Source organism: Zosterops lateralis, assembly GCF_965231275.1.
Source record: "Zosterops lateralis genome assembly, chromosome: 6".
Lineage (NCBI taxonomy): Eukaryota > Metazoa > Chordata > Aves > Passeriformes > Zosteropidae > Zosterops > Zosterops lateralis.
This window is the reverse complement of record NC_139761.1, coordinates 2,398,104-2,538,413: the sequence shown is the minus strand read 5'-3', so window position 1 is coordinate 2,538,413 and position 140,310 is coordinate 2,398,104. Positions and strand designations below refer to the sequence as shown.

General features: G+C 50.8%; 5 protein-coding genes and 1 long non-coding RNA gene across 9 annotated transcripts; 1 reads left to right on the top strand and 5 right to left on the bottom strand.

Annotated features, from left to right (window-relative positions):
• Positions 1–2,813: 2,813 nt before the first annotated feature.
• Positions 2,814–7,762, bottom strand: PTGDR (prostaglandin D2 receptor). Its single transcript, XM_083864036.1, has 2 exons — positions 6,800–7,762; positions 2,814–3,434 (listed from the first exon to the last, which is right to left on the bottom strand). Exons 1-2 carry the CDS (start codon positions 7,613–7,615, stop codon positions 3,168–3,170), a joined length of 1,083 nt encoding a protein of 360 aa, XP_083720162.1. The 5' UTR covers positions 7,616–7,762; the 3' UTR covers positions 2,814–3,167.
• Positions 7,763–24,666: 16,904 nt separating this feature from the next.
• NID2 (nidogen 2) lies at positions 24,667–44,432 on the top strand (the record flags this gene model as incomplete). The annotated part of the gene is made up of 22 exons (XM_083863323.1): positions 24,667–24,855; positions 25,553–25,861; positions 29,584–29,819; positions 30,027–30,394; positions 31,054–31,203; positions 31,281–31,526; positions 31,767–31,967; positions 32,102–32,320; positions 34,332–34,475; positions 35,202–35,330; positions 35,408–35,551; positions 35,639–35,758; positions 35,842–36,075; positions 36,729–36,965; positions 37,066–37,287; positions 37,390–37,559; positions 38,604–38,733; positions 41,033–41,204; positions 42,594–42,751; positions 43,293–43,416; positions 44,054–44,166; positions 44,254–44,432. 22 exons carry the CDS (start codon positions 24,667–24,669, stop codon positions 44,262–44,264), a joined length of 4,026 nt encoding a protein of 1,341 aa, XP_083719449.1. The 3' UTR covers positions 44,265–44,432.
• Positions 44,433–44,551: 119 nt separating this feature from the next.
• On the bottom strand, positions 44,552–58,877 carry RTRAF (RNA transcription, translation and transport factor). Its single transcript, XM_083863322.1, has 8 exons — positions 58,716–58,877; positions 57,292–57,416; positions 55,976–56,075; positions 53,500–53,586; positions 52,615–52,703; positions 49,218–49,286; positions 46,382–46,430; positions 44,552–45,617 (listed from the first exon to the last, which is right to left on the bottom strand). The coding sequence occupies exons 1-8, from the start codon at positions 58,774–58,776 to the stop codon at positions 45,463–45,465; spliced, it is 735 nt and encodes a 244-aa protein (XP_083719448.1). The 5' UTR covers positions 58,777–58,877; the 3' UTR covers positions 44,552–45,462.
• Positions 58,878–63,881: 5,004 nt separating this feature from the next.
• GNG2 (G protein subunit gamma 2) lies at positions 63,882–89,888 on the bottom strand. 3 transcript variants are annotated; one of them, XM_083863251.1, is made up of 4 exons: positions 89,636–89,888; positions 68,318–68,384; positions 66,742–66,857; positions 63,882–65,604 (listed from the first exon to the last, which is right to left on the bottom strand). In XM_083863251.1, the coding sequence occupies exons 3-4, from the start codon at positions 66,826–66,828 to the stop codon at positions 65,476–65,478; spliced, it is 216 nt and encodes a 71-aa protein (XP_083719377.1). In that variant the 5' UTR covers positions 66,829–66,857; positions 68,318–68,384; positions 89,636–89,888; the 3' UTR covers positions 63,882–65,475. The 3 variants fall into 3 exon arrangements, with proteins under 3 accessions (XP_083719377.1, XP_083719376.1, XP_083719378.1); XM_083863250.1 differs by lacking the exon at positions 89,636–89,888 and adding an exon at positions 76,048–76,734; XM_083863252.1 differs by lacking the exon at positions 89,636–89,888 and adding an exon at positions 76,048–76,734 and having other exon boundaries at positions 68,318–68,380.
• Positions 89,889–94,687: 4,799 nt separating this feature from the next.
• Positions 94,688–96,372, bottom strand: LOC310910878. The gene is made up of 2 exons (XR_014590418.1): positions 94,933–96,372; positions 94,688–94,901 (listed from the first exon to the last, which is right to left on the bottom strand). It is a non-coding gene; the product is annotated as an uncharacterized lncRNA (long non-coding RNA).
• A 29-nt stretch (positions 96,373–96,401) lies between these two features.
• On the bottom strand, positions 96,402–115,798 carry FRMD6 (FERM domain containing 6). 2 transcript variants are annotated; one of them, XM_083863943.1, is made up of 15 exons: positions 115,729–115,798; positions 114,056–114,175; positions 106,260–106,445; positions 105,129–105,219; positions 104,862–105,004; positions 104,172–104,248; positions 103,254–103,440; positions 102,146–102,301; positions 101,545–101,610; positions 101,383–101,451; positions 100,544–100,718; positions 98,963–99,298; positions 98,135–98,260; positions 97,355–97,446; positions 96,402–97,278 (listed from the first exon to the last, which is right to left on the bottom strand). In XM_083863943.1, the coding sequence occupies exons 3-15, from the start codon at positions 106,356–106,358 to the stop codon at positions 96,994–96,996; spliced, it is 1,902 nt and encodes a 633-aa protein (XP_083720069.1). In that variant the 5' UTR covers positions 106,359–106,445; positions 114,056–114,175; positions 115,729–115,798; the 3' UTR covers positions 96,402–96,993. The 2 variants fall into 2 exon arrangements, with proteins under 2 accessions (XP_083720069.1, XP_083720070.1); XM_083863944.1 differs by having other exon boundaries at positions 104,925–105,004.
• Between the last annotated feature and the right edge of the window lie 24,512 nt (positions 115,799–140,310).

Genomic DNA, 140,310 nt, shown 5'->3' with positions numbered 1-140,310 from the left:
AGGCAGGCAATAAAAAAAAAAAAAAAAAAAAAAAAAAAAAAAAAAAAAAAAAAAAAAAAAGGGTTCTTTGCAAGAACGAAACAATTTGTCGGGAAATGAGCTCAAGCAAAGTTGTGCCCGGATTTCGGGAGCTGAAAGAAAAAAAAAAACCAACAAAAACAAAACACCCTGAGAGTGATTTATGCCCAGGAAAGGAGAGGGATGCAGGGAGAGGTGATGCTGGTGACAGCAGTGACAGCGTGGGACAGGGCAGCTGGCAGTGCTGGAGGGTGACAGGGACATAAAAGACACCCCAAAAAGAGCATTTCTGGCGGGGAGCTCCAGCCTGGAGCTGAGCAGAGTCTCTTTATTGCCTCCATTAAGGCTCAGGTCCATCCCTTTGGGAATGGCTGGCACAGGAGTGATCTGGCACAGAGGGGTCCCCAGGGGAATGACTGAGCAGAGCAGGAGCCTGGGGGGAGGATGTGATCAGGGAGGGCTCCACAGCCGCTCTCCCCTCCTCAGCTGGAGCTCCCTGAGCTTTTATTTGGCTCCTATTTAGCAACATTCGCAACCAACCGGCGCCTTGTCGGGATTTTTCATTTCAATCCTCACTTAATTTATATTTTCTTTCCCTTTTATTTTGATGGTTCCCAGACTCGGTAAGGAGGGGATCTAAGCTTTGACATCACTCCTGGAAGCTCCAAACTGCACGTGTTGAGGCTCTGAAAATTAAAGTGCCCAAGGGACCAGCTTGGGGTGGAGAACATCCTTGTCCTCCCAACTCCTTGCAGGAACCAGCCCTGGCTGGGGACGTGCTGCCATCTCTGGCGAGGACAGTGATACGGCAGCTCACTGGCCCCGGGAACAGCCAGGAGCCAGGATTTATCCTCCCTGGCTGCAGCCCCAAGTGCAAACCTCGCTGGCTGCAGCCCCAAGTGCAAACCTCCCTGGCTGCAGCCCCAAGTGCAAACCTCCCTGGCTGCAGCCACCTCTTGGCTCACCCGCAGGCAGCAGGAGACTCTGAGTCTGTTCCCACAGCAGGTAGGACATGAGGAAGGGCAGAACCCCGATTAAAAGTGCTGCCCAAGCCAGAGGAGCGTGTCAAGGTCACTGGGAAATGTGTGGTCCCAGCCAGGGAGTGGGGATGCTGCAGGGATGGAGGGGTCACTTGTGGGTCCATGATTTATCTCCTGAGAGGATAAGATCATGGATGGGTCAGTGATGCAGAGTTTGCATCATCTTGAGGCTCAGGTGGAGTCTGGTTTTGTACTTTAATAAAGAACCTGATTTGGTTTGTGTCAGTTTAATTATTGATTTCCATGGATCGTGGTTGCCCTGGGATCTAAACACACACATGGGGCAGGGACCTTTCCTGGGCCAGGGATCTCTCCTGGAGCAGAGACTTTATCTGGGCCAGGGATCCCTCCTGGGGCTGGGATTTTTCCTGGGCCAGGGATCTCTCCTGGGGCAGGGACCTTTCCTGGGCCAGGGATCTCTCCTGGGGCAGGGACCTTTCCTGGGCCAGGGATCTCTCCTGGGCCAGGGATCTCTCCTGGGGCTGGGATTTTCCTGGGGCAGGGATTTCTCCTGGGGCTGGGATTTTCCTGGGGCAAAGCCTCTCCAGGAGTGAATCCCCATGGGCAGATGATTCCCTGCACACCCAGAGCACCTTCAGCTCCTGTTAATGCTGGATCCACAATCCTGGAAATCTTATCCCACCTCCATGAATCTACATTGCTGAACACAGTGCCTGCTCCATCTCCTCAGTGCCTGATCCATGTCCTGAGTGGAGCACGGAACTGTTTGAGGGAGGAGATCCCAGTTTAGGGGGGAAAACAACCAAGTTTTCCGGGGCCGTTATCTCATCCGGCGGCGGCGGCGGAACAGATCCCGGGAATGCCACGGAGCAGGCTGGGAGCTGTTGACTCTGCAGCCCCACGTGAGCCATCTCCAAGTCGATACCAAACCAGTAACATGAAACCAATCCATGAACCAACAACTTTTCATTTCCTTCTTTCTCCTCGGAAAAAAACCCGAGGAGAGGCACCGAGCTGGCAGCTCTCAGGTGCCCCCAAAACATCCCCAAAACACAGCTCTGCCCTTTCCTCCAGCTGGGAGAGAAACAGCCAGAGCCAACCCCAGCAGGTCACCTCCAAAAAGCTCCAAGATATTGTTGCTTCAAAACCAGAATGTGTTTGGCACCAAGAGTAAACATCACATGAGAACACGGGCAGGAACAGGGCTACACCTTGCAAGGCTTAGCTAAACACAGGAGAGAAATGCTCTCTGTCTCCTCCAAGGGCACTGAACAGTTGGTCATCGTGATTTTTTTTTTTTTTTTTGGCCTAAATGGTCACTTGAGGCAAAAATTAAATCCAGTTAATACGTGTGGTTGGGCGGAAATGGATCTTCCATTAAAACAATCGCTGCCTTGCACGCTTGTGCATCCCGGGCTCTGTGTTCTCTCAATTACTGCTCTCATTAAGGCTCAGGACAGTCATAAATACCGAATTTAAATAATTACAGTGGAACAGGTGAGGCTGAGGAACACAAATGCAACATCAGGACTCAGAGTTCTGCAGAGAAGAGCGAGATAAGGGCGGATAAACCACAGCCCTGCCCCGGGATTAGGGAAGATCGTGGGCAGGGATGGAGGGTGTGCCAGGGAGGGATTCCACCTGCACCCAGCTCTTCCTCACACCACCAACTGCTGCTCAAATTTCTGACTCCTTCACCCAATCTGGGGCCACCCCAACCCAGTTCTGGATAAACCCCCTTGGCCTGGAACGGGATCACACACAGGACAAGGAGACAAAACACTGAACCACTTTTATTCCACGGGGACACAGCCACACTTCTCCTCCCTGTGCGTCCCCACTGCCCTGAACCACACTCCAAAAACCCCCTCCTGCCTTCCCGGAGCCGGGATTATCCCCAAACCCTCCGCAAAACCGCTTGGAACATTCCCAAATCCCTGGGAGCTCCTCTCCGGGACAAAACACAACCTGTTTTGGAGAGGGGACAGAAACCCTTTCACAGCATCCCTCTCATCCAGCTGGACGCTGTCCCCGCCTCGCCACCACCCTGGATGCTCCAGGGCAGGGATGCAGGGCCGAAGGCTCGCTCCTCATCCTCATCCTCATCCTCATCCGGCAGCTCACCGGTTTCCTCAGCAAACACCACACTCAGGGGACGCCGAGGTGCGGCGGGTCTGTCCTGCGCCAGCCCGGGGGACAGAACTGGCTGTCACCGGCGGGGCTGGAGCCTTTCAGGGAGGCTCTGCGGGAGCCCAGGCGGCGGCAGACGCGGCGCACGAAGCCGCGGAAGACGGAGGTGCGGAAGATGATGAAGACCCAGGGGTCCACGATGGAGTTGACGGAGAGGAAGCGCAGCGCGCTCAGGTCGGCGTTCTCGTTGAAGTCGGCGGCGAAGGCTCCCATGTACGCTCGGATCTGGGGAAAAAAAATCCAAAAAGTGAGAGAAAATTAGGAATTTAGGGGGGTGAAAATATTCCTGCAGAAGTTTTGACGCCTCAGTGTCCCCATGGATAATACACACACACATCAGGGTGGGTTGTGGATCCAACTGGATCATGGATGGTCGTGTCCTCATCCTATCAGGACAAGGATGTTCAAGCTGGAAATGTCTCACTGACCAGGATTTTTTTTCATGGATGAAGGAATCATCCAACCTTGGCAGACACTGCTCTGTCCCCATTTGTGCTGCCCCCCTTGCCATGGGAATTGCACATCCATTGGATAACTCAGCAGGGATCCATCCTGACTGAGGACCACTGGCGTGGTCACAAAACCAGGAGGAGCCCAGAGCTGCTGGTGGCTGGTTTGGTTCCAGAGGTGTCAGAGGTGACAGGAAGAGGATGTGGAAATTGTCACCAAAGTCACCAGTGCACTCCTCCCACCCTGATTTTGGGGTGGCCCTGCCTGTGGCACCAGCTCTGCCTGCAGAGGGTGATGGAAAGGTGGAACTGCAGGATCCAGGCCCAGGAATGGGGGAGAAAGGGGAGAGCAAAGGTTCCCTGCTGCTGAGGGTCTCCCATCCCTGGGGGAGGATTTCAGGGGGTAATTCAGTGGGGTTCAAAGGCAGCTGGATCTACCCAGCAGCTTTGGGACATGGGGGGTTATTGAAGGGTCTGATGGGGTGGGAATGGGGGGTTATTGAGGGGTCTGATGCAATGAACTGACCTCCCCCTCCCAAACCTTAAACCCCTCAGGGGCAGCCTCAGAGGGATGGTGATGGGATGTGTGTGGAGGGTGTTATTCCAAAGGAGTTAAAGCAGCAAACTGATCCCTGGGGTGGGCTGGGGGACACTCAGATGGGACTGAAATAATAACCTGACCCCTCTAACACCTCTGGGACAGAGTGGTGATGATGGGGGGGTTGTTCCAGGGGGTTAAAACAATGAACTGGGGATGTGGTGCTGGGATTGGGTATTCCAGGCAATGGAATGACCCTCCCCAGGGAGGACAGAGTGGTGGGGCCAATATTCCAAGGAAGTTTGAGCAATAAATAAACCCCCAGGACATGGTGGTGGGGTTGTTGTGGTTATTCCAGGAGGATTAAACAATGAATTAAATCCCAGGATGGGTGTTGGATGTTATTCCATGGGGGTTAAAGCAACAGTCAGATCCTTGGGACAGGATGGGGAACACTCAGAGGGGGGACAAAGTCATTACCTGATACCCCCCAGTACCTCTGGCAGTGCTGGGGGGTTACTGCATGAGGGCTAAAGGATAATTTTTAATTAAAATAAATTTAATTCATTCAATGAATTGAAATAAATTGAGGAGTGGGGATGTGGTGCTTGTGTTGAGGGTGGGAAACCTCTCAGAATGGGGTAGTGGAGACAGTGGGGATTTATTCCAAGGGGATTAAAGTAATAACCTGACCCTTGGGGAGGATCCTAGAGGGTGGCAGGGGTGAGTTGCTCACAGGGGAGTAAAGCAATGAATCCCCCCAGCACCTCCAGGAGTGGGTGGTGGCTCCAGAGTTTATTCCAAGGGGCCAAAACAACTCCTGATCACCTGGGAGTGGGTGGTGATGATGGGGGGTTTATTCCAAGGAGTTTTAGGCAATGACCTGGTCCCTGTGAGCAGAGTGGGGGAGGATTTAGGAGGAGGCAAAGTCTTGGCCCCCAGGAGCTGGAGGTGGTGTCAGGGTTTATCCCAAAATCAATGCTCTGACCCCCCAGAACTGAGTGGTGCTGGATTTGGGGATATTCCAGGGTGTTTTAACAACAGCCTGACCCCCATGGACAGAGTGGGGGACTATTCCAGGGAGGGCAAATCATCAGTCCAACCTCCCTGTGAGAGGATGGTGCTAAGAAAGGATATTTTTCCTAATGGATTAATACAACAACCAGCCCCTGGGGCACGGGGGGATGGGTATTTGAGGGGGGCCAAAACAACCACCCACACCCCCAGGGGCTGGTGAGGGGGAATATTCCAGGGTATTTTAACAACGGCCTGACCCCCATGGACAGGATAAGGGACTATTCCAAGGGGGTTAAATCATCAATCCAACCTCCCTGTAGTTGAAAAAAGGATCTTTTCCAAGGGGTTTCATTATGAGGGACCAAAGGGGATCAAAGCAACCACCCACCCCCCCAGGGGCTGGTGGGGGGGGGGGGGGATATTCCAGGGTGCTCTAACAACAGCCTGACCCCCATGGACAGGATAAGGGGCTATTCCAAAGGGGTTAAATCATCAGTCCAACCTCCCTGTGGCTGAGAAAATGATATTTTGCAAGGGGTTTCACCATGAGGGATCAAAGGGGACCAAAACAACCACCCACCCCCCCAGGGGCAGGGGCTGGTGGGGGGGAGGGGATATTCCAGGGTACTTTAACAACGGCCTGACCCCCCTGGACAGGATAAGGGACTATTCCAAAGGGGTTAAATCATCAATCCAACCTCCCTGTGAGGGGATGGTGCTAAGAAAGGATATTTTTCCTAATGGATTAATACAACAACCAACCCCTGGAGCACAGGTTCATGAGTATTTGAGGGGGGCCAAAACAACTACCCACACTCCCAAGGACAGGGGCTGGTGAGGGGGATAATCCAGGGTATTTTAACAACGGCCTGACCCCCCTGGACAGGATAAGGGATTATTCCAAAGGGTTAAAATCATCAATCCAACCTCCCTGTGGCTGAAAAAAGGATCTTTTCCAAGGGGTTTCACTGTGAGAGACCAAAACAACCACCCACACCCCCAGGGGCTGGTGGGGGGGATAATCCAGGGTACTTTAACAACAGCCTGAGCCCCCTGGACAGGATAAGGGACAAGTGGGTTAAATCATCAATCCAACTTCCTTGTGGTTGAGAAAAGAATATTTTTTCCAAGGAGTTTCACCGTGAGGGACTAAAGGGGACCAAAACAACCACCCACACTCCCAGGGGCTGGTGGGGGGGTGGATATTCCAGGGTATTTTAACAATGGCCTGACCCCCCTGGACAGGATAGGGGACTATTCCAAAGGGGTTAAATCATCACTCCAACCTCCCTGATGAAACGATATTTTCCAAGGAGTTTCACCATGAGGGACTAAAGGGGACCAAAACAACCACCTACACCCCCAGGGGCTGGTGGGGGGGAATATTCCAGGGTGCTTTAACAACAGCCTGACCCCCCTGGACAGGATAAGGGACAAGTGGGTTAAATCATCAATCCAACCTCCCTGAGCAAAGCATCTTTCCCAAGGCATTTCACCCAACCACAGACCCCTGACTGGGGACCACAACACCCCCCCACCCCCCCAGAAGGATTTTCCCGGGGGGCCAGCCCAGCAGGATTACTCACGATGAGCGGCAGGGAGCAGACGGTGAACAGGACGGTCATGAGCCCCAGCAGGACGAGGTGATCGAGCTCCTCCATGCGCGGGGCGGCGGCGGGGGCCGTTCCCCGGCGGGGCTGCCTGCGGGCCATGCCGTACAGGTGCCTCATGCTGCTCACGTTACAGCCCACGATGGCCAGCACCAGCAAACCCATCAGGCTGGCGTAGAGCACGGGGAAGCCCAGCTGGCTCGGACCCCCTCCGGCCATGCGGATAAAGCACCAGGTGCCCGGGCAATACTGCATGGGAGCCCCAAAGCCCAGCAGAGGCAGCGCGCAGAAGAGCGCGCACAGCCCCGCGGCCGCCGGCCCCAGCGCCGCTCCCAGGCGGCGGGTCAAGTGCCGCCGGTAGAAATAGGGGTGACCCAGGGACAGCCAGCACTCCAGAGCCATGGCCAGCAGCAGCAGGGTGGGAGCTAACCCGAAGAAAGCCATGAGGAAAGCGAAGAGCTGGCACAGCATCCCCGGCTGGTCCTCGCCGCGCCCGCCCGGCCCCAGCTCGCTGAGGCTGCGGTTGTAGGCGTAGGCGGCCAGCACGATGGGGCTCAGCAGGCACTTCCCCAGCAGGTCGGTGACCGCCAGCCCGCTGACCAGCACGTAAAACGCCGACACCCTCGGGGGGCGGCCCCCGGGAGAGCGGGAGCGCCGCCGGTGCTGCCCCAGCAGCAGCAGAGCCAACACGTTCCCCAAAAGGCCGGCGGCGAACAGCACCGAGCTGGGCACGGCGGACTGGCCGCTCTCGATGTAGCGGCTGCTGCGGCAGCGGTAACCCTCGCTCTCCATCGGGATGGGCTCAGAGGGACCGCCCGCTCCGCCCAGGGATGAACCGAGATGAACCCGGGTGAGAGAAATGTCCTCCAGAGCGCCGGGATGGGATGGGATGGGATGGGATGGGATGGGATGGGATGGATGGATGGATGGATGGATGGATGGATGGATGGATGGATGGATGGATGGATGTCCCGGGACGCGATGGGATGGATGGATGTCCTGGACCAGGATGCGATGAGACGGATGGACGGATGGGTGGATGGATGTCCTGCACCCAGATGCGATGGGATGGACGGAATGGATGGATGTCCTACACCGAGATGAGATGGATGGATGGATGGATGGATGGATGGATGGATGGATGGATGGATGGATGGGTGTCCCGGGATGCGATGGGATGGATGGATGTCCCAGACCGAGATACGATGGATGGATGGATGTCCTGGACCAGGATACGATGGGATGAATGGATGAATGGATGTCCGGGATGCGATGGGATGGACGGCTCGCACCGCACCGGCCGCAGCTGCCGGAGGAGACTGTCCCGGCAGGGCAGGCGGCCCCCGCCGCGGAGAGAGGGAGGAGGGAAGAGGAGGAGGAGGAGGAGGAGGAGCAGGAGGTGCAGCACAAGCGGGCACAGCCCTGGGACAGCCCCTTCTGCCGCCCGGCCCGCCCCGCCTGGGGGGTTTGTGCTGCTCCTCCGGGAGAACCGGGAATCCCGGGAACAGGGAGGGGAAGGGCCGGGGGTGAGTGCCGGGATGGGGGTGAGGGGCTCTGGGGTGAGCTGAGCCCCCCGGGGGTGGGGAATGCTGGAAAGGGAACAAGGCTGAGCTCTGGGGGGGTTGTGGGTACCAGAGTTGGATCCAAGGGGGAGTTACAGGGACTGAGCCCTCGGGGTGACAGGGAAGGGTCCTGGGGCTGAGCCCCTGGAGGGGTGACAGGGAAGGGTCCTGGGGCTGATTCCCTGGAGCGGTGACAGGGAAGGGTCCTGGGGCTGAGCCCCTGGAGGGGTGACAGGGCAGGATCCTGGGGCTGAGCCCTTGGAGGGGTGACAGGGAGGGGTCCTGGGGCTGATTCCCTGGAGCGGTGACAGGGCAGGGTCCTGGGGCTGAGCCCCTGGAGGGGTGACAGGGCAGGGGGCTGGGGCTGATTCCCTGGAGGGGTGACAGGGCAGGGTCCTGGGGCTGAGCCCCTGGAGGGGTGACAGGGAAGGGTCCTGGGGCTGAGCCCTTGAAGGGGTGACAGGGCAGGGTCCTGGGGCTGAGCCCCTGGAGGGGTGACAGGGAAGGATCCTGGGGCTGAGCCCTTGAAGGGGTGACAGGGCAGGGTCCTGGGGCTGAGCCCCTGGAGCGGTGACAGGGAAGGGTCCTGGGGCTGAGCCCCTGGAGGGGTGACAGGGAGGGCTCCTGGGGCTGATTCCCTGGCTCTGTCATGAGACAGAGCCCAACCTGATGCCGTGCAAAGCATCCCCTGCCCGAGGTATGGAACAGGATGATATTTCAGGTCTCATCCAACCCAAACAATTCTGGAATTCTATGATATTATTCAACCTCAGCAGCTGCCACATCCACCTACAGCCCATCCCACAGGTGTGAAAACCCCCCCAGCCCCTGGCAATGCTGTTCTGTCCCACCAGCAAAGCCCCCAGAGCTTCTTCCAGGAAAGGCAGTTCCGACCGCAGCGACGCGGCTGCAAAACACACACACACACACAGAGAGCGGATTGCAGGATGCGTGTGATGATGAATAAGCACCAAACCGTCCCCGTCTGCTTTCAAACCACTTTTCTCTGCTCTGGATGAGTGTACAAGAAGCACAGGGAAGTTATCGAGATGACAGCAGGGGTGGGAAAGGAGATTTAAGGGGTCGGATCCAAGCAAGGCAGGATTTAGAGATGGGATGGAGTTGTTTTTTTTTTTCAGCTGGTGATTCCTCCAGCAGTGAGGGCAGGGACTGTTTGTGGCAGTGAAAGTCCCTGGTCTGGAAGAGATCAAGATGAAACTCAGCAGCTCGGCTCTCACCCACGGTTGGTGTTGAAGTGCTGCCCTCATTAGGGCTGAGAGTGAAGCCAGAGGCTGTTTCCTGCCTGGGGCCCCCGGGGAGGGGAAATTCAGCCTGCCCTGGGGAGAGATCCGGGTGATATCCTCCTGCAAAACCCCCAGTGCCTTCCTTAGAACCCCCCAGTGCCTCCCTTAGCTGTCCCTGCGCTCTGATCCCACCCACTGCTGTCAGCTCCTTGTGGGAATTACAACACCAGGGAATAGGGGAAGGAAAATGTGCTGGGATCCCCCAGGTTTATCCCCAGGGTGAAGATTGGGAAGGAGAGTCCAGCACCTCTGGAGAGCTGATTTACCGTTTGGACAATGCCTGTCCTGAGCCCTGGAGCGATTGGTGTCAGCTCTGCTGTGATGCTGCAGATTCCAGGGAGGCAAAGAGTGCCCAGAGAAGCTGTGGCTGCCCCTGGAAGTGTCCAAGGCCAGGCTGGACAGGGCTTGGAGGTGGAAAGAGGTGGGAATGAGATGGGCTTTGAGATTTCTTCCAACACAAACCATTCTGGGATTCTGTGACAATCAGCTGTGGCTGAGCCCTGACCCCACACACTCTCACATCTGCTCTGATGAGGAAGAGATTCAAGTTCTGGGCTGCTGGAAAGTCCCTTCAGAGCCACCAGCAGGCCGAGTTCGGTGCCAAATCAACTCTTGGCAGGAGGACGAGGAAGAATTGTGACAAAAGCCAGCCCCTTTCTGGAGGTGGGTGCTGGCCCCGCTTGCACCAGTGACTCAAACCCCGAGTGACCAGGGGATGCTGCTGCTCCTCCTGAGCTTGCACTGCTCGATGGGGAAAGCCTGGGGAGGAGAAGGGACTTTTGGGGACTGTAGTGTTTTCCGTGGATGGTGGGACAAGGAATTTTGCAGAGCTGAGATATTCTAGAAATAAGTGGCTTTATGATTACAAGGGTGGTGGGTAAAGAGGGCTTTGCCTTCAGCCACCAGCCTGGGCTGGAGCAAAGCCCTGAAGAGAGAATGGGGAGAGAGAGAGAGATAGAAGAGAGAGTAGGGGTAGAAAGAGCAGGGGAAAAACGTGGAGAGAAAGCAGGAGCAAGAGAGAGAGAGAGGGGAGAAACAAGAGGGAGCAAGCGAAGAGGAGAGTAGGGGGGGAAAGGGGAGAGGCAAGAGAGCAGAGGGGCAGAACAAGAGAGTAAAGAGCCATCACCTTGTTCCAATCCATTCTATCTCTTTTTGTGTTGAATATTCTAATTTACAGTGACCAACCCGTGCAAGATACAAAACCTACAGACTTTGCATACAGCCTATAAGAACTACTACATTACCATGTCATTTTCTAAACTCTAAAGACTCCTTTTCTTATGCACTTGTCCCCTGATGCCTTTGCAGGGTGGAAAGGCGACATTCCTGAGTCTTTTGTTTTCCTGTCTTTTAACCCATCTCCAGCTAATCACCGTTTTCCTGCCTGTCATGCTCACATCTCAAAACTGGCTTTCATTCCTATTTCACTCACAGGTTTTACATCTGCATTTCTTACCATACAATCATATCCATAAATCCTTCCTGTCCCATCTCTCCCAACAGGGAACCATCTGATGCTCCAGAACAGGCACAGGGAGCAGTTGTGGCTGGGGGGTGTCAGAGCAGGTGGGATGGTTTCACCTGGCCCGGATTCCTTCCCCTGCTGCTGGAGGATGTGAGGCTGAGGATGGCTGAAGAGGTGTCTTGTCTCTGTCTCAGCCAGCCCTGACACCTGGACAGTGAAGGGTTTGGTAGCAGGATGAATTTCACCCATCCCTTGGATTCTTGTTTGCCCAAAGGAGGGAAGCAACAACAGCAGGAAAAAAAGAGGGAGGCTGCTCAGGGTTAACTGCTGGCTGTATTCATCCCCCAGTGGGGATAATCTCAGTTCAGGGTATCTGATTTATTAAAAAACTATGGATATTGATCTAATACCAATATCCAACTATGACGGACAAAGACTCTCTAACAGTTTAAAGTTAGAAAATGTATGTTTATTATGACACTGGGCAGAGTGTGGGGATTGCTCCCAAATACACACCTCAATCCACAGATCATCACAGGGTCTTTTATGTACAGGAGTATTGAATACCCAAAACACAAATGCATATTCATAACTGATACATTCCATTCCCTGCTTTGTATGGTAATTAGCCCAAAAAGACATTAAGCATGTGTGGTTTGTTCTTTGAAATGGGTCGGTGGTCTTTTTTATAAAGTGGAGTCCCAAAATGATGAAGTAAGATGGGTCTTCCTCCCTTGACTTTTTAACCTTTAGTGTTAGTGACAGATTTATGATTGTATTGTATTCATGGAGTCTATTGATTATTCAGGATGCAAAAGCCTAGTTTTTCAGCTTCCATGATTTATCAGTTCTTTCAATGATTTATCAGTTCCTTCAGTCTGGTTTCTGTTAACAAAAGGGAAGTTTAGCTCCCTTAACTCAGCGATATTTATTTTAACTAAAGTCTTTAATTCTTCTAAATCAGTGCTTCATATCTGCCTAAGCAGACATCCCTCAGGGAAAAAAAGCCACGGGAAAAAGCAGGAAGCCCCCCAAAGTAACACCTTTTATTGGGGGTAGGAACTCAGGGATGGGTTTAATTGGGGACAAATCAGGGCCCAAGGGGGTCTGGCTCTGCAGGTAAATGACACACATTGTAACAAATCAATAACTGGGGTGGGGAGACAGCTGAAGTCTTGTCCCATCACTTGGGGTCCTCACTGGAACTTTCCAGATTTTTGGGAAAGACCCCAAAATGACAGACAAGACCCAGGGGCTGTATGGCTTATGATGGACACATAACTGGGGTTGGGGTAAAACCAAAAAGGGTGGAACATGGGTGACATGGGGCAAACCATTACAACTTATAAAAAATAATATAAAACAAGGAACAAATACACACATAAAACTGATAAAACCCAAAAACACACCACTAGAGATGGCCAACCCCAGAGCCCATCCTGCTGTCCTGGCGTGGGCAGCCAGGCCGCATCAAATCCTCATTTATCTCTTCTTGGGGTTCATTTGCATAAATTGCAGTTATTAAAGGGAGGGGAAAAAGATTTGGAGAAAGTCTCTCATCACCAGGGGATGACGAATTTTCTCCCTTTGGTCAGACGTGACCCTCTTCTGGCTGGTCACATTCCTGGTGGGGAGGAGGAGGGAGGGGAAAACCCCAAAAAAAAACGGAATAAAAACAACCCAAAGAGGAAGAAAAAGCAGCCGCAAAACCCAAAGACAAACGAGGAACTGGAAAAATTTGAAGCATCCACAAGGAATTTTAGATTTGGGTTTTTTTTTTTTTTGTTTTTTTTTTTTTTTTGTTTTTTTTTTTTTTTTTTTTTTTTTTTTTTTTGTTTTTTTTTTTGTTTTTTTTTGTTTTGTTTGTTTGGGGGGGTTGTTTGGGTTTTTTGGGTTTTGTTTTGTTTTTTGGGGGGGTTTTGGAGTTTTGGTTGGTTGGTTGTTTTTTATTTGTTTTTGGTTTTGTTTTTGTTTTGGGGTGGGGGTTTTTTGGGGTTTTTTGGGGTTTTTTTGGGGAGGGGTTGGGGCTTTTTGGTTTTTTTGTTTTGGTTTGGTTTTGGGTTTTTTGTTTGTTTGTTTGTTTTTTGTTTGTTTGTTTTTGTTTTGTTTTGTTTTGTGTGGTTTTTTGTTTGTTTTGGGTTTTTGTTTGTTGGTTTGGTTTGGTTTTTTGTTGACTCCCTATGGCTTCTCCTCGTCAGATTTTGGTGAGGAGCCCCTGCTCTACTGCTCTGCCAAGTTTTTGGGTTTTTTTTTCCAAGCCTGGCTTTTCCCAAAGAGCCGCTGCTGCCCCGAGGAGCCGTGTCCTCCCTCCTGCTCTTTGTCAGGATTGGGATTTTCTCCCTTTGGCATTATCTGTCCTGCTGTGTGAATACCCCAATCCAGAACTCATAACTCCAGGAGGGTTTTGGAGGGAATTGAGGCTTTGGCAGCTCCTGCTGGATATTCCCGTGTGGAACACACCGGGTTGGGAGAATCCTGCAGGGAGAAGCCTCTTCCTTGCCTGGAGAGCTGGATCTCCTCTGCCTGGTGCTTCCAGACTGTCCTGGGCTGTAGCGTGGGATGTTCACAAAGTATTTATTCCATCACCATCTTCATGAGCTGTTGAAACCAAGTGGGGCAGTGTTCTAGTGTTGGGCTCTTCTGCTCATGGCCCATCAATGCCTTGCCCAGGACTCACAGAGAACTCCCTCCAGGAGTTATCTCTGGTTAATGGGCCATCAAGGACCCACTGTAGGACTATCTCAATTTAATGGGCCACCAAGGACCCACTTCATGACTATCTATGTTTAATGGGCCATCAAGGAGCCACTGCACGACTCCTCATCCCATTGGGAGATGCTCCCAATGCCCAGGGGGAGGAGCCAAGCATTCCCACCTGGAGAGAATCTGGGATTTGGGACAGGACAAGCAGCCCTGAGCCACTGGATTCCCAGAGGAGCAGAGCTCCCAGACCTTTCTGTGGGATCACTGCTTCAGGAAGAGCCCCTCACCTGGACTGCTCCCCCCACCCTGCTCAGGGTGTGTTCTGACTCTGGCAGTGCTCCTTTGTGTTATTGCATTGATTTTATTTTATTTTTACCTTTTTACCTTTTTTCTTATTAAATTATATTTCTAACTTGGGGCCTCTCACTCGTTTTGCTTTCAAACGACGATACAGACCCATCCCAGACTTGTTTCCCTTTCCTAAAATCCCTGTTCCTGGAGCAGAGCTTTGCCTTCTCCTCCCCGAGTTGTTTCCGGGTCTTCCCCGGCTCTGTTTTCCCCAGATTAAAGAGGATTTCAGCTTTTCCCTCATCCCACGTGGGGGAATTTGGGGATTCACAGCTCCCTGGAGTGGGCAGACAATGCTCCAGTTACTGAAATGATTTTGGGGAGGCACAAGGATGGGGAACCCTCCACGTTGGGGATTTCCCCCCTTTAGAACAGTGGGAGGGTTTTTTTGTGGTTTGTTTGCTGGGAAGATGCACCGAACATCTTAAACACGCCCTAAACCGCCAATTTTAACTGATAAAGGGGCTGAATTTAAATTGATAAAAAGGCTGAATTTAAACTGATAAAAGAGCTGAATTTAAATTGATAAAAGGGCTGAATTTAAACTGATAAAAGAGCTAAATTTAAACTGATAAAAGGGCTGAATTTAAATTGATAAAAGGACTGAATTTAAATTGATAAAAGGGCTGAATTTAAACTGATAAAAGGGCTGAATTTAAATTGATAAAAGGACTGAATTTAAATTGATAAAAGGGCTGAATTTAAACTGATAAAAGGGCTGAATTTAAATTGATAAAAGGGCTTCTCTCCGTGCTGAGTGTGAGTGTCACCAGCAGAGGGGAGGTTTGGTGCGCTTTGGGAAGACAAAAAACCCACTCTGAGTCACCCCGGCTGCAATCCCGATAGTTTCCATCTGCGGAGGAAAATAAAACTCTGGGAATTTGGGAATTGTGCCGTTGGCTCGTCCTATGGAGGTTCTGGAATTGCAGCCTCCTCCTCCTGAGTTTCCAGGGGCTGCAGGCACCGCATCCCGCCAGGAGGAGGAAAACGAGGGGAAAAAGCAGATTTTGGGCAGGAAAGGGGCGATGATGGAGCAACGCTGCCCCTGTTGCACAAGCCCAGCCCACGCCAGGGTTTGTCCCAGCCGTGGGATGATCGGAAAGAGAGAGGAAAGTGGGGTTTTTTGGGCTCGGTGGAGTTTCCAGAATAACCGGGGGCGAGTCAAGGGGAGGGATCCGGGCAGGGAGGGACAGAGGGGAGACCTGGAACAAGGGAAGGGAAGGGAAAGGGAAAGAAAAGGGAAAGGGGAGGGAAAGGGAAAAGGAAGGAGAAGGGAAAAGGAAGGAGAAGGGAAAAGGGAAAAGGGAAAAGGGAAAAGGGAAAAGGGAAAAGGGAAAAGGGAAAAGGGAAAAGGGAAAAGGGAAAAGGGAAAAGGGAAAAGGGAGGGAAGGGAAGGGAAGGGAAGGGAAGGGAAGGGAAGGGAAGGGAAGGGAAGGGAAGGGAAGGAAAGGAAAGGAAAGGAAAGGAAAGGAAAGGAAAGGAAAGGAAAGGAAAGGAAAGGAAAGGAAAGGAAAGGAAAGGAAAGGAAAGGAAAGGAAAGGAAAGGAAAGGAAAGGAAAGGAAAGGAAAGGAAAGGAAAGGAAAGGAAAGGAAAGGAAAGGAAAGGAAAGGAAAGGAAAGGAAAGGAAAGGAAAGGAAAGGAAAGGAAAGGAAAGGAAAGGAAAGGAAAGGAAAGGAAAGGAAAGGAAAGAGGAAAGGAAAGGAAAGGAAAGAGGAAAGGGAAAAGGAAAAGACCTGTCCGGGCTGGGTGGGAGCAGCTCTGATCATCTCCGGTGGGTCCCGCCTGTGGCCCCGCGGGGTGTTGGGGGATTTATCCCTGAGCAGGGACACCGGGAGGGGTGCGGGGCACAGCGGGGATCCCCCTGGGGCTGGGGGACTGTCCCGGGTGCGGGTGTCCCATCGCTGAGCGCTGCGTGTCCCGGGCCGGGCGGCAGGCGGCGGCAGCGACCGGGACCAGCCGGGACAACCGGGACCAGCCGGGACAATCGGGATAACCGGGATAACCGGGATAACCAGGACCACTGGCACCAGCCCCGCTCCTTTTCCTCCCTCCATCCCCCCAGCGCTACCCGCCCGATCCATGGAAATGCCGCCTCCAAGGATGTGGAGCTGCTGGAGGGAGTCCAGAGAGGCCATGGAGATGCTCCAAGAGCTGGAGCCCCTCTGGAGCCAGGCTGGGAGAGCTGGGAATGTTCCCCTGGAGAAAAGAAAACTCCAGGGAGAGCTCAGAGCCCCTGGCAGGGCCTAAAGGGGCTCCAGGAGAGCTGGAGAGGGACTGGGGACAAGGGATGGAGGGACAGGACACAGGGAATGGCTTCCCACTGCCAGAGGGCAGGGATGGATGGGAGATTGGGAACTGGGAATTCCTGGCTGGGAAGCTGGTGAAGCCCTGGCACAGGGTGCCCAGAGAAGCTGTGGCTGCCCCTGGATCCCTGGAAATGTCCAAGGCCAGGCTGGACAGGGCTTGGAGCAACCTGGGACAGTGGAAGGTGTCCCTGCCCATCTCAAGGGCTTGGAATGGGCTGATTTTTAAGCTCCCTTTCAACCCAAATCCATCCTTTTTTTCCCTCCATCTCTTTTTTTCCTTCCTTCTCGAGCAGCCCCTACCTCCTTGAAAAAAAAAAAAAAAAAATCCCCCAAAGATTTGAAACTCAGTTCACAGAGAAAAGAATCCTGCACTGAAAAAACTAAAATAAAATCTCAGGAAACATAAGAATAATAAGAATAATTAAATCCAAGCGGGCTGGCTCGTTGCTTTAGGCATGGAAAGGGTGTGAAGGCCACACAAATGAGGATTTCCATCCCTCTGCCTGTCCAGCCTGTCCCTGGGCGGGCCCGGCCGAGCTCCCAAATGTGCTGTCCATGTGTCCTGCTATTTCCCATTGAATTCCCCAGCCCTCTTGTCCCTAAAAATCCCTTTTAGCCTGAAACGCCGCCAGCGCTGCATCCGACTCCAATTTAAAGGACAAATCCTCCTGCCCCCGGGTCCTGCTGGATTTTGGTCATAGGGGACACAACGGGGGGAATAACCTCTTCACCCGGGACAAAGCAGACAGGGAAATGTGGCTGGATTTGCTGGAGGAGCTGTCAGGGGGAGACAAAGGCAGGAAGGAGATAAATGCAGGGAACGAGGCTAATTGCTGGGATTAGTCACCTCCTCCCCCACAAAGAGCCCTTGGGGCTGCAGGGGTCAGGGCTGGAGGCCCCAGGAGGCTCAGGAGAGGAGAGATGAGCTGGGGAGAGGCTTTGGGGAGAGATTTGGGGTTGTTGGAGCTGTGGGAAGGGGTGAAGCCCATCTCCCATGGGATCCCAGGGTGAAGCCCATCTCCCATGGGATCCCAGCTTCCCCAGGAGCTGTTCTAAGGGAAGGTGTCCCTGCCCATGAAACAAGATGGGATTTAAGGTCCTTCCCAACTCAAACCATTCTGGGCTTCCCTGTCCACTTCCAGCTGAACAGCCAACTCATGTAACAAATAAAGCCCAATTCTGCAGCAAACTCTTGATTCTGGGTATAAACACCTGAGGAAGGGTCTCAAAGCTGCAGCAGCTCAGGCCAGAGTGTGTTGGGGTCAGAGCCCTGGGATGGGGCAGGAGGGTGGCACCTCCCTCCCCCCAAAAGAGCCCTTGGGGCTGCAGGGGTCAGGGCTGGAGGCCCCAGGAGGGTCAGGAGAGGAGAGATGAGCTGGGAAGATGCTTTGGGGAGAGATTTGGGGTTGTTGGAGCTGTGGGAAGGGCTGAAGCCCATCTCCCATGGGATGCCAACTTCCCCAGGAGCTGTTCTAAGGGAAGGTGTCCCTGCCCATGAAACAAGATGGGATTTAAGGTCCTTCCCAACTCAAACCATTCTGGGCTTCCCTGTCCACTTCCAGCTGAACAGATTCCAGGGACACCCAATCCATGCAACAAATAAACCCCAATTCTGCAGCAAACTCTTGTTTCTGGGTATAAACACCTGGGGAAGGGTCTCAAAGCTGCAGCAGCTCAGGCCAGAGTGTGTTGGGGTCAGAGCCCTGGGATGGGGCAGGATCAGACTTGGTTTAGGGCAGGGTTAGGTTGGATATCAGCAAAGGCTTTTCTCTCAGAGGGTGCTGAGCACTGCCCAGGCTCTCCACCAGGGAATGGTGACATTCCCAAGGCTTCCAGAGCTCCAGGAATGTTTGGAAAATGCTCTCAGGGATGCCCAGGGTGGGATTGTTGGGGGGTCTATGCAGGGCCAGGAGCTGCACTGGATAATCCCTGTGAGTCGCTTCCAGCTCAGGGAATTCTGTGACTCCACTCTGACTCTGTGCCCTGCAGGGCGATGGGGACAGGCAGTGAGTGTGTGCCCTGCTTTGTGCTGCAGGGACAAACACGAGGCTCCTTGGAAACCACCGGGGCTGAGCTGATTTTTATCTCTGCTGTGTGTGAGCCTCTCCCTCCCTCGCTCAGGATGCTGCAGCACAAACCCATCCGGGCTGCTCTGCCTCAATCCCCTTCGCCAGGGAAGTTGCTGGAGCCTGGACCAAATAAGGAGCTGGTGGCTAATCTTGGGGAGCAGGAATCAGTCAGTGTCAGGCACTGGGAGCTCTGAGCTGGGGGCTCACAGGGCTCCTCACGCTCATCCGGCAGCTGCTGGAGTAAAAACAGCTTTGCTGCAATATTTAGAGAGAGGAAGGAAGGAAGGAGAGCCCCAGATGGTTTTAAAAAAAAAACTCTTTTCTTTACCTTTGTGTCTTAAAATACATTGTAAAACCTGCAGTGTTGCTTTGGGCTGGGGCTCAGATGTCTCAGAAGTTTTTTTCCATGTGGGAGCTGAGTTTTTGTCCTGTGAGGCTTCACCTCCCTGGGGTGCTGGGAGATCTGAGCTCCACTTTCCAGCTGAGAGGATTCAGCAGCTTAATCCTGGAATCCCAGAATGGTTTGGGTTGGAAAAAACCCAAATCTCATCCCTTAACTTAAATCTCATCCCGTTCCAACCCCCTGCCATGGGCAGGGACACCTTCCCCTAGATCAGGTTGCTCCAAGCCTCATCCAACTTGGTTTTCCTGAAACATTTTCCCACATTCCTGCATTTCTGCATCTTGTTTTCCCATGCACCCCATGGTGTTCTGGAGCCCATAATTCCAACTCTCCATTAGGAAAACCTCTCTTCCACAATATCTGTGGTGCCCTGGGCAGAAAAATCCCTGCTGGGTCACAGCTGGAAGGTGGGAAATCACCTGCAGCAGGGGTGGCTGTCCTTGAGGAGGCACCTCAGCCAGTCCTGGATCCATTGGGAAGTGGGTCCATCCCTGGATCCATCCCTGGATCCACTGGGAATTGTGTCCATCCCTGGATCCATCCCTGGATCCACTGGGATTTGTGTCCATCCCTGGATCCATCCCTGGATCCACTAGGAATTGCGTCCATCCCTGGATCCATTGGGAATTGTGTCCATCCCTGGATCCATCCCTGGATCCACTGGGAATTGTGTCCATCCCTGGATCCATTGGGAATTGTTGTCCCCACAGTGGGTCAGGGTGAGGAGCTGCTGAGTCACGAGGCAAAGCTGAGTCAAGGAACTGAGAGCAAAATTAATGAGAAGTGTTCCCAAAAATGGAGATGTGGAGAGCTGGGTGCTGTGCTGGGGGGGACCTGCCCTGCTCTCAGCTCCCTCAAGATGCTCCCAGGAAAGGAAACAGCCCCAGGGAAGGCAGGGAGATGGAGCCAGCCGGAGAAATCCCTCAGGATGGCCTGAAGGGATGCAGAGCCACCCCGAGAGTCCCCCTTTGTCCTTGGCACAGCCCAGAGCTGCTGGAAAGCCTGGCACCAGCTGGGGAGGGTTGAGCTCCAACCCACGGCTGTGCCCACCCTCCTGGGCCAGGGGGGCAGATAAAGGGCTCTGCTTTTATTCTGTCTGGTGTGACAGAGCCTCAGAAATGCTGCTGTCACACTTGGCTGGTGTCACCCAGCAAATTCCAGTTATTAAGGATGGAGGAGGGTTTTTTTCTATCACTCCATGAAAGGAGGGGCAGCCAAGGGGGGACTGGGCTCTGCTCCCAGGGACAGGAGGAGAGGAAAGAGCCTGAAGTTGCTCCAGAAGAGGTTTAGATTAGATATTAGGAAAAATTCTTCATGGAAAGGCTTGTCCAGCCCTGGCACTTGTGTGGAGGGATTTAAAAGGCATTTAGATGTGGCACTTGGGGACACGGGGCACTGGTGGCCTTGGCAGTGCTGGGGAATGGTTGGATTTGATCTCAGAGGGCTCTTCCAACCTAAACAATTCCACGATTCCATGGGGGGGATCCCCAGAGACATCTCTTTTCCTTAGGACATGAGGCCAAAACACATTTTGGTGCTGCTCCAGGGAGCTCAGGGGTGGCACAGCCCCCTTTCCTCCCTGCCAGAGCCCTTTTCCTGCAGGAACCACTGGCACATTCAAGGCTTTGTGCCCCTTCCTGCCAATTCTCCTGACCTTGAGCAGGGCTGGTTTCCGATAATCCAAGGGGGGAGAAACTCTCCGAGGGTTTTTATGACAATGACCCACTAACCCAGCTGGCAGCAGGACACTGCTGACCACTGCTGACCAGCAATCCCTGCTCTCATCCCAGCCTTGCTTCCCTCCAAACACCCCAAAGCCCCCAAGGGCTCATCCTGTGAGCCTTTTGCTGTGCTCTGTGCTCTCCCATCGCCGGGAATCACTCTTCCTCCCCCCCTGCCTGCCCCAGGAGAGATGCTCGTTTCCTGCTGCTCCCCTTATCTCTGCAATTCCAGCTCTGCCAGGCTTTGGGGGAGAGGCTGCTGGGATTTCCTGCCTCTGCAGCCAGGGATTCCTCTGCTTTTCCTGCCCCTGGCTGGGGAAGGTGAGCCCCAGGCAGGAGTGTGGCCAGTGGTTTGTCCTGGTTTTCCCAGTTTAGCACAGGGACAGCTCCATCTTTAGTCCCATGGCAGATCTTCCCCCATTTCCATCATGTCAGCACATCTGTTTCTGCCCAAAGTGCCTCCCAGGAAATGGCTCTGGATTGTTTTTGTGCCCAAGCTGAGAGCAGGGATGAACCCTGCAGCCAGAGGCTCTGCCGAGGCACATGGAACTGATTACAGGGATCAGTCCCTGCTCCACCTCCTTTCCCAGCACAGGCTGTGGGTGAGGACAGCCTGTCCCTGTCCCCATCCACATCCTGTCCCCAGTGCCATCTTCATTCTCATCCTCATCCCCATCCCCATCCCTATCCCTATCCCCAATCCCATCTACATCCCAACTATTCCTACACCCATCCTTGCCCCTTTCCTCACCTTCCTCTTCATTCTCTCTTGCCCATCCTCATCCTTGTCCCATCCTCATCCACACCCCTATCCCCATCCTTGTCTCCATTTTACTCATCCCTGTTCCTATCCCCATCCCCATCCCTGTCCCCATCCCAAAGTCTATCCCTATCTCTGTCCCCATCCCTATCTCTACACATTCCCATCTCCCCATCCACATCAGGGTCCCCACCCTTATCCTCATCCCATTTCTTGTCTCCATCCTCTTCCTCATCCCAATCCCAATCCCAATCCCTGTCCCCATCCCCACTGAGGCTCCCAGCTTCTCCCAAAGGCACAGGGATGCCCAGACCAGCAGGACTCTGCTCCCAAGGCCAGGCCAGGGCTCCAGCTCTTCCCAGCTGCCTTTTCTTTAATCTGATTGGTGCCATTCTGGCTCAGGGAGTTGGGAAAACGCCCTTTTTATCATCCTAAAGACTGCAGGAAGCCTGGCAGCTCCTCCTTCCCACTCCAGAGGACTCTCAGGGCCTGTGGTTTGGATTTTCAACAACCTCCAAAGATCTCATGGAGCAGCAAGGCTTTCCTCCCTTTCCCTTTCCCTCCCCCTCTTCCTGCCCCCTGTGCCCATTGCCACCTCTGAGGTGCCACCAAATGCCACCATTCCCCACAGGAGTGACATCCCAGCTGGGATCTCACCAGGCAGAGGAACTGCTGGCCCCCTGCAGCTCCCAATTTCCCTGGAGAGCCATGGAGGTGTTCGAACTTCAAAGAAAAGCCACATTTTGGCACGGGGAGCTCCTCAAATCGTGTCCAGCTGGCCCAAACCCTGCTCAAAGTCCTAATGGTTTTCCATGTCCAGGCAAAAGGCTCTTTCCAGGGGCTGGAGCCAGGCAGCTGCTGCAGCCAAGGGACAGAGGCTTCTCCAGATGTGGCCCCAGCAGTGACATTCCCTGGAACAGCTGGAATTCCAAAGCAGCTCAATTCCAGCCCCAGCGGGAACTGCTTTCCAGGGTGAGGAGGATGTTCACTCTGCTGGGATGGAGGGGACGACAAATCCCTGTCCCTGCAATGGACGGGCTGGAGGGTGTCTGTTGGCGTCCAGGAAATCCCTTTGGATGAGCTGGGACCTGGGAAAGGGAATTTGAGCCCTGGACAGGGGCTGTGGAGCTGGTCCAGGGGGGTTGGAAACCTTGGCACAGAGCCCAGGAAGACACTGAGTTTGATCTCAGCCCATGGGAGAAACTTCCAGCATTAAGAGAGGAATTGCAAATCGCCAGGAAGTGAAAATAGTAGTTTAGCACAGTAGAACATACAAAATTCAGTAGTTTTAGGATTCTTAGAATAGAGGTAAATGGGGGACGAGAAGGTGGGATTTGGATGGTAGCTCTTGTCCCTCTCCTTTTTCCCCATCCTCCATCTCCTGGGGTGGGGATGATATAAGATAGAGTGGATTGGGTCAAAGTAGAAGTGACCCTCTTAGTGTAAGCACTGGGCATTGGTGTGAAATAGTAAATAACCTACATGTAATTATCTGTATAAATGTAATTATCTGTATAAATGCAATTATCTGTATAAATGTGAGGTGATGTGCCATCGGTGGGCAGTCACCTCGTGTCCCAGCCCTGTCCAGACCTCGGCTGGGAGCGGAGAAAAACTCTGTGATATCAAATAATAAACAACTCGAGAAACCAGAAAACAAGGCCTTGAAGACTCCGCTTCTTTGTACCAACACGACTCGGGGCTTTTAGAGGGCAAGGACTTTAAACAACTTGAATCTGGGGTGAGAAAACCAACCCGAGAGGTGTCCAGCTGCTTCCCGTGTGAGGATTCCTGTTGGGAATGCCACGAATGTGTCCCTGATTTATTTCTCTCTTCAGCCTTAGGGGGGTTTGACACTTCCCTCCTGGTTATCTGGCATTCCTCGGGCACACTGCAGCCTCCAGGCCGGGGAAGGGGAAAACGCTCCAGGAAGTCGCAGCAGAGTTTTTTGGCTTCTCCCAGCCCGGATTTCCAGCAGCACTCAGGGAGTGCAGCTGTCGGGATTTGAGCTCTTCCTCTCTGTGCTCCCACCCCGACCCAAAGGCAAACCCTCCCTGTGTGCCTGGGCGGGGATGATGGATGGATGGTGGGACAGGGAGAGGATAAACAGCGCTGACCGCCTGCCAGAGGAGCTGCACCACAGGATTTCGGCTGGGCTGGCCCTGTCCTCCCCCCGCGGGTTCTCTGTGCACGGGGAGTCACGTTTATTCCCGGCCCAAGGGAGCAGGACCCGAGGGAGCGGCCAGAGCCTCCCGCCCACGCCGCGACCCCCCGACCCCGGCTGGATGAGAGCCCGGGATGGGGATGGGGATGGGATGGGGATGGGGATGGGGATGGGATGGGGATGGGGATGGGATGGGGATGGGATGGGATGGGGATGGGATGGGATGGGGATGGGGATGGGATGGGGATGGGGATGGGGATGGGATGGGGATGGGGATGGGGATGGGATGGGGATGGGGATGGGGATGGGATGGGATGGGGATGGGATGGGATGGGGATGGGGATGGGATGGGGATGGGGATGGGGATGGGATGGGGATGGGGATGGGGATGGGATGAGGATGGGATGGGGATGGGGATTGGGATGGGGATGGGATGGGGATGGGATGGGGATGGGATGGGGATGGGGATGGGATGGGGATGGGGATGAGGATGGGGATGGGGATGGGGATGGGGATGGGGATTGGGATGGGGATGGGGATGGGGATGGGATGGGGATGGGATGGGATGGGGATGGGGATGGGATGGGGATGGGGATGGGGATGGGATGAGGATGGGATGGGGATGGGGATTGGGATGGGGATGGGATGGGGATGGGATGGGGATGGGATGGGGATGGGGATGGGGATGGGGATGGGGAAGGGGATGGGATGGGATGGGGATGGGATGGGATGGGGATGGGGAAGGGGATGGGGAGCTCCAGTGGGGCACAAAGAGGGGATCCCACAGTGGTACCCCCGCGATGCCGCCGCCGGCCGGCCCGGGGGATGCGCGGGGATGCGGGAACTGGGCGTGGCCTCAACTCCCGGCCGGATTTTGGGTAAAAGCTGATTGGCCCAGCACGGGGACGGCCCTGCTCGGCCACGCCCCTCGGGCTACTCCCCGTCCCGCCCCACGGGGCCGGGGGTCGCCCCGTCCGCTCCGCGCGGCTCCGCTCGGCTTCTCCCGCTCGGCGCCGTCGGGGGCTGTGGGTGTCGGGATGCGGGCGCTGCTGGCGCTGCTGGCGGCCGTGCTGGCGCTGGGGACGGCCCTGCCCCGCCCGGGGCTGCTCCCGCACGGCCCGGCCCGCGGCGATGCCCGGCTGCGGCCCGGGGACGATGAGAGCTCTCCGGGGCTGCTGCTCCGCCGCGCCCTGCGCCTCTACGGCCGCTCCGCCCGCCGCCTCTTCGTGAGTCCTGCTGGCCCCGGCCCCGCTCCTTCCCTGCCCTCCTTCCCCCCGTCCGCTCTTCTTACTCCCTACCCCTCTTCCTCCTCTCCATCACCCCCCTCTGCCCCTCCATCTTCACTCCCTACCCCTCTTCCTCCTCTCCATCATCTCCCTCTGTCCCTCCATCTTCACTCTGTCCCTTTCTCCGCTCTCCATCCCTCGCTCCTTCCAGCCCTGTCTCTCTCCCTCTTCCCACTCTGCTTCCCTCCATCCCTCTGTCCCACCATCCCTCCTTCCTTCTGGCTTTTCACCCCTCCCATCTTTCCATCCTTCCTCTCACTCACCCCCTTCCTCTCCTACCTTTACACCCCCTTCTCCTCCTCTTCATCCTCCTCCTCCTCCTCCTCCTCCTGCCCATCTCCATGTGCACCTCGGCTGTCCCACCGCCCGCCTTTTCCCCGTCCATCCCTTCCTTGCAGAGGAGCAAGAGGGCTTTCTCCTCCGCAGCTGTTCCCCCGCCACAGCGGCTGCAGCTGGGATGGCCCCTGAGCTCTGCAGCTCCCTGGGGGATGGAGAAGCCCGAGGTCTTTGTTTTCTTGCCCGGCCGGATGGGGCCACGCGGCCTCAGGGCTCCGAGCCCCGAGGAGGGGTGGGGGGACAGGGCGAGGGGACGCACTGCTGGTGTCCCTGAGCGCCCTGCACACCGCTCTCCCTGCAGGTGGGGACCAACGGGGTCATCTCCACCCAGGATTTCCCCAGGGAGACGCAGTACGTGGATGACGATTTCCCCACAGACTTTCCCGTCATCGCGCCCTTCCTGGCCGACCTGGACACCTCCGGGGACAGAGGGAACATCTACTACCGGCAGGATGACTCCAGGGACGTGCTGGACCAGGCTGTGGGATACATCCAGGCCGGGTTTCCGCGCTCTGCTGGCACCTTTGTGCCCACCAATGCCTTCGTTGTCACCTGGGAGGATGTGGGAGCCTTCCAGGAGCTCTCCCAGGACCCCGAGTCCTCCACCAAGGTGAGGCCAAGGGGCTGAGCTCAGGTGTCCATCCTGTGTGTCGTGGGAGGATGAGTTTTGCTTGTGTGGTACCCAAAATGCTGATTCTTTTCCATCTGAGAAGCTGGATGGTGGCTCCATCCATCCATCCATCCACCCGTCCGTCTGTCCGTCTGTCTGTCCATCCATCCATCCATCCGTCCGTCTGTCTGTCTGTCCATCCATCCATCCATCCATCCATCCATCCATCCATCCATCCACCCACCCGTCCGTCCGTCCGTCTGTCTGTCCATCCATCCATCCGTCCATCCATCCCTCCCTCCACCCCTCCATCCATCCATCCATCCATCCATCCATCCATCCATCCATCCATCCATCCATCTATCCCTCCATCCATCCATCCGTCCATCCATCCCTCCCTCCACCCCTCCATCCATCCATCCATCCATCCATCCATCCATCCATCCATCCATCCATCCATCCATCCCTCCATCCATCCCTCCATCCATCCGTCCATCCATCCATCCCTCCATCCATCCCTCCATCCATCCATCCATGGGTGAGCACCAGGAGGAACATGGAGCTTTCCCCCTCTGTTCAGAGCTGTGGCAGTGGTGGGGCTGTTGGCCAGAAGAGGTTTAGAGGTTGCCTCCATGGCTGAGGTGCTTGAACAAGGACATGGAGTGACAGGACGAGGGAGAATGGCTTCACATTGCTTGGATCAGATGTTGGGGAGAAATTCTTGGTTGTGAGGGAGGTGGGGTCCTTGCACAGGGTGCTCAGAGAAGCTGTGGCTGCCCCTGGATCCCTGGGAATGTCCAAGGCCAGGCTGGACAGGGCTTGGATCACCCTGGGACAGTGGAAGGTGCCCCTGCCCGAGGCAGGGGTGGAATGGGATGAGTTTTAAGATCCCCTCAACCCAAACCATTCCACAATTCCGATTCATTTCAGACAAAGCTTCCCAGTGCTGGCAGCTCTGGCTGTGCAGAGCTGGGGGCAGCTGGGGGAGGTCCCTGCTTTAGGTCACCCATTGTGCTCCTGACCTTTCCTGGTGACTCGGGGCTGGTCCTTCCTTCTGCCCCTGTGCCGAAGCCAGGAACCGCCTTTGGAATTTCCACCGTGGGCTGGTTCTGTGCCTGGAAAACAAGCTCATAGGTGGTCTGCCAGGTCAGGGGGATGCTGAGCTGATAAGGCTCCTGTGTGGGTGGACCTCCAGCGCTGCCTGTCCCCAAGAACACCGAGCCATGAGCTGTCACGTCGGGGTGATGACGTGCTGAGGAGGTGACAGTGACGCTCCGCCAGCTCCGTGGACTCCCAACGAGCTGAACAGGATGAGCTGCACGAGGAAAACTGTGGTGATGGATGCCCAGAGCTGGGTGGTGGGTGATGGACTGTCACCCAAAGCCCAGCAGCAGCCACCAGGTCCCCAAGGACCACCAGGAGCCATCCCCAGGAGCCATCCCCCTGCTCCAGGGCCCTTGGGCAGAGCGTTGCTGAGAGAGAAGCCAAGCAAGGCAAGAAGCTGAGGTTTGGAAGGAGACGAGGCACATTTTTTCCTCTCATTTAAAAGTTGGGAAAACAGCTGAAGAGATGCCATCAGGGGCCTCACAGCGACCTCATGGACATTGAAAATGCAGCCTCCTCTTCCTTTCTCTTCTCTTCGCTGTTGTGGTTTTTTTTTTCCCTCTCTGAGAAGTTTGGATCGGGCTTTAAAGTGAAACCAATCTTTTTTGGAAACGAGGAGCTCCAGGGAAAGCTCCTGAAATGCTGCTTGTGCCTGTGCTTTGCTGAGATCCCCCTTCGCCAAAACTGCTAAAAACCCCCCCAAACACCTCTTCCTTTCACTGACCAAATGTGGAGTTTCTGGAAACGCTGCCCTCCTGCTGCTCAGAACCAGGACTGACTCCAAAGCCTTTTCCCCCTGCATGGAAAGTCACAGCTAATCCCTTTTGAGCCCCAAAAGCAGAAAACTGGGTTAATATGGGGAACAGAAGATCCCCAGACCCCCTTTTTGGGGGTCCTGCCTGGCTGGGAGGTCTGGCAGTGCCGTGTCCCCTCCAACTCCTTGGGACACGCTCCTGGTCCCTGCAGTGACATTTTCCCGGGACAAGGCTGAGTCTGCTTGTGTAGGAGCAAAACTTGCCCTTTCAGGCTGGAATTTGCCCTTTGCAGCTCTTTGCTGGGGACTTTCCCCCTCCTTCCCTTCATCCCACCGTGCCAGCACATCGATGTCACCCAGATGTCACCCGGCGTGTCCCCCCCTTGCCACCCACCCAGAGGGAGAATGAGTCCTGCAGCTGCTGCTGCTGCGTGGGGGAGGAATCCAGCCCCGGGGGCAGGGGGTTATTCCACCCCCCTGCAGCTTTTTTGGCCGCCTTTTCGGGGTCTCTGAATGCCCGGAGTGTGTGACAGGCACAACAAGGCTCTTTATATCCCGCGGGGCTGCCAGGAAATCCAGCCTTGCTCCAGGAGGGCCCTGCACCCCAAAATCAGGGCTGGTGCTGTGGGGGTGGAGTTGGGGGAGCCCCCAGCCTCCCTCTCTCTGCTCTGGGGGTGAAACTGGGAGTTTGATTTGATCATTTTTCCTTCCCTTCTTGCTGCTGGGAGGGGAGGGGAAGGAAGGGAAGGGAAGGGAAGGGAAGGGAAGGGAAGGGAAGGGAAGGGAAGGGAAGGGAAGGGAAGGGAAGGGAAGGGAAGGGAAGGGAAGGGAAGGGAAGGGAAGGGAAGGGAAGGGAAGGGAAGGGAAGGGAAGGGAAGGGAAGGGAAGGGAAGGGAAGGGAAGGGAAGGGAAGGGAAGGGAAGGGAAGGGCTGGCTCCTCCCTGCCCTGGGTTGTGGCCATGGTGTCACTGTCTGGCTCAGTCCCAAGGCCGGCAGGGCTGGCAGGGCAGGCGGCCAGGCTGCCTATAGCGGGATGTATGGGAAGCTGGGAGTACAGGAATGTTTTTTTTCCGGAGGAAACTGAGTTAAAATTGTTCTCAGGGACAAGCAGGGGGCGCGGGTTTTCCTCTGGTGCTGGTGGGATGGAGCAGGGGGGTGTCAGGGGGAGGATAAGGAGTGAGGGGCTCCCAGTGCAGGGTTTGCATGGCCAGGGATGCTCATGGGACACCCTGCACTGAGGGAGGGGCCTGGCTGTGCCTTGGGGATCCGAGGAGGATGCTGAGCATCTTCCCAGGATGTGGCACTGGGGGTTTGGCTGGGCATGAGTGGCCCCAGCTCCTGTTCTTCCCCAGGAGGTCTCTGCAGGCTGATCATGGAATGGAATGGGTTGGGGAGACCCTAAAGATCATCCCATCCCACCCCCTTCATGGCCGGGACACCTTCCATTATCCCAGGCTGCTCCAAGCCCTGTCCAGCCTGGCCTTGGACACTTCCAGAGATCCAGGGGCAGCCACAGCTTCTCTGGGCACCCTGTGCCAGGGCCTGCCCACCCTCACAGGGAGGAATTCCTAATTCCCAATCTCCCATCCATCCATCTGTCCTCTGGCAGTGGGAAGCCATTCCCTGTGTCCTGTCCCTCCATCCCTTGTCCCCAGTCCCTCTCCAGCTCTCCTGGAGCCCCTTTAGGCCCTGGCAGGGGCTCTGAGCTCTCCCTGGAGCTTCTCTTCTCCATCTGAACACCCCCAGCTCTCCCAGTTTTTCTCCATGGAGGTGCTCTCTCTTGGAGGATCCTTTTGGGGTGTTTGCTTGCCCTGTGGTGTGTGTGGGGCTGCCTCTCACATCTGTCCTGTTCTCCCTTTGGCAGCTCAACACCTTCCAGGCAGTCATAGCCTACAATGATGAGGACACCTACACCATCTTCCTCTACCCCAATGGTGGCCTCCAGTTCCTGGGGACACGACCCAAGGAGTCCTACAACGTCCAGCTGGAGCTGCCAGCCAGGGTGGGCTTCAGCTGGGGGGACAGCGATGACCCCAAGAGGGACGGGCTCTTCTTCCACAGCCTGGCCAGCAGCGAGCAGGCTCTGAGGAACCTGGAGAGGTGAGTGGAACCTGGGGGGCTGTGGGTGTGGGCAGCACCTTCTTCCACCTTCTGGAGCCTCTGAGAGCCTGGAGAAATTGGGGGAGTGAGCTGGAGGGTGCTGGGCTGCATTGGGAGGAGCACAGGAGCTGTATTGGGGTGGTGCCACCTTTGGGGTGGCTTTTCCAGCGTGGCTGTTGATGATGTTCCTGTGTGCTGTATCCACAGGGAGAGCAACACTGGAATCCCTGGCGTGTGGGTTTTCCATGTGAGCAGCATGGAGCATGTGGAGCCAGGGGGTGGGGAAGGAGCTGCTCCTGCTGTGCCTCAGAGCCCCCCTGAGCACCCCAACCCCGGCACTGCCAGCTACGCCCACCCTCTCTCCAGCCACACATCCATGGCTCAGCTTCCCAGCCACGGATCCCGCACCCCGGTGCTCCTGGGCTTTGTCCCTGGGAGAAGGGACACCCAGGAGCAGAGCCACTGGCTCAGAGGGGACGGTGGCACCCGGCAGAGCCACTCTGCCAACCCCTCCTCCTACAGCTCCGGCCAGCACGGCGTCGGCATGGAGGAGGACGTGCATTTCAACCCTGATGGTGAGAGACCACAGTCCCTGGCCCCGGCCCAGAGGGGACAGTGACCCTACAGGGTGATGACCCGGTGGGGACAGTGACCGAGTGGGGGTGGCTCCATAAAAAAAGCCCCTGGCTGGAAGTTCACCCTGTCTCAAGTGGCCAGTGCTGGAGGAGCTGCTCCTGCAAAACTGCTGCATTTGCAGTTCTTTCTGTCAGCCCAGTCCTGCTGCCACGGGGCTGCTGGAGCCGTGCAGTCCTGCCTGCTGGGCTTGCCGAGGGAAAAGGAGGGAGGCTTGGAGCGTGGGATGGGGTGGGATGCTCAGGGGACAGGTCCCAACACGAGGTCAGAGTTGGCCTTGAGACTCTCCCCGCCACCAAACCAGCTGTGGAGCCACCATGGCACGTGCCTGGGGGAGCAGAGCCTTGTCCCCAACCAGCTGTCTCCCAAAAATACCCTCAGGAATTTGACCTCGTGCCCTCTGTCACGACCAGCCTGAAATCAGGCAACAGGTTCCAAACCCTCCACCACCCCTCTGCATCCCGGGTGACTCTTTTGGGAACCACCACCGCCAGCTGGTTCATCTCCAGGCGGTGTTTTTTTGGGGGAGCCAAGAAGGCGAGACACCCACCCCCTGCAAAGGGTGGCTTTGTCACCGCATCCCTCAATATTTTGTCCCCAGTGTTCACCTACAGCGCGGCCAGCAAGGAGACGTGTGCCCAGCACCACGGGCGCTGCTCCCCTCACGCCTTCTGCACCGACTACTCCTCCGGCTTCTGCTGCCACTGTCGGGCCACCTTCTACGGGAACGGGCGGCAGTGCCTGCCTGAAGGTACGCGGGGCGGGCGGCGGGGACGGGCAGCCCGTGCCTGGGTGGCCACTGCCAGGGGTGCCCATCTCCCCGCCCAGGGGCCGTGCATCGCCTCAACGGCAAGGTGAGCGGGAGCCTGAGGGTGGGCCGGGCGTCCGTCCGCTTCCAGGACGTGGATCTGCACGCCTACATCGTGGGCAGCGACGGCAGAGCCTACACGGCCATCAGTGGGGTGCCCCAGCCTGCCGCCCGTGCCTTGCTGCCCCTGCTGCCCGTCGGGGGGCTCTTCGCCTGGCTCTTCGCCCTGGAGGAGCCCGGCTCTGAGAACGGCTTCAGCATCGTCGGTGAGAGGGGATTTGGGATGTGGTGTGGCTCTTTGGGGTGTGGATCCTGTGGGGTGGCTCCTTGGGATGGGGGCGGCTCTGCGGTTTCTCCAGTCCTTCTCTGTGGTTTCTCCAATATCTCTATGTGGTTTCTCCAATCCCTCTCTCAGTTGGTGCTCATCTCTTCCTGTGACTGCCCCTTCCATGGGCATGCTTTGGGGTTGTCCTTACAAATGGTGCCCATTCCGTTTCCCTGCCCAGGTGCTGAATTCATCCAGAACCTGGAGGTGACGTTTTACCCTGGTGGGGAGACGGTCCAGGTCACTCAGACAGCCGAGGGCCTGGGGCCGGATAATTATTTAAGCCTCAGGACACACATCCAAGGTGAGGTGCCATTCCTGCCGGAGAACGTCACCGTCCGCATCACTCCCTACAAGGAACTCTACTCCTACTCCAGCTCAGGTAAGACCCACCCTCATTTCCTCCCACACCACCCATGAACGCCCCAAAACATCGACAACACAACCACGCCGTGTCGTCAACCACGCTGATGATTTTCCCCACATCCCACGTGGATTCTCCACACCACCCGGCAGCCGTGACATCCTCAGGCCAGCGGGAATATGTGGTGGCCGCGGGCACTGCCAACCAGACCTTGTCCTACCGCCTGCGGCAGAACATCACCTTCGCGGGGTGCCCGCACGCCCGGCCCCCGGCGCGGCAGCGGCTCACGGTGGGACGCGCCTTCGCCCTCTTCGACGGCCACGAGCACGTCCTGCGCTACGCCCTGGCCGCCCGCATTGGCCCGGCACAAGGTGAGTGCCAACACCCACCCCCGGGTGACAATCCATGTGCCCTGGCCACCCACATTGGCCCGGCACAAGGTGAGTGCCAACACCCACCCCCGGGTGACAATCCATGTGCCCTGGCCGCCCGCATCGGCCCGGCACAAGGTGAGTGCCAACACCCACCCCCGGGTGACAATCCATGTGCCCTGGCCACCCACATTGGCCCGGCACAAGGTGAGTGCCAACACCCACCCCCCTGTGGGTGACAATCCATGTGCCCTGGCCACCCGCATTGGCCCGGCACAAGGTGAGTGCCAACACCCACCCCCGGGTGACAATCCCTGTGTCAGTCTGTCGCAATTAGGAAATAAAGGTGCTCGACTCCAGTCAGAAGGTAGTAGAAATTAGAAGGCGTTATTTGCTGTTGGGAAAGATGGTGTTAAGCGTAGGAAAAACGCACAATCACGGAATGATTGGATGCAGTGCTTTATTGAGAGCTATGGGAGCTGGAGGGGTCTTGGGTGCACCCAAATCCAACTCCAACAAAGTCAAAAATGGAGACAGTTTTACACTTTTCGTGTTGTATAAGGATACATGTTAATCATTCAACCCCATTGTTCCATTGATCCTACCCAAGCATAAACCTGTAACAATTGATTCTCAATATTCGGCTTAAGATTCTGGTTTAAGAGAATGATCATATGTAGTTATCAAACTAATGTTACAATTAACAAAAATATCATTTATCATATTGATGATTATACAGGCACAGATCCATCTGACCTAACTTTTATTCCCAAGGCCTATGTATTTTACTAAGAATCACAATCATCCCCCCCTCTCCCCATTACCCAGGCAAAGTTATACTTGATTTGGTTAAAACAACAGCATGAAAATAACAAAAATAACGTCCTGGTTGCAGTGAAGCCAATGTCCTGTTCTTGGGCCCTGCTACCTCAGAAATCAGTTTAACCCTATACTATCAATGGAACAGGAAAAGCTTACAGATATGATTGCCTGGCAAGAGATACTGAAAATATAAAACCCGTGAGTGAAATAGAAGTGAAAGCCAGCTTTGAGATGTAGACATGGAAGAGGGTGATTAACTGGGAGATGGGTTGAGTGATAACAAAGGGATGCCAAAAGACCCAAGGGTGTAGCCACATCAAGGTATCTGGGAAAAGGTAGATAAGAGAGTAGTCTTTAGAGTTTAGAACACAGAGTGATATGGTGATATAGCAGTTCTCATAGGCTGTATGCAAAGTCTGTAGGTTTTGTACCTTGAGCGGGTTGGTCACTGTAAATTAGAATAGTCAACACAAAAGGAGATAGAATGTATTGTAAAAAGGTCCTCCCTCTCTTACCTCGCCTACCTCCCTTACCCCTGCCACCTCTCTTACCTCTCACCCTCTTGTGCTCTCTCTCCCTCTCTCTTTGGGGCTTCCTTTCATCCAAGGCTGGTGGCTGAAGGCCCTTTTTTCTCACAACCATTGCAATGAAACAACTTGTTTCTAGAATATCTCAGGTCTGCAGAGTTCCTTCTCCCTGCTGTCCACAGATGTTCCTACAATTTACAATTCATTCAGCCCTTTCATAACACGCTGTGCTAAAGGCACGTTATTGGTCCATAGGGCTGACACCTCTCCCAATGGCTCAGTAACAGAAATAGCAAACAACACCTGTTGTTATGGGAAAGGAATATTGTTTACACGAGGTCGTTTTGGGAAAAAGAAAAGCTGTTGGAAAGTTTCCCTTGGGAAGAGCTCAGCAATTCTCAGGCTCAGAAAATATCGGGTCCACACCAATCCAGGGACCAGCCCCCAGCAGGAATGCTGCCATGTTGCTTTGCCCAAATCAGCCAAAAAGGAGATGTTTTCCAAGCAGTTTGAGCTGCTGATTTAGTTGGGGTGGCACAGCCGTGGTTCCCTGCATGGAACAACAATGCTGCAGCACAGTGGTGATGCCTGCATGGGGTGTAAGTGGGGATGGTCACTCCCTGTGCCTCTTTTATTCCTCCCAAACCCCTCTGTGCCTGCAGATGATGCCGAGAATCCCAGGGTGAGCCCGTGCCACGATGGCACCCACACGTGCCAGGCCCCAGCGCGCTGCCAGCCTGGCGTGGGCACAGAGTACACGTGCCAGTGCCCGGCCGGGTACCGAGGAGATGGACGGGGCTGCCGAGGTCAGCAGGGCTGGGGGGAGCTGGTGGTCTGTGCCCCAACAGGCACCAAGGTGGTGTTTGGGATGCTGGGATGTCACAGCACCCACAGAGCTTCACCAATGTATCACGGGGGGAAGCTGAGGCAGGGTGCTGGAGGTCCCTGTGGAAGCGCTCCAGGAGTGAACAAAAAAGAGGAGGGGAAAAAAGGAGAGACAGAGAAAAGAAGTAAAACCAGTGGGAAAATACTCCCTGCATTTCATAAATCCGTCCGGCTTCGTTGTTGCTTTCTTTGATAAGACCAATGCAAATTCACATGCAAATTTATCTTCTAAATTTGGAGTCCCTTTCCACAAGAAACTGCCCAGTGCCAGTGAGTTGCACTGCACAGTGATCCTGTTGAGGAATTCAAGCATCCTGCCTTTCAATAAGGAACAGGTTTCTTTCTCCTGAAATCCCAGGTTAAGTGACCAATCTGCTCAATTTCAGGAGACTGAAACCAACTTTTAAGCCACAAATAGTGGAGAATATTAGTGTGCCTTGAACAAATGCTTCTTTATCAAAACTATACACCAAAAGTGATCTTTTTTCCCTTCTATTTTGAGCTGATCAGAAAATTAATTCTGTAGCTGATTAAGTTCAGTGACGCACATGGGATGGGCAGCGTGGGGCAGGATATTCCCTGTCAGACCATGAAAAGGGGGGTGTCCCACCGCCATCGGGGTGCCCGGTGTCTCCTCCTTTCCCCAGATGTGGACGAGTGCTCCGAGGGCCTGAGCCAGTGCGGCCCTTTCTCCGTGTGCCTGAACGTGCCAGGCAGTTACCGCTGCGAGTGCCGCGGCGGGTACCGGCCGGCGGGGGACGGGCAGGCGTGTGTGCGTAAGTGCTGACCCCAAACGGGGTGTCCCCAACTCCCCGGTGGATGTCCCCTGACCACCTCTCCCCTGTCCCCACAGCGCTGGCACCGCCGAGTGATCCCTGTGAGGATGGACGACATCCCTGCGCTCCGAGGGACCGCGCGCGGTGCCTTTCCCGCGGTGACGGCCGCGCCACCTGCGAGTGCCTCCCCGGCTACACCGGTGATGGCATCCACTGCTCTGGTAAGGTGGGCACGGGAGGGACCCCACAGCACAGCACAGCTGGCGGGGTGTCCCTGTCCCTGCTGATGCCACCTTTCCCCTGCACAGACGTGGATGAGTGTGCTGAAAGCCCGTGTCACCCGGCTGCCATCTGCTACAACACCCCGGGCTCCTTCTCGTGCCGCTGCCGGCCTGGCTATGCTGGTGACGGCTTCCAGTGCACGTATGGTGAGGTGCCTGCTCAGCCCCGTGCCCTCTCTGCCTGGCACAGCTTGCCCAGCCTCACTCTCCTCTTTTTCCTGCCTTTCCAGCAGCAGAAGGGAACCCGCAGCGCCTCACGCCCTGCCAGCACGAGCGGATGTACCCGCGAGAGGTGCCACCCCTGGGTGATGGCCATGTCCCCCAGTGTGACGAGCAGGGCCGGTACCGGCCCCTGCAGTGTCACAGCAGCTCAGGGCATTGCTGGTGTGTGGATGCAGCAGGGCAGGAGATCGCCGGCACACGGACAGCACCGGGAACCACCCCACCACGCTGTGGGAGCCCAGGTCAGTGACACCCTGCAGGGCTGAGGGGAGTGGAGTTGGGTATTTGGGCGTCTGGTTGGTGTCCCAATGGCAGCCCGGTTTGGCCAGCAGGGTGGGGACAATGAGTGGAGGGGAGTCATAAACTGAGCAGCCATCAATTAAAACTTGAGAAGTTTCACCTCAGCGTGAGGAAGAAGTTTGTAATGCTGAGAGTGGTAGAGTCCTGGAAAAGCAGCCCAGGGAGGGTGTGGAGTCTCCCTCTCTGGAGATATTCCAAACCCACCTGGACACATTCCTGTGTCACCTCCTCTGGATGACCCTGCCTTGGCAGGGAGGTTGGACTGGAGGATCTCAGGATGTCCCAACCTGAACAATTCTGTGACTCTGTGACCCTCTGCCCAACCACCCTTCTGGGGCTTCACTTGAGGGCAGGGCACTGTCAAGTGGGTGCATTGAGGGGCTCCTTGGGTGTTTAGGGTGCCCAGGCCTGTTGGGTTACAGTGGCTGTGGCCACTGGACCACCTCCTGTGCCAACTTGTGATGGAGAGAACAGCTATGGGGTGTCGAGGGGGCAGCCTTGGCCCATGCCCCAGACCCAGGGGTGCTGGAAGACAGGGGACAAACAGTGCCAAGGTGCAAAGTGGCTTCAGGGTGGGGACATTTTCCACCATCAGAGTCCATCCAGCAGCTGACGCCCTGCGAGCACGCACGGATGTACCCAAGGGAGGTGCCACCAGGGCCGTCCCCCGTGGGTGACGGCCACGTCCCCCAGTGTGACGAGCAGGGCCGGTACCGGCCCCTGCAGTGCCACAGCAGCTCCGGGCACTGCTGGTGTGTGGATGCAGCAGGGCAGGAGATCGCCGGCACACGGACAGCACCGGGCACCACCCCACCACGCTGTGGGAGCCCAGGTCAGTGACACCAGAGAACATCCTCAGCGTGGGGGCACAGGGCTCTACCAAGCCCTGAGTCCTCCGGAATAGGCTGGTGATTGTCACCTTCCCGCGGCAGAGCCCACAGAGCGTCCCCCCAGCATGTGCGAGCGCTGGAGGCAGAGCCTGCTGGAGCACTACGGGGGCAGCCCCCGAGGGGACCAGTACGTGCCGCAGTGTGACCCCAGCGGGGACTTCACCCCGCTGCAGTGCCACGGCGACAGCGGCTACTGCTGGTGCGTGGAGCAGAGCGGCAGGGAGATCCCGGGGACGCGCTCCGAGCCCGGCACCACCCCGCCCTGTAAGAGAGCCCAGCGCCCCCAAAGTCGCCCTGTGCCACACCAGGTGTGGAGCCCAGGGGACGATGCTACCTGAACCATCTCTGTCCCTTCCCACATGCCAGGTCTGCCCAGTGTCGCCCCACCCAGCGTGCGGCCCCAGCCCCGGCCCGACGTGTCCCCACCGGCCGCGGGGACGTTCCTGCTCTACGCCCAGGGCCAGCAGATCGGGTACCTCCCGCTGAACGGCACCCGGCTGCAGAAGGAGGCGGCCAAGACCCTGCTCTCCCTGCATGTACGGCGTCCTCGGGATGGGGATGGGGTGCAGGGGTACTGGAGGGAGTTTGGGACAGGCTGGTGCCACCACTCAGTATTGTCACTTCACTGAGTCACTTGTCTGAGCCTCGGGGTTGGAGGGCGTTGATGTTGGTGTTTGGGGATGTTGGTTGTGCTGGCTGCTTTGGTGGCACTTGGGACAAGTGACAGGATAAGGGGGAATGGCTTCTCAATGATGGAGAGCAGGGTTAGATGGGATTTTGGGATGAAATTATTGACTGGGGGGGTGCTGAGGCCCTGGCACAGGGAGCCCAGAGAAGTTGTGGCTGCTCCATCCCTGGAACTATCCAAGGCCAAGTTGGAAAAACCTGAGCTAGTGGAAGGTGTCCCTACCCATGACAGATGTGGAACTGAATGATCTTTAAGGTCATTTCCAACCCAAACCATTCTGGGATTCTGTGGATTCTATTTTCACCTCCCTCCAGCCATCCCCAGCAGAAACAGGTCCCAGACAGGTCCCAGACCTGGGGCTGCTCACAAAGGGAAGGAGTTCAGGTGCTCCCAGAGCTCTCCAGGGTTTGTCCCAGCCCAGACTTCCAGCTGCAGGGCTGGCTTTTTTTCCTTCCTTAGACTTCCTTGGAGTGTGGCCATCTGCCTCTCAGCCAGGCCAGACCAAGGCAGAGGAACACTGAAATCTGGGCCAAGGCCCTCCCTGCACCCTGGGGGAGTGAAGGACCTTGCCAAATATTCTGTCTCCCCATCCTGAAGGTCATTTCCCGGGCTGGCTTCGCTCTTGGAGCATCCTCTCCTTCAGACAAAGGGTTCAAATCCATCTGGATGTGGGTGTGAGCCTGCACCAGCTGTCCTGAAATCCTCTGCTGCAGGATTCAGCTGGGAGGATGCAGTGGGAACCTGTTGGAGCAGAGTTTTGCTGGGGAAATGGGGATTTGAGTGTCATTCCCCACTTGCAGCGTGTCCCAGGCAGCTCTCAGTGCTGGGTTGAGGTTGCTCCCTGAGCCTCCTGGCAGGATCTCACCCCGTGTCCCTGTCCTGACCCTGGCAGGGCTCCATCGTGGTGGGGATTGACTATGACTGCCGGGAGAGGATGATCTACTGGACGGATGTGGCCGGCCGGACCATCAGCCGGGCGGGGCTGGAGCCGGGCTCCGAGCCAGAGACCATCATCAGCTCAGGTGTGCTCCTGTCCCCAGTGTCACCTGCCCACAGCCACACCTGCTGTTCCCATCGCAGCTCTGGGATCCTCTCGTTGATGCCTTATCAGGCTACCTAAATACAGAGGCCAGGCAGAATTAAGAGAATTAAAAGCAGTTATATTTATTGAAGGGCTTTCAGGTAGATTTCAGGCAGATGAAGCTCCCACAGGGATACATCCAAAATGGACAACGGGTCACAGGTTTTCACACTTTTATAAGTTTGGTCAATATACACATTGGGGGTTAATCTTCCAATAACAGCTTGAGGTAATGGAGTCACTTACGCCAGGTTTGCTCCCCCAACTCACTTTTGTTTACACCTCTCAGGGCTTGAGGCAGTGAGGTGTCCTTGATTCCCATGCCTGGAGAGGAATTGTTTTGTCTGACTTAAATGGGATAGCAGTAGTTAACACTCTATATGGGGTCTAAACTCCATACACTGAAGTTATACACTAGTTCTACAGTTATACTAGTATAACTAGTATATATATATACACTAATGTGTATATATACTCATATAACTAGTGTATATATATATACTAGTGTATATATATATACACTAGTATATCTAGTCTATAATATATATATTATATACTAGTATTTATACACTGAAGTTATACACTAGTTCTACAGTTATGCTAGTTATACTTGTATATATATAGTATATATAGTACATATATACTAGTATATCTGTAGAACTAGTGTGTAAGTTTTATGTATATATATATAGTATATATATACACTATATATACTATATATAGTACATATATACTATATATACTATATATATAATATATGTAGTATATATTATTATATACAGTTATACTACATACTAGTTATACTAGTTATATATAGTTTAGTTATGCATGAAAGAATTACAGGGTTACAAATATATGAAAAACAGAAATGTTAAAACCTTAAGGCATCCTTCAGGGATGCCTGAGGGATCCCTGAGCAGCGTTTCCCTGAGTGTGGCCATTCCCCAGCAGGACTCATCAGTATAGTATAACTTTTTTTATATATATATATATATATATATGTGTGTGTATATATATATATATATGTATATATATATGTGTGTGTATATATATGTGTATATATATATGTATATATATACATAATATGTATATTATATATATTGCTAATATACATATATGTAGTATAACTTATATATACCATATATACACTATATATACACACTAGTATAACTGTAGAACTAATATGTATTTCATGTATATATACTAGAATATACTATATATAGTATATATAGAATATAGTATATACTAATATATATAGTATAACTATATATAGTATATACTAATATATACAGTTATACTATATACTGGTTATACTATATTGTAATTATACAGAAAAGAACTACAGAGTTACAAATATATGAAAAACATATATTTTTTGGGGGTTGCCTGAGGGATCCCAGAGCTGCATTTCCTTGAGCATGGCCATTCCCCCAGCAGGACTCATCAGTACAGTATAACTTATACTAGTTATATATAGTTTAGTTGTACAATAAAGAATTACAGGGTTACAAATATATGAAAAACAGAAAAGTTAAAACCTTAAGGGGGTTACAAATATATGAAAACCAGAAACATTAAAACCTTAAGGCATCACCATCTTTGGGGATCCCGGTGCAGCATTTCCCTGAGCGTGGCCATTCCCCCAGCAGGACTGATCAGTATAGTATAACTTTTGTATCTATATACACACTCGTATATATAAAATATGTATAATATATATATTACTGTATATACATATATGTTGTATAACTTATATATACCTTATATACACTAGATATATACTAGTCTAACTATAGAACTAGTGTATAACTTTCATATATATATGTTTTGTATATCTATTATATATATTATATGTGTATATATATAATATATACTATATTCTGTATATATAATATATACAATATATATTATATATAATATATATAAAATATATTATATATAATATTATATATATAATATTGTATATATGCATATATATACACACATATATATACATATACATATGTATATGCACACAGAATTCATCAGTACAGTATAACTTATACTAGTTATATATAGTTTACTTGTACACTAAAGAATCACAGGGTTACAGATATATGAAAAACAGAAACGTTAAAACCTTAAGGGGGTGACAAATACATGAAAAACAGAAACATTAAAACCTTAAGGCATCACCATCTTTTGGGGATACCTGAGGGATCCCTGAGCAGATTTCCCTGAGCGTGGCCATTCCCCATCAGGACTGATCAGCCCCGAGGGCCTGGCCGTGGACCACCTCCGTCGGGCTGTGTTTTGGACGGACAGTGGGCTGGACAGGATCGAGCGTGCCCGGCTGGACGGCTCCGAGCGCCGCGTGCTCTTCGACACCGACCTGGTCAACCCGCGCGCCATCGCCGTCGACCCCGTCCGAGGGTGAGCTGCAGCTCTGGGGTGTTTTTTAGATGTGAATGTGCTGCCTGTATCCCAATAGAAGCGTCTCCTGTGGAGAAGCTGCTTGGGGAGTGTGATGGTTTTTGGCTTCTGTTTGTCTCTGCCAAGGTCGGGGTGAATAATAGACGGGAGACGTAGGATTGAGTTCAGACTTGGAATGGTTATTGTATCTTAGGTATTTATAGGATTTACAGGCTCATGAGCTGTGAGGTTAACTAACAAGGTAGAGAAATGAGGTAAAACGGAGAGCTTCTAACTCTTTCCAAGGTTATTTAAGCGATAATCCCCCAATAACGAGGTGACACCTGTATTATTTACATTTTCAACCCAATAATGACCACCCAAAGCCCGCAATGCGGAACTTTTTCACCCAATTACACAAAACCACCCAAACCCATGAAGAAGAAGGAAGAAGTAGGGCTTAGACAACACCCAAAATCCTCCATCTTGACTCCTATGCACTACTATACATGAAAATCCCAAATCTTAAGTTTCGAGGACTCCAACAGGGGAGGATTGAGGCAAAGCAGTCAAGCCCACACATCACACACGTCATGGTTGGCTCAGCAAGGAGAGGCAAGAAGGGCCTTTGTATGATCAATTTCTTATTCCTACAAAGGAAATCAGGAACAAAGACCTGGCCATGTGCTGTGCACTGGCCTGAAGAGGGGTCAGGAACCAATGGTCTGAGGGCACAGGGGCAGGACAAGGGACAGGACAAAGGTCAGTGACCTATAGGGAAAACAGAGCTGGCCACCAGGGATAGCACCACCAATGGGGAAAAGAGAAACCAGGAGAACCAGGGCATGGGGAGAGAAGGAGACTGGGGCAGTGTTTTAAGGCACCATGGAAGAAGTCTTTCTTTCCCTCTAGATGGAAACTCTGTGGTGTATTTTTTCCTGGGAATTCCCCTGAGAGGATTGAGGGCAGAAATCCCACAGGGATTTAGGACACGGAGCCCTGTTCCAAAGCCCCTTCCTGACCCTGCACATCCTCTAGGAGGGATTTGCTCTGCTCCCCAGCCCCTCTTTTTATTTAATAATTCCAGATCTGGTTAAAACTGCTGTTTGAGCGTCAGGATGTAGATTATTTTGAAAAGCTCTGGGAATGCAAGCTGTGCCTCCAGGGTGCTGTTGGGATACAAAATGTGCCACTCCTCAGACTCGCCCTCGTCGAGGAGCCGCAGTTTGGGTCATAAACATGTCTGATATTGTTCTGTTTTGCTTGGAGAGGTTGGTTTTTTTTCCTAATCAAATAAAGATGGTTCAGGCACTGATAAGGGAAAAACCAGGCCTTGCTTCTGGCAGGAATCAGGATAATCTCCCACCACTCCTGACTGTTGTTTGCCCTGTTTGTGCATTATTTCCCAAGCAACCTTTACTGGACGGACTGGAATCGTGAAGCTCCCAAAATCGAAACTTCCACTGTCAATGGAGCCAACAGGAGGGTTCTGGTGCACACAGACATTGGTTTGCCCAATGGCCTGACTTTTGATCCCTTCTCCAAGCTGCTGTGCTGGGCAGATGCAGGTAATGTGTCCCCCAAGGGTGGATCAGAGAATGTCACACTGAGCCTCGAGGGAAAATCCTGCATGTCTTCAGCTCAATGCTACCAGTCTTGTGTCAATTGAGGTTTAAATTGGATTTTAGGAAATATTTCTGCATAGAAAGTGTTGTTGCACAGGGCAGTGGTGGAGTTTTTGTCCCTGGAGGGATTTCAAAGCCATGTGGATGTGGCATCTGGGGACATGGAGCAGTGGTGGCCTTGGCAGTGCTGGGAAATGGCTGGACTTGGTCTTAGGGAGTTTTTCCAACTTGAATTTTATGATTCTACATCTTTAAGCTGAAAAGCTCTTTCAAAATGCAATAAATCAGGAAAAGGTTCTTTCCCCAGAGGGTGCTGGGCACTGCCCAGGCTCTCCAGGGAATGGTGACATTCCCAAGGCTGCCAGGGATGCCCAGGATGGGATTGTTGGGGTGTCCTGTGATCCTTGTGAACTCTGTGAAACACAAAGGACATTTTTTGGTGTGGCATTTTCAGTGGGAAGGGGAATATTTTGTGTTTGAACAGGCACCAAGCACCTGGAATGCACATTCCCGGACGGCACCGGCCGCCGCCTCATCCAGAGCAACCTCAACTACCCCTTCAGCATCATCAGCTACGCCAACCACTTCTACCACACGGACTGGAGACGGTGAGCAGGGCAAATCCCAACCCCCTGCAGGGCTGGGAATGCTGAGCTGCCCTCCCTGAGAGGAATCCCAGGCTGCTCCCAAATCCTGGGAGCTCTCCCCGGGGTCTCTGAGCGCGGCTTCAGCAACACCTGCTCGTAAATCTCAGCACGGAGTTGTTTAAACACAAGCTCAGCTCCCTGGGAGGGACAGAAACAGTGGTTTGGGTTTGTTTGGTTATTTTTTTTTTTAACTAAAACTTGGCTCAAGTGTCTGGATCTAGATTAGGTCCAAGGAAAGATCCTGTCCTCAGCTGTTCCCTTTGCCTTGGCATCAGGAACTCGCCTCTCTCTTCTTGCTCCAGCTGGAAACTCTCACAGCTCCCATCCAATCTCAGGTTACAACGAGCACTTCAGAGTTTGCCACACTTGGAGGAGACTCTCAGGGAGATAATCTCTCCTTGGAAGGCTCTTTTCTGTAGCTGCATCACCAGAGAGAAATGCATTGACTGAGCTGGAGGATTTTTTTTTACAGGGCAAATCTCTTTCCACTTGTCCTGCAGGTGTTCAGACCAAGCCTGTTCTTAAACACACATAAATAGGGAAAAAAAATCAAGTTTCATAGGTGAATAAAACACCTTTTCCCCCCTTTTTTCTCCAGGGATGGGGTGATAGCTGTAAATAAAGAAACAGGAGCCTTCACTGATGAGTATCTTCCAGAGCAGCGATCCCACCTGTATGGAATCACAGCAGTTTATCCCTACTGCCCTGGAGGTAAAACCCACCCCAACCCCATCCCATCCCCTCTGGGAATTCTGTTACCTGCCTGACAACACTCAAAATCTCCATTTCTCCCCACAGCCAGGAAATAGGAACTCCATTTCTCTCAAGGAAACAACAATCTTTGCACCCAGAGGAATTTCAGACCCAGAGAACTGTCACTGCACACAGAAGGGGGAGAAGTCCCTCACCAAGGCCAATGAAGGGCCCTGCTTTCCTGCAAGAAGTTATTTTTTATAATTATACCTCAAGATTTTACTACTGTATTTTTTTTTACCAAATGGAAAACGTTGAGATATCACCAAAAAAAAAAAAAAAGGTCCTGGGAAGCTCAAGCCATGACTCAAACTTTTGCTCATGCAAGATTTTCAAATGTAGCTTTTTTTTTTTTTAACTCCAATGTTTTATTTTATTGGAAGAAGAATGGATTCATTTTTCATCGTTTCGACAATCTGACCAAGAGGTCCAAAGAAAAAAAAGCCAAAACCAAATTAAGTGCCTATGGGAAGCTGTGGATGCAGTAAATTGCTGGGTCTAAATACCAAACCAGCCCTGAAGAGACAAGAGACTGTGTGTGTGTGCTCCAAAATCCTGCAGAACAGGGATGGGATGTGGCAAAGGCATTGAAGATTTTCCAGAGGATGATTCTGTGTTCTCACCCCTGCCTCCATGCATGTCTTTTAGTATTTATATTAGAAGAATATGCTAGAATTGAGCTGTTCATGCTTGTTGGGTCTTCCAAGTGCCTTCCTAGACCTACCCAGTGTAGACCAATACATGTTCAGAAATACCAGTTACCTTGTAATGCTTCACTTTTTTTTTTCTAGGTTACTTCAATAATTGAATAATAATAATAATAATAAAAAAAGGTTGGTTTAAGTTTCTCTTTGGATACAGTTTTTCACTTTTTTCAGCTGTAGGGGAATGTTTAGTGTGGGGATGCCAGGAGCAAGCTGTTCCTAGGGCAGGACCTCAGGAAAAGAAGATTTTATGTAACATTCCCCTCAAAAAGACACACACGCAAAACAAAAAAAAAGTCTTATTTGCCAACTCAGAACTCACCAGAAAAATTTGTCTGTTACTCACTCAGTGTTTCCCTCAATTTCATTTATTTAAAGAAAAAAAAAAACAACCTGATAATTCATCAGAAATCAGAATTCAATTTCCTGTTTTCATTCCAAACAGGCGAATTAATCCCGTTTCGAGCTGCATGCCAGGGTGGGGAGCTGGACGTGGTTCCTAATTGCACTAAGCACACACTGAAGGGGCTTGAAAAGCCTTTTTTTCCCTTCATCTCCCCACTTTGCCCAGTCTGTGGTCAGTCTTGGGGTCAGCAATGATGGCCTGGACGGCCACAATGGCCTCGTTGATTTTGGTTTGCAGCTCTCGGAGCTCCTCGATGTGCAGCAGGCGGAGGATTTGGGCAGCCTCGTTGATAACAGCATCTGGAGAAAGGGCACAGAGAGGAAAGTGGGATTATCCAGTATTTTATCCATCATTTTTAGCTCACAGGAGGGATTTATGGAAGTTTTAATGGGTTCCTGCTGGTGGTTTCCAGGTTGAAAACAGAGAACAACTTTTTCTGCTGCTGGACAGGGATAGGGTGGTCTCCAAACCTCCCCCACCATCCAAGGTCAGGGAATGAGGGAATCACAGGCTGGGTTGGGCTGGAAAGACCTTAAGGATCATCTCATTCCAACCTCCCACTCCCAGGTTGGTGTGAAACATTCCCAGCAGTGATTTAAGTGACCTGGAGCAGAAGCAAAGCCAGACCCGTGGAGCTCCAGGTTATCAATAATCCATCAGCTTTATCAATAACCCATTAGCTTTATCAATAACCCAGCAGGTCATGCCAGCTTCAGCTGCCTCGATGGGATTTTTAGGAAAAAATAAAAAAGGCAGCTGAAATGCATGGAAGCAGCAGAGCTGTCCTCTGCTGGTAGCAGCAGGATTTACAAACAGCAGGAATACATTCCTTGGGCTGTCGTTAAAAAGCTGTTATTTAAACATTCCAAACAGCTTGGATTTTAGGCTTGGCTCTTCCAAAACCCAAAATGCTCAGGAGTGCTCATAAATAACCAGCTGGGAGGGGAGGAATTCTTTCCACTCCAGGGTTTTTTACTGTCCACATCAGCTCTGGATTTGACAGTAATAACTCTGTCAAAGGCAAACATTCCCATTTAAAAGTCACATTAAGAGCAGCGCTCACCTCCCGTGTCAAATCCAAGAATGTGCTTTTCCAGAGCAACAGGCAGACCCTGGAAAAGAAAAAAAAAAAAAAGGTTTAAAATGTCATTTTAGATGTTTGGTAAATAAAATATTACAGCAGGTAACTGGAGGAGAAAATACGGTGTGAAAAGTTTGAAAAATCACCGTGGCTGGTTAAACAACTCCCTTTGTGTCCTGAAAACACCAAACCCAAAGTGTTATTAAAGAAAAAATCCTCCTGCTTAAGAATCCCTCATTGGATACACAGTGCCTGCATTCAATCCTTAAAAGGCCAACAGCAGGACTGGGAGCCATCACCCAATCCAGCAGCTTCCCAGGAAAACAAAACTGGCCTTTCTCACAAACTTTTCTGCCTTTCAACAGCTGCCAGGCTTTGAGCAGGGCCTGAGTGCAAAGAGCTGCACAAATTCTCTCTAATCAACTTTTGCTGAGCTCACAACATGCCCAGAAGCATCTGCTCTGAGTGTAAAAGCTTTAGGAATAAAACAAAATATCTTGTGTTCTAAACATTTTTCTCTATTAAAAAAAAAAAAAAAAAAATCCATTTTCTCTATTAAAAAAACACTCTGCCAAAATTTATTTAGTGGTCATTTCTGAGTTCTCTTTGCCCTTGTCCAGCTGCAGAGAAGTGCTCACATTAAATCATTACTAAATCAGCTTCAACATGCACTTAAAATTAAGATTTAAACATTCCAAATCCTCAGAATTTGCTTTTACTACCCTCAGTAAGTTTTTTTTTTTAACATTGGCCAAAAGCCTTGCATTTTGCACAACAGGAACATCAGAGTTCAATACCATTAATTTCTGCAGGGAATGGGGTTGTAAAGCTTTTAGACAGTGAAAATTTCCTTTAAAGGCTTTTTTTATACACATGGAAAAAAAAAATAATCTGAGTTGATCAAAACACACATTAAACACAAACTGGTGGCTGCAACTCATTTGTAAAAAGTGGGTTTTTTCCATGGCCTTTATAGTAAAATCCACGTTGAACTGCAATTTTTAAAATCCATCTCCACCGTTAAAACTGGTGATAAAAATGCCACTGAAGCCACCTCAGAAAGATTCCACAAATATCAGACTTCCTACATTGATTTTTTTTTTTTATTTAAAGATCTGAGGGTTCCAAAGAGCTCCTTGCCAGCCTGGGGGGTTCTTGAGTCACACAAATGGGAAAAAAATGTTAATTTTTTAGTCTTTTTTTTCCCCCTTATGGATCTTTGTGGATGAATTCCCCAAGGTTCCTCCAGTGTCACCTGGTAGCAGGAAATTTTTTACCCTCCCTACTTTCCACATTCCCTGAGTCTGATCTTTTTTGGGAAGCTGCCTTTGGAATCCCCTCACGAGCTCAGGATCCTTTGTGCAGCAGCTTCAAACAGGGAATAAACTAAAAAAAAAAAAAAAAAGAGCAGCTTTACATCAGGAACTACACAGGGAATTTCATTTCCAGCCTCACTCCCTACAAATTTATGAGTGCTGCACAAAAATTTGGTTATTTATAAATCAGTCAAAACCTGAAGAATAAATCTAATTTTCTTTTGCTTTGGAGATATTTCCTTTTTTTTATTTTTTATTTTTTTTCCCCTGGTACATGAAGATGTTGATGGTCCCTCCTCCTGGCACAGATTTTCCTGCTTTTAACCACCTTCTTTTCCTCCAAACCCTTTGGAATGTGGGATTCCTGAGGGAAAAAACCACTTCCAGGTTATCTCACTAACAGAGACATCTCAGCCCTGCTGACGGCTTTAAAAATTTATCAGATATGAACAATTCCCTGGCAGGAAAAAAATAAATTAAAAAATAAAAATTCCCTGCTCCTCCAAGAAAAATCTCATTTTGATCCCAGCTGTGCAGCTATGAAAACAACAGCTAAAAGCTGCTTTTTATTAACATTACAGAATTCAAATGAAGACAACAGGCTCAGCTGTTTTCCTATTTTCCTGCTCTTTTGAACAGTTTTATGGATTTGCAAGTTCAAAGCTTTGATTTATCTTTCCAAAGCTTCTGGCAATTGCAGCAATTCAGAACACCTGGGATTCCCACTTGGAAAATACCATCAGCAGAGGGATGATAAGAAATAAATAAATAAACAATATAATAATAATAAAAATAAATAAAAATCAATAAATCATGGATTTGTTGTGCAGAAAAATGAAAAAATTTGGGCTCTTTGAGCAGATTCAATTGTTTTAGCAGGGCAGGTGAGGCTTTTCAGCCCTTCCCAGCCTTTCCCAGCTTTGCCAAATGCTGGAGAGATCTGGAATGATGAGGAAATCACCAACTAAAAAACTCCACAATCATCCCCTGGAACATCTTCCCAACAGACAGCTCATGGTTAGGAAAAGAATTCTGCAAAAAAATCTGATTTTCAGGGCAGGAATTTCCTTCACCACTCCTTTTATTTTTTTGGAGAAAAGAGGAAGGAGGAGATGGATTTCCAACATCCCATTCTTTGCACAAATATGAGGTGTCCTTATGAAGCAAAAAACTCCCTACAAGGAATATTTCATCCTCTGCTGATTCCAAGGAAAAGCCAGGTTGTGCATTTCTCCTCACACTTTAGGCCTGCTGCACTGAACAGTCAATTTAAATCCTCTGGAAAATAATTCCATGATTCCTCACACAGGAATATTTGTATTGAAACGGAACAAACCCAGCTTTGTGCACTGCTCTCCTCCATAACCTTGGATTTGGGATAAATGAAGCTTCCACCTCACTCCTAAATGAAATGTTGGCACAGAATTGGTTTTGACTGAGAGGACAGAGCTTTATCTTCATTAATTAACAAGGATTAATTAACCCTGGCCATGGGTACAAACCTCCTTGGACTGGCTGGCTTTGGCTATGGCATCCTGTGTCAGGCGCTCCTGAACCAGAATCCGAATTGCCTGGAGAAAAAAAACAAACATGGAAAGGGGACAGGCATTAATTCAATGTCTTCAGGCATTTCTCAGCAATTCCAAAGGAAAAAAGAGCCAAAATTATAACCTCAAACCCAATTTTGTAACAGTTTCTTTTTGTTTGTTTGTTTGTTTTTTAAACTCTTCCAGTTCTTAAATCTTTGCATTTAGGAATAATCTTGGCATGTAGGATCTCACCCAAGTGTGCAAGGCAGAATTGATTTCACCCCATTAATTCCTGCCAATCCTGGGACAGGAGCTGTAAAATACAAGGAATAGCCTGGAAAGGTTGGGATTTTTAACCTGGAGAAAAAAAGGAGGCTCAGAAGGGTGACAGGAGGGAGGAACCAGGTGGAGGTTTGGGATCTCCTGGAGAACAAGAGACAGAACAAGAGGTGCCAGGGGAGGTTTAGGTTGGATATCAGGGAAATTTTCTTCCTGGGAAGGGTGAACAGGCATTGGAAAGGCTTTCACAGTGGTGCAGTCTCCATCCCTGGAGGGATTTCAAAGCTGTGTGGATGTGGCACTTGGGGACATGTGGCAGTGGTGGCAACAGTTTAAAGGTTGAAATGATTTAAAGCTTTTTTCCAACCCCAAACAAATCCAAATGATTCCAGAATGAGCTGATCAAACCCTCGAGGCAGCAGCACCAATCTTAATTTTTCTGAGTTGTTACACTTTTAATTCTGCAGCACAATGCAGAGTTCCTTTCCTTTCCTTTCCTTTCCTTTCCTTTCCTTTCCTTTCCTTTCCTTTCCTTTCCTTTCCTTTCCTTTCCTTTCCTTTCCTTTCCTTTCCTTTCCTTTCCTTTCCTTTCCTTTCCTTTCCTTTCCTTTCCTTTCCTTTCCTTTCCTTTCCTTTCCTTTCCTTTCCTTTCCTTTCCTTTCCTTTCCTTTCCTTTTCCCAGGAAGGAAATTCTGCCTTGGGAAGAAAAAGCTGCTGCAAGGATCTTTTAGGAACTGCTGAACCACCTCCCATATGCAGAGAAATCTGCAGCAAGGCTTCCCAGGCAGGCTTGGAAAAGACTGAGAGCAGAAAAATAATTCACTTTACCCTTGGGAACAAGAGCAGCCTTGACTTTGACAATCCTGGTGCTCATCTGTTTTTTTTTCCCTGGCTCCAGCACAGGGGGTGAAATCCTATCAGAGCTATCACTTACTGCTACCTACAGCTCCAAATGCCTCCAAAAATAACTGCAGGAATACCAGGCAGGAAGATTTCCACAGGAAAGAAGAAGTGGCTCTGTCAAACACATTCCCCAGCCTGGCCCTGATGAGCAGCCAAAAAGTGACAGAAGCAGCTCCATGTTTTTTGCCCAGGATTTCTCCCAGTTTTTGGTCACAATTATATTTCAGCTGAAACCAGAATTTTGTCATTTAAATACTCCTAGAAATCTCCCCCTGAAGGAAGTGGCCTGGACAAAGGAATGATTTGATGGGGAGTTTAATTCCAGCAGTGAAACCAGAGCCTGTGGGAGAGAATTCCAAGTGCTTTTGGCATTAGGAAATATCCAACTGTGTCCCACAGATGTTTTCTGATCAACTTGCCAGGTTTGAATGAAGAAAATGGCATCTAAATTTCTGCTCAGCCTGGCCAGATGTCTGTGCTCTCCCAAAACATCCATTCCTGGCTGTCCAAGCCTGGAAAAGGATCAGAAATTCCCTGCAAACCTGTTTATTGTGGGGGAGAATTAGAGTGTTTGATTGACACCTTCTAATATCATCATCTCAACCCCAAAAGCAGCTTTGCATTGTTCCTGGAATGTGGATTTTTCACTGCAGGAATCTACTCTTAGTGGAATTAAAAACAAAAAAAATTCAGGCTGGATTTGCCCAAATCTGTCTGAACAAAAAAAGAAAAGAGAGATGTGGGAATAGTGACAGAAATGTAAATACATTTATGCAGAATTATACACCCAGTGAAGTTTGGCAGCCCTGGGAGAAGATGTGAAGGAATTCTGATATGAGCTGAGCTCATTCATTCTGCAAATCCTCAATATCACCATACCCAGGGTCTCCTCATGTCCCTTTTCACTGATTTTCACTGATTTTTGGGGTTTTTTTTTGGTTTTGGGGGTTGATTTATGAGATCTCCATGCTCCTTCAAGGATATTTTAGGAAGGGAAAGTAAGAAATCAAATTAGAAAGAAAGAGAAAAAAATGGATGGAATAACTACAGGCTGAGAATTCCTTAAGATATCAGGTTACCATAAAACTCTTCTAAGAGTTTACACTAAATAAACTTCAATACCCACAGCTTTTGGTTTCTCCAAAATAAATTTATCACAATTATTGTCATGAACAGAACTTTATATTTTGTTTGTGTTTTTTTTTTTTTTTTAGTGAAATGCTTCTATTTTAATGCCAAACAAAACTCAGTTTATTCCCACGTTATGACATGATCAAGTAAGAATTTGGGATTTTACACTCTCATCAATAATGTGTTTTTTTGGTTAAAAAAATACAGTTTGGGTTTGACCCCAAATCTATAGAGTTCCACCAGAAATTCAGAAGTTTTCTAAAAGGCATAAAAAAGATGGTTTAGAAAATTAATTAATTTAGGGCACTCAAAGCCCATAATTAGCTGCCAAAACTAAATTAAACTGATTTCAGTAATGACAAGGAGTAAACAGTTCATAGGACCAAAAGAAAAAGGAAATTTTTAACTTTAGCTCCTCCCTTGGATGTTGTTTTAAAACATCCTTGGTATCGTGAACTTTTAAATTTTCAATTTTTCTTGTTATTTCCAGCACTGGATCAGAACCTTCTCATTTGAGGATGTTCCTTAAGGAATTCAGCTCAAATTGTTCACCAGGATAATTCTCCCTGCATCAATTTCCATGATTTATCTGTGTGTTCTTATCTGCTTGAAAAGACACAAAGATGAAGGTTTTTTTTCCTATCTTTGCCTAAAAATTCCTATTTATCAGTAACTGCAGCTCAAGGTATGAACAGGCACTGGGGAAAAGAAAGGGGAAAGAAAGGGGAAAGAAAGGGGAAAGAAAGGGGAAAGAAAGGGGAAAGAAAGGGGAAAGAAAGGGGAAAGAAAGGGGAAAGAAAGGGGAAAGAAAGGGGAAAGAAAGGGGAAAGAAAGGGGAAGGAAAGGGGAAGGAAAGGGGAAGGAAAGGGGAAAGAAAGGGGAAGGAAAGAAAAAAAAGGAAAGAAAAAAAAGGAAAGAAAAAAAAGGAAAGAAAAAAAAGGAAAGAAAAAAAAAAGGAAAGAAAAAAAAAAAAGGAAAGAAAGAAAGAAAAAAAAAAAAGGAAAGAAAAAAAAAAGGAAAGAAAGAAGAAAGGAAATGGGAAAAGTGTGAAACTCACCTTGAGCATCACCAAGTAATCATCATGTCTCTGGATCTGAAGCAGATTAGCCAAAGCCATCACTCCAGCCTTGAAATCAGGATTATTCACTGGGAAAAAAAAAAAAAAAATATATATATATATAAAAGATTATCATTAAAAATAAATAAGATTTTATTTTGGTTTAACTGATTTCAGCAGGCAGAATTGGCTCCCTGACTCCATAATATTGGACAAAGACATTTTCCCACCATCCTTTAAGTGTCCAAAAACCAAGGATGTGGCACTTGGGGACATTATTTAGTGGTGAATGTGACAGTTCTGGGTTAATTGTTGGGCTCAGTGATCTTTTCCAATCTTAATTTCATGATTTCAAGTGAGGAAACAATCTGGCTACAGAGCACTGGGCTACATAACCAGGGGAAATCTTTGAAAATAAAGCAAATTACAGGCAAATTATTCTCTTCTGGACATTATTTTGTTTTTATTATTTTGTATATTTTTATCTTCTGCTGCTGCTGCTGAGGGCAGGATCAATCTCTGTTTTCTTGGTGATGGAGGAATGGAAAAAAGATTTAAGGTTGATTTTAGCAGCTCTTCCCCAGCACTTTTCATTTATTGTGACTGTGCCTAGCAGGGGAAAAAAAAATTAAAATTATAATGACAGAACAGCTGGGGAAGACTGAGCCAACATGAAAAATCCTGACAGCATGGAAGTAACCAGCCTGCCATCATCTTTCCTTGGATATTTTTAATTTTTAAAGGCATCTTGCTACTTCTCCCTCACCTACAATAAATAATTATGATTTACAGAGCAAAGATGTTCATGTAAACGCTCAGCTCTGCATTCCTAAAGCTTAAAAAAAATGCACAATCCCATCCTTGAGGAGCTTGTGGCACACTCACCATCCAGGTTAATCAGTGGCTCTGCATTTTTTGCTGTGTTGTCAGCGTTTTTAGCACCATCAGGGGTGGAATCCTTGTACTTATCAGCTGCAAAAAAACGAGGAGGAAAACACAAAAATTAATGGCAAGGAGAATTAACTCAAAGTTTAGCAGGGAGTTGTGGGGTTACAGATGGATTTTTGGGGTGTGCTGGTTGCCCAAGAGCCTTTTGGGATTATAAAGTGAGATTTCTGGGGTTATAAAATGGGATTTTGGAGCTCCCAATTGATGATACAGCCCCACCCCAGCTCCCAGATCTGCCACTTTTAAAATCCATCAGTTCCACTGCCAGAACTCTCTGCCTCAAGCAGGGATCAAGAATTAGGAGATGATGAGGAAATAAAACATTTCCAGCTCAGGGTTTTGTGTCACAGCCCACACAGGGGTTTTCCCAAGCCTTTGGAGGATGGAATTTCCTTTTTCACACAATCCCAAGGAAGAGGCAGCTCATTCTGCTCATCATGAGGGGCTGAGAATCACATCACAGGTATTTAATATCCCATCCCTGTTCTGGGCAGAGCTCAGCCCTGCAGGGATTGAAGGAAAAACAGCACTTTGGCTGTTGTTATTTTGTAATTACATTTGTATTCCCACTCTCTGTATTCCCACTGCAGTGACTGGGGAGATTTAACTCCATTTTTTCATAACCTTGTCCTAGATCCCAAGGGTTCCACATCTACAAAAGGGGGTCTAAGAATAACTCCTCTGAATAAATGCAGCATTAAATAGAATGTATTTCCTACACTCCAAAGGAAGTTCTCATAAAGGCAATCCCACAGGGAGAAGGGGAAAAATACCTACAATGGGATTGGCTCTATCCAGAAATAAAACAACAAATGCAATTATGCTGCTCCAGTCCCCTGAGAGCTGGAAAAGAAACAGTTCCTCTGAGTATGGGGTGAAAATAAGCCCATGAAATTGTGTTTTAATTTTTTTTAAAGAAGTGAAAAACACTTTTGACACTGTCTGATTTTAATGAAAACATCCAAAAAGAGTGTGAATTTATACAAGGAAAGGTGTCCCTGCTTGTGGTACTTCAGTGCTGGGGAATTGTGACATCACAGCACATTTGGTGACAGAGTGAGGGTGACAACTCCACCCTGCAGAGCTCCAGGTGGCAAACAGGGATTCCCAGTGGGATGCCCAGCCTGGAGCAGCTCCTCTTGGTGGCCCTTGGGCTCAGCTGTTTCTACCCTGGCAGCAGCAGCCCGTCCTGCCCACCCTCCTGGGCCACCCTGGTGTGGGATGTGCCCCCCCTGGAGCTGGAGGAGAGGGGCAGTGCCCACAGGGCCAGCCCCATGGCACAGCTGCTTTTCTGGAGCATCCCAGCCCTGTGCCTGCTGCTCCTGCTGGTTTTCCTCAGCAGGAAAGCCAGGAAACGCTGGATAAAGGTGAGGGAAGGGGTAAAGGGAAGTAAAGTGGGAAGGGATTTCCCAGATTGTGCCCAGCCCCAGCAGGCAGAGCCATTGTGGAGAAAATCAGGACAGGCTTAACATTCCTGGGGATTGGAATGAGATGGGGTTTAAAGGACCTTCCAACCTAAACCATTCCATGATTCCCACACAAGCTGCTCTCTGGGGCAGCCCAGCCAGGCCTGAGCTTCTCCAGGAGAGGCCTGAGGTCCCTCTGTCCCTTGTCCCCATGCTGTCACCCCGTGCCTTGCAGGATGGATGCTCCTGCAAGACCTCCAGGCTGCTCTCCCAGCTGAAGGAAAACCCCGACTTGCTCCAGTGTTACCTGAAGCACCTGCAGAAGTGCAGGGCATCCTTTGTGGAAGTGTTCCAGGTCAGGCTGGATGGGGTTGGGAACAACCTGGCCTGACCTGGCCTGGATAAGACCCAGGGAAAGTCTTTACAGGTTCCTTTCAATCCAAACCTCTCCATGATTCTCCAGAAAAAAGGGCAGGAAAACACGGGAACGTTTCAAGGAGGAGACGACACGTTTTGCTCTTTGCTCAGAAATTCCCAGCTCTAGGAAAGCTCCCAGGAAGGCTGGGCAGGGCATGGAGCTGGCCCAAAGCACAGCGACAGCACAGCTTTGACAATAAAGGTTGTACAGGTTGAAAGGTTGGAAGTGTCTCCAAGGTAAACGGAACGTGGAATGGAAGGAACAGAGGGAGTGATCCTGCACTGGGAATGATGCAAAGTCCCTCCAAAACCAAAGGGAAGGAATTCCTGGCTGGGAGGGTGGAGAGACCCTGGAATAGAATTCCCAGAGAAGCTGTGGCTGCCCCAGGATCCCTGGAAGTGTCCAAGGACAGCCTGGCCAGGGCTTGGAGCAACTTGAGATAGTGAAAGTTGTCCCTGTCCATGGATCTTTAAGGTCCCTTTCAACCCAAACCATCCTGGGAATCTGTGAAATGAACCAGAACCCCCATTCCCCTCCCATTGTATTTAAATATCATTGAATATCTCATTTGGAATATTAAAAATCCTACCATTATCTCCATATTCCAGCCTCACAGCCAAGCCAAGAAGCCAATCCACTGTCTCTTGTCGTTCCTGTATTTTGAAGGGACAGTTCACGTCCTTCATGTACTGGGAAGCAAAAAAAAAGGAGAGAAAACAAAGTGGATTTTAGTAATGAATCAGTTGGAAGCACAGAACTGTGGTGGGAACAGTCACTTTCCCACAGGCCTGACAGAAAATATTAATTAACAAGAAGTGTCACTGTGAAATTCCTGCTGTGGCATCTGACCCGTGTGGGGAGTGTCCCAACCCACCTCCAGCTCCAAGTCTGGCACCTGCTAATGGAATTTCCTTTTTAATGAATGTTTTTTTATATTGTATCAGACTGCACCCAGGGAAGCCAAAACTCCCTTGGCTTTACTCTCTGCTCAAGTCACAGAGCAGATGGAACAAGGGAAGGGGGAACAAACTGGAACAAAGCCTTCCCACCTGGAATGAAGGCTTTGCACAAAGCTGAGGATTCCCTGGAGCAGGAGAAGTAATTTTCCCTTTTTGAGGGATTTTGTTCAACAAGAGAGGACAAAACCAGGCTGAGGTTCTGTCCCAAAACACCAGATCCAGCTCTGGTTGCTGCCAAGGCTCCCAAAATTCAGGAAGTGGTGACATTATTCTGTTGTGTCCCTTTGCAGAAGTGCCACACAGCTGGGAAAAGGATTCCAGGGGCTGGAAAACAAGAATTCCCTGGAAATTCTGGGCAGGACACTCTCACCAAGCCAGGAAAGGCACCACAACAGCACCAGCTGTAGGAATTCCAGATATTCCCATTTCCCTGGAATAATTCAGGTTCTCCCTGGGCAGTGAGCAGAGCAAGTGGAAAAAAAATTGAATGAATGGGAATTAGAGGGAAATGGGAACCAAGAGGAAAAGCTCAAGAGCCTCATGGTGGCTGACAATGCTCAGGAGCACAGGGATCACCCAGAGTCCAGAAAATCCATCTGGAATGATAGGAGGTGCATCAATGCAGGAAAAATTTGTTTATTTGCAGTCAGTCCTTCTGCTTCAAGAGCTGAATCAAATCAGGCAAGAAAAAAAAAACCAAACCCACAAAAACCAGATTAGGATGGATGCTCCACCTATTAAACAAACAAAGCTGAGGGGAAAAACTATGCACAAAATGCACAATTACAATATTTATTGTAATAAACTCCCCCAGTTTGGCTCCAACAAGACATTTAAATTCCCAGAACTGTTTCAGAGGACAAATATCCAGAGTTATTTCCGTTGCAGAGCTGCAGCAGCTGTGAAAGATCACAGACACCAGGGCTTGTCTGGAGCAAGGAAATACCTTCTCAAAGGATTTGGGCCAGTCCTCACTGTGGATGTTCCTCAGGTTCCCTCGGTCCTCGATCTTGTAGTGTCTGATCTTCTGGTCCTCCAGCCACACAATGAAATTCCTGAACTCTGTCTCATCTGTGGGCAGGAAATAAAAAAATATCTTAAGTTTTGGTCCAACTCATATAAATCTCGATGTCTCTGAGCGCTTTTACCATTAAAACCCCATATATTAAAAATATTATATATATAAAAAATAAGTATATATATATACATATTATAAGTATATATATATATATATATATAAATAAGTGTATATAAGTGTATATATATCCTGAACTCTGTCTCATCTGTGGACAGCAGGAAACAAGGCAGGAATTAAAAAAAATCTTAAACTCTGGTCCAATTAATATAAATCTTGATGCCTCTGAGCATTTTAACCATTAAAATCCCATATATTAAAAATATTATATGTATATATATCTATATAAAAATAAGTATATATATACTATAATATATATAATATTATATTATATATTATATATTATATATTATATATTATATATTATATATTATATATTAGGGGTGGAGGAAACAAGGCAGGAATTAAAAAAATAACTTAAGTTTTGGTCCAATTCATCTGAGCATTTTTACCCATATATAAAAAATATTATATGTATATATATATATAAATATATAAATTAAATAAGTATTTATATATATATATAATAAGTATATATAAAATAAGTGTATATATAAGTATATATAGTATATATATAATATATATACTATATATAAGCGTATATATATAAGTGTGTGTATATATATATATAAAATAAGTATATAGATATTTATTTATTTATATATTAAAAACCCATTAAAATTGTGCATTCTCTGACCAAAAAAATCAACCCTGAGCTTTTTTCATTTCTCACACTGGCTGTAACTGATTGACCTCATTAAAGGCATCAGCTAACAGATTATTTTTATTTGGAATATAATAATAATTTAGAAAGCACAGAAAGAAAGGTGAAAAAGCAACAAGAGAATTTGAGTTTCTAACTCTGTTTTTGGCACAAACACAACACACGTAGCACCAATCCCCAATTCCTCTGAACAAACACGACATAAACATTGTGTCTGCACATTTTTCCCCATTCACTGTGGTCTCCTCTTGCTCGCTGACCCCAAATCCCGTTATTTGGGGGCTGCAATTCCACAATTCTCACAGATTTTGGCGCACAGGGGGATGTTGGGATTGGGTGACAGGAGGTCCCAGCTCTGGGCTGTCACCGCTCCCTCAAAGGCCACGTTTGGCTCTTTGGAGGAGCTTTAATCACGGAATTATTTGGTGGGAAGGACATCCCTCACAGCCCATCCCACCCCACACCTTCCACCACCCCGGGCCGCTCCAGCCTCCCCCCCGCAGCCCCTCACCCCTGCAGTTGAAGCCGGCGGGGTTGTGGTAGTCGAGCGCCGAGAGCTTGCGGCGGAACATGGTCCCGGTACCGGAGCCGGCCCCGATCCCGACCCGGATCCCGATCCCCGATCCCGGTGCCGGCGCCGCCTCCCCCTCTCAGGCCGCGCCGACGGCACCGGAAAGAGGGGAACGCCTGCCTCCTACGCGGCGTTCTGCTCGTCCATTGGTCAGCGAGCTGAGTGGCGGCCGTTCTAACCAATGAGAGAGCGGAAAGGGCTGCCGGGAGGGGAAGTGGTCACTCTGCTTTGGGCATGGAATGGCAAAGGGGGCGGGGCCTAGAGGGGGCGGGGCCTGTTGGAGGCGAGGCCGGTGATAGGCGGGGTCAGAGTGAGGGGGCGGAATCATTGTGAGGGGGCGAGGCCGGTGATAGGCGGGGTCAGCCTGAGGGGGCGGAGTCATTGTGAGGGGGCGAGGCCGGTGATAGGCGGGGTCAGTGTGAGGGGGCGGGGTCAGTGTGAGGGGGCGGGGCTTTGGGGAACTGGGGCGTTCCCTGCGCTGTACTGGGAGCACTGGACTGTACTGGGAGCTGTATTGGGGTACTGGGTGCACTGGACTGTACTGGGAGCTGTACTGGCGGTACTGGGAGCTGTACTGGGGGTTTACTGGGAGCTCTAAGCTGTACTGGAAGCTTTAGTGAGAGGTACTGGGAGCTGTACTGGGGGTACTGGGAGCACTGGACTGTACTGGGAGCTTTACTGGGGGTACTGGGAGCTGGCCTGGGGTATACTGGAAGCACTGGGAGCTGTACTAGGAACTCTGTGAGCTGTACTGGGAAGTACTAGGAATGCTGGAAGCTTTACTGGGAGCTCTATTGGGAGCACTGGAGAGCTGTGCCAGCAGAATTGAGCTGTACTGGGGAATACTGGGAACACTGAGAGCTGTACTGGGCAGCACTGGGAAGGGCTGGGCTGAACTGGGAGCAGGGATCTGTACTGGGCATCACCAGGGAGCCGCCAGGTGAAGGTTCCAGTCAAACCCAGTTTTTTTCCCAGTCGGTTTTCCCTGGAGAAGGCGATGCGCCCTGGCTGGGAGCGGGGCTGGGGTGGCACTTTGCAGCCAGGCAGGCAGGCGGTGACAGTGTGACGAGTCACTGCAATATTCATCCTGACATTTCCTCTGTGCCAGCCCTTTCCTGGCGCTCCAGCTGGCACCGGGATGAGCCAAACCCCTCCGTGGCCTTGGGGAGGGATCCAGAGGAGCTTCTGCCTCCTCCCTTTGCCTTTAGGATCTCCCTTTGCCTTTAGGATCATTTCTCTCCCATCCACTGGATCTCCTCCAGCTCCTTGCAGGGGTGGTGTCAGCAGGGCAGGGACTCCCTGTCATCTCAGCCTCCTTCAGCTTTTATGGAATTTCAGAATTCCAGAATGGTTTGGGTCGGAAGGGACGTTAAAATCCATCCAGTTCCACCTCATTCCATGGGCAGGGACACCTTCCACTATCCCAGGCTGCTCCAACCTGGCCTTGGACACTTCCAGGGATCCAGGAGCAGCCACAGCTTCTCTGGGCACCCTGTGCCAACCAAGAATTCCATATATCCAACCTAGCCTTCCACTCTTCCAGTTTGATCCCGTTATTCCCTGTCCTGTCCCTGCAGCTCCTGAGGAATTGTCCCTCTCCCACCCCACCTGTGTCAGCAGTGACATTCAGGTCAGCAGGACAGGCACAAGAACCTCAGCATGGAGAACAGGAGCTTGGGGGACCATCAGCCACAGGAGTGTCACACCCTGTCCGTGCCACCAACAGTGATGAGGATGGAGACAGTGAAATCTTAGCTCTCCACCCCTCCTGCTTCCACACAACCTTTCCTTGGATCTCACCTGGATTTGAGAACCCTCCCCATTCCCAGCTGGGTCCAACCCTTCCTGCAGCAACACACGGTGCAAATCCATCCCTGGGACAGGAGCTGTGCCTCTCCTCTCCCCTCTGCAGAGCCACAGGGCTTGCAGTTTATGACTCCAATTAGTGCAGATGAGTTTATTCTCATTAGGGACCCAAGCAGGGCCTGGAGCAGCATCCCACCCACGGCCTCCATGGATGCTCCACACCTCCTCCTGCTCGGCAGATGCTGCTGGCTCCGAGGTGCTGCTGCTCCCGAGCTGGAGCCTGGGGAGGTGAGGATGGAAAAGGGAGCAAGTGTTGGAGCTGGAGGGGAGCCAGGGAACAGCTGAGCTGCCTGCCAGGCGAGGAGAGCCTTGGCTCCTTCTTTCCCAGCAACACCATTTTGCTTCTGAGCTGCTCTGATGGGCACAAAAAAAAAAAAAAAAAAAAAAAAAAAAAAGGATGAGGGTTGATCTTGTTGCTGGTTAAAATGATTGGAGATCTGGGATGTTGACACAGATCCGTGCTGGTGGTTTCATTGCAGAACCCACAGTGCCAGCTTGTTCCTGACCCCAGGCCAAGCAGCCTCAAAATGTGTCCAGCAGCTTTGCTGGGAAAACACTCACCCTTGAGGGTCCTGGGAAACTGGAGGGGAAATTCAGGAGGGGGGGAATTTGGTATGAGCAGAGTATGGTTTGGTGATCAGGAAGTGTTTTGGTAGTAGAATGAGAATGAATCGTGGAATTACAGAATCCTGAGATGGTTTGGGTTGGAAGGGACTTTAAAACTCACCCAGTTCCACCTCCTGCCATGGCAGGGACACCTTCCACTGTCCCAGGGTGCTCCAAGCCCTGTCCAGCCTGGCCTTGGACACTTTCAGGGATCCAGGGGCAGCCACAGCTTCTCTGGGCACCCTGTGCCAGGGCCTCCCACCCTCGTATTAAAAAAATTATTCCTTATATCTGAATCAACCCTCTTTTAGTCTAAAACCCTTTTTGCTGTCACTCCAGGCCCTATAAAAATCTGTCTTTCTTTATAAGGTCCCTTTAGGCCCTGGAAGGTCTGAGCTCTCCCTGGAGCCTTTTCTTCTCCAGGTGAACATTCCCAGCTGTCCCAGCCTGGCTCCAGAGCAGAGGAAATCCAGCCCTTGGAGCAGCTCCGTGGCCTCCTCTGGATTTGCCTCTGTGCTGACTGCCAGGGCTGGGGGAAAAAGGAAAGAGAGAACAATGAAATTGGAAATTTTAGGTGTTTTCTGAGCAAGGAGCAATATCCCACCCTGAAGGAGCCTGTTCTCCCCTGACCTGCCTCGTCCTGTGGGAATAAAAAATCCCAGGAGGCACCAAAACTCCTGCTAAACCCTCCCTGAGAGGGAAACCCCCCTTGGGAACAGCATCCAACCCCAACCAGGACGGGATCCCACCTCCCCAGGGGTCAAACAGGCACAGAGCAGCATCTCCAAAAGCTTGAAACAAATCCAAAAGTTTATTTCCAACGAGAGTACACAGACCATGTGGGATGGGGATGCGCTACACCACGACTGGTTTTCTCCTACAACCACCCCCTCCCCAAAATCCTTTTTGCTGGCAAGGTGGCAACCCACGGGCAGATTTGCCACCAGCAACTTTGCAGGCAATAAAAGTCCTTTTTTTTTTTTTTTTTCCCAGTACTCCAGATGTATTTTTATTTTTTTCCTTTCAAAGCCTGGGGGGTAGTGGGATGTCATTTGAGAGCAGGCTGGAAATCCAGCATGGGGATGGGAGGGATGGGGTGGGATTTTTTTTGTTGTGAGGAGAAGGGGGAAACAACCTCTGCTTGAGCTAACAAAGGCAGATCTGTGCAAATAGAAATACTGGGGGTGAAATACCTGGCAGCACACCAATGGCAACACCACAACCGACAGGAAAAAAAAATAATAAAATCAAGCCCAGCAAGGTAAAACACCTTCAATGAGTAGTTTTAATTCAAAATCTCCCCCCTCCCCGCTTCCCTGTGTTCATGCAGGTTAATTTTGTTTAAGTCATTAAGAATTCGAGTTGTAAAATAGGCAAATCGTTAGAAAAAGCTTATTACAAACCACTTTAGTGACAGTGTTTGAGAAGGGGTGGGATGGGAGCCCCGGGTCAGACCGGCTGCACTTCACTCTCTGTGACAATAAATCAGATTAAAGAGAAAAGACAAAAATCAGTTGTTTTGTTTTGTTTTGTTTTGTTTTTACATCTCTGCCTGGTAAAACCGAGAGTGAGACCAGCTGCAGAGCAAACCACTTCATCCATCCTTCACCCTAAAACTACGGGAGCTGTAGTAAAAAGATCAAAATTGGGGGAATTAGAGGAGGGGCTGGGACCATCTAAGCTACTCGTGGCTTATAAACATTCCCAGGTGCCAAAAGTTTGGAGTCCAGTGTGACAAGAAAATTGGCCTTCTCTGTAGAAGAACTAGAAAAAGAGTATGAAAAGGTAGAAAAACCAAAAAAGGCATTTATTTTTTTTTTTTTTTTAACGGGCTAAGAAAGAGTTACCAAAAGGTACCTAAAGACTTTTGCCCTCCCGGATCCACAGGGATTTTTAAACTCACACCTGATTCAGAAGGGTCTCCACAGACCCCCAAACCCCTTTGTGACTCGTTTTGTACATAAATCCCCACGTTATGATTCCCAAAGTGACGATTCCCAAAATTTCCCAGGAGGACAGAGGAGCAGGGGAAAGCCAGGAGGTGTTTAGCAGCAGAAAGGAGAGACAAGCCACATCCACGAAAGGATGGGCTCGAGGAGGAGCCCAAAAAGGTGGTGTGTATCCCCCTGGGAGCTGGGAGCAGATGGAGGAGACCTGGGAATAACTGCCCAGCCTGGCACAGAGCCCAGGCTGTGTGTAAACAGGGAATCAGGCACCTCCGGGAAGGAGCAGCCCCACAGCCCTTCCCAACAGGGCGAGGGGGGAGCAGGAATGGGAGAGGAGCTGGGGGCAGGAAAGGGCAGAGACATCCTGACATAAAGCAGCATCCAATGGTGGGGCAGCATCCCATGGTGGGGCAGCATCCCATGGTGGGACAGCATCCCATTTTGGAGTAGCATCTCACCATGGAGTTGTATCCCACCATGGGGCAGCATTCCACCATGGAGCAGCATTCCATGGAGAAGCATCCCATTTTGGAGTAGCATGCCATCATGAGGCTGTATCCCACCATGGAGCAGCATTCCATGGAGGAGAAGCATTCCATAGAGGAACAGCATCCCATGCTGGAGCAACATCCCATTTTGGGGGTAGTATCTCACCATGGAGCTGTATCTCGCCATGGAGCAACATTCCATGGAGGAGCAGCATTCCACAGAGGACCAGCATCCCATGGAGTAGCAGTGTCCCACCATGGGGCTGTATTCCACCATGGAGCAGAATCCCACCATGGAGTAGCATCCCATTTTGGAGTAGCGTCCCTCCATGAGGCTGCATTCCATGGAGGAGAAGCATCCCACCATGGGGCTGTATCCCACCATGGGGCAGGATTCCATGGAGGAGCAACATCCCATTTTGGAGTAGCATCCCACCAATGGGGCTGTATCCCACCATGGAGCAGCATTCCATGGTAGAGCAGCATCCCACCATGGAGCTGTATCTCGTCATGGAGCAACATCCCATGGAGGAGAAGCATCCCATGGAGGAGCAACATCCCATTTTGGTGTAGCATCCCACCATGGAGTTGTATCCCACCATGGAGGAGCAGCATCCCATGGAGGAGCAACATCCCATTTCAGACTAGCATCCCACCACAGGGCTGTATCCCCCCTGAAGCAACATCCCAGCACTGAACAACACACCAGCAACATTCCAGACCAGCCCCGAGGGAAGGAAAAGCTCCCAGGAACCGGGAAAAGAGCAGGACCAAGCGAGGAGGGCAGAGGCACAGAGGTGTAGGAGGAAGGAAAGACCCGGAAAGAAGTGGTCGACTTTGATTTTCGGATTCTGGCTCGCCCTGCACCGGGACTGGCACCTGCCCTCGTGGCAGGAGGTTATTTCAGGCACGTCTAAGGCATCTCAGGAGCTCTCTTTGCTTCCAGAATCGCCTCTGTTCCCTCCCTACGGCTTCTTCCACCAGCACGTGGTGCCGAACGCTGGAAAAGAAAAGTCTGGAGCGGATGAACGGAATTAAAAAACTCTCATGCACTACCACTGAATGTCATCACAGGGCTAAGGAAGCACCAAGCACGACACAGGAATCACTTCTACTCGCAGAACCGAAGCTAACCATAGAGAGAATGGGAAAAAAAGTGGGGTTTGCTGGGGGACACGGGGCTGCCCTCCAGCCACCCCCTGCTACGCTACAGCCAGAAATGAAAATAGCACAAGACCAAACATTGAGTAGAACAGCACAGCCACCTCACCTGTCGCTATTATATCTGACAAATCAAAAAAAAAAAAAAAAAAAAAAAAAAAAAAAAAAAAAAAAAAAAAAAAAAAAGTATTAGCTTGGAAAGAAACCAACGAGATCATTCCAAGAAGGTTATACACATCCTTAGCAGTTAACTTTGCTCAGCACCGCTCTGGGGTGCTCTAAACACGGAACAACCGAAGAATTTTGTGGGCAGAAAAGTGAACACGGATTTATTCTTTACATGGGTTTTTTTTTTGTTTGTTTGTTTGTTTGTTTGTTTTTTTCCTCTTTCTAGGCAACTCTACAGACTTCAGATCTTTTGCCTCGCAATGCAGATCATCAGATTCCCCCAAAGGTGGCCAGGTTCTTTAAACATGCACATCTCTGTAGCTTCCAGGCCGTGTTATTATTATTTTTTTTTTTAACTTATTTTTTGTTTAAATTCTGCGGACCAGCAGGTCGTCCCCATTCCTAAAAAAAAACTCTACATCAGTGTTCAGGGTGGCCTGAGTGCCCTTCAGGCTCCTCCAGGGTTTACAGGATCACACAGAAGAACTTTTTCTCTCTAAAGGGGTTTTCTGAGGCCGGGACGGGGGTCAATAGCGGGTCCTCCTTGGCGTGGGCTTCGCAGTACGCCATCAGGTCTGCTGCTGCTTTGGACACCTGCAAAAAAAAAAAAAAGGAGGAGCCCTGTGTTAGGGTGATATATTCCCTCTCCTGCCCTCCTCCCAGGGCTTTAGCCAGCTCAGTTATTAGGAGGATTTGGAGAGAATTATATCAAGGATGAGGTGAGATATCTCAGAAGAGGCCCTTTCCCTGGGACATTTGTCCCAGGCATTTATTCTTCAAATTTCCAGTGGGGAAAGAGATAGAACAAAGGAAGGGGAGACAGTTTATATCCTCCCAGCCCAGAGGAGAGACAGCTGGACCACAGCCAGGGGGGTCAAAGGAGGAAGGAAGGGTCACTCTAAGTGGTCAGGGAGTCCGGGGGGTCAGGAAGGAGAGACCATTTCCCTAGAGAATTACAACATTAGGGGACACAGGCTGAGCTGGGGACATCCCACCTGGAGAGGTGCCAGCAGCAGGGAAGGGCTGGCAGCATCCCTGGGTGGGGAATATCAGATCTGAGAGGAGAGCACGACCACTGGTACAACAGCACATCCCTGCTGGGGCTGGGGTTGGGCTGGGGCTGGTTCTTCACCTCTGTTCATCCTGAATTCCCATTCCCAGCCTTCCCAGCCTTCCCCCATTCCCATCCTTCACCTGACAAGACTGACTAGAGCATCCCTGCTGGCTCTCCCACGCATCCCTTGGCAGGAACATCCACAGCAGCATTTCCTGCCCTCACCCACCAACCTCTCGCTCTTTATTCCAGCAGCTCCCAAGGCACCAGAGCTCATCCCAGCCCTGGAGCATTCACTTCTCTCCCTGGATCTGAGCTCTTAGCAAGGAGCTGAGATGCTGTGGGGGCAGTCACTCCTTCCCCCCACCCCACAGGGTGATGTTTCCAGCTGCCTCTCACCCCTGGGAGTGTCCAAGGCCAGGCTGGACAGAGCTTGGAGAAAACAGGGATAGTGAAAGTTGTCCCTGGCAGGAGGACGGAACAAGAAGGGCTTTAAGGTCTCCCCCAACCCAAATTCTATCATCCTATCTCCCACTACCTTCACCCAGGGCCTTCAGGATCACTTAAAACAAGATCATCCCCCACAACCACCACCATCCCTGCTCCCTCCACGAGCTTTGGAGACAGCAGCCACCTCCTCCCAGCCTTCCCAGAGGCAGCTCCCAGGGATCCCCTACCTTTATCCTGTCGATGTTGGCCTCCATCTTCAGCTGCTCCACCAGCTTGCGGGCTTGTGCTATGCTGGCAGTGTTGTTGCTTGCCATGGGCAGGCCAGGGGTGCTCCTGGGATGGGCTGTGGGCAGGAACACACCAGGATCAGCCCTGCAAGCCCCCAAAGGATGAGGTTGGGGTTGTACATATGTGTATGTGATAGTTCTGGCTTCTTTTTCCATGCCAGAATTGGGATTAATGCACAGGGAGTCGCAGTTTCGTGTTCGGAGTTGGATGTTTATTATTCCTTATCTATTTACAGACTCACAAGGCATGAGCACTAACTAGCAATTTAGAGAAACGAGGTAAAATAGAGAGGTTCAAACTCTTTCCAAGGTTATCTGAGTGCTAATTACCCAATAACATGGTGACACCTGTATTATTTACATTTCTGACCCAATAATGACCACCCAAGGCCAGCAATGCCTTTTTTTCACCTAATTACACCAAACCACCCAAACCCATGAAGAAGAAGGAAGAAGGTGAAGAAGAAGGAAAGAAGAAGGTGAAGAAGAAGGACCCAAGCAATGCCCAAAATCCTCCATCTTGCCCCATACATTACTATACACTAAAATCTTAAATCCAAGTTTTTTCACCCTGTGAGATCACACAATTCCATACAAACTCCACAACCCCAGGGCCATCACTCAATTTTGAAACTCTGTTCCACAGCCTCAAGTCAAATGTGGTGCCTGCTTGAGGGTCAAGCACCTTTTAGCACAAGAAAACCTGAAATTTTCAGCCTCCAGGGTTCCAACACTTGTGGAGTGTTGGAGCCACTAAAATGACCCAGGGCAGGGACACACACACTGCCAGTGGTCCCCAGAGCAGGGATGTCCCTTTGGTGTCACTGTCACTGTCACAGCCCAGTCTGCAGCAGCAGGATGCCAGCTGAGCTCTGCTTTGCTGTTTGCTGTTCTATTTGACAGCAACAAAAATCAAAGAACAGGATTTCTGTGCCAGACTCATTTCTCTGCCCCTGCCAGTGCCCAGCCTGTGTCCAGTGTCCCTTGGCCTCCCTGCCTTTGTCCCCTGCTGCCAATTTGCACATTGAGATGCTAAACAGGATGCTGGAGTTTCCTGTTTCTGGAGATTTCTACCCCAGGCAGAAGGAGGAGGGGGGGAAAATGCTCATTAAAGCCACTCCAGGATGTTTTTCCAGCACCTTCTACCAGCAGTGAGCTCTGGCAGAGGCAGCAGAATTTCAGCATCCAGCTCCTCCAGCAGTTCTCCAAAATAGGATTTTTTTTTTTTTTCAGGATGTCCTGAACCAGCTCCAAAATGGGATTTTTTTTTTTTTTTCAGGATGTCCTGCAATAGGGCACAGCAAGACCTCTGGGCAATGGGGTAAACTCTAAAATAAGGGAATTGTGATGTTTTAAGGAAAAAGTGAGGGCATGGCCAGCTCATCTGAAAGGGTTTAGAGTGTTTGGAGAGAGGGATTTATAGAAGGAATCAACCTGTGTTTGGAGGAGTCATGGCAGGGCCAGTCAGGGTTTGAGGATGAGGAAGGGGAGCACAAGGAAAGGGTTATTTTTTTACCAGAAGCTGATCTCTGCAGTGATCTGTGCCTCTAAGGGAAGCTCTGCTCCTCTTGGTCCTTCCCTACCTTCAAAAAAAGAGAAAAAAACCCCAAAACCAAAAATCATTTATGGCATTTTCACACATCCCCTGTGTCCCCTCACCCTGTGCCAGGCAAGCCCAGCCGCCAGTGACGTTTATTTTTTGCATTCAGTGAGGTTTTCAGCACAGGAAGAGGTTTCAGTGAGCGGGCAAACAGCCCAGGGCTGGAGGATGCACAGGGCAGGGATTTAACTGTCTGCTGCACAGAGCTCCTGCTGGGGGGGGAAACAGCATCTCCCAAAATGCTCCCAAAAATTCTCCAGCCCCAGCTCCTGGCTGGATCTGCTCCTCTCAGCCCATCAGTGGGTTTATCTCATCTCTCCTCAGTTTTTTTTTTCATGGTTGGAGCAGCAGAGTCCATCCCTGCTGCTTTTCCTTTATTTTTTTCCCTGGTTCTGGCACAGCAGCTGGTGCAGGTTTCACCGAGATGCTGCTGCTGCCTGGTTTGGGTGTCCCAGCAAAATGTCATCCCTGGAGGTGTTCCAGGAGTGGCATTTGGGGATGTGGGTTATGGTGGGATTGGCAGTGCTGAGGGCTTTTCCAGCCTTAAAAATTCCATGTTGTGCCCTGCTCCAGTGGCAGGGAATCACCTCAGGGGCTTGTCATTCCATGTTCAGCATCCATGGGAGCTGAGAGCATCCGTGTGGCCACTCCAACCCTGATCCTTTCAATAATTCTCTATATTTCAATAATTCAATGATATATCCAACCCTGCTGCCACCCTCCTGCAAGGGAAACCTTCCCTTGTTTGTACTACAGCCAGCCCTGGGGACACTAAAATGGGGAAAACAGCCCCAAAAATAAGGTGAGGGAAGGGTGGGACCCTCCTGTGTGAGCACAGGACAATGTTGGGGACTCTGGGGTGACTCAGAGGAGCCTCCCAGGAGCCACCACACCCTTGGCCACTCTGCAGGTGCTTCAAGTAGAAACCAGAACCAGTTTGGGGCTAGTGATGGTTTTAGAGCATTTCCACCCCTGGGGAAACCTGGGGCGTTTCCTCCACTGTGAATAACAACAACAACAAAAAATAAGCAGCAAGTGGCATTTCAAAGTGAGTTTTGAGTGTCCCACCCCAGAAAAACAGCCCTGGTGGAGCTGCTCCAGCCACAAAAACAGCTTTTAAATCCCAGAGAGAGAGGGGACCCCTAAGTGTGCCCCACTGGGACCACCAGGAGCAACCCCAAAAATTCCACGGTGTTATTTTGGGTTTTTTTTTGTGTGGTTTGTTTGTTTGTTTGTTTGTTTTTTCTTTTTTTGGGGGGGGGGGTTTTTGGGGGGTTTTTTGGGTTTTTTTTGGTTTTTTTTTGGATTGGATATATCACAGAGAGATGGAATGGTCTGGGGTTGGAAAGGGGCTTAAATCAATCCCATTCCACTATCCCAGGTTGCTCCAAGCCCTGTCCAACCTTCTCTGGAACATCTCCAGGGATCCAGGGGCAGCCACAGCCTCTCTAGGAACTTCTGCAAACCCCTCCCCACCCTCATATTCCTTCCCAAAATCCCATCCATCCCTGCCCTGTGGCAGTGGGAAGCCATTGCCTGTGTCCTGTCACTTTTCCAAAGCCCCTCTGCAGCTTTTTTCATCCCTTTAAACAAACCCCAACCCTTCCCACACACAGTAAATAACCCTCTGCACAACAGACAAACCTCCAAACAACCTGCCCAGGTCCCTGAGTTGTAATTACAGCACAGAACCCAAAAGAGACAAGATCCATGTCCTGGCCAATGTTAAACATCATTAGCATGAAAAATAATGAGGAAGGAGTCATTAACCTGTGGGCTCCAAGGCAGGAATCCCATTCTCCAGGCACACAGGTGCCATTAAGTGAAAGAAATCAGTGTCTGGATTCCCTTGGGAGGGTCAGAAAAGTCAGGCCAAGCTGAGTGAGAGCTCAGTGTGAGAGCAGCCCTGGGATGATGGGAAGACATGGAAATATTGGGTGGTTTTTTAGCTTCACACTTGGGATTTTTGCTGCCTAAAGCCAGGAATTGAGCTCTGATGGAGAGGATTTGGAGATTGAATTGGGATAATGTTGGCACAGCTCCTCAGTGATCTGTATCCATTAGTGCATCACCATGGGAATAATCAAATTTCCCCAAATGGGGTCAAGGGAGACCAATATATAAATATTTGTGTATATATATATATAAATATAATATATAAATATATTTATAAATATATATAATACATTTATATATTCATATTTATAATATAATATAATTATATTATATATAATATATTTACATATAATATATTTATAATATAAATATATTATATTTATATATAATATAATATATAATATTATATATTATACTATAATTATAATATAATAAAACGTTATATATTCATATAATATATTTTTATATATAATTTATATATAATATATCTATATATATTATATAATATATTTTTATATATAATATATAATATATTTATTAATATATATTAATATATATTAATATAATATAAATTATAATATTCATATATAAAATATAATATATTTATATATAATATATAATATATAATATATATTATATTATATTATATTATATTATATTATATATATAATATATTATATATATAATATATAATATAATATATTTATATATATAATATAATATAATATAATATAATATAATATAATATATTTATATATATAATATAATATAATATATTTATATATATAATATAATATAATATAATATAATATAATATAATAATATATAATATAATATATTTATATATATAATATAATATAATATATTTATATATAATAAATTTATTATATATATATAAATATATTTATATAATAGATGAATATATTTATAAATATATATAATAAATTTCCCACTAAATGCAACACTGAAATATTTATCCTGTCCCCTGTTTTGTAGGTGGTGTCAATGCTCAAGGGGAGCCCAGCCCAGAAAGTGCCTCCTGAGCATCACTTGGTGCCCCCAGACCTGTCACAATCAGAGTTCCTGGGAAAAAAATCTGGGAAAAAAAAATTTTCCCCTGGGATCAATTCCAGGGAAAAATACCAGAAAAGATCTGATGGAAAATGGTGAAGAAATGGTGAAAAAATGGAAAAAAAATCCAGCAAAAAAGGGTGAAAATTGGGGGGAATGGGGAAAAATTGAGGGGAAAATGTGAAAAAAATGGGGAAAATCTGGGATGAATTTCGGGGAAAAAACCCAGAAAGGATTAGATGGAAAACAAAGAAGAAATGGTAAAAAAATGGTGAAAAAATGGCAAAAATTGGAGAAAAAATGGGAGAAAATCGAGGGGAAAATGGGGGGAAAAATGGGGAAAATCTGGGATCAATTCTGGGGGGACAATCCCAGAAAAGATCCAATGGAAAATGGCGGAGAAACGGTGAAAAAAAAAAAGGTGAAAAAACAGCAAAAAAAGAGGTGAAAATTGGGGAGGAAATGGGGAAAAATGGGGAAAAAAATTGGGGAAAATCTGGAATGAATTCTGGGGAAAAAAACAACAGAAAAGATCAGACAGAAAATGGTAAAGAAACGGTGAAAAAAAAAATAAAAGGGGAAAATTAGGGAAAAAATGGGGAGAAAATGGGGGAATGGTGGAAAATCAAGGAAAAAAATGGGGGAATAAAAGGGAAAAATCCAGGATGAATTAATGGATAAAACCTGGATGAACATTTTGCCATTTTTCCTTGGATCTGAGGATTCTTTCCAGGCTGTTCTTTGGTCGACTGCAATGAGTAAAGAGGAGCTGAAGGGGGGTTGAAGGAGAGGAAGATGCTCCAGGAGCTTGGCTTGGCTTAAATCTCTTCCCTGTGAAGGTGGTGAGACTCTGGCACAGGTTTTCCAGAAAAGCTGAACCTGAGACGTGTCCAAGGCCAGGCTGGACAGGGCTTGGAGCAACCTGGGATGGTGAAAAGTGGGATTGGGAAGGGGATGAAATGGGATGGGCTTTAAGGTCTCTTTCCAACCCAAACCATTCTGGGATTCCATGAAAATCACTGGCAATAAATATCTGGACGTGAAATTTTTGCTGCTGATTTTTGCTAGTTGGTCCCTCAGCTCCAAAAAACGACCTCATGGAAGGGGATGGAATGGGATGGGCTTTAAGGTCCCTTTCCAACCCAAACTATTCTAGGATTCCATGAAAATCGATGGCGATAAACGTCTGGACGTGAAATTTTTGATGCTGATTTTTTTTAGTTGGTCCCTCAGCTCTGAAAAAACCACCTCATGGCAGGGGTTGGAATGGGATGGGTTTTAAGGTTCCTTTTGACCCAAAATTTCCTAGGATTCCATGGAAATCACTGGCAATAAACGTCTGGACGTGAAAATTTTGCTGCTGATTTTTGCTAGTTGGTCCCTCAACTCCATAAAACAACATCATGGCAGGGGTTGGAATGGGATGGGCCTTAAGGTCCCTTTCGACCCAAAATTTTCTGGGATTCCATGAAAATCACTAGCAATAAACATCTGAACATGAATATTTTTCTGCTGATTTTTGCTAGTTGGTCCCTCAGCTCCAAAAAAACCACCTCATTTGTTGCTGTCTGCTGAATGAAGAGCCTTTGATGTATTTGAATGACTTTTTTTTTCCTGTCACCAGCAGCACCCAGCCCAAAGAGGCACCAAAAATTGGGATTTAGGTGGGCAAACAGCGAGGCACATCCTGATCCCTGATGCAGCTGGGCCAGCTCTTGTTCTTTTCATCCCAGTTTCCTAAAATCTTTATTTTTTACCCGTGATTTGGAGCAACAAATGTGGATGTGGAGCAGCTTGATGGGATGAGATTGTGATTTATCTAAAAGCCACCATTGCTCCAGGCCAAGGGACAACCACCTGGATCCCTGGATCCATTCCCACTCCAAAATGGCACATCCAGCCCCAAAACAGCCGCAGCAAAAGGAGCATTTCTGGATGCTGAGCCTTCCTGCTAAGCTGCCATCCCTTTCCTCCCCTCCCAGCCTGGGCTCCTGTGGGGCTCTGGCAGCCCAGAATAATTAAGGTTCATTTTGCCAGCTCCTCGTCAGCACCAGCTGCTCTGCACAGAGCTCAGCTCAGAGGATCCTGGAATCCATCACCAGCTCCAGCTCCAAACCCATGGAATTGGAGCTGAACCACCTCCATGAATTGTTTTTTTTTTTCTCTTCTTTTAGTTGGGTTTTAGCTCAAGGTATACATGGGTGGAGATTGGAATTCTCCTAAATGTTTTTTAAAAAATGGCATTTTCCCATCCTTGGAAGCGTCCAAGGGCTGGTTGGATGGAGCTTGGAGCAACCTGGGATAGAGGAAAAGTGTCCCTGCCCATGGCAGGAGGTGGAAAAAGATGAGCTCAAAGATCCCTTCCCAACCCAAACCATTCCACAGATTCCATGATTTGATTCCAACCCAAACCATCCCACGACTTCTACGATTAATTAGCGCAATTACCCCAAATTGGCTCTGCCATTACAGAAAGGGGGTCTCTAAAAGCACATTTTGCACTGGGTTGGGTCTGTCACTGTCCAAAGGCAGCACTAACCCTGGGAAACAATTCCTGACATTCCTGGAAATGCCAAACAGACCCTGAGTGGGATTTCATGGTCCAAAGGCACCACTAAACTTGGGAAACAATTCCTGACATTCCTGGAAATGCCAAACAGGCCCTGAGTGGGATTTCATTGCTACCACAAGGAACCTCCTGCATCTCTCAAGGTCTGAGGCTTTACCCATCCAACTGTGGTTTAAAACTTCCAGTTTTAAAGGAAAAAAATCCTCTCCTGCCAGTTGGGATTGGAACAGGCGCTGGAATTGGGAAATCCAATCCCTTGGAGGGGTTTAAAATCCATGTGGATGTGGCACTTGGGGACATGGCTCAGTGGTGGCCTTGAGGAACAACCTCAGAAGGTTTTTCCAACCTGAATAATTCAATTTTCCAGACTTTTTTTTTTTTTTACACCTCCCAGCGAGTTGGTTTTTTTTTTGTTGTTTTTTTTTTTTTTTTTTTTTTTTTGTTTTTGTTTTTTCTCTGCTTCCCATAAAACCCATCCCTCCCTTCTGAAGCAAAAGGAAAAGCAAGAGTGAAACAGAAAGTGCTGACATTGGCCAGGCTGAAACCTCTCCGCTCCCTCACCAAAAGCAGCATCACCCACCCCAAAAAACAGCTCCTTTTTGGGATGAAAGCAGCACCCTCCCTGCTCCTTGCTTGCAAAATAAATCATATTTTCCATCCCTGATGCACCAGCATTTTCCACTCAGTTATAGCAAAAGGGGTGGGACAGGCAGGATTTTGGGGAGAGCAGAGATCAGGGTTGTTCCTACCAGGCAGGACTCACCCAGAGGGGTTGGGTTCAGAAAAAAAGGGCTTTTTTTGGTCAGAAATGGGGTTTTTTTGGTCCAGAAAAGGGTTGGGGTTTTTTTTGTCCTGAAAAGTTTGGTGGGGTTTTTTTTGGGTTTTTTTTTTTTGTTGTTTGTTTGTTTGTTTGTTTGTTTTTTGGTCCAGAAAAGGTTTTGGGTTTTTTGTGGGGTTTTTTTGTTTGTTTTTGGTGTTTTTTTGGGGTATTTTTTGGAATTTTTTTGTCCAGAAAAGGGGGGGGGTTTTGGTCCAGAAAAGGTTCCAGGCTGGGTATTATAATAGAAAAATTCATCCCAAATCTCATTCATGTTGGGATTTCTCCTTGTCCCAGCCCTTCCCAAAAGCTGAGCCCAGCCCAGCTCATTGCATTCCCCACTGAGACAAACAGGTTTTCCCAAAAACTGCCTTTTCCTCCCCAAAAGCAGCATCCAGAAGGGATAACTGGGCATGGGGCTGGTGGGAATCCCCCCTGTGAGGGGCTTTGCCAGGCATCTCGTGGCTTTTGCTAAAAGCCACAGGCTAAAAATAGGTGGCTCAGCTGAAAAAAAGAAAAAAAAATTTGCTAAGTATATCCAGTAAAGTATAAAAATACAACAGGCAAAGCAGAAAATAGCAGAGCCACGTTTTCCAGGGGGTGGGAGATGGGACAGTCTGATGGATCCCAACAGGAGTTACAAGGTCTGGCTGGGAAAGGAGCCTTTATACACCCAAATTCTACAAGTTTCACTCTTTCCTTAAAAAAAGAAAATGGTCTGAGCTCGATTTGTGCCTTGTGAGCTTCTCTGAGGCAAAGAAAACCATAATCCTGAGTGATGCTCCCAGCCACAACTCCCAGCCCCTTTCCACAGGGATTTTATTCCCTTTCCCAGCCATGTTTTCATCCCAGATGTCCAAGAGGGTGTTTAAATCCCTGGGAAACAGCTTGCAGGTCAGAGAAATAAATAAATATACTGAAAGACAACAGAGTAGGGGAAAAAAAAATAAAATAACCCGAGCCTGTTTCCACAGCAACAGCTTCCATCCCTCCTGCCAAACAGGAGCAGCGGGATGGGCACCAATTTCAGCCCCAAATTATTGATCCCACAATTGTTTGGTTTCAAAAGAGACCTTAAACCTCATCCAGTTCATCATCAGGGACATTTTCCACCATCCCAAGGATGCTCCAAGCCCAGTCCAACCTGCCCTTTGGGTATTTCCCAAGGATGGGAATAATCAAGGCGAGGCAAAAGGTGGGTTTATTTTTTTTTTTTTTCCTGAATTTTGCTTTAAAGGAAGAACTCAGGGCTGGGCTTGGCTCTGTCAGGGATGGGATGTGCCCTTCACCCACCTTGTGTGTGCCAGAGGTGACCACGAACTGGAGCCCAGATGGATTTAGGAGGGTCAATCCTCACATTCCTGCTCTGTCCCTTTTCCCTGGAGGAGTCTCTGCCCCATTGGGCATCACGAGCTGTGGGAACCTCAGTTGTTTTCTCTCAGGCCCCCAACGGTTCAAAGCAGAGCAAACAGGAACCAACCTCCACTTCCTTCTTTTGTTTTTTGGGGTTTTTGTGGGTTGGTTTTTTTTTTTTTTTTTTTAAAGATTGTTTAAGTGAAGTACTAGAAGATTAAGACATTTATTCTGGTCCTTTCTGCCACAATTCCTACAAGATTTTGGTTGTCTCTATGGCAATGCCACAGGGAGGGAGCACAGACCTGCTCCAGGGTTGGAAAAAGGGTCCAAAACCATGGGAATACCACTAAAGTTGTTATTTGGGGGAAAACCCTGGAAAAATTGTTGGAATAATCCCAGTGGTGGGAGCAGATCAGGCTCTGGATGTTCTTCCCTCACTTTGAGGAATGAGGATGCTGAGATTCTGAGAAATAAGGATGCCCAAATACCAAGGAATAACATGCCCAAAAAACAGGGAATAAAGATGCCCAAATATCAAGGAATTCCCAGTTACTGGGGAATTCAAAGATGGTCAAATATCAAGGAATACAAATCCCCACATAAAGGGCAAATAAGGAATTCTCAAAAGCCTGGAATTCCCAAAGACTGAGGAATAAGGGTGCCCATAAAGAGGGAAAAAAGAATTCTCACATACTTGGGGAATTAGAATGCCCAAATATTGAGGAATAAAAATGTCCAAATACTGAAGGATAAGGACCAAATGTCCAAATTCTGAGGAATAAGGATGCCCAAATACCAGATAATAAGGATGCCCAGATAATGGAAAATAAAGATGCCCAAATATTGAGGAATAAGGATGTCCATAAAGAGGGGAAAAAAGAATTCCTACATACTTGAGGAATAAGAATGTCCAAACACTGGGGAATTCAGGGCTGCTAAAATCCTCAGGAATAAGGGATGCCCAGATACTGAGGAATTAGGATGTCCAAATATTGGGGAACATGGACACCTAAATATTGGAGAATTAAGGGATACCCAAACGCTGAGGAATAAGGATGTCCATAAAGAGGAAAAAACGATTCCCAGATACTTGGGGAATAAGAATTCCCAAATTCTGAGGAATAAGGATGTCCAAATAATGGGAAATAAGGATGCCTAAATATTGGAGAATTCAGGGCTGCCCAAATATCAGGGAATAAGGATGCCCAGATCCTGAGGAATGAGAAAATCCATACAGAGGGAAAAATACAGATTCCCAGATATTTGGAAAAATAAGAATTCCCACATACTTGGCAACAAGGATGTCCAAATTTTGAGGAATAAGAATGTCCAAATACTGAAGGATAAGGACCAAATGTCCAAATCCTGAGGAATAAGGATGCCCAAATACCAGATAATAAGGATGCCCAGATAATGGAAAATAAAGATGCCCAAATATTGGGGAATAAGGATGTCCATAAAGAGGAAAAAATAATTCCCACATACTTGAGGAATAAGAATGTCCAAACACTGGGGAATTCAGGGCTGCTAAAATCCTCAGGAATAAGGATGCCCAGATACTGAGGAATTAGGATGTCCAAATATTGGGGAACATGGACACCCAAATATTGGAGAATTAAGGGATACCCAAACGCTGAGGAATAAGGATGCCCATAAAGAGGAAAAAACGATTCCCAGATACTTGGGGAATAAGAATTCCCAAATTCTGAGGAATAAGGATGTCCAAATAATGGGAAATTAGAATGCCCAAATATTGGAGAATTCAGGGCTGCCCAAATATCAGGGAATAAAGATGCCCAGACCCTGAGGAATGAGAAAGCCCATACAGAGGGAAATATGGATTCCCAGGTATTTGGGAAATAAGGATGCCCAAATTCTTGGGAACAAGGAAGTCCAAATTTTGAGGAATAAGAATGTCCAAATATTGAGGAATAAGGACATCCAAATCCTAAGGAATAAGGATGCCCAAATATCAGGGAATAAGGACATCCAAATCCTGAGGAATAAGGATGCCCAAATACCAGGGAATAAGGATGCCCAAATATCAGGGAATAAAGATGCCCAGATACTGGAAAATAAAGATGCCCAAATCCTGAGCAATAAGGATTATCCAAATTTCAGGGAATAAGGATGCCCAAGTACCAGGGAACAAGGATGTCCAAATCCTGAGGAATAAATAGCAGGGGATAAGAATGCCCAGATCCTGGGGAGCAAGGCAGTGACACAGAAGAGATGTCACCCTCTGTGACACCCCAGCAGGACAGAGAAGGACACACATCCTGTCACACCAGCTCCAGCTCCCTGCTCTCCACCAGGGCTCAGCCCTGCCATGAAAATGAAAATGCTTGAAGGTTTAATGGGGTTTTTTTAGGGGGGTTGGGTTTTTAAGGTTTAATAAAATGTTGAACAGCACCCAGAGGTCACTGGGAGACTGGGGGGTGCTGTAGCAAAGGAGTGGAGCTCCAGAAATTCCCCAAAATCCACAGATGGATCAGAGCATCTGCACCACACACAATTCCAGACTGCTCTGGCTTGGAAGAAACCTTAAAGCTCATCCCATTCCAACCCCTGGAAGGGGAAGGAACACCTTCCACTATCCCAGGGAGCACATCCAGCCTGGCACTGAACATTTCCAGGGATTGAGCATCCACAGCTTCTCTGGGCAACCTGTGCCAGGGCCTCACCACCCTCAAATCAGGAATTCCTTCCTTATCTGCTCATCCAGCTCTGAACTCCTGACCTTTAATTAATGGAAGCAGCCAAGTGCTTTTATTTCATGTTAATTAACATACCCAGCCATGGGTTTCGGTTTTTAACATCCTGCTCTTAAGTATTGGCCAGGATCAGGATAAAGATCTTGATGGGAAATGAGGATTGAGAGGGAAGGGAAGATGAAAGGAGAGCTGCAAATGGAGTTGTTTCTCCCAGCATCACATTTCCAGGAGGATTTGGGGATTTGGCTGTGTCAACACCACGTTTCCAAGAGGATTTGGAAAAGGACAAAGCCACCCTTGAGCCTCAGACAAAATCACCCCAAATTCAAGGCTGGGGAATGGTTGGACTCCACAATCTCAGGGATTTTTCTCCCATTTAAATGATTCCATGATTTACCAAACCAGCCACCCCAGAGGAATTGGGACAAGACTTTGCCCTGATTTGGTTCAAAGTTCCTATTTTAGGGGCACCCTCTGCAAATCAGTTTTCAGCTCAAATAAAACCCCTTTTTTTTTTTTTTTTTTTTTTTTTTGGGGGGGGGGGGGTTGTGATTTTTTGGGGGTTTTTTTTGTTGGTTTTTTGTTTGTTTGTTGTTTTTGTTTGTTTGTTTGTTTTTGTTTTGTTTTGGGTTTTTTGGGTGTTGGGTTTTTTTGGTGTTTTTTTGTTTTTTGGGGTTTTTTTTGCTAGAGCATCACCATTTTTTTTTTCCCCACAACCCCTCCTGCAGCAGGCAAAAAAATCCTTGGGCTGCAGAAATCCCTCATGATGGGAAATCATCCTCCAATGATTTCACCCCAATCAAACCTTTATGAGATTTTTTTTTTATTTTCAGTAAAACTCACAGGGAACCCAATGACCCTCCCCAGCCTCTGGGAATCACCCAACAAGTTACATCAGCAGAGAAAACAACCCCATTAAACAGCCCCATTAATCTGGACCCCCCCATCCACCCACAGGAATTACCTGAGACTGCTTTAATTAGGTATATCCACGGTGCAAAAGAATTAATTAATTGGTGATAAGCACCTGAACCACATTACTCATAAGGCTCTATTTCAAGCTTCAAATACAGCAAACAGGTCAGAGCCCAGCTGAGAGTGCAGACAGAATTCCCAGAGCTGCTGCCTGGTATTTCTCTTCCCCATCCTTGGTATGGAAGGAACAAAGCTGGGAATTTTTTTTTAAAAAAATATATAATAATTTTCCTTTTTTTTTTTTTTTTTTTTTTTTTTTGAAGGCTGTACAGGTTTTGGAGCAACCTGGGATAGTGGGAATTATCCCTGCCCATGGCAGGGAGTGGGACTGGATGATTTCCAAGGTCTCCTCCAACCCAAACCATTCAGAGATTCCTTTTTTTCTCCAGGTTTTTTACAGCATCCAGAACTGGTGCCTTCAGAGCTCCTCCAACAGCAGCTGCACCACATGGAGATGGGAGTTCTGTGATAAATTTTGGGGGATTGGGTGTGTTTTAGGCGTGGGTTGTGGGGGTAAAACCCTGTTGGTCTTGGGGCTGTGAGGGTTTCACATCCCTGAGGCAGCCGTGAAGTGAGAGGAGCATCTGCTGAGGGCCCTGTCCCACTGTGCAGGTGGGGGAGACACATGGAACGGGGGAGGGTTTAGCAGGTTTCTGAGAGGGTAAAAAAGGAGAGGAAAAAAGGTTTAAAATGAGGGGAAAAAATAAATAAAATGAGGAAAAGGAGAGGAAAAAATAGGGTTTAAAATGAGGTGAAAAAAATAAATAAAGAGAGAAAAATAAAAGCAAAAAAAGGAGGAAAAAAATAGGGAGGAAAAAAAATTCCCTGTTCATTTTGTATTTCCACAATCTGTAACTTTGAAAAGGAATTCAGTGTGGCTTGTGCTGGCTCTGACATTTGCCAGCCTGGCAAAGCTGAGGCTGTGAGAGGGGGGCAGTTCTCCAAGCTGATGGGGATGAGGGCAGGGATGTGAGCAGGGATCAGAGCAGGGATGGAGGCAGAAATGCAGGAAGGGATGGAGAAAGAGCTGTAGAGACAGGGATGTGGGCAGGGATGCAGGTGTGGATGTAGGCAGGGATGCAGGAACTGATGCGGGCAGGGATGCAGGTGTGGATGTAGGCAGGGATGCAGGAACTGATGCGGGCAGGGATGCAGGTGTGGATCATGGCAGGAATGCAGGCAGGGATGTGGACAAGATCTGGGCAGGGATGTGAGCAGGATGTGGGCAGGGATGCACACAGGGATGCGTGTGGGGATGCAGGCAGGGCTGCAGGTGTGGAACAGGGCAGGAATGCAGGCAGGGATGTAAGCAAGGATGCAGGAACTGATGCAGGCAGGGATGTGGACAAGATCTGGGCAGGGATATGAGCAGGATGTGGGCAAAGATGGAGGCAGGAATGTGTGTGGGGCAGGGATGCAGGCAGTGATGCAGGCAGGGCTGCAGGTGTGGAACAGGGCAGGGATGCAGGCAGGGATGTAAGCAAGGATGCAGGAACTGATGCAGGCAGGGATGTGGACAAGATCTGGGTAGAGATATGAGCAGGATGTGGGCAAAGATGGAGGCAGGGATGTGTGTGGGGATCCAGGCAGGGATCAGGGCAGGGATACAGGCACTGATGCAGTAATTGATGCAGGCACTGATGCAGGCAGGGCTGCAGGTGTGGATCAGGGCACTGATGCAGGAATTGATGCAGGCACTGATGCAGGCAGGGCCGCAGGTGTGGATCAGGGCACTGATGCAGGAATTGATGCAGGCACTGATGCAGGCAGGGCCGCAGGTGTGGATCAGGGCACTGATGCAGGCACTGATGCAGGCAGGGCTGGAGCCCTGGCCCAGCTCAAACCAGGTTATTTGGGCAGGCTGGCAGAAGTAGGTTGTTGGTGCTGACCCATATTATCCCAATTAAATTTAACTCTGTGCCCCGCTGCTGCCTCGGGCTCCCCTGTGCCCTGCTGCATTCCAGGCTAAAGTAGGCCCTGCTTGTGGAGGCACTGAGGACACCTGGGCCCTTCCCCGAGGAAAGGAGGAGAGGAGGGCACGGCCAGAGTGGCAGAATTGGGGCAGGGACCGAGAGGCAGCAGCAGCAGTGTGTGCTCAGCAGCTTCCCTTCACTCCAGGCCAATAAATTCACTCTCTTGCCCTTCTCCTGGGGGCTTTAGCCAGCTCAGTTATTAGGAGGATTTGGAGAGAATTATACCAAGGATGAGGTGAGATATCTCAGAAGAGGCCCTTTCCCCAGGACATTTGTCCCAGGCGTTTATTCTTTGAGTTTCCAGGGGGGAAAGAGATAAAACAAAGGAAGGGGAGACAATTTATATCCTCCCAGCTCAGAGCAGAGATAGCTGGACCACAGCCAGTGGGGTCAAAGGAGGAAGGAAGGGTCACTCTAAGTGGTCAGGGAGTCTGGGGGGTCAGGAGGGAGAGACCATTTCCCTAGAGAATTACAGCACCAGGCCTGACCCACCTCCATTCTCCCTGACCACACCACTCCTGCAAAACAGCAAAATTGGCTTTTCCCTCCCCAGCTGCTCCCTCCACACCATTCCCTGGCCTGTCTCCATCCTCACTGACCTCCACATCCAGCACCTCCAGAGCCCCAAATCCCCTGCACCAGCCTGTTTTTTTCCCCCTTTCAGAACCCTGGCAGAGCATCCCTGCTGAGTCAAGGGCCCTGCTTTTCCCACCCAGTGGGATGATGACACACGCTCAGCACACTCCGGGATTACGCGGGCGGCGGGAGAAGCCGCCAGCCTGGGCGGGTGGATTTTACACTTACACACGGCAAAAAGAAAGAATAAAAGATGAAAAAATTATAAAGGCTGGAAGGATTAAGCAGCACAAGGCAGCTGGGTTCCTTCCCTCTCCGTGCAGGTGTTTCATTTATTCCCCTCTGTGTCCACTCCCAGTTTTTATCCTTCTGGAATCACTGGATTTCCACCATGAGCTGCCTTGCTCAGGATTAAACACATTTCCCTACCTCAGTTTCAGAGGGTTTCTGTATTTTTCCTGAGCTGTAAAGTCACTGGAAGCAGCTGCTCTTTTGGAGGCTCTCAGTTCCAGGCAGGATGTAGGTTCAAAACCAGCCTAACTTTTACATCATCTCATAGGAAACACTTCCAACAGGGCTCAGATTTTCAGCTTAAAAAATAATAATCAGCACTTCCCTTATTTGCTGCTTATACCTCTCTTTAAGTCTGGCTCGCTGCATTAAAATAATCTTTTTTATTCCCTTTATTCCCAGTGTGGAGGGAGGAAGGAGGAGGGAGAATTTCCCCCCCCCCCACTGGCATTAAACGGGGAGTGAGGGAAGCACCAGAGGCAGATACAAATCCCCGAGCAAAGGATGTGAAGCTGAGCAATTCTATTAAACCAGCTGATAAATAATGCAAGGGGTTTTGATGGGGCCAGCCCCGCCCAGACACCAGCACATCTCCAGGAGATTAAAAATCCAAGGGATGCAGCACAGGCAGAGTTCAAGGATTGAACCCAAAGCTTTTCCCAACACCTAAAGCTGTTCCCAGGGTCACACTGGAGCTCTGTCCTCAACCCTGGCCAAGGTTCTGCACAAAGCCTGGAATCCACCACGCCTGGTCAGTGTTCCCAAGGTGAGGAACCTCTGCTTGGGGGTTTTCCAGCAGCAGCCACAGGCCTGGGGATGAATCAGAAGAGGTTCAGAGAGGTTGGGATGGTGGGTCCCCAACTACAAACCCCAAACTGCTGCAGGGCCAGCAAAGGAAGTCCCTGAGAAGGAACGTGGAGAAGACCTGGCCACGTTCCTGCAGGACACCCTGGGGACAGCTGGACACCCATGGGCTCATGCCACAGCCATGGGGACAGCTCTGCTGTGCCCTGAGTGATGGGTGAGAGCAGAGATTCCTTCCCAATATCCCACCCATCCCTGCCCTCTGGCCAAGGGAAGCCATTCCCTGTGTCCTGTCCCTCCATCCCTTGTCCCCAGTCCCTCTCCAGCTCTCCTGGAGCCTCTTTAAGCTCTGAGCTCTCCCTGGAGCTTCTCCTCTCCAGGTGGACATTCCCAGCTCTCCCAGCCTGGAGCAGAGGGGTTCCAGCCCTTGGAGCACCTCTGGGGTCTCCTCTGGCACTGAGAACTTTTCCTGTCCTCAGGAGGCTCAGACCAAGCCCTGCCTGTTTCTCCCAAGGTTTATGTGCAGAAGACCTTTGGTTATAGACATAACAAAGCCCTAATGATGACAAATGTCACAGGCTGGCACTGCCCTGGTGTCCCCTGGGGACAGGGGGACTGTGGAGACATTTCCCTGGCACTCCTGATTCCCAACACTTTCATCATCCTCCTCCCTTCCCTGCACCTGCCCCAAAGGAGAACCAAAGGCTCCAAAGAGGAACCAAATCCACCCTGAGCATCCCACATCAGCTGGAAAAACACCCAAAATGACCCCAAACCACAGTTCTTCCTAACCCACAGCTCCTGCACAGGGATTCACAACTTCAAGGAGGATTTTGAGACAATTGAAGCCTGAAAAATCTTTCCAGCATCCCTTCAGAACTGCCCCTAAGGGAATTGTGATTGTTGGGACACCTGGCAGTGCTCCCTGTGCCATCCAACAGGTTAAATACTCCTGAACTTCATCCAGCTCCTGGTGTCTCCTCTGGGACACGGCTCAGATGGGAACAAGAGAGAAAACAGGGCTCCTGCACATCCTCTGCAAGGGGACACTGTGCCTGTCCCCAGGGATGGTGGCTTTTCCCTGCCTGCAGGGGCTCAGCACCACCTCTGGAAAAAGGAACAGGGAAAACAAATTGTTCAAAGGGAATTGGCAAAAATTACACAGGAATTAGAGACACCAGCACTGGGTGGAATCCCCAGCCCTGGAGGGATTTAAAAGCCATGTGGATGTGGCACTTGGGGACACACTTGGTGGGAATGGCTGGACTTGAAGAACAATTCCACCATTCTAAGCCTGAAGTTTCCTGGCACAGCAACACCTGAAGGATCCAACCATAATGACCATAATGACCCTAATTAGCAAATGGACCCATCCTGGCAGTGTCACAGCTCTCCTGGAGGTGCCAGCCTTGGGGACACGGGCCTCCAGCTCTTCCTACCCAGGCAGGGGCAGGAGGAGAGGGAGGAGGGGGATCCTCAGCAGGGATTTACCCCGGGAATGTGCCAGAATTAGGTTTTGTCTCTGCACAGAGGAGCTGGTGGTGGCACAGGGCACTGATGTCCCCATGGCTCTGCCTGCAGGGATGGGCACAGGAAAAGCTGGAAGCAGCCCAGGCTTTGGGGCTGGGATTTATCCATGCTGAGCACCAGGAACACCCAGGAGTTTGCAATGGGAACATCCCAAGCTCTGCCAAGGATTTGAGGGATCTCATCTGAGCCAGGATTCCTGATGAGCTCCAAGGCTCAGCCTCTTCCCACACAAATCCCTGGATGCAGGTGCCCAATCCAGGACCTTTCCAAGCAGGAAAGCTGTTCCTAAGGAGCATCATGAGACGGACAGAGCCAACTTTCCTTCTCTCAGGAGAGCAGGAGAGGGCAGGAAGATAAACCTGTTAAAGTGAGACAGCAGCTCAGCTAAAGGAGCTTTTCCAGCTGGGAGCAGCACTTTGGGAAGCACAGCAGCACCAACCTGCAGCTCAGGAATCTGCCACAGCAGAGAACTCCAACCAGGATCCAGCAACATCAGAGCTTCCCTTGGATAAACTAATTAACCCGGGTTCTAACGAGGATGGTGGTGACAGACAGGAGGGGAAGGAAACTGCTGAGTGAAAAGCCAGGGAAGGACGAGATAAGGTGAAAACTAATTGTGTTTGGGAGGATAAGCAGGTCCTGGTGGTGCAGCTGCTTCCCAGGAATTATCCAGGGTGTCTCAGCTGCCAGGTGCTGGTTTTTCAAGGCTTGGCCCAATGTCATTGCAGAAGGGATTTTTGTTTTATTTTATTTTTATTCCCACTGATCCCGGTGCTTGGAGTCCGTCATTCCCACATGAAATGCAGGAGATGAGCGATTTTAGGCTCCAGCCTCAGCACAGCTTCATCCTTTCCCATCCCAGATGGTCTCAGATCCCTTCCAAGCCAAGCCCATGATTCCCTGATCCTGCCTCCAGCTGCCTCCCCGCCCGCCAGGCACATCAATAATCAAAGCCATCATTAATTAATCAATCAATCAATCAATCACTGGCCTGATCCAACATCCACACCCCACCAACACCATCCCAGCCACTCTGGATGGGGTTTGGAGCAAGCCTGGCTTCTCCACAGAGCCAAATCCATGTTTTTCCTGGCTCAGACCTGCCTCTCCAGGGAGCTGCAGCCATCCTGAGCTTCCCCACGAGCAGCAGGACCAGGAGACCCCCCTGACCATTCCCCCCAGGATTTTGGGTGGACAAAGCTGCTCCTGTGCTCCAAAGGGAGGGGCTTTGGGGGGTTTGCACCCAGGAGGAAAAATGCACATGGAAAGCTGGGCTGGAAGCGAGCAGGGAATAAAACTGTGCCAGGACAAGCAAAAAAATTCCTTGGTCAGTGGGCCAGGATACACCCACATCCTTTTCCATGGAATGGGGTCCATCTCCCTCTGCCTTCGCCCTCATCCCTCCTCCCCACAAAGGGGTTGAGCCCAGAGAGGGAGATGGAAGAAAAGAGCCTGAAAAGCAACAAAAACTGCAAACCCAACCTCATCCCTGAGCTCGTTCTCCTGCTGTGGACACACACGGGCACATCCCACTTTCCCCATCCCGCAGGATGGAGCCCCTTGGAGAAGCCACGCTGAGAAGTGATGCCTAAAAATGGTGTTTTCCCTAAATTTCAGCCCAAAAACGGGAACAAGCCAGCGGCAGGGAGGAGCCCCGTGGTCCTGGCTGGGATGGAGAGGGATGGAGAGGGAGGGAGAGGGATGGAGAGAGATGGAGAGAGATGGAGAGGGATGGAGAGGGATGGAGAGGGAGGGAGAGGGATGGAGAGGGAGGGAGAGGGAGGGAGAGGGATGGAGAGGGATGGAGAGAGATGGAGAGAGATGGAGAGGGAGGGAGAGGGAGGGAGAGGGATGGAGAGAGATGGAGAGAGATGGAGAGGGATGGAGAGGGAGGGAGAGGGATGGAGAGGGATGGGGAGGGAGGGAGAGGGATGGAGAGGGATGGAGAGGGATGGAGAGGGATGGAGAGGGAGGGAGAGGGAATGAGAGGAGTGGAGAGGGATGGGGAGGGATGGAGCAGGATGGAGAGGGATGGAGAGAGATGAAAAGGGATGGAGAGAGAGGGATGGGGAGGGATGGGGAGGGATGGGGAGGGATGGAGCAGGATGGAGAGAGATGGGGAGAGATGGAGAGAAATGGAGAGGGACAGGAGCCCCTGGGCAGCACTTTTAGGGGGGTCTGTGCAGCTCCAGCACCGTCTCTCCAGCCCTAATTTCTATGGAAACAGCGCCTGCCTGTCCTCCTTCGGTGACTCACCGGGATTCAGGAGCCCCTGGAAATCCAGCAGGAGCTGCCAGGTGGGGATGGCACTGCCCACCCCGGGAAAAAATTTGCTTTTTGATTGCATTTTCCACTTGGCACGGGGTGGCAAAGCGGCAGGAGGGCTTGGGGGATTAATAATAATAATAATAATAATAATAATAATTATAGAGCTTCTTCACAGTCTCACAGCCATCAATCCCTCTAGGATTGCCTGCTCCTGGTCTCGAGAACCATGAAACAGCCCCAGTTATCATCTCCCCAAAACCCAAATGTGCCCCACAAAGCCCCCACCAGCCCATGACTGCAAGGAGAAAACCCCAAGAGATCCTTTATCCACTGGGAGCAAAGCTGGCAGCTCCCAGGGAGTCTGGGGAGAGGATGGGCTCATGCAGGCACCGTGTGAGGACCCACAGGTCCTCCCAAAATGGGAATATCTCATTTTTTGGGGGGGGAGAGGCTGCCTCCAGTCATTATCCAGGTGATGCTGAGACTGCCAGGTCTGGCATCCCTGCCTCCTCTTTTAAGGCTGGAAATGGCTAAAAAAAAGCCCCAAAACTGGTGCCAAGGAGCAGCTGGGGTGATGCCTGGTCTTGTAGGGCCAACCCAGAAACTGAGGGTGGGATGGGGCTGAGCCACATCCCTGAATCCCACAGCAAAGGGAGAGAAAAGCCCCGTGAGAAGCCCTGGGAGCACCTCCAAACCTCCTCCTGGAGCAAAGCTTGGCCCCAGGGCTTTCCTGGCAATAATTAATTGAGTCATATTTCAATCCAGCCAGCGGCCATATGCTGGGGAAGAGGATTAAAATCGCATGCTCCAGTTGCATTCAGGGAAATCCAGTTATAAGGAAAAAAAAAAAAATCCTCAGCTGCTGCCAGGGGATGGATGGGCTGCTGCCACCCATCCAGCACAGCCCCCAGCCCCTTTTTCCAGGAGTGAGGAGCTCAGGATTGCTGGTGAGGAGATGGATCATGAGCAATTTGGGGGAAATAGGGAAAGAAAGAAGGCAGAGCCAGCAGCAGGAGAGCAGCAGTGGCAGATCATTGCTGTTCCCAGGCACTGCCCTTTGCCTGCCGTGCTCTAAGTTCATTAGGAGCTCATTAGGAATTGATTAATGAGGGAGCATCGCTGCCTGTCAGGATTCTCCTTAAATATAAATCATTTTCCAGCAAGGAGGAGAGAATTGTGGAATCACCGCTATGGATTGGGAGGGTCCTTAGAGCCCAGCCCATTCCACTCCCTGCCATCCACACCTTCCACTATCCCAGCTTTCTCCAAACCTCATCCAACCTGGCCTGGAGCAATTCCAGGGATTTGGGGCAGGCACAGCTCCTTTGGGAAACCTGTGTCAGGGCCTCACCACCCTCAGAGCCAGGAATTTCTTCCTCATATCTATTCCAAATCTTCCCTCTGTCAGTTTTTTGCTGGATTCCTTCCTCCCACCGAGCCCTGGACCAGTTTTCATTGCCTTCACCCTGAGCACTGCTGGGAAAAACAGGGATTTTGATAGAAATGCTGGGAGAGAGAGGGACAGCTCTGTATTGATGGACCTGCACAAACATCACCCCCCAAATCCTTTCCAAGCCAGGCTGGGGCTGATCCCAGCTTGAGGCTGCTGCAGGGATTTTGGGGTGGGGAAAGTCTCCCCTTTTTTTCCTTCCTTCCTTCCTTCCTTCCCGTGATTAAAAGAAAAAAAATCAAGAAAGAAAAGCAAAGAACACTACGTCTCATTCATCCCCAGCAAAAGCCTCGCCCGTGATGGCAAATCAGCTGATTAAGGAGGATCAAACCCTGTAAATCCAACCTTTGTTGCCAGACTGAGCTCCCTGTACAAGGCACCTTTCCCGGCTCCGGACCCCCCTGAGCCCCCCGAGCCCCCCGAGCCCCCGTGGGATGGGGGGATTGAGAAATTTGGGGGGATTTTCTGTCGGTTTAGGGAGTGGTTGGGTCCCCATGGGGGTCAGTGATAGGCGGGTGGGGACCGCCCTGCCCAGCCCCACCTGCACTGCCAGTGCTCCCAGTAACAGCTCCCAGTGCTCCCAGTGCTCCCAGTGTGAGCCCTCCCAGTGCTCCCAGTGCTCCCAGTAACAGCTCCCGGTGTTCCCAGTGTGAGCCCTCCCAGTGCTCCCAGTGCTTCCAGTGCTTCCAGTAACAGCTCCCAGTGTGAGCCTTCCTAGTGCTCCCAGTGCTCCCAGTAACAGCCCTCCCAGTGTTCCCAGTGCTCCCAGTGTCAGCCTTCTCAGTGCTCCCAGTGCTCCCAGTGTGAGTCCTCCCAGTGCTCCCAGTGCTCCCAGTGCTGGCCCTCCCAGTGCTCCCAGTGCCCCCAGTGTTCCCAGTGCCAGACCTCCCAGTGCTCCCAGTAACAGCTCCCAGTGCTCCCAGTGCCCCCAGCCCCGGCCGTACCTGGAGGCGGGCGGTGATGCCCCGGTCCCCGCGGGGCGGGCGGGACGGACAGACGGACGGAGGGATGGATGGATGGATGGATGGATGGATGGATGGATGGATGGATGGATGGATGGATGGATGGATGGATGGATGGAGGAGGGATGCGGCCGCAGCAGCAGCAGGAGGAGGAGGAGGAGGGTGGTCAGCAGCAGCAGCAGCAGCAGCAGCCCCGAGCGGCGAGTCCCCACCCAGCTTTGTCTGCGCTCATCCCGCTGCCTACAGGAAGCGGCTCAGCCCCGACTTCCTCCTCCTCCTCCTCCTCTTCTCCTCCTCCTCCTCCTCTCCTCCTCCTCCCGCTCTCCTCTGCCATCCCCAGACCCCGCTGCCTCCTCCCCTGCGCCGCTCGCTGTCCCCGGCTGTGCCCATCCCCTGTCCCGGCTGTGTCCCATCCCCTGTCCCTGTCCCTGCCCCATCCCTGTCCCTGCCCCATCCCCTGTCCCTGTCCCTGCCCCATCCCCTGTCCCTGCCCCATCCCCTGTCCCTGCCCATCCCCTGTCCCTGTCCCTGCCCCATCCCCTGTCCCTGTCCCATCCCCTGTCCCTGTCCCTGCCCCATCCCCTGTCCCTGTCCCTGTCCCATCCCCTGTCCCTGCCCCATCCCTGTCCCTGCCCCATCCCCTGTCCCTGTCCCTGCCCCATCCCCTGTCCCTGCCCCATCCCCTGTCCCTGCTCTGCCCCATCCCCTGTCCCTGCCCCATCCCCTGTCCCTGCCCTGTCCCATCCCCTGTCCCTGTCCCTGCCCCATCCCCTGTCCCTGCCCCATCCCCTGTCCCTCAAACCCTTCCCAACCCCAAAATTCCCATTTTTAGGGCGCAGCTCAAGGGGATCACTCAATATTTTGTATTTTCTTTTCAATGTGAGCCCCCCCATTGCCCAGTTTTGGGGGAATTTCAGGTGGAAGATTTTGGAGGAATTGAAGGAGTTGATGGGGTTTTTATAAGGTGGGTGACACTGGGGTGACACAGGGGTGACACTGGGGTGACACTGGGGGTGACACTGGGGTGACACTGGGGGTGACACGGGGGGACACGGAGGTGACACTGCGGTGACACAGGGAGTGACACTGGGGGGTGACATGGGGGTGACACTGGGGGGTGACACTGGGGGTGACACGGGTGACACTGGAAGTTGACACAGGGTGACTCTGGGGGGTGACACTGGGGTGACACTGGAGTGACACTGGGGGTGACATTGGGGTGACACTGGGGATGACACTGGGGGTGACACTGGGGTGACACTGGGGTGACACTGGGGTAACATGGGGGGTGACATTGGGGTGACACTGGGGATGACACTGGGGGTGGCAGGGGGGTGACACTGGGGTGACACGGGGTCTGTGTGTCCCCCACTCCCCCTGGCTCCCTCGGTCCAGATTTTTCCCTCCTCTCCTGTTTCCACAGCAACACCTGGTGACTGATTTCCTTCGATGACTGATTTCCTCCTGCACCAAAGGGGCCGAGGGAGCTCATCACACCCTGACATCCCAAAAAAACCCCACTGAGAGGTGTCCCCCAGCCCTGGCACCCAGCACTGTCCCCTCCATCCCTCCACAGTGACCCCCAACACAGCATTAATTACCAGCGATCATTTCAAGGTGCCAGAAATTCCCTTTAAAAAGCCACCAACACACGGGGGATTTTTATGTTATTATTATTATTTTTTTGTGATTATCACCAGTTAGTCAGCGGTGCCTCACCAGGGTGATGCTGATGGGACACATCCAGCCCGGCTTGGTTTTTTTGGGATTAAAAAAAGAGGATGCAATGCCAGGCACCCACAATGGAGAAAGCAGGGAGAGGGAAATTAATTAGCAAATTAAAGATATCCCTGCAGCATTTCCTCCCTTTTTTTTTTTTTATGGTGCATTTTGCAGTTTGCTCCATAAAACTGGCATTTGCCCCCTACAAATCCCAAATTTCTGACTTCTCTGGCTGTCCTGGAGTAGTGATTGGAGGTGCAGAATTTGGAAATGGAGAAGAGATGGCCCCAGGGCAGCTTTTTTTTTAATCTTTTTTTTTGGTCAGTGTTTAAATCCATGTGATGGGAAGGCAAAGCAGCAGGGGAGAGCTGCCAGCAGCTGGAGCACCCCAGGGAAAAGGCCACAGTGGGCGCCTGGGGACACACCAGGATGGGAACTCGAGGACCTTTCCCTCCCCTGGGAGCCTCCCCCGTGCTGAGATGAAGCAGGAATGGAGGTCAAGTCATCAAAGGGAGAAGGGGAAATCATTAAATCCATTCCCATTTAGCCTTTTCCAAGCACAGCCCACAGGGAGAGGAGAATTCCCTCCTCTCCTCACCCCCTGTCTGGTGAGACAAAACCCTTCCCCATCTGGGTTTTAGGAAAATTCCGGGGTTTTATAGGGCAGGGATGAAATCTGGAGGCTATACTTAGCCAGCAGACAATACAATCCCCCTCCCAGAAGTGGCTCATTCCCTCGTGCTCCTCCCCTGCTGCCCCAAAAATGTCAGATTTCAGCAGAAATCAGCAATTAGGGCTCCGGACCTGCCGGTGGTCAGTGCCTGCCTCGCCTCCGGGGCCTGGGGATATTTTTAGAGGACAAAAGGGAATTTGTTGGGAACGTACAATTATTTCTGGAGGCTGTGGAAAAGGCACTGTGGATGGTGCCAGGGGAGGGGGGCAGTGACACTCCAGTGACATCTCCATCCCCTGAAGCTCTCCCAGGGTTTGGAGAAGGGATGGATGGTAAAGGCAGGCAGGATCCAGCTGGAGAAACCACTCTGGAAGTTTTACTGATGTCGCTTCCCCATGGAAAACAGGCTCTTCATCACCACCACCATCATCTTCATGGAATGCCAGAATGGTTTGGGTTGGAAGGGACCTTAAAGTTCATCTCATTCCATCCCCTGCCACAAGCAGGGACACCTTCCACTCTCCCAGGTTGTTCCAAACCCCATCCAACCTTGGCCTTGGACACTTCCAGGGATTTGGGGCAGCCACAGCTTCTCTGGGCACCCTGTGCCAGGGTTTCACCACCCTCAAAACCAGGAATTCCTTCCCAATCTCCCATCCATCCCTGTCCTCAGACAGTGGGAAGCCATTCCCTGTGTCCTGGCACTCCCTGTGAGAGGATAAATCCACTGAGGATCAAGAGATGCTCCAGAAACTGGAAATGGAGACATGGAAAGGTTGTGGGTGTTGGTACCTTCCACAGTTTTTTCCTTGGCTGGAGGAAGGAGGTGCCAGGCTCAGCAAACCTGAGCAAAGAAGTGGCCAATTATCTTCTGAGTTTAATTAGCACCAGTGGGAGATGGAGGGTGGTCCTGGGTGCTGTGGGGGAGAGAGGCAGCACAAACCTTCCAGCAGACATTGGAGAATCCACGTGTAACCAGCCAAAAACATCAACTCAGGATTCCCCCTCAGAGTCACATCCTGAACCAAGCTTGTGGAACTCCTTCCCTTGGGGAAAACTCCAAAAATCTCCATCCCACCATCCCTGAGGATGCTCTGAGCAGAGGAGGAAGAGGGATGGAAGGGGAGCAGAGCTCACTCATCACACACACACAGAGTGAGTGCTGCCTGCCTGAAGTAGGGAGCAGGATTGGTGTCCTTGGTTGCAGTGTAGGATGTACACAAAGTATTTATTCTATCACCATCTTCATGAACTGTTGAAACCAGGTGGGCTAGTGTTTTCCCAAGCCCCTGCCTCTTCTGCTAATGGCCTTTGGAGTGTCTTCTGCTCGTGGCCCATTAACGCCTGGCCCATGAGTCACAGGGAATTCCCTCCAGAGGTTATCTCTGTTTAATGGGCCATCAAGGAGCCACTGCACGACTTCTCATCCCATTGGGAGATGCTCCCAATGCCCAGGGGGAGGAGCCAAGCATTCCCACCTGGAGAGAATCTGGGATTTGGGACAGGACAAGCAGCCCTGAGCCACTGGATTCCCAGAGGAGCAGAGCTCCCAGACCTTTCTGTGGGATCACTGCTTCAGGAAGAGCCCCTCACCTGGACTGCTCCCCCCACCCTGCTCAGGGTGTGTTCTGACTCTGGCAGTGCTCCTTTGTGTTATTGCATTGATTTTATTTTATTTTACCTTTTTACCTTTCTTCTTATTAAATTATATCTCTGACTTGGAGCCTCTCATTCATTTTGCTTTCAAACCACAACAATTGGGGTTTTGAGGGGCTGGGAAAGGCTCTGCCCCCCCAGCTCCACAATGAGGGGTTCACCCCTTTATCCCCACAGCTTCTGGAGGCTGGGGACCCCCCTGAGCATCCCACCAGGACCCTTAATATGGACATTGCATACACCCACTTGTTTCAGGAATTCTGTCCATGCCTCTTCCCAACTCCAGAGCTCTGGAACTGGCTGGCACTTCCACAAAAATCACCAAAAATCAGGATTGTGAGGTTCAGCCCATCCACTGCCCTGACTGAGGTTCACAAAAATCACCAAAAATCAGGATTGAGAGGCTCAGCCCATCCACTGCCCTGCCTGAGGCAGGAATTGCCCTAACCTGCTCTCTGGAGTTGGGATCACTCGAGCTGAGAACACAATAAATGCAACGCTGTCCTCAAATTCCATCTCTTTCTTAAGCCTCGGAGAGATGGAATTCCCAACTCAGGATCGTTGGAACTGGTTGGCATTTCCAACAAAAATCACCAAAAATCAGGATTGAAAGGCTCAGCCCATCCTGAGGCAGGAGTTGCCTTAACCTGCTCCCTCCAGAGCAGAGAACACAACAAATGCAACATTGCCCTCAAATTCCACCTCTCCCTTAAAAAGCCTGGGAGCATTTTAGACCTCCAAGAGTCAAAGTGATGCAAACAACTGTCACTTTATTGTCACGTCCAGCCGTACTGCAAAAGGCACACAACAAAACTTCATTGGTACAAAAGAATTATTTCGCTCCGGGGGATTTTTTTTCGCGTGATTTTTCCTTGAGTTTTCTTTTTTTTTTTTTTTCTTTTTTTTTTTTTTTGCTCCTTTTGCAACACAGTCACTGGGCTCTCTCCCATCGCCCTGATGGGAAGATCCTTTCACAGAAAGGATTATTTATTTTTTAATTTTTTTTGTGCAGACAGACAGCTCCTTATTGCAGGGGGAACAGCCCTCGAGGGCACGGCCCTGCTGGAAGTGCCCCGGCCACCTGCAGGAAAATTGGGAATAAATGGCACCTCTGTGTCCCCCTGCTCCAATGGCACCTCTGTGTCTGTCCCCCTGCTCCAATGACACCTCTGTGTCTGTCCCCTGCTCCAATGGCACCTCTGTGTCTGTCCCCCTGCTCCAATGACACTTCTGTGTCTGTCCCCTGCTCCCTGGCACTGTTTATAGGGATAAACTCCATCACAGCCTTTAACATCAGCCCAACTCCAACTCTCATCGCTCCACTCTGGCTTTGGATAAGGGATAATGGGATGGGGCTTCCCCATTTCTGGGCAGTGTTGAGCATTTCTTTCCATAATTTATCCCTTTTTTTCCCCTCCAGCTCTGTGTTTGTGCAGAGTGGGGAGAGCACCCAGAGCTGGCAGAGCAGGGAAAAGAGGCTGGGGATGAATTTGGAGGATTTTCCTGCCTGTACCAGCAGGGAAACTCATGTTGCTGGTGCAAACTCAGCTGGGGGCTGGAATCATAAACCCAGCACTCAAATAAAAGTTTTGGGAGTATTTGGTGGAGTTTCCCTTAAACCAGAGTGGGGCACACAGCCCTGAGCCCCAGCAGCATCCTTCCAGCTGCCCTGTGTGGATTTAGGGAGATTTAGGGATGCTTTAGGGATGCATCCTGCCCTGCCAACATGGGATATCGACATTATTTTCCCATAAAACCCCTCAGGCAGGGCCAGATCAAGCTCTGGACACAGTGCCAGGGTCCCACAGCAGCTCTCCCATATCCCAACATCCCAAGAGAGATTTTATTTTAATTTTTTTTGCACTGTGCCTATAGCTACACTCCATTTCTTTTGGTACCAGCTCCCCTTTCTCAGCTCCCTCCCCCAACATTTCTTATAAAAATAAGATTGTGCTTATTTATAAAATAATTATAATTTTTTTTTTTTTGGTTTGTTATTTTTAAGAAAAGCTTCCAGTTAAAAAAAACAAACAAAAATGGTGGTATATCAAAATATGGCAAACCTTTGGCTGTCAATGGCTAAACTCTAATTAAAAATATCCACTACAAAGGCATTGTGCTGTGATAAAATGAACTCTGCAATGCTTCAATTGCAATATTCCACCTGGGCTGTCTGGCTTCCCTGGGACACACTCAGAAACCACCCCTGGGTTTTCCTGGCACGTCACCATCGTCCTCTGGCAGAATTATTCCAGCTGTAAGACACCTAAAGATGCATGAAAAAGCCTTGGGAAGAAGAGAATGGAGATGCAGAGGGAAGAGCCACATGGAAAAGGCGGTTTGGATGCACATTCTCCTCGAGAGGAAAGTCTCTTTTCTCACCTTAGTGCTTAGGAAAAAAAAAAAATTAAAATAGAATTGTTGATAGAGTTCATTAAAGAAGAGAGGCAGATCCTTTGTATAAAAAAGCGTTTCAGAGCAGGAGTAAAATGCAAATGGGTCTATAAGATCCAGACATATATAAACATACATACCTCGATATATTTATATATGTATTCTCTAGATATTCAATGTTTGGGATGCATTATTGCATTATCCTTAGAGGGGATTTATTTTCTTCAATCCTCCTTTGATTTCTTTTTTTTTGGGGGGGGGAGGGTGTGGTGGTTTTTTTTTTTTTTTTTTGGTTTTGGGGTTTTGCTCTCAAAAAAAAAAAAAAAAAAAAAAAAAAGATAAAAAACAAGTTGCAAATGGCTCTGAGAGCTTCCAGCCATCACCCACCAGGCTGGGACTGCTGTGGCTTGACCTCCAGCATGTTTTTTTGGAAAAAACTTGGGCTCGTGCTCTGCCCCAGGAGCTGCTGGCCATGCCTTCCTCCATGGAACATCACCGTGCCCGGAGATCCCTGGCTGGTTATTGCTTAATTCTCCCTTCCCATACTGGCCTTTAGGGTTATTTACATTTCTTTGGCTTGGCTTGAACACGACAGAGTCTGGCACTTTCCAGCCACCCCAGAGTCACCTCCGGGGGCAAGGAGGGGAGGAGAGGTCACCTCCAAGAAAACACGGGTGGGCTCCTGCCGGCTCCAGCTGAGCTGTGCTCCTCCCTTCTTGCTCAGAATAAGACAACTTGTGTTTGGCACAGACTCCTCCAGAATCCACTCCGAGGATCCCCCATCCCACCCTTCATCCCGACAATCCTCCAGCACCACGGATCCCATGGTTTGCAGGCAGAGCAGAGCAGGGCAGGGCTGGGGGAGGAAAAGGCGGCATCGGAGCCTCCCCCACGCTCAGACCACAAACTCGGGCACCTCGTCGTGGGTCAGATCCAAAGAGAAATATTTGCTGGTTCTTTTCACCGGGAAGGTGTCCTGGATGTTGATGCACTGCTGGGCCAGGCAGCCGTTGCAGTAGAGCCCGTCCTGGTCCAGGCCGTGGGCGCAGCCGAAGGTGAAGCTCTGCGCCGTGTCCTGGCACAGGTTGGCCAACTGCAAGAAGTCCTTCTGGTAGAGCCTGATGTCATCCAGGCTCAGGCTGTGCCGGTCCGTCGACGTCTTGGGTTTCCTGCACGTCGTCTGGGGAAAGCCAAGAGGAGGCTCAGGATGTGCCCGGGGGGTTGGGGAATCCCAAAACCTCAATCCCAGCCCGTACCTGGGGTAAGGAGTCGGTGCTCTGCCCCCGCAGCTTCACCACCGTCTCCGAGGAGCTGGAGGTGGAGGAGCTGATCTCCTTCACGATGAGCCCTGCACAAAGGAGGGTGGAAAAGGTTATTTTGGGGGTGGCTCAGCTCTCTTGGGGTCCACTCCTGCTGGCTGTGGGGACAAAGGATCCCTCAGTGAGGTGCAGTGCAGATCCTTCAGCCCAACAGCTCTGCTTGCAACCAGCGTTACCTACAAAGCATCCCAAATCTGCCGCAAAATGGCATCCAAAGCTGTCCCCAGGGAGCCTGGTATCCTCAAAAACCTCCCAGTAGCTCCCACCACAGAGCTGGAAATGCAGGTGACTTTCTGGGTGCAGGCACAGCTCCAGAGAAGATCATGGAGTCCAAATGTTCCCCAGCACTGCCAAGGCCACCACTGAGCCACGTCCTCAAGTACCACATTCCCACAGCTTTTAAATCCCTCCAGGAATGTGGACTCCACCCCTGTTCTGGGCAGCTGTGCCAGGGCTGGACAACTCTTTCCATGAAGAAATTTTCCTTAATATCCAATCCAAACCTCCCCTGGCACAACTTGAGAGAGGTTCCTCCTTTCTTTACCCCATCTCTCCTTCAACCCATCGGGTGAACAGTTTTTCCCATCATTCCAAATGGACACCTTGGGCTAACTCTGCTCTGCCACACACCAAAGAACCACAGAACAACCAGGGACCTTAAAGATCATCTCACCCCAGCTGTGGGGTGATTGGGAAGAGGAGTGGCCACCACCTTACCCGAGTGCCCGTTGAACTTGCGGGACAGCAGCATGTCCTCGGTGATGTAGACGCACATGTCGGGGCTCACCTCCATCTCCCCAGCCTGCTCCAGCTCCCGGGGGTCATCCACCAGCATCTCGATTTCTGCCAGGCACCAGCACACAGGACAAGTCAGCACCTTCAGAGCACCTCCTCCAACTGCAGGCTCGGTGTTTTCTGAGCCTGAGAATTGCTGAGCTCTTCCCAAGGGAAACTTTTCAACAGTTTTTTCTTTTTCCCAAAACAACTTCGTGTAAACAATATTCCTTCTCCATAAGGACAGGTGTTGTTTGCTATTCCTGTTGCTTAGTCAATGAGAGAGGTGTCAGCCCTATGGACCAATAATGTTCTTAGCACAGTGTTGCCCTGAATTTTCTTGCTTTTGAGTCTGAATCTTTATAGTGACGGTTCTCACACAGCTTGATGCGTATTTTTAGAATTTATCTGTGTGTTTACATATTTGTCCTCTAGGAGGAGAAATACGATTGATAGTGATGTTCACCAATGAGGTCAGAGGGGTGGCAACCTGTACAGCCAATCTTTTGCCCTCTGACCAAAACGTATAAAAAATGGAGTCATCCATAAAATAAAGACAGAGCTTTTCCTTGCTCGATCTACTGCTGGCCTGCCTTGTTCCTTGTGTGTCGTGAATAGCGACAGCACAGCATGGTATAAAAGGGCTAGATGAATTTTAAACAAAACCTGATTTCTACTGCCCTCTGACTGGAGTGAAGCATCTTTATTCCATGTCCCATCACAACACCCCAATCCCAGCAACTTTGGGGAAAACCCAACCCGGCTCCTCACCGTCATCCTGGGAATCCTCCTCCAGCCGGTCCTTCCCGCCGCTCTCCACGCCGGAGGTGTGGGAGCTGCCGTGGCTGGTCATGGAGCTGCAGGTCTTCAGCTTGCGGTGGGCTCCGGCGCCAGGGAATCCATCCTCAGGTCCCATCTCCCGGGGTTTGGGGTCGGCCTCGATGCCCGAGGTGTGGGAGCTGCTGTGGGAGGCGGTGGAATGCCGGGACAGCCGTTTGTGCCGGATGCTGCCGGCGCTGCTGCCGCTGGCGCGCGAGCGCTTCTCCAGCTGCTCCATGTCCAGGTCCAGGGTGTCGCTGATGTAGGATTCCCGGTACTGCTTCTTCTCTGCAGGGGGGACACGGGATCAGCACCATTCCCACAGACCCCCACACCACTGCGACTTCAGAAAGACTGAAAAAGCGACTCCTTTATTCTCAGAAAATGTTTCCCCTTTTATAGTATTTTTACACAGGCCAATTGGATTGGTGATCAGAAGACAAACCTCTTTCAATCACATTGGTGACTGAAGGTGTCCCTCAGACCAGAGGGACGTCAAAAAGAAGTCCCTCCTAGAGAAAGAATGTAAACGTTTTTGCTGTTACCAAAGCATGTCTCTTGTTTACAGAAAATTCCCTGGGAAAGGAATTTCAGAAAAGAAAAGAGGGCTACAGACCCTCTGGAAAGGCAGGGACACCCAGGCACACGGAGGGATTGTCACCTGAGCCCAGCGTGGTGGCACAGATGGAGATGGCTCTGTCTCAGTGGCATTGAGGGAGGTGAGGCAGGAGCTCCAAACCTCCTGTGCTGGGCTGTTCCTCCAACAGAGGAGGAAGAGGGAGAAGAGGAGGAGGAAGAGATGTCGAGGAAGAAGAGAAAGGAGACAGAAAATAAAGAGGAGCAGGAAAAGAAGAAAATGTATGAGGAGGAAGATGAGGATGAGAAGGAAGAAGATGAAACAAGGAGGAAGAAGATAACGATGAGAAGGAAGAAGATGAGAATGAGGAGAAAAAAGATGAGGAGGAGGAAGAAAAGGAGAAGAAAGAGGAACATAAGGAAGAGAAAGGAAGATGAGAAGGGGAAAAATGAGAAAGCAGCAAGAAAAGGAGAGGAAGAGAAAGAAGATGAAGGGGAGGAAGAAAACAAAGGAAGAGTAGGATGAAGAAGACATGGAAGAAAAAGATGAGGATGGTGAGCAGGAGGAAAACAAAAGAGGAGGATGAAGAAGAGAACAAGGAAGAAGATGAAGCGACAAAGAAGAAAAAGATGAAAAGGATGAGAAAGAGGAACAAGTTGAGGAGGACGAAGAAGAGTAGGACAAGAAGAACAAACAACAAAATGAGGACTAGGAGAAAGATGAAGACAAGGAAGAGAAAGAGAAGATGAGGAGAGGAAAGAAGAGGAAGAAGACCTCATGCCTTCACAAGGATGAGGAACACTGAGAAAGCTGTGCTGAAGCTCTGGGCAGAACTGGAATACCAGGGATCCGAGCATGACTCGTGCCCATCCCTACACAGCCGCGGGGGCACAAGAACCAGGTGTAAACACCCTTAGAGAGCCTGTCAGGGTGGGATTTGAGCCTGGAGCACCTACCCTCGTTCTCCTCCAGCCTGCGGACCTGGCGCAGCACGGGCTGCAGGTTCATGTAGAGGCGGTGGCTGCTGCTCAGCAGCTGCAGGAGGTGGCGCGAGCGCAGCGGGCAGCCCGTGTAGTAGATGAGTTTCCGTGCCGAGGGCAGCCCGTCCGGCAGGATCTCGAACTTCTTGCCCTGCGTGGGACAAAGGAGGGGTCAGCCCCCAAGAGGAGAATGCTCCAGTTCTCACCCAGTCCTGCTGCAGCTCGTTGTTAACCCCACGGGTTGTCATCACCTGCTGGTGTGAAAGCATCCCATGTCCACATCCCAGCACAAGAGATGTCCTGTCTGGGGATGGTGGAATCAGACTGGTTTGGGGTCAAAAGGACATTAAAGACCACTTAGTCCAACCCCCTTCCACGTTTCACTATCTCAGGTTGCTCCAAGCCCCATCCAGCCTGGCCTTGGACACTTCCAGGGATCCACTTCTCTGGGCACCCTGTGCCAGGCCTCCCTACCCTCAGAGCCAAGAATTCCTTCCCAATCTCCCATCCATCCCTGCCCTCTGGCAGTGGGAAGCCATTCCCTGTGTCCTGTCCCTCCATCCCTTGTCCTCAGTCCCTCTCCAGCTCTCCTGGAGCCCCTTTAGACCCCCCTGCAAGGAGCTCTGAGCTCTCCCTGGAGCTTCTCCTCTCCAGGTGAGCATCCCCAGCTCTCCCAGCCTGGCTCCATAGGAAATGATGCTCCAGCCCTTGAAACAGCTCCAAGGCCTTCTGTGGAGCTGCTCCAACAGTTCTGCATCCTTCCTGTGCTGAGAACCCCTGAGCTGGAAGCTCCAGGTGGAGATGATGGCACTCACCACAAAAACCAGTTTCCCCACATTTGTCCACGGGAAATCGTAGAGCAGCTGCTTTTCCTCATCCAGGTTCTGCAAAAAGAGGAGAGGGAGCCATGGCTGAGGATCCTGCCAGGGGCATGGAGCTGAGCTGAGCTGAGCCATCACCTCCATTCAGTCACCCACCTGGAAAATCTGGATTCCCCGAGTTGTCAGCCCCAGAGTCAGGGAGGCCTCCACTTCCCTTTTGTCCTAAAGGGGAGAAAAAATGGTTTTAAATATACAATCTGCAGCATGAAGTGGATAAATCCTCCCCACCTCAGCCCAGGGATCCTCCCACCATCACCCCAGTCACATTCTATGATTCATGTGCCAAATTAAGAATGGAAAGTGACTTTGGACATAGGCAGAGAGTGACAGGAAATGCTTTTAAACTAAAAGAGAAGAGATTTAAATCAGATGTGAGGAAGAAACTATCTGTATAAAGGTAGTGAGGCCCTGGCACAGGGTGCCCAGAGAATCTGTGGCTGCCCCTGGATCCCTGGAAGTGTCCAAGGCTGGGTTGGATCACCCTGGGACAGTGAAAGTTGTCCCTGCCCATGGCAGGGGGTGAACTGGATGAGCTTTAACATCCCTTCCAACCTCAACCATTCTGAGATTCGATTAAAATACCTCACCCTCACCCATCAAACTTTGTTCCCAGGAGAAAAAAAACCCATCATGTATTTCCCTGAGAAATTCCCATTCCCAAAATGAAGATCCCCCAACAACCACAGGACTTACTCACCTTGTACAACCTGTAGTAGTGCACAGCCACATCATCCAGCCTGACGGCCTCCTTGATGTACTTGAGATGGGCTTCTGAGGCTGTCAGGGCAAACTGGTCCTTGTGCATGTTGGGGACGTGCTTCAGGATGTAATCCTTGCCCCTCTTGGCAACCACCTGTTTGGGGGAGGAGAGGAGCTTGTCCAGCTGCCCTGGCACTGGGTGCTGGCCCCGGTGCTCCTGGCAGTGCTGGTTTCATGGGGAAATGGCAAATTGGAGCTTTGTTCTAGAGACCTCCAAGCGAAAATGGAATAATTAAGGCAGGCAGTGAGTTCTTGCCAGCAGGATTTCCTGCAGGGCAGTGTGTTCCATGTGCCCTTTCCATGGTGACACCTGTGCTGGGGCAGGGACAGTCACACAGGGACCCCCTGTGTGGTTGGGGACACAGGTTCAGAGTCACCATTGCTCAGTGAGGTGTGGGAAAAAAAGAGAAACTGGCAGACTTTGGGGACTAAACCCAGAAAGAGGTTGGGAAGGAGAAGAAAAGGCACCAGGGAGAGCTTTGAGCAACTGAAGGGGCTCCAAGAGAGCTGGAGAGGGAGTTGGGATAAGGGATGGAGGGACAGGACACAGGGAATGGTTTCCCACTGCCAGAGGGCAGGGATGGATGGGAGATTGGGAAGGAATTCCTGGCTGGGAGGGTGGGCAGGCTCTGGCAGAGGGATCCAGAGAAGCTGTGGCTGCCCCTGGATCCCTGGAAGTGTCCAAGGCCAGGCTGGACAGGGCTTGGAGCAACCTGGGACAGTGGAAGGTGTCCCTGCTCATGACAGGGGTGGGACTGGATGACCTTTAAGATCCTTCCAACCCCAACCACTCTGGGATTCTGTGCCACCAGTGCCACCAAAGGGCTGCACCTGATGGTGTTGAGGGGCAGAGAATCCCCCAGGATCATCCCTGCAGCTCATGGGGAATTCCCACCAGCCCAATACCAACCCCAACCCTCAGCTATTTCCATCCACAGCTGTTATTTACCACCAGGATTAACCCAAGCACTGAGATGCAGCCAGAAGGTTTGGAGCAGCTCAGCATCAATCAAGCTCAGAGCAAGGCTCACACCAGGACATCTTACCCAGGCAGGGAAATAAGCCTCAGGCTCAAAGTATTTCCCGTAGTGCTTGTTCCTCTTGAAGTCCCCCAGGTCGGCTTGGAGGGCGAAGGCAGTGAGCAGGAAATAAGCCTCTTCCCTCAGCACACACTGAGAGTGCAACACCTGCTTCCTCAGGTGCCAGTAGTAGTAGTACCGAGCTGTCCTGTCACTGTGGGAGGGACAGGGGACAGGGAGAGGTGTGAGCAGCCAGGGGACACCCTCGGGGAGGGGTCACCAAAGGGTTTTGCTCCCTCTTCCCTCTGTGTGTTACTGTTCACATGGAATATCCTGACTGCAGACAATTAGACCAGCCCGAGCAATGCACAGTATCTTACATTTACCTCTGCCTTCATCTCAGCTTTTAAGCTGCAGATAGGCAAAAATTAAATGTCCCTTGGAGTCTTGGAATTTAACCCAAGGTGTGAACCAGTTATGTGGAGTCAGCTACAGAAATTCAGATTAATTCAGTGGAGTTACACTTTTTTTCTTTTTTTTTTTTTTTTTTTTTTTTTTCTTTTTTTTTTTTTTCCACTTTTTCACATCCCCACAAATGCTGCAGCCCAGGCCCATGTGAACTCTTGGTTCCAGGTGGAATAACTCGCTAAAAAAGTCTGTGCAGGTGCCTCTGTGTCCTCAAACCTTTGGAAACCATTTTATCCCCAAAGCAGGAGCTGCAGCTCCCACCCAACCATAGATAAATTCAAACCAGGCTGTGCTAAACACGTTGTCCCCACCTCCCAAAAGGCTTTGTCATCACCAGCTGGGGCAATGTCCCCACCTGCCCCTGTGAGAAACCACTCAGCACCCACCCCATAAACAGCTTTTTGGGGTGTGCTCAGCAGCCCAGAGCACCCCAGGGTGCCCCCCAAGCCCAGGAGGTGCCAGGGGAGCAGGTCCCACCTGATGAGCCGCCCGTTCTCCACGTAGTACTGCACTCGGAAGTGGATGATCATCGGGGGGCCAAACTGGTCGATCCCCTGGAATGGAGGAGCTTTTCAGGAATCCTGTGGGGTCCCAGCATCACACCCCAACCCCTCACCTCAGCTCTCTGGGGTCACGGCTGTCAAAGCCACCCTTTTGCCTGCCAGGGCACTGAGGAGGATTTATGTTCCTCAGTTAAGTCTGGCACTTTTTTTTCCATGCAAAATGTTGGAAATGAAGGGGATAATTTGGATTTAAAAAAGCAGGTGGCTGGGGGTGACAAGCCCAGGAGTTCTGCAACACTTCACTGCTGCTCTCCTTCTCCCAAACCATCATCCACCAGCTCAGCGCCAGCACTCGAGCCTGGACACTGAAAGAATGAAAAAGTGCTTTGGGGAGAAAAAAAAACCAAATTGATTTTAGAATTTGGAAGATGGGACCTCAAAAATTCTGCTGAAGGACAAGGGAGTTAAAGAAAAATCAGGAAATAAAAACAACCCAGAGGTGCAGGGATGGAGCATGGAGGATACACCCCCAGCTGGGGCACAGGGTGGCACTTAAGGGTGACAACCCCAGGGATGTGATTGTGCAGATCCACCCCCCAGCCCCAGGCTGACTAAATCCCCCACTCCCCACCCCATGGCAGCATTCCCGGGTGCTGGAAGTGACCTGGGCCGGGGACAGAGGTGGCCTTACTGCCGTCAGCTCTCCATGCAAGACCTCACCGCTGACCTTGCTGGCCTCCTTCTTCCACTCCTTGGGGCAGTACTTGTAGAGTTTCTGGGCCAGGTCCATGTACACGTGCTCATTGTCTGTGAGGGACACAGGTGGCATCATCAGCATCCCCTGCCTCCCCCCAGGACCCACCGGTGGGAGCTGTGATCTCCTCGTCACTAAAAATGTTGATTTTCAGCCTTAAAGATCCCCCTGACTTACTCTGGATGACGCTGAGCCCGAAGAGGTGACAATCCTTCAGCCTCAGGAGGTCACACACCTGCACCAGTAACTCTTGGCACAAAATCTTCACCTGTAAAAAAAAAAACAAACCAACAAAATCTTAAATGAGTCCTGGATGTGTCTGTGCCCTCCTGAGCTGGGCAGGGAGCACCAAACTCCTCAGCAGGATCCTGAGGGGGGTGATAGGATGGGCTGTGGGGCTCAGCTTTCCATCCCCAAAAGCCTGGGATGCAGGACCAGAGCTCTGCCAGGGCTGGGATGCTCAGAGGACCAGGGAGCAGCAGGTGGTGGAGGAACCCAGCACTGAGGAGATGTTTTGGGGGCAGAAATTAGAATATTCCATGTCTCATTCCATCCCCTGCACACCTTCCACACTATCCCAGGTTGCTCTAAGTCCTGCCCAGCCTGGCCTTGGACACTTCCAGTGATCCAGGGGCAGCCACAGCTTCTCTGGGCACCCTGTGCCAGGGCCTCCCCACCCTCACAGGCAAGGATTTATTCCTATGATCTAATCTAAATCTTTCCACTTCAAGTTTTAAACCATTCCCCTTATCCTATCGTTATCTGCCTCTTTCCAAACCTCTTTCCACCTTTTTTATAAGTTCTTTTATTTAAGTTATATAAAGTTATATAAGTTCTTTCATAAGTTCTTATATTTTAAAAGTTCCCCTTTTCTTCAAGTTCTGAAAGGAATTTCAACATTTTCCTGACTCAAAAGTGACATTGGGTGGGGGTGAATTAAAAAAAAAAAAGTTTGGGAATTTCACATTCAGTGCTCCATCCCAAGCAGAGTCAAAGGTCCTCCTGTTTATTCCCTGGGCTAGAGGAGGCTGAAGTGCCATCCAGAAGGGATTAGTGGGGTGAGGGCTGCAGGATGGGGCTCGTGGGATGCCAAGCAGGAGGTCAAACCTCTTCCCAAACCTTGTTGCTGCCATCAATCAAGGAGGTGCAGGAGAGCATAAAACACCACCACAACCTCCATGAGGAATAACTCCTGTGCATTTCCCCGGGCAGGCTCCAAAGGAGGAAACCCAGGAGCAAACCTGTGCAGACACATCCCCAGGTGGGTGATGGAGATGTCAGACTCAGGAAAGGGGGGCAGTTCCTTACGTTAATGATGATGTTGAGGGAGTCGTCGTTGGGGAGGAAGATGCACACGCTGCGCCGGTCCTGCATGACTCTGTTGTTGTGGAAAGGCAGCTTGTTCATCGTGCTCTGGGCAGGGGGCTCGGGGTGGGAGGTGGGGGGCACCTCAGCGGCGGGCCGGGGTGGCCTCGGGCTCCGCGGGTGCCATCCCTGCAGGGGGAAAAAAATAGGGGGGATGAGCCCTGGGTATGGCACCCACAGCTCCTCATCTTCATCCTTCACCCAACCAACCAACCAACCAACCAACATCATGGCTGGAATTTCAGGTTTTCCATGCTGACAGAAACTCTTGACAATCACTGACCCTCAAGAGAACGTTACATTTGACCTGAGGCTGTTGGAAAAGGCTTCCAAAATTGAGTGATTGTTGCTTCGATATTTTTAGGGTTTTTTTGATGTTTATGTTTTTGCACTGGAGTTTTTTTACAGATTGTAACGTAAACAAAGTAAATATTTTCTCTTAAGAAAGATGATGGGTATTTAGTTTGACCAGTGTAGTTGCAGAGGTGTCGACCTCATATTCTAATCTCTGGTCGTTGTTTAGGATCTATAGAAATCAAAGTTTAAGAATAAATGTCTCTCTTTTTGCTCTTACAACCTAATGACAGAAGTGTAGTTGTTTCTTGTCCGTCTAGTGACAAGTGACAGCACTGAGATTGTGGGTGTGGAGTTTCAATAGAAGTGTGTGATGTCACAGGGTGCAAAACTTGGAATTTAGGACTTTAGACTATATTAATATATATATAAAGCGAGATGGAGGATTTAGGGTGTAGGCTAAGCTCTTCTTTCACCTTCTTCTTCATGGGTTTGGGTGGTTTCTTGTAATTGGGTAGAAAAATCCACATTGCGGCCACAGGTGGTTGGTTATTGGGTTAAAAGTCAAAATAATTTAGGTGTCATTTCATGATTGGTCCATTTGTGCTTAAAAGGCCTTTGAAAGAGTGAGAGACAGAGCCATTTTCTACCTTGTTAGCCAGAACTCACAACTTATGAGACTGTGCTACAGATAAAAATTAATAAACATCTGAGTCTGAACATGAAAACTGCATCTCCCCAGCATTTAATCCCAGCTCTAACAGAAGAAAAGAAGACAACAAACCCACAGTTGGGGTGTCTCCCCAAAACCCCTGAGCACACTCCACCACAGCCACCCCCATGCCAACTCCATGGTTTTTGGCCCAGCCCCAAAAACTTGAGCCACCAGTTTGATTCTTGTGGCTCAAGTTCAGAAAAACCTCAGGAAAGGCTTTTTTGGCATAACTGAAATAAATAGATATTTATCCACTGGGAATAACCCGGTTGGGCCAGCAAGGAGTGGTGCTGGAAGCAGGAGGTTTCCCTGCCAGCCATGGAAAGGCAAGGAAATGCTGTGGGATCCCATAAGAGGATCCCCACATTACTTCCAACATCCTTCCCCTCAGTTCTGACCCTTTACTGGGGTGAAATAAAACAATCCAAGCACTAACAGGAATTTGCAGGTTGGAATTGGTGTTCAGAGCCAACAAACCCATCCTAACACCGACCCCAGGAAATTCTAATTTCCAAGGGGTGAATATTCCCAAAGCACTTTCTACCTCACCATCCACAAGGACACCAATTCCCATGTGACACCACGAGGATGGACTTTAAACCCTGACCTAGTTCAGCCTTTTCCTAGCCCAGATTTACGCTGGCACTCAGACAGCAGAGTGTCTCCCTTGTCACCAAATATTTGCTCTGGTTTAAATGAAAGCGCCTTTGGCTTCCAAAAGCCTGGAATTCACGTATTTGTGCAGCAGCACAGGGAAAAGTGCCCCGAGGTGACTTTTTGTTGGTGCATCCTGGGGTTTTGCACAAGTTGGGAAATCCAGAGGTGATGCTTTCCCATGGCCAGGGCACTCTGGGACTGCAGCACTGAGGTTGGTGCATCGTGGATTCTGTGTGTAGCATCCATGGGTTTCAAATATGTTTTGTATCCATGCATTGCATTCATGCCTTGGGGTGGTGCATTGTGGCTATGTATTGCATCCATGCAATGAATCCCTGCATCCTGGCCATGCACTGCACCTACAGATTGCATCCATGCATCATGGTGGTACATCATGGATTCTCTGTGTTGCAGCTGTGTGCATCATGGCCCTCCACTGTATCCGTGCATTGTGGCATCCATGCCTTGAGCTGGGACATCACGGCACCTAAGCATTGCATCCATGCAGCACAGACGTGCACTTACACATTGCACCCATGCACCAGGCACCATGCATTGTGGCATCCATGCATTGAGTTGGAACCTCGTGGCATCCATGTAGTGCATCTGTGCATTGCAGCACTGCATTGTGGTATCTGTGCATCGCAGCACTGCTGTGTGGCATCCATGCACTGGGCTGGAACATCATGGCATCCACACAGTGCATCTGTGCATTGCAGCACTGCATTGTGGAATCCATAAATTGTGTTGGAACCTCATGGCATCCATGCAGTGCACCTGTGCACTGCAGCACTGCATTGTGGTAACTGTGCATTGCAGCACTGCATTGTGGTATCAATAAATTGTGTTGGAACCTCATGGCATCCATGCATCACATCTGTGTAGCACATATGTGCATCCTGGCCATGCATTGCGGCATCCATGCACTGAGTTGGAACATCATGGCATCCATGCAGCACATCATGGCATCTCTGTGTTGCAGCACTGCATTGTGGCATCCATGCATTGAGCTGGAATCTCATGGCATTCATGCAGTGCACCTGTGTATTGCAGCACTGCATTGTTGTGTCCATAAATTGTGTCAGAACATCATGGCACCTATGCATCCCATCTGTGCAGCACAGACGTGCATCCTGGCCACGCATTGTGCCCACACATTGCACCCATGCATTGGGACACCCACGCATTGAGTTGGAACCTCATGGCACCCATGCAGTGCATCTGTGCATGGCAGCAGTGCATTGTGATGTCCATAAATTGTGTCAGAACCTCATGGCACCCATGCAGTGCATCTGTGCATGGCAGCAGTATATTGTGGTGTCCATAAATTGTGTCAGAACATCATAGCATCCATGCATCCCATCCGTGTAGCACAGATGCACATCCTGGCCACGCACTGCACCTACCCATGCACCCATGCAGTGTGGCATCCATGCATTGAGCTGGAGCCCATCCATGCACCACAGATCTGCACCGTGGCCATGCCTGGCTCCTCTCCATGGTGTCCATGCTCTGAGGCTGTGCCCAGCACTGTGGCCGATCCCAACAGGAGCCGGCAGCGCCATGGCTGGGTTGGTTTCAGGGCTCATTAAAAATCCCAGCACGGGATGGGGCTGAAGGAATTTGGCACATCTTGGCCCGGCAGCTCCCGGGCATTGGCATGATGTGACTTGTGTGGGCTGGGCTGGGCTGGGGAGGGGCCACGTTCCCGGCAAAGCAGCCATGTCCTGGGGCACCTCCAGCACCCTCTGTGTCCTGCTCCCACCCAGAGGGCTCCTCAAGCCCCAGTGGGGCACGAGAGCTTCTTCCCATGACAATTCCATGGGTGTAGCCTGCTGGAAATTCTAGCCACGGGCAGCACTCACTGCTGAGATGCTGGAGAATCCATCACCACATGGGCAGGAACACCTTCCACTATCCCAGGTTGCTCCAAATCCTGTCCAACATGGAAAACTTCCAAGGATGGGGCAGCCACAGGTTCTCTGGGCAGCCTGTGCCAGGGCCTCTCCTCCCTCATAGCCAAGAATTCCTTCCCGATATCCCATCTAACCCTGCCCTCTGCCAGTTTAAAACCATCCCCTCTTGTCCTGCCACTCTCTGGCATCCTGGGGCTGTTCATCCCTACACCAGTCACTGCATTTCCTCCTCCTCCTGCAGCCTGGATTGGTCCCAGAGCACTGGGGATTAAACTACAATGAGCTGGTGTCAGCAGGACATCGGAGGAGAAAAAAAAACCCCAACCCCAAACCGTATATTTTGGTATTTGCACAGAAAACATCCCGGTTCCTGCTGCTGAACGGGAACATTCCACCAGCCCACCACAGAGGGGAGGTCCCTATGGAGATTCCCTCAGCTCCAGGTGCTTCCTGGGGGCTCTGACAGCCCTGGGAGCTGCAGGGATTCAACAAGAGGACACACAAAGCCCTTTGCAGGGCGCTGTGCCTGCAGCAGACCCGGCCAGACGCCGGGAAATTCTTTCCAAGCATCTGCTGCTCATTCCGACAATGTGGGCTTTGATTCCCCGGGACCCCGCGCCGCTGCCCTCGCCGAGTCCCTGCTGCTCCAGAGGAAGTGTTGATAGGAGGCACAAACATGGAGGCATGGAATGGTTTAGGTTGGAAAGGACTTTTAAAGATCTAGCCCAACCTTCCTGGCTCCAGGCTGGAAAAATCCTGGAATTGGAGGGAGAGCCCCCCTGGATTTCCCCACAGCAAAGGGGATGACAAAGATCACTCCAAGCAGGAATCTCCACCCCGAGCAGTCTTCCAAAGGGTTTTCCATCCAAAGTCAGCTGGAAAAAACACTGGGAATGACGACTTGGGCGTGTGAGTGAGGAGATCCAGGTTTTCCAGCCATGTTTTCCTTGCTATGGGGAAAAGAGCATTAAAACTCCACAGGAAGATACTGCAAACTTCCCGTGACTCCAGACTCCAAATTCCTCGATCCACCGCGTTTTCCAGGCCCAGGCTGCTGGAATATTGTCTCCCTCCCCGGCGCCGATGCCATGGGATAAATCCACTGCAAAGCTCCGCTGCAAAGAAAACATCCCACAAAAAAAACTGGGAAAAGCAGCCGGGGCTGGCGCTGCTGACTCGGCGAGGGATTTGTTCATCCCGGGGTCCTGCAAACACATCCGAGGGCAGGCAGAGCCTGGGATCCGTTCAGATGGAGGTGGCTGGAGCAGGCTCTCGTCAGAAATAGAAATTTGGATGTAATTCCAGGGTGGGGATTGAACTTGCTGGCTGAGGTGAGGTTTTCTTCCAGATTCTGGGCATGTGGAGCGAGGCTGGGGAGGATGTGCAGCGTTTTTTTCCCTCTCCGTGGATTTCAATGGATTGCAAAGAAGCGGATGAGTCTCCGTCCTCGTGGGTTTGGGTCAGGTTTGTCCCTCTGTGGTTCCCACCAGACATCCCAGTGCTCCCAGTTCAACTCAGCCACCATCCAGAGCCTCCAGGCAGATCCTGTCCATGTCTCCATCAACCAAATCCATCCTTCCTTGCCCAAAACACCCGCTTTTCAAAAAAATTCAGCCCTACCAGACATCTCCATGCCTGGAGGAATTTAACACGCATGTGGCCGTGGCACTTAGGGACATGGGGTTAGTGGTGGCCTTGGCATTGCTGGGGGAATGGTTGATCACAACCCTAGAGGTTTTTTCCAACTCAAATAACTCCACGATTCCAACCCACTGCCAGGCTTTTGTTCCAGCCCTCCTGCAGCACCCCAGGGGCGAGGGAAGGGATCCAGCCCAGGACCCACACGTAGGCAGGGGCCAGAGGCTGCCCAGAGCGCGGGGCGAGACAGGAAGATGAATTCATGGGGCAGGAATTTCTTGTTTTGAAGAGTCTGGAGTGGGTCTCACCCCACATCACAGGCACAGGTATGCACAGAGCTGTTATTACAAGTTTTAGGGCCGTCCCTTAACGCAGAGCCCAAAACCCAGATTAATTCCTGCTTGCGGTTGCCCCGTAATTAAAATCGTCTCCAATTCTTCATGAACTCAACAGTTTCCTCCTAATGAAGGGAGGCAGATGAAAGAGACCTTCACTGGGAAAAAGGACTCGGTTATAAATATTCCATTACTTCATCCGCCACAAAAGCTATTTGGATGCTGGAAAGTCAGCCTGGGCAGCCGGGGGCCAGCCCCCACCAGCCCCAGCAGATACCCCCGAGTCCTGGGGGGATCCAAAAAGCCTCTCCAAGGAAAAGTCCTCCAGGAACTCGCCCTGTCTCCACCTCTTCAACATCCCTCCTCTTCCTCATCCTCCTCCCCCTTGGTTACTGCAGTGGGACAACAGCGCTGGGCAGGGATGGCTGAGCCGTGTGGATCATCCTAAAAACGGGATGATCATCCTAAAAATCCCCTCCTGCTATGGATGAGCCCCACGGGACATCACATTCCATGGGATAAGCCAGGCAGCTCAGGAAACTGCTCCCCTGCCTATCTTGCCGTGCACGGAGCAGAATCCAGCCTGGAAGGGCTGATTTTCCATCCAACCCACAGCAGAGCCACTCCAGGCCTCTTCATTCCCTGACTTTGGAGCACTAAAATATAAATAAAGCGTCCCTGCCTCCGCCAGGGATGGACACAGAGATGGATTTCTGCTGGCAAAGGGCTCCAGGGAGGGGAGGGGAGGGGAGGGACGATGCCTGTTCCTCCTTTTCCCTCCTCTGCCCCAGAACCAGCCCCTTCCATCAGATTTCCTTCCAGGAAACTATGCCTGAGCCTTTGGGATTAGAACAATGTCAAGACTGGGTTGGAGGGGGTTGTGCTCAGGGCAGCCCAGCTCTTCCGTCCAGCTCCAGAGCCTGTCCCATAGAATTCCCAGGCATTTTAGGAACCATCTCCCAGCACCAACAAGGCCAAACCTCCCAGAGTTCTGATCCCACTCCCAGGATGACAGACATCACTCCCATGGATGTGGAGCCCACAGCAGCAGCAGCTGCCAGAAATCCCTTGGGATTTGGCTGTGGGATCCCTGGACCACAAAGCAGCCCCGAGGGCCAGAGTCACCATCCCAAATCCCTGCACCACAGAAAGCACAGCCCTGAGTCTCCAAGCCACGGAGCTCCCGAGTTAGAAATTAAAGTCATATTTTCAATTTAATTAACAAGATTATATTATATAATTAATAATGGCGCGTAAATATTAATATTAATAATACGCCATGATGAATATTTATGTTATTTTCTGTAACAACACACCTCCAAGACGCTCTGACCCTGGGCAAACCCTTCTTTTCCAGCAGGAGGCACTTTTGGGGAGCCTCATTCCCAATATCCCACTCACAGACATGGGATTGCTGCCCAAACCCATTCCCACTCTGGGGAATGTGCAGTGCATTGCTGCACACAGAGGGGAAAAAAATAATAGGATGCAAAGTGCTCTGCAGACACACAAGAACCCAAAAACCAGCTCCATTTTATGCCAAAATATCCCAATCCGTGCCTGGACTATCCAGAGCTCCTGCTGCCCTCTGTGGCGTCCTCGCCTCCAGCTCCAAATCCAGCAAAACAAAGCCAAACCAAGTTCCTGATTTTTTTAATCCTGGGGCGGGCAGAGGGAGGTTTGTCTTCCCCCAGCAGCGCCGCTCTCCAGTTTTCCAGCTGGGAAAGATCCTTGGCCACGCCACAGCCTCCATCAACTTCCCTGTCCCGGCCGCAATCGGGGAAAGATTTTTTTGGGAAAAACTATCCCACAAGCCCACTTTTCAGTCAAGGGGGGAAAAAAAAGCAGCATAAAACTCAATTAAGGAGCAGGCAGATATTTTAACCAGCACCATGGTTTGTATACTCCATCTGGAGTCCAAAGGCTGCCTTTTTTTTTTTTTTTTTTTTTTTTTTTTTTTTTTTTTTTTTAGCAGGAGGGAACTGACATCATCTTAATTTCAAATTCCCATTTATTTTTACATCTGGTCTGAATTAATCTTTCTCAGCGTCCTGACTTTCATGTAATGGAATAATTGCTTACAGACTCGGGGTTTAAAGAGCCTGAATAAACCCAGTTTAAAAAAAAGAAAACCCCTTTAAAAACCAATAGTAAAAAAAAAAAAAAAAAGTAAAAATCCAGTACCTAGAACCAAACTCCAATCTGCCTTCGGGATTGGGAATTTTAAACGGAACATCTCTTTCAGGCAAGAGAGCTCGAATTAATCCCAGCTCTATCCAAGATTCGGAGAAGGGAGAGCGAGCCCTGTGGAAAAACACCAACACAAACCAGCCCAGAATTAGGCAGAGCAGCAAAGCTCCATCAGCGCCACGCGGAAACATCTCTGGAAAAGCAGAGTTTGGCTTAGAGGGAAAAACACCCTGATGGGCAGAAAGGCTTTCGCTGGCCGTGAGCAGGAAGAGGATGGTGCAGGAAGGGGAGATGGCAGTGAGGGTGGCAAGGGGCCAGGGGCAGGATGGGCCTCACTCCCACGGGAGAGCCAAAGGACACAGAACACCAGGGATGGGGCTGGGAAAGCTCAGCCCCAGTTTCCCCATTGCCACGAGGGCACCGGGTCAGATAAAGCCCAGTTTAGGAGCTGCATGGATTTATCCTGGCTGCTTCCAGAGAGTGTCAGGGGTACAAATTCCCAGTGGGAAACAGAGAGGGCCATCAGTGCCACCAGCAGGGACCAGCTGGCACCCCCAGCACCTCCACGGGGTGGGTGGGGGGCACCCATGGGATAACAGGGTCCCACAGGTGGCTGTGACCCAGAAACAAGATGGGAACCAAGAGATGATGGGAACCACAGCTGAGGGGACCTGTGGGTCACCACGACCCATGGGAAAGGCACAGAGGACCCAGGGGTGAGGGGACCCACTGGGGATGAAGACAGAGGGGTGACAAGGGAGTCACCAGGGACAAAGGGACCTGTGGGCACCCATGAACCAGGAACCTGCAGGTGAGGGGACCTGGGGGTGAGTGTCACCCACGAGCACAGGGTGTCATGGGTGAAGTCACCCATGGGTGAGTGTAACCCAGGGACAAGGGGGACCCAGGGGCACCAGGAATGAGAGAACTCAGGGGTGATGGAGACCCACAGGTGACAGGACCTGTGGGTGAGTGTGACCTGAAAACAAGGTGTCCCATGGACCTGGGGGTGAGCATCACCCACGGACAAAGATCCCAAGGGTGATGGGAGACCTGGGGGTGAGGGGACAAGGTGAGTGACCCAGGGGCAAGGAGAGTGACACAGGGGCAAAGAGAGGGTGAAAAAGGGGCAAGGAGGGGGTGACCAAGGGGCAAGAAGAGGGTGACCCAGGAGCAAGGAGGGGGTGACCCAGGGACAACAAGGAGGGTGACCCAGGGGCAAGAAGAGGGTGACACAGGGGCAAGGAGGGGGTGACCCAGGGGCAACAAGGAGGGGGTGACCCAGGAGCAAGGAGATCTGAGTGCGACCCAGGGATGAGGAGTCCCGCAGATTTGGGGTCCCTGGGGCTCGCCCTGCCCCGGGGCGGCTCCGGGGTGGCCGTGGCTGTGTCCCGGCCCTCGGGGGGCCGTGGGGGGGTTGGGGCAGAGCCGCAGCTCCCGGGCGGGCGGGCGGGCGGAGGAAATGACTCGCATTCCTGCAGCCGGGGCCGCTCGCACAGACCGCCCGCCCCGGCTCCGAGCCGCCCCCGAGCGCAACAAGCGGCAGCGCCGGGCCCTCCTGCGGGGGCGAGCCGAGCCGAGCCGAGCCGAGCCGAGCCAAACCGAGCCGAACCGAAGCGGAATGAGCCGAACCGAGCTGAGCCGAACCGAGCCGGGCGCGCACCTACCTGCGGCTGCGGGAGCGCGCTGCCTGCCAGCTGTACCGAGCCGTGCCGAGCCGTGCTGAGCCCAGCCCAGCCCAGCCCAGCCCAGCCCGCCGCCCCCGCCCCTCCCCGGGCCGCCCCGCACCGCCCCGAGCGGCACCGCCCCCCGCCCTGCCCGGGACAGCGGGGAAAGAGATCGGGAATGGGATGGAGAACACTGTGTTGGTCCTGGGGGAAGCGTGGGGAGCTGCTACGGTGCCTGTGAAAGGCTCTGGGGAGAACCTGAGCATCCCCCGGGGGGGCACAGGGCACCGGGAGAGGAGATGAGCATCCCCCGGGAGGGCGCAGGGCACCGGGAGAGGAGATGAGCATCCCCTGGGGGGGCGCAGGGCACCGGGAGAGGAGATGAGCATCCCCCAGGGGGGCACAGGGCACCGGGAGAGGAGATGAGCATCCCCCGGGGAGGCACAGGGCACCGGGAGAGGAGATGAGCATCCTCCTGCAGGGCACAGGGCACCGGGAGAGGAGATGAGCATCCCCCGGGAGGGCACAGGGCACCGGGAGAGGAGATGAGCATCCTCCTGCAGGGCACAGGGCACCGGGAGAGGAGATGAGCATCCCCCGGGAGGGCACAGGGCACCGGGAGAGGAGATGAGCATCCTCCTGCAGGGCACAGGGCACCGGGAGAGGAGATGAGCATCCCCCGGGGGGGCACAGGGCACCGGGAGAGGAGATGAGCATCCTCCTGCAGGGCACAGGGCACCGGGAGAGGAGATGAGCATCCCCCGGGGGGGCACAGGGCACCGGGAGAGGAGATGAGCATCCTCCTGCAGGGCACAGGGCACCGGGAGAGGAGATGAGCATCCTCCTGCAGGGCACAGGGCACCGGGAGAGGAGATGAGCATCCCCCGGGGGGGGCACAGGGCACCGGGAGAGGAGATGAGCATCCCCCGGGAGGGCGCAGGGCACCGGGAGAGGAGCTGAGCATCCTCCTGCAGGGACCGCGGGGAGCGGCGCTGGGGATGCCCCAGAGGTGGGGAAGTTCTGCTCTGCAGGGCTGGGGGTGTTCAGCTGGGATTGACCTTAGAGCCCTTTCCAGTGGGGCTCCAGGAGAGCTGGAGAGGGGGTTTGGATAAGGGGAATGGGTTCTCACTGCCAAAGGACAGGGTTAGGTTGGATATGAGGGAGAAATTCTTTGCTGTGAGGGTGGGCAGGCCCTGGCACAGGGTGCCCAGAGAAGCTGTGGTTGACCCTGGATCCCTGGAAGTGTCCAAGGCCAGGCTGGATGGGGCTTGGATCACCCTGGGATAGTGTGGAAGATATCCCTGACCATGACAGGACATGGAATCAGATGTTTTTTGAGGTCTCCTCTAATCCAAACAACCCTGGGATTCTCTGATCTCCCATGGAAAGGACTCCCATATCATCTGGAGGGATCCAAACACCCCTGAGTTGAGTTCCCCCCACACCCATCCCAGTATCCCCAGCCATGGCTGTGCCACCAGTACATCAAACCAGCACATTAAAACATTCAGGCTGAGGCAGGAGCAGAATTAAACCCCATTCCCATTAAACCCCCAGTGCCACCCTTGCAGCTGGATGAAGGTGAGTGGGGCTGGCCACCCTTTGGAGCTGATGCACACACACACACACACGGATCCCTCTCCATAGGTGACTCAGGCCCGGAATAGCAACAGCAGCAGCACCATAAATTAGCAGCAAAGCATCTCCGAGCCGTTCCTCCTTCACAAGTGCCATCTGGCTGAGATTGTTTTTGGAGGAGTTATTTATTCCTCGCTTTTTAACCGTCTAAAGGCGTTCCTGGGGCTGACCCGCCAGGCTGCCTCGGCCCCCACAGTCTCTACGAGGCTCTGGGAGAGAGGAGCCGCTTGTTCCCAGCCCTAAATAAAGAGCAGCTCTGCTGTGAACACCCTGACACTCGTTCCTTGCTGAAAATCTGTTTTGCAGCTCAACAGATCGCGCTGGGTAATTTCATTATGGGAGCGCGCGGTACTGGGAATCCAAGGCGCCGCTCTCCTCGTGGAAAAAAACAACAACCTGGCTGGGAATCCCTTGGGTTTGGGCTCATTCTCATGCTCCTGTCCATGCCAGGTGGAATTAGGGTTTCTACCCCACACATCCTGCTCTGGTAAGGACCATCAGTCCTTACAAAGCCATTGGTGCCACCGCCGAGGGCACGGGGTGGCACCAAGGTGGCCCTATCCAAGCAGGGCCTGTCATTGCAGCCAGAAATGTCATTTTTCCCCAAAAAAACTCCCTCTGGTAACACCCATCCTGCAGTTAACACGGGGGGATAACCAAGCAAAGCTACATTCTGGGTCATTTATCCAAACCCACAAAACATTTTATGGCACGAGCAGGACACGGCCCCATTGCTGTGATGCCAAAGAGGACGAGCAGATCCCACTGAGCACATTCCCAGCCCCATTCCAAGCCCTGTGGAAGGCAGGGATACAGGAACCCAGCGCCTGCCTTGCCGCAGAGGCTAAATAAAGCAGCAGGAAGAGCTCTGGGATGCCAGCGAGGCGATGTATAAACACCGACGTGGATGGCGCGGGCGCGACGCCGCTCCAGAGCCGGGAGGAATATCTCAGCTCATTCCAACAAGGAGATGATCCCCAGGCCAGAGGAGATGCTCTGGGAAAAGCCATCCCAGGCTGGAATGTGGGGAGAGCTCAGAAAAATGGAGCTCAGCCAGCGTCCTCTGTGCCTCTCCTCTCTGGGAGAGGAAAAACCCAAAAACTCCGGTGCTGTTTCTCTCACAGTTCTGGAATGAATCTCCCTCAAAGTCCCAAGGAGCGGAAACGCAGATGGAAAATGGAAAAAAAAAAAAAAAAAAAAAAAAAAAAGTGGAATTCTTTTAGGGTTGTTATTTTTTTCCCTTTTTGCCTAGCTAATGGCATCGCTAGGCCTATCTCAAAATAATAAGAAGGATAAAAAAAAAAAAAAAAAAAAGAAGGTGACGTGGTTATGGCTGAAAATACCATTCCCATAACACAACGCACGGATTTTTCTCGCACTGGATGTATTTAAATGGAAAGGACAGGAAATAGCAGTGGCTCACTGTGCTCCCGCATTATCACCAGCTGAGTGTCTCCCATCCCGGAATTTCAATGCCGGCATTGTCACTGCCAGGGATGGACACGGAGACGTGGGAGCTCTCTTATCTCACAGCTCCCCTCTAGGATTTTGCTAATGGCATAAAAATGACTCAAAAAAAGCAACAAAATAACAACTGAACACATCCCTCTCTGCATCCCATTCCCTTCCCAAGGGCTGATGGATCAGTTGTGCCAAGCTGTCGGTGCCCAGCATCCATTTCTAGGGATTTTTTTGGGATGTCCTGCTGGGAAAATTTACCCTGGAGCAGCAGCACAGGGACCTCAGCACTGACCATAAGCCTTGTGGGGTGCATTTGGGGACAGGGGTGTCACCACTGCTCGGTGACACTTGGCACAACATCAGACTCGACGATCCTGATGGGCCCCTTCCAACTCAGCATATTCCAGCTCTGGCTGCAGCTGGGATTTAGAAATTCCTCCCTGGACAAGAGAGGAAAACAAATCCCAGCTACTGTGAGCGGGCTGTGCTGGGGCTGGGAAGGTTTCTCAGCCCATAAGGGGAAGAAATTAAATAAAGAAAGCCCGGCACGGAGCCACAACAGCCGGAGCGTTGCTATAAACTCCGGAGAGGAGCTGGACCTCGCTCCCATTCCTGCATTTCACGGGGATTTCCAAGGAAGCTTTTCCTCCCTCACTATCCAGCCTGGGCTGGGTGAGTCCCTGTCCCCCCAGCACAGAAACAATCAGGGTGTACAGACCCTCTCCTGCGTTTCCTGGGCTTTTCAGGAGAATTCCATCCAATTTTTGGCCATAAATACCTAATTTATAGAGTTTTAATCAAGCCTCTGCTTTAATTGGGTTGATAATGAAAAGGCTGAGCACACATTGGGACCCCTCCTCAGGGGTTTTGTCCCAGTGCTGGTCCTTGGGTGCATCCACTTGGGAACAGCTCCAGCTCCATCCATCCTCCCATCCATCCTCCCATCCATCCACCCATCCCTCCATCCATCCCTCCCTCCATCCATCCCTCCATCCATCCCTCCATCCATCCCAGCTGGATTTTGGGAAAGCTGGTGGAGCATCCCATGGATGCTCAGGAGCCTGGTGGAGAACAGGATGGCTCCTTGAACATTCTGGAATTTTGGCAATGCCAAACCACCCCTGGCTCCCCGGGAATTCAGGGGATGCTCCTTGAGAGGCTCATCCCATCAGATTTTAGCTGCGAGGGGGAGGATGTTATTACATTTAACTGGCCCCCTCAAATCTCCCTCTGTATTTACCGCACCTGGGAAGTCGGCAAGGACAGACAAAAATAAAAAGGAGCTGCATGAGATTTAAGCTCAACGAGGCTGGAAAGGGAGAAAAATCCATTCTGAATCCCCGAGCATTGGAACCATCAAGAAAATCCGAGTGTGCATCCGGCAGGGAAGCTGATATGGTGCGTTCTGCTAATCTGGCCCGCGGTATTTACGGCTCCTGGAGCTCAGCATCCTCCTCCAGCAGCGGTGGGGATGCGATTGGAGCCCGGGAGGATCCTTGGGATGGATGGAGGGAAAAGGGGGATCGCCCCCCATCCCCACCCCAAAACCGAATCTGGAGTACCAAACTGGGGTTTGGCACCAAATTATTGATAAGTTCGAGGTGAGGTGGGTATTCTGTTTTTTTATAGAATAAGTCTGGCCCGTTCCCAACTATTTAAAAAGCCCATTTTTCCCACCACAGCTCCCCCATCCTTTCTGTTTTGTGGGGCCCTAAAGGGCTTTTTATTTTTTTTGTGGCTCTGGGCCTGGGGGTTATTCCTAGAGTTTACTCTCAGCCTGCCAGAGCTGCTGAAATCCCCTGGAATTGTGGTGTAAGGCAGGAAAGGGCGGCGGGGAGGGGAGGAAAGATCACAGGAGAGAGCGGGGGGAATATTTTTAGCTTCAACAGCACTCCACGGTTCCAATCCCTTCTGACAGAGGGGCAGATGCCTCAGGGCTGCTGAAACAGGAGAGAAACCCCAGCAAGGGCCCCCTGGGAGGGGTCACCAACAGCCCCGAGCTACGAAACATCAGAGAATTCCCCCCTCAGTGTGGTTGGGGTGGGAGGAAAACTGGGAATTTCTCTGCTAAAAAAAAAGGGAATTTGGGTGGTGAAAGCCTCAAAGAGCCAGGGCATCCATCAGGCTCTGTGTGGGGTGTGGGGAGCACATTTTCCCTGTGGGATCGTGGTGATCCAGCTCCTTGCTCACCCGTGTCCGTGTATTTTCCGCGGCAGCAGAGTTTGGTTACAAATGTGCAGGAGCCACGGCGAGATCTGGGAATGGGGTCATGGAGCTGAAGGGTTTTGCTCCAAACCTGACGCAGGGAAATGTGGATCTGAGATAAACTGGGATAAAGGGGCAGTGCCAAGCAGGTCAGGGGAGCAGGGCTGGGTTTGCTCTGGGCAGCCACAGCAGGAGGGAACTGAGCACGAGGGGTCATGGACCAGCACCACACTCATCTGGGAGAACTGGAGATCCTCCAATGCACTTCCTGAAGTGAATCCAGTCAAACCCTCACACCCTGAGCCAGTTAAAATGGGATTTTCCCCATAATTTAAGCCCCGACTCTGCTGGAATTCTGGAAACTGAGAATTTGGGGTTTTAATATATAGTAATACATGTGAGTCAAGATGAAAGTCTTTGGGCATTGTCTGAGTCCTTCTTCACGGGTTTGGGTGGTTTTGTGTAATTGGGTGAAAAAGGTCCACATTGCAGGCCTTGGGTGGTCATTATTGGGTCAGAAATATAAATAATAGAGGTGTCACCCCTTTATTGGGTAATTAGCACTTAAATAACCTTGGAAAGAGTTCGAAGCTCTCCATTTTACCTCATTTTCTCTAACTTGCTACTTAGAGCTCACGGCTTGTGAGCCTGTAAATAGATAAGGAATAATAATATATACAAGTCTGAACTCAAAATCTACATTTCCTGTGTATTAATCCCCATCTGGGCAAGGGAGAAAAGAAAGCAGAACCTTCATAGAACTACATCAGAGAAGGACACAAAGGCTCCCCTCCCATCCCATCCCATCCCATCTCATCCCATCCCATCCCATCCCATCCCATCCCATCCCATCCCATCCCATCCCATCCCATCCCATCCCATCCCATCCACACCACCATGCCCTGGGGTGGCACTGGCCTTCCTTTGGGGTGGTTTATAACAACCCTGGTGCCACCACAACTCTCTGGGGTTCTCTGGGAAGTGGCTGGAGCTGTTCCCATCCCCAGGGAAAACATGCAGGCACCTATTTTTGCCCAGGGAAAACGGGACACTCGCGCTTTGTCAAACAGGATTGCAGCGGGGAAAAGCCAGCCCAGGCCACCCATCCCCTCCTCCATCCCCGGGGACAAAGCAGCCCCAGGGAGCCCAGGGAGCTTGGCCGTGGCCCCATGTGTCCATCAGGAGCCTGTCAATGATTTACTGCTGCTGTGAAGAGCTGTTTGTGCTCCGGGGCTTCCCGGCGGCCCCGGCCAAGGTCAGCGCTCCATTTGGCAGGGGAAGGGATGGATGCCAGAGGGGAGAGGGGATGGGAGTCCAAGGCAGGGAAAAGCAGAGCCCCCTTGGAGCCCAGCAGTGCCATGGGCTCATCCTGAATGTCCCTGCTCCCACCAGGCTCCAGGGGGACAAACTGTGAGAACATGGAACCATTTGGGTTGGATCTTCAAAAGCCCATCTCATTCCATTAACCACTTCCACGTGCACCTGGTTTTCAGCAGGGCTGAAAACCCCCTTTGGAACCAGCAGGAACCACTTCCCACCGGGGTCACCGACACTGCGGCCAGCACAGCCTAAAACCAGCCCCGGCAGCACCAACACCAGGATATTGGGGTTGGAACAAACCAGGCACCTCACACCAGGAGTTCCAAAGGTGCTGGTGCTGCCGGGCAGGATTTGTGCAATTCCTCTGCTTTTTGTGCAATTCCTCTGCTGTGTTTGAAGCCGCCGCGGCGTCTCTCCGTGCCCGCCCAAAAGAGAATTGATTTTTATCAAATGCACGGAGGAGGATCCATAGCTGGGCTAATATTTGTCTAATGGGCTCCCACAAATGGCTCGTTAAGCCCTTGGTGTTTATTAATGGCACAGAGGAGCCAGACGGCTGCAGTTGAGCTCCCTGTGTCTCTGAGCTCCCCAGGACCCCAAATTCTCGGAGTCTCTAAGCTCTCTGTATTCCTGAGCTCCCCAGGATCCCAAATTCTTGAGGTCTCCAAACTCCCAGGACCCCAAGTTCTCAAGGTCTCCAAGCTCCCTGTGTCCCCGAGCTCCCCAGGATCCCAAATTCTTGAGGTCTCCAAGCTCCCAGGGACCCCAAGTTCTCAGGGTCTCCAAGCTCCCTATGTTCCTGAGCTTCCAGGACCTCAAATTCTTGAGGTCTCCAAGCTGCCTGTGTCCTCGAGCTCCTCAGGACCCCAAATTCTCAGAGTCTTCAAGCTCCCTGTGTCCCTGAGCTCCTCAGAATCTGAAATTCTTGAGGTTTCCAAGCTCCCAGGGACCCCAAGTTCTCAAGGTCTCCAAGCTCCCTGTGTCCTCAAGCTCCCCAGGATCCCAAATTCTTGAAGCCTCCAAGCTCCCAGGGACCCCAAGTTTTTGGGGTCTCTGAACTCCCTGTGTCCCTGAGCTCCCCAAGACCCCAAATTCTCAGGGTCTCCAAGCTCCCTGTGTCCCCAAGTTCCCAGGGACCCCAAGTTTTTGGGGTCTCTGAATTCCCTGTGTTCCTGAGTTCCCTGGGACCCCAAATTCTCAGGGTCTCCAAGCTCCCCAGGAACATTGCTGTGGTCCCATATCTCTACATCCCTCCACTGTGGCCACCCATTCCCTTTTTTCTCCCCCACTTCTCCCAGAGCCTCTCCTTCCCCCTGCCTCATTCCATCCCACCTCAAGGGGATCCCCCTCTGCTCCATCACCCCCCCTCATTTTTTACAGTGAACCAGCACTGGACACCAGCTCTGAAACAACCACAGGTTTTGGCTGGGCTCGATCCCACCTCATTTCCCTGGGGAATCTCACTGGAGAGGCGTCACCACTGAGTGGGGACAGTCTGGAGCTGGCACCACGTCCCAAAAAATCCTTTAAACCCCCAGCTTTAGTCATGGGTCGGGAATATCTCCCTGCTGCTACAGCAAACACTTTATTTATGCGTTTATTTGCTTATTTGGCTGTGAATTAATATCAGGAATGTTCTTGTAAACCTATAAGTGAGCAAAGGCATTTTAAGGGTCTGCAACACCATGGGGCATTATTACAGTATATTTTTTTTTCCAGGCAGGATTTTGGGGTGCTCCTTCAGCAGGGATAGGTGGATATACATTTCTATATATGTCTAGATAGCATTTGGTTATTTATATATAAAACCTGAACAATGTGGGCTAGTGGAAAGTTTGGAAAGTTTTACAAGGGATTTGGAATGAGATTGTCTTCCAATGCAAGCCATTCTGGAATTCTATGAATCCAGCTGCCCTCCCTCCCTTCTCTGCAGCAGGAAAAGGCATGGTTTTGTTTGGGTTTGAAGGGCGACTTTCAGTGGAAACCTTTCCCAGACGTGTCACTTCCCCGGGAAGCAGCAGCAGCTGTGGAGTCTCTTCCCCCTCCCAGCTCCACACGCTGCTCCCAGTCCATGGCACAGAGGAAAGGATGTGTTTGAATGGTAAAAATGTCATCCCCAGCAGGATTATCCTGCTCCAAAAGTATTTATCCCTCGGGAAGCCCCAAAAAGCCCCTCCTGGAAGAACGCTGTCTCCCAGACCATCACCAAATTGAGGGAGGCAAATCACAGCTTTGGGGATGGATCTGGGACACCCCAAAAATGGCCCTTGTTGCCCTGGAAGCTCCCAAACCTCTACCTCATCCCTGGAAGTGTCCAAGGGCAGGTTGGACGAGGCTTGGAGCAAACTGGGATATGGAATGAGTCCCTGCCCATATCAGGGAGTGGAACTGGATGGTCTTGAAGGTCCCTTCCAAAGCAAATAATTCTGAGATTTTAGGATTCTGCCCCATTTTGGGGTCCCACTCCCCCAGTGGGTACAGCAGCCCTTCCCTCCATCCCTGTCAGGACCTCTGTCCCTGGGCAGGGCATTATCAAGGCAAATCCTAATCACCAAACCCTCATTCCTCTCTCCCATGAGCTCATATTTTCATGGCACCCTCGAAATCCCCAGGTTCCCACCCCAAACATCCCACAGCAGCTGGACCTGGCCCTCTCCACTTCCAAGCCCAAGCTGTTTATGAGCTCTGTGAGCACAATAAACCAAATGCAGCTGTGGCTATGACCTCCTTTTATGTGATTCCTTTTTTTCCTTCCTCCCTCCTCTGATTTTTTATGATCCAGATACAAAGCCCTGGGAAACAGAGGTTTAAAGGAGAACCCTGACACCCATTACTGCAGGGGCATGAAATGCAGAGCCCTGACTCTCATCCACCCCAGGAGATTATTTCTAACAATTCTTAATTTTTTTTTAAGAAAATACTAATAATAAAGTGCTTGGGAGATGGTGATGGGCAGTAAGGGAGAAATCCCAGGTGTTCCTTGTTCATATTTGCACAGCTCTGCCCTGTGCCAACATTTCTTTGTCCAAGGCCTTCTCTGAATGAAGGAAAGGGGTGAGGGAAGCTGTCACCCCACTGACACCCTGCTTAGGGCACCGTTCCAAATTGCTCCATCAGCATCTGCTGTATTTAAAATTAATGTATTTTTTTGCACAGGGATGAGGGTCCTGCTGTGTTATCCCATCAAATACACCCAATCCTGGCTCCCCCCAGATCCCATCCAGCTCCAAAGCCCAAGGACAGATGCCTCCATCTCCAGCCATGATTTTCTGCAGCAAAGGGAACCCCCTTTACACCTTTTCTGGTGCAAACTCACAATTTATGGAATTCCAGAATGGTTTGAGTTGGAAGGAATCTTAAAGTTCACCCAATTCCACTCCCTGCTGTGTGCAGGGACACCTTCCACTGTCCCAGTGTGATCCAACCTGGCCTTGGACACTTCCAGGGATCCAGGGGCAGCCACAGCTTCTCTGGACACCCTGTGCCAGAGTTTCTGCACCCTCACAGCCAGAAATTCCCAATATCCCATCTATCCCTGCCCTCTGGCAGTTTGAATCCATTTGCACCCCAAAATCATCCCATACCCCTGATTCCCACAAACCCTCAGCACATACTTGGAGCAACTTTTTTATGCCACAGGTGATGAGGAAGATGCTGCCTTGAAGACAAGGAGGATTTGGGGTGTCAGAGCAGGAATTCAGGGCTCTGTCCCACCCTGTGGTGTTCTGGAGAGCCTGGAGGTCTCCAGGGCTGCCTCAGAACCAACTGCTTGGCTAATCACCCCCAAACAAAACTAAAAAAAAAAAAAAAAATTAAAAATCACAAAGTCCCCAGTTTGATGCTCTGTATGTGAGGAAAGAGCTGCAGCATCACTCCCTCCCTGGAGCAGCCAGGACTCTGTGCCTGGCACAGGCTCTGTCAGGGAGCTGCCTCTGGGTGAAGGCTGGTGCCACCTCCTCCATCCACCCTCACCCACAGTGAGGATTTTCCCCTCTCCACAGCAATATTCCCTGTGCCTGAGGCTTTCCCAGTTCCTCAGGAACGTGGAATGCTGCTGCAGACATGGATCTGCCCAGCCAGGGCTCCTAGGAGGTGACCAGCTGAACAAAGTAGAGAAAACAACGCTCACAGTTTCTTTTTCCGAGTATAAATCCCCGGTTTTCTGGTACAATCGGAAAAATTCCCAAGGCACAAAAAGCCTTTTTTTCATCCCTCCATCTCTGAGCTCAGCAAACAGCCCTACCTGCAGAGCCAGCTTGGATTGATCACATTCCCAGGGCTGTGGTTATGACAGGGCTGGATCTCAAGCTGTTGCACGAAGAACACCAGGCTTCACCCCCAGCCTAAACCTGAGCCTAAACCACATCTCATCCCTCAGACACCCCAATTACCCCGTGCAGGGATTGCTCCTACCACCTCCTGCAATGGTGCTGCTCCTTCCACACTCCACAGAGAGATCATTTCCTCCCCAGCCATCCCAGGGAAGGACGAGATGAGCAGAATGGGATGAGCAAAATCCCATCCTGGAGCTGCCCCATCCCAGCAGCGTGGGAAGCTTCCCACACAAGTGGCCAGGCCAGCCGGGTGGGGTGAGCCTGGAGAAGACATTTAATTACACAGGGCTGGGTGTTTTTCCAGTTGCAGAGACCCAACTGCATTAGTGCCAGGTGCCATCGGTGCTGTTTGACTGCTAATTGGCAATTAATAATATCTTTGCATTATGCAAATGTGTTCTAAACACCTGCAGATGGATTATTTTGGCGCCTTCACCTTTGCAAAGTGCAGAGATTTTGGATGATGTGATTTATTTTTTGCTGTGAGTTTTTGGGGGTGCAAAAGGATCATCCCAGCAGGAATGGGCAGCCCAGGGAATGGTTGGCTGGGGAGTTTCCCTGGCTGACCCATGGGATGGGTGTGAAGGCTGCAGGGCAGGGCTGATGAAAAGCCACTGGAGAAGTGTCTGTCTGTCTGTCTGTCCATGGGCAGGACGTGCCAGGCTGGTCCTGCTCTAGCTGCCACAGGGAGGAGGGAATGACATTAAAACCAGCCTCAAATCCCAACAGGAAAATCCCAACAGGAGCAGCAGCAGCAGGGCTGAATCGAAGGCAGCATCTCATGGAGGCAGCTTTGCTTATGCTGATGGGGGAGAAGACTCTGCAAACAGCTCCAGGTGAGAAGATTGGGCTGGGATTTTCCATGGGCAGGCAGCCAGCCCCAATCCCTTTTATCTGCTCTGGGGAATGTCTGATGCCTCAGGGGGTGGCTGCACCCCCTCACCCTGAGGTTCTCCAGCATCCTTGGGTTCCATTCCCCAGGTTGGGGTTTTTTGGGGGGAATTTGGCTGCCCCTGAGCATCTCATTGCTGCAAACATCTGCAGGAGACTGGGGAGGAGCTGGATGAGCAGCACAGGGTCCACCCACGGTGTTTGGGGTTATTTTTGGGAAGGGCAAGAAGCACAGCATCGTTTTGTTTTCTATTTTCACAGGTTTTCATGGGAAGGAATTGTGCAGAGAGGTCCTTTCCCCTCCATAGCCCCATCCCAGCAGGATCAGCTCCCTTTCTTGGGATTGTAAATCAAACCCAAGGTGGCGGCCAACCCTCCTCAGCCCTTTATGTACTTTAAATCCATCAGGATACAAAGCTGAGGTGATTTTTTTTCACAGCACAAGCTGCTTACACTCCAAGCTGTGTTCCCACACTGTCATTCCCTTTAATTTTGGGGGATCAGATATTCCCTGGCTGCCCAACAAGTCTTGCTCTGGGCTCACAGAGGCATCTCTAGGAAAGATAAGCAAGAGATAAAGGAATCACACACCCCAAAAGAAAAGAAGTGTCTCCCCAAGTGCAGTGGGAACACCAGCCTGGGATTGTGTCTCCCTGACTCCAGGACTGGTTTTGCAATCGGATTTCCCAGAGTAGGAACTGACACAAAGAACATGGAAAACCAGCAAAGGCCTCGATTTTCCCCTGTCTGGGCAATTCCCAGGGATGGGTTTGCAGAGCTGGAGAGCAGGAAAATGTAAGTCACCTGTGCAATGGGCTGTGTGATACTGTCAAGTGCTCAGGGAGACCTTTCAGTGAAAGGAAAGTGAGTTGGGAACAGAACAAAAGTAATTTTTCCCCGTTTCTGCCCAAAAGCTTTGCCTGACACTGAGCAGACCCCGCTCAGTGAACACATCAATAAACACTTTCCTTCCCAGGCTACACATGAACTTCTCACAAAAAAATAAATAAATCTGTGTTCCTTTGATGAATCATTTGCATTCAAGGTAATTAAACTTTAATCAGCAAAGCCAAAGAAAATGAGATATTTTTTTTTTTCTCCAGCAGAGATGAGATAGAGCTGGACCTGATTCCTATCAGATCCAACATTCCCCATTAACACTGTCCAGCTTCTCCAGGTCTCCCCAAATCCCTTGTGGGAAACAGGATGAGGAAGAACAAAGAGTGTGAGGGAACAGGAGGATAATCCATGAGTTTTCCAAGTGAAACGGCAGTGCTGAGTTCAAGGGGATAAAAATTACCTGCTCCTTCCTTTCTGGTGCCTCACTCAAACCCTCAGTGCTGGAAAAAGCCTCCCCACCCAGGCGGGGCAGCCCAGGGCAGGGAAGCTGCTCATTACCTGAGCTGGCTGGGCTGGGAATGAGGAATGGGAATGAGGCTGTTCCCTTTCCCTTTCTGTCCCTTCCCTCTCTCCATCCCCGTCCTTGTCCCTGTCCCCATCAGATTCCCATCCCTATGCTTGTTCCTGTCCCCATTTCTATCCCCATCCTTATCATTGTTCCCATCCCCATTCCTGTCACCATTTTCGTCCCCGTTTCTGTCACCATTCCCATCCCCTTCTCTGTGCTCATCCCTATCCTTATGTTTGTCTCTGTCCCTATTCCCATCCCTGTCCTCATTCCCATTCCCATTCCCATCTCTATCCCAATACCTGTTCCTGCCCCCAATCCCTATTCCTTTTCCCGTCTCCATTTCCACCTTCATTCCTGGGCCCATTCCCATACCTTTCCCAGACCTTCTCCTCCAGCAGCTGGAGCAGTCGTAGGTTTTTTTAGCCATGCCTGGTTTTTATCAGGATTTCAGTTAAATCCCAGGTTTCTAGCTAAATTCCAGGTTTTCAGCCTGGCCATGGAACCCAGCTCAGCCACTTCCCTAAGGGATAAAACTCTGGGAAGCAGAGATGGATGATCCTGATCTGGTGGGTGACATCCCTGCCCATGCCAAGAATTGGAACGGGATCCCTTCCCACCCAAACCATCCTGGGATTCCATGAGTCTGTGAAGAGCATGGATATGGAGCAAAACCAGCCCTGGGGACAGAGTGCAAACCACCAAGAATTGCTCCTGTTCCCTGCACTCCTCAGGACACTTCCCCCTCTGCTCATAACTCATCAGGGTGTCACAATAACAGCCTGCACCCTTCCTGTGTCACGGCAGCTCCTCTGCCAGGAAAAACAACTTCAATCCTCACATTTTGGGGCTAAAATTGGGTCTTGGTAGGGAAAAGGTTGGGGTGGACCCTGGATTTTTTCCCCCTGCCACCCACTACATGGACATGGGGCCAAGAGCTGCTGTCCCAGGGGCTCCCTGCAGGAAGAGGGATATTTTTGGGAGTGGGTGATGAGGATATTTATGGGATGGAGGTGCCCGAAGTTTGCTTTGCAGGCAAGATGCGGGAGAGGGCTTGCTGGGAAGGGAAGGAAGGGAAGAGAGGAGGAGGAAATGCAAACTAATTAACTAATAAATATGCTGCGCTGGCTCGGGGCAGCAGGAGAGCAATCCAGAGGGCTGACTCACTCTGACTCAGGCGGAGAGGAGTGGGATGGAATCTGGCTCAGGAGCATCTCCTGCCTCAGCCACGCTGCCAGGACACAGGGGCTGATCCCAAACCTGCCAGGGCTGAGCATCCTGTGGGGACCTTCTCCATGTGGGCTTTGCTTTCTTTGGAGAAATCACTCTCTAGAGGGAAAAAAGCTAAATTCACCAACTGGAGCAAGCAGCTGAAATGGAGTCAGGATTTTAGGATGCAATTCCCTGTCTCTTCATTTCCACCTTAAAATCAGCCCAATGCAGGGCAGGTGGGAAATCTCTCTCCTTCCAGCCAAAGTGACCTTGGCTGTGGAGGAGGTGATGTTGTCACCAGTGTTGGTATCCCAAACATGAATCCCAAAGCCATCGAAAATGTCCAGAGCCAGCAGGATGACCAAAGGGGTCGTGGAGTCATAGAATCTCAGAATGGTTTGGGTTGGAAGGGACTTTAAAACTCATCTCATTCCACCCCCTGCCATGGGCAGGGACACCTTCCACTGTCCCAGGGTGATCCAAGCCCTGTTTAACCTGGTCTTGGACACTTCCAGAGATCCAGGGGCAGCCAGATGTTCTCTGGGAATTCTGTGCCAGGGTCTTACCACACTTACAGGGAAGAATTCCTTCCCAATACCCCATGAGTGAAGTCATTCTCCCTTTTCCTTTCCCTCCATCCCTTGTCCCCAGTCCCTCTCCAGCTCTCCTGGAGCCCCTTCAGGCCCTGCAAGGAGCTCTGAGCTCTCCCTGGAGCCTTCTCCTCTCCAGGTGAACATTCCCAGCTCTCCCAGCCTGGCTCCAGAGCAGAGGAGCTCTCAGAACAACCCCATGACTTTCTCAGGACTTGCTCCAGCAGTTCCACATCTTTCAGAGGCCTCTCTGCAGGTGAGATCTCACCTGCAGTGATCAGAGGAGGACAATCCTCCCTTTCCCTGCTGCCCACGCCGTGAGACCAGCCCAGCACCCAGTTGGGTTTTGGGCTCTCATCCTACACGGACACCTCACATTGACCTTCTCACCCTCCAACACCCCCAAATCTTTCTCCTCAGTGTCACCCTCACTCCAGCCCGTTCTGGGGAGCTGTGAATGGACGGAAGGAAGGCAGGAGCCCCTTGGGGAGGCAGCCCCGGCGTGTCAGTGCAGGTCCCCGGGGAGGTGCTGCCTTCCCCCGGCTCTGCTGGCCCCGGCTTCGCCCCGTTCCTGCCCGATGACTGGGCAGGGTGTGATTGCTGCACCCCACACGCTCCTGCCCCGGGGAAAAAGGGCCTTGTGGAGCCCAGGCCCTGCTCCCTGCAGGGCCACCCCAGGGATGGGCACGGCCATGGATGGAGGGATGGGGGATTTGGCTTGAGGTGTGGTCAAGAACATCTCATCTCTGCACCTCCACTTCCAAGAGTTCTTGGAGGAGATGAGGCTCCTCCAGAGAGGACACAGCTCTGATTTTCCCTGTAAAAACAGGGTAAAAAGCTCATCTGTCATTTCTTCTAAGTGCAGCTAACAAGTGATCTGTAAGTTCCTATATGAAGCTGTTTTAAGAATGAGAATTCCTTTAACACAACAGTCTATTCTGAGGGTGAAAAATAAATGCACCTGTGATAACAAAGGATTTGTCCCATAAAAATCACTAAAAAAATGTAAACAATCCGACGATAAATAAATTTAATAAATTTAATAAATTTAATAAACAAGTAAAATGTCTTTTACTAACCAATAGACTAATTAACAAAAAAGATATTAATGAATTAAAAGTTACTTTCAAAGGATTTGTCCTATGAGAATCACTAAAAACAATCCGACGAGAAATAAATTTAATAAACAAGTAAAATGTCTTTTACCAACCAATAGACTAATTAACAAAAAAGATATTATCGAATTAAAAGTTACTTTCAAAGTTTGTAAAAATTGTATAAAAATCAGCATACAACCATAACAAAAAAGCCTTGTAAAACTTTTCTAGTGTCACTCTATGTGTCGTAACCGTCCCAACAACAATTCCCCCTCCACCCCACAGAAGTGACAGTGAGCTCTTGGAGAGATGAGAGTTCAGTGAGACAGGCATGAAGGAAAAGGGAGAGGAAAAAAAGTTCTGCAGTCAGCTTGGGGTTTTTTTTTTTCCCACCCCTGGAGGCTTTTGCATAGACTGACTTTTTTTTTTTTTTTTTTTTTTTTTTTTTAATTTGTTCTCGCTCCCTTTTTTTTCTTTTTTCAAAATATTTTCAACCGACGCGTTACTGAAGTCGTTTGCCTCCTGACAAAACCCGGGCTGCCTGCCAGCACATAGTTCTGATAATTCATCCATTATTAAATGAAATCAAAGATAAGAGTTTAAAAAAAATAATAAAAAAAGAAGCCATGGGAGTGTTTGCATCCGAGAGAGAGTTTACAGCTGGGTTGGGAGTTTCTTCCATAGCAAAAAGATCTTCCCTGGGGAAAACCCACCCAAAATGCTGCAAAAATCTCTGTGTGGCTGTGCTAAAACCCAGCAACTCTACAAAGCTTTTCTGCCTGGATAAAGGTGATTCCATCCCGACTTGGGTGGGTGCTGCTGGATATTCCCCTTCCTCAGGGAGAGCCTGCAACCACCCCATGGCCAGAGACAGCCCGACTGGATCAGCCGGTCCTCTCCAAACCAGAGCGAGAGGAAAATCTGATGGAGAGGGAGGGGCCCAGCAATTACAGTCTTTTCTCTTTAATAACCCTCGCTGCTTCCCCGAGTCCATATTTACATCCCTGGCACCAAAGTAGTAATTAAAGTCTCTCCGCTCAGGTCTAAACAACAGCAGACCCTCCCGTCATTAAGAGCGGAGGCAAAGCTGAAAATAAACCTGATTTTTATGGCTTTGGAGCGTCAAAACTCTCTCTATCAGCTGGCTGGGCAGCCGGATTTAGGGCCACACATCAGTGCTTTGATAGGACATGGATCAGCTGCATCAATCTCCATGGGATACTGGGGGTGGAAAACCTCTCCATGCCACTGGTCCCTTCTTGTGCCATTTTTTGGCCATTTCCACTGCCCCATAAGGGAATAAATGGCACCAGCTAAAGGATTGAGCCATGGTCATGCCAGGAGCTGCTCAGAGGCAGCTCGAATCCTCTTGGCTTTAAAGGAGCAATCAAAAAAAAACCTGTGAGAAAATTAATTATTCACTAAGACTGCTAATTAAGCTGATTTGTTCTGTGAGGGCATTGAAGGAAATGAGCTGGAGAAGCTCTTAATTGTTTAAAAAGAGCTGTCCTACAGACGCTCCTCCCAAGCTGCTCTGCTTGCCAGGAGAGCCTGGTCCTGTGTTCTACAGGGTCCAGAGGAGTTTCACAGAGTCGTGGAATGGTTTGGGTTGGAAAGGACCTTTAAAGACCATTTTGTTCCACCTCCTGCCATGGGCAGGGACACATTCCACTATCCCAGGGTGATCCAAGCCCTGTCCAGCCTGGCCTTGGACACTTCCAGGGATCCAGGGGCAGCCACAGCTTCTCTGGGCACCCTGTGCCAGAGCCTGCCCACCCTCCCAGCCAGGAATTCCTTCCCAATCTCCCATCCATCCCTGCCCTCTGGCAGCGAGAAGCCATTCCCCCTTTTCTTTCCCTCCATCCCTTGTCCCCAGTCTCTTTCCAGCTCTCCTGGAGCCCCTTTATGCCCTGGAGGAGACTCTGAGCTCTCCCCGGAGCCTTCTCTTCTCCACGCCAGACACCCCCAGCTCTCCCAGCCTGGCTCAGAGCCTTGGAGCACCTTCATGGCCTCCTCTGGACTCGCTCCAGCAGTTTGACAGTATCTGTGCCAACATCAATCTTGCAGATGATTTCAAATAAGAAAAGATCAGCCACAAATCATGAATTGCTCCTGAGCCCTTGTCCCCAAACTGTGTGACCCAACGCAATCCAGAGGGGATTCCTGCCAAAAGCACCCAAGGAACACCTGCCATACACATATATAAAACCCCAAAGGCTACAGGCAGCTCAGAATTCAGCAATCCCAGCTCATTCCTCAGGTTATGGAAGCTTGGAAGCAACAGGCACCAGGACCCGAGGGCAGAGAGCTGCTCCCACTGCCCAAAGCACCCTTGGGTGGGTGGCTGTGGGAGATGGAGCTCTGGGTGCCCTGTGCCAAGGGAACTGGATCCCTCCCAGCTGCCGGGTGCAGGGTGGGAGCAGAGGTGCCCCCAGGACCTCACCCAGCCTCCCACAGCAAGGAGTGGTGCCCTGCCCACGCCCAGCCTTGTCCTCCCACTCCCACCAGCATTTCGCTTCAATCCCACTCCACCAGGACCTTCCCTTCTCGTCCTGTAGGGGCTGGTGGAGGAAAACTCCCCATGTTCACATGGCAGAGAACAAAAGGAGCTGTTTTGAACCAAATGGATTCATCTTTGACAAGAACAGGGCGCCAGCACAGGAATCAGTCCAGCACAAACACGGCGGGTTTGCTGACAAGGAGCACGTCCCATGCACTCCAAACCTTCCATCTCTGGCAGCTGCCAGGATGGGACAAATCTGGGGCTTGGGGCAGGGAAAAGATGGAAATCACACCGACAAAACCAAGGGAAAAGCCAAGATCCAAGCAAACAGCATTGCACTGGGAGCGCGGGGTTTTCCCGAGATCATACCATCCTCCACAAAAATTCCCAAACATCTTCACCGTTCCTGGCACAGCTCTTGTGCCAAAATGCCATGATAAAGGAAAAACACAAGGAGCATGGCTGCCAGTGCTTGGCCAGCCATGTCTTCAGCAGGAGAAGGCAAAGCTTTCCGACGCTCTAATTTCCCTGAGATCCTCTGCTGAGTTTCCAGCAGGTGGGAAGGATTTCACAAGCCATGGGGAAACCACAGCCTCACATCTCCAACATCCCCACCAGTATCAGGTCACCACCTGCCCCACCACTCCCTTCCATCCCCAACACCATTAAAACATGTCCTCGTTTTCCTACCTGGTGCTGGGAACATCTACGAGTCAGGTTCCTCCAGCAGCTCCATGGCGAGCTCGGCGTTGTCTCAGCACAGCTGGAAGATAAAGCCACCAAGAGAAAAAGCTCAGTGTCCCTGCAGAGGTGGCGTTTTTCAGGGCAGGTTCCTCCTGCGTGGCTGCTGGGAGCCCATCCCACAGGAGCTGTGGGGCTCTCCACGTCCTCCTGGGCTGCTGAGGCGCCGGGATCCCTGGGAATTGTGCTCTGCTTGGAAAGACCTGCCCTTTTTGACTGGTGTCCAAGCCCAAGGCGCGTGTTCTTACCTGCTCGGTGGAAGACGAGGGAAGGCTGGACCACCTTTCCGAGAAACACATGGATCTCAGCAGGGTGTGGATCTCCTGCTCCTCACCCAAAGGTGGTTTAGGAGAAAAGGGGGCTGCAAAGTTGTGGGAAGCTGGAGGAAAAGAGGTCGGAGGTGCAGCTGGTGCCAGCACGGCTCTGCCGGTTGGTTCACAGCGGAGCTGTGATCAACAAGGGATGGGGATGTCAAGCTGGGACTTGTCTCCTCGGCAAGGAAAGGGAACAGCAGAGATTACTAAGCGATGCAGGAATGTGGTTTGTTTAATATGAGCCATCAACACAGAAGAGTAAAATAATGACAGATGTGCAATCACATTTCCTGAGTCTAAAACCATGAGATCGAGAATTTAAACACCACTTTTCCCAAGATCAAGAAGAGGAGCCGTTTGGCTAAGAACTGATTTGGTTACTAATTTCCTGGGCATTAAATCAGCTGTTTCCCCAATCTCTTGACGGGCTTTGCTCCAAGGACGGGGCCGGTCCCTGCCTTGCTTTGATGTGAGGGTTAAGCAGAGAGGGAAGATGCTTTGGAAACAGGGATTCACCAACTGACCGAGCTGGCCTGGATCAGAGGCTCCTCGGTGTTGCTTAATTGGTTTATTTTAATGAAAGATGGAGAGATAAATTTCACACGGATCTTTATCGGGGGAGCGGCCAGTGGTGGGAGACAGAAACCCAGAGCTGGGTTAAGCCAACCTTCCAAAGGCAGGATGGGGGAAAGGGGAGCTCTGTCAGGGGAATTCCTGCAAGGTTGGATTGCAGAGGAGACGCAGCCCACCAAGGCTGGGGGATGAAATCTCTGCTCAGCCCCTGGACGTGGCCTTTTCCCAAAGGTCACGGGTGCAGGAGGTGGAAGGGAGCGGTTCCCTGGTGGGGTAGGGCTGGCAGGGAACGGTGTCATTTCCTTGTCAGATGTTTCCATTTGTGTCTTGAGATCAAAAGTGGGAAAAGCACCGAGTAGGGAAGGTGCTGCTGGCACAGGAGCTGACCTCGGAGGGACCCCAGTCTGCCTCTCCTGGATTTGGGAAGCAGATTCTCTCTGCAAAAGGAAAGGCTGAGAGACCAGGGGGTCTTCACCTGGAGAGGAGAAGGCTCCAGAGAGCCCTTTCCAGGCCCTAAAAGGCTCCAGGAGAGCTGGAGAGGGACTTGGGACAAGCAATGGAGGGACACGACAAGGGAGAATGGCTTCCCATTGACAGATGGGATATTGGAAAGAAATTCTTCCCTGTGAGGGTGGTTTAGGGAGCTGGAAAAGCCAAACAAGAGGTCCCCAAGGGTGCAGGATCTCTATCCCAGGTCATGGGGACACGGAGAACATTTAAGGCCTAACAGGGAGAATAAAGAACAAAACATATTAGTTTATTTTGTATTTTTCTTCATGTCGCTGTGCTGGAACTCCTGGATGCTGGTGGGCTTGATCCCTACTCTCATCTGGAGGAGCTGGGCTGACCCTACAGCTGATGTCCCTACAGAGCAGAGGTGCCATCAGCTCACACCTCCCCCTGTGAGCCTGGGAATGTTCCTACATTTCCAGGTAATTGAACAAAGTGGTTCCTCCCCTGAAGGTTCTTAACCAGCAGAGTCCCCGTATCCATGACCACATCCCTGCTTTCCTCCCTGACTTTATTAGAGCTGCTCTCTCCTGCCACGAGAAAGGCAGCTCCTTCCCCTAAATGGACTTTAATTAGCTTGACTCCTTGCTAGGAGCTATTTTGGTGACACTCCTGCCCCAATTAAGTCATGGTTTCACCCCAAGTCCCTGGATGGTGGGACCATGTCAATCCAGCCTGGGGAACTGGACAATGCCCAATATTGGGGTGGTATTGCTGGTCATTGCACAAGATCATGGAATCCCAGGATGGTTTGGGTTGGAAGGGACCCCAAAACTGTCCCTTTCTTCCTCCTGCCATGGACAGGAACCTCTTCCACTAGTCCAGGTCGCTCCAAGCCCTGTCCAACCTGGCCTGGAACACTTAACGTGGCCTTGAACTCTTATGATGCAAACAGATAACTTGAAATCTAGGAAGAAACATCCCATGCAGTGGATTTGGGAGCCTGTGGAAGCGTTCATGGAGCAGCCATAGGAGGCAGAGCAACCTGCCCAGGGCACTGACAGGCTCCTGGGGGTGTGGTGGCCTCTGTTCAGGGCTGCCATTCCATTGTCACTCCGAGTCACCTTGGAACAGGGGGGGGATGCAGAGTGGCTGAGTCACCCCCTCCCAGCTGTGCACAGGAGTCTAGACAGCATGGAGACATCTCCTCTGCGAGATACCTGAGCCACATCCCCACATCAAAGGGCCCTGAGCTGCTCCACTGAGGATGTAATTAAGCCACCCCACGGCAAGAGTTTCTCCCAGGGCTGGCTGATCTCCTTCCTCAGCCCTGCTGGTCGGGGTGGTGTCACCTCTGTCACCCTCCCAGGGGGATTTGGTGGCCCTAGCAGTGTCTCCTGCCCCACAGTTTGTGGGAATCGTGGCTGTTTCATGCTGACTCTGCTCTAAAAGTCAGAACCCAAAATATTTTCCAAGCTCACCACGCTCTGCCCCAGCGTCTTGGCAAGGAGAGGAACCCTGTGCAAAGACAGAGGTGTCAGGAGCTCCTTAAACCCTTTTTCCTGACAAATAACCCCAAAAGCCAAGGGACAGCCTGGACAGGCTCTGGGAAGAACAGGAGGAAGCTGAAGCCCTGAAAATCCTTGCAAACAGCACCACAGCCTGCTAGCAACTCTCTCCATAGGTGACCTATAAAATGCAGCAGGATGCAATTTTCAGTTCAAGGAAAGCCCAGGAAAGCAGACACATAACCCAAGGAACCAGCTCCGTGTCACTCCTTGCTGTGAAGAACATCAGAATCTCATCTTTACCTGTGCAAAAAGCTTCAGGAAACACAATGCCTTGCAGGTGGGAGACGCTGGATGGTGTTTCCTCCCTTTTAGCCTGGATTTGTGCAGCTGGACTGATGAACAGAGCCAGCAGCTGGCCACGAAAAAAAAAGAAAATTGGCACAAAAAGAGGAATTTAAGCTCTGGTGGGCAGGGAAAAAGGATCCCACCATGGATTCTACCTGCAGCACCAGCAGGGCCAGGTGTAACGTTGCCTTAACAAAGGCAGGGAGGGGCTCCTCAACTTGCTGTTAACACCTAAGCGCCATAGAATATCCATAAAGCTCACATTAAAGGATTAAAGACTGGTAGGAAGATCCCAGGAGGCAGCTTTCCTCCAAAAAAACAAAAAAAAAACAAAAAACCAAAAAAAAAAAAACCAAAAAAAAAAAAAAAAAAAAAACCAAAAAAAAAAAAAAAAAAACAACACCACTCCATGAACTAGAGCATTGCTGCTGTACTCTAAATTACAAACCTATAGAAAATCATCTATTAAAAGGTGGATTTCATCCACCCAGCTGGTTCAGCAGATGGATTACCCCACAAAAAGGGGGTTATTTGGTAGGGTGATGTTCTCCCCTATACATGACTTCAATCATCTGAGCCTTAGTGATGTGCCACAGAATCCCACAATGGTTTGGGTTGGAAAGGACCTTAAAAATCATCCAGTTCCACTCCCTTTCCATGGTCAGGGACACCTCCCACTATCTCAGGGTGCTCCAAGCTCCATCCAACCTGGCCTTGGACACTTCCACGGATCCAGGGACAGCCACAGCTTCTCTGTGCACCCTGAGCCAGGGCCTCACCACCTTCACAGGTAAGAATCAAAACTGTCCTTGTGCAGCCCTGATGGATTCATGGTCATCTTCTCTCATCTTGGAATTGATTTTCCATTTCCCAAGAATTTCCCCACTGTTTTTTTTCCTTTCTCTCTCCTCTGTTAAATCCAAACTCAACAGTGAACACACTTTGAGGCTCCTGCAGCTGCACAACGACCTCATTTCCCAACAGAGACAACCAGGGGAAGGCTTACCTGGGAAGCGTGGTGGGATTAGAAAGAACACCCCTTTGAAATGTGGAAACCTCGCTTTAAGCTGGGCAAGGATTAAAGGTGAGGAATATTCAATGAGTGAGCCGATGCAAAGTGACTTTTATGATTCATTCTGTCTCCGGCCTGATCTGGAAGTCACTGCAGGCACACAGATGGTGGGTGACATTGACATGAGAGGGACAACAAAGAGAATAAAAGGCGCAGTGAACACGATTTTATGGGCTAGATAATATTCTACAGGATATAATAATATATGGAATATGAATATATCCCCTGCCCAGACAGGAGTTCACCCATGTGCTCATCCCAGAAAACAAGAGCTGGGCATCAACATCCCTTATCCAGGAGCACAAGGGCCAGCAATTATTCACTAATTATTCAATTATTTCACTCCACAGGAAGACCTCTGGCCCGATGCTAAGCTCCCAGAGCCATTTCCCTTCCTCTCACAGCTTTTGCAGGTCTGTTCCTCATAGAGGAGCAAAACACCAGCTTGACTTTGAGGCAGGAGGAATTACCCAACCTGACTGCCCTGAGCAGTTCCAGGGCACTGCAAATGCAGGAACTTGTCAGAGCTGCAGCTGATTTGCAGATTATTTATTTGTTTATTAGATCACATTTGGCTGATGGCTGCTGTGATCCTCCAGAGCACAAGCTCAGAGATCTTCCCTGGAGTCCCACCAGCGTCTGGCTTGATGGCCAGCTCTGAGGCAGCCCTAATTAACCAGTTTTGCCTTTCTAATTGAGCCCTGGAAGTCAGCCAGCAAGAGCAAGAGGCGTTCACCTGGCTGCCACCCTTTGATGACAGCAGTGGAGGTGAGGAGGAGGTGGTGGCCTGCCTGAAGCTCTGCCATGTGTCCTGTCACAGCCCCGACCTGCTGAGAACTCTTGTGGGGCTGGAGCTTGGCCCAGCCTGGAAAAACATCCTTCATTCCCATCCCACCACCTCTCCTGGCCTGGGATGT

Bases quoted from the DNA above. Each gene is read 5' to 3' on its own strand.
- RTRAF (XM_083863322.1), bottom strand. From the start codon at position 58,776: ATGTTCCGCCGCAAGCTCTCGGCGCTCGACTACCACAACCCCGCCGGC. The intron at 52,704-53,499 runs GTGAGTGTGCCA...TTTTTTTCCCAG, and splicing joins GCCACTGATTAACCTGGATG to TGAATAATCCTGATTTCAAG. The intron at 46,431-49,217 runs GTTTGTACCCAT...TTTCTTTTCCAG, and splicing joins AAGCCAGCCAGTCCAAGGAG to GGTCTGCCTGTTGCTCTGGA.
- PTGDR (XM_083864036.1), bottom strand. From the start codon at position 7,615: ATGGAGAGCGAGGGTTACCGCTGCCGCAGCAGCCGCTACATCGAGAGC. The intron at 3,435-6,799 runs GTGAGTAATCCT...TTTTTTCCCCAG, and splicing joins TCTGCTCCCTGCCGCTCATC to ATCCGAGCGTACATGGGAGC.
- FRMD6 (XM_083863943.1), bottom strand. From the start codon at position 106,358: ATGAACAAGCTGCCTTTCCACAACAACAGAGTCATGCAGGACCGGCGC. The intron at 104,249-104,861 runs GTCACTTCCAGC...CCTCCATTCCAG, and splicing joins CACCTCTGTCCCCGGCCCAG to GGGATCGACCAGTTTGGCCC. The intron at 101,611-102,145 runs GTGAGTAAGTCC...TCTCCCCTTTAG, and splicing joins ACTACTACAGGTTGTACAAG to GACAAAAGGGAAGTGGAGGC.
- GNG2 (XM_083863251.1), bottom strand. From the start codon at position 66,828: ATGGCAAGCAACAACACTGCCAGCATAGCACAAGCCCGCAAGCTGGTG. The intron at 65,605-66,741 runs GTAGGGGATCCC...TTTTTTTTGCAG, and splicing joins CCAACATCGACAGGATAAAG to GTGTCCAAAGCAGCAGCAGA.